The 106,402-nt window shown below is 41.4% G+C and overlaps 6 protein-coding genes across 7 annotated transcripts; 4 read left to right on the top strand and 2 right to left on the bottom strand.

Moving 5' to 3' along the window:
- Positions 1-33,478: 33,478 nt before the first annotated feature.
- On the top strand, positions 33,479-53,743 carry cers4a (ceramide synthase 4a). 2 transcript variants are annotated; one of them, XM_061684354.1, is made up of 11 exons: positions 33,479-33,503; positions 34,086-34,256; positions 38,172-38,289; positions 40,299-40,417; positions 41,289-41,346; positions 41,485-41,535; positions 45,404-45,496; positions 45,968-46,096; positions 47,425-47,531; positions 48,894-49,050; positions 51,431-53,743. In XM_061684354.1, the coding sequence occupies exons 2-11, from the start codon at positions 34,087-34,089 to the stop codon at positions 51,623-51,625; spliced, it is 1,197 nt and encodes a 398-aa protein (XP_061540338.1). In that variant the 5' UTR covers positions 33,479-33,503; position 34,086; the 3' UTR covers positions 51,626-53,743. The 2 variants fall into 2 exon arrangements, with proteins under 2 accessions (XP_061540338.1, XP_061540339.1); XM_061684355.1 differs by lacking the exon at positions 33,479-33,503 and adding an exon at positions 33,512-33,592.
- Positions 53,744-54,295: 552 nt separating this feature from the next.
- LOC133406790 (kelch-like protein 23) lies at positions 54,296-56,847 on the bottom strand. Its single transcript, XM_061684707.1, has 3 exons — positions 55,923-56,847; positions 54,677-55,088; positions 54,296-54,599 (listed from the first exon to the last, which is right to left on the bottom strand). Exons 1-3 carry the CDS (start codon positions 56,845-56,847, stop codon positions 54,296-54,298), a joined length of 1,641 nt encoding a protein of 546 aa, XP_061540691.1.
- Positions 56,848-59,575: 2,728 nt separating this feature from the next.
- On the top strand, positions 59,576-66,177 carry lsm7 (LSM7 homolog, U6 small nuclear RNA and mRNA degradation associated). Its single transcript, XM_061683734.1, has 4 exons — positions 59,576-59,612; positions 59,869-59,959; positions 62,389-62,460; positions 65,765-66,177. The coding sequence occupies exons 1-4, from the start codon at positions 59,607-59,609 to the stop codon at positions 65,905-65,907; spliced, it is 312 nt and encodes a 103-aa protein (XP_061539718.1). The 5' UTR covers positions 59,576-59,606; the 3' UTR covers positions 65,908-66,177.
- Positions 66,178-70,970: 4,793 nt separating this feature from the next.
- Positions 70,971-83,016, top strand: tmprss9 (transmembrane serine protease 9). Its single transcript, XM_061684171.1, has 15 exons — positions 70,971-71,115; positions 71,208-71,335; positions 71,411-71,478; positions 71,561-71,736; positions 71,845-71,895; positions 72,409-72,522; positions 72,616-72,781; positions 75,355-75,629; positions 76,656-76,798; positions 77,576-77,861; positions 77,950-78,063; positions 78,142-78,310; positions 80,323-80,588; positions 81,536-81,672; positions 82,684-83,016. Exons 1-15 carry the CDS (start codon positions 70,971-70,973, stop codon positions 82,843-82,845), a joined length of 2,400 nt encoding a protein of 799 aa, XP_061540155.1. The 3' UTR covers positions 82,846-83,016.
- A 1,439-nt stretch (positions 83,017-84,455) lies between these two features.
- On the bottom strand, positions 84,456-85,704 carry timm13 (translocase of inner mitochondrial membrane 13 homolog (yeast)). The gene is made up of 3 exons (XM_061683415.1): positions 85,478-85,704; positions 85,190-85,258; positions 84,456-85,042 (listed from the first exon to the last, which is right to left on the bottom strand). The coding sequence occupies exons 1-3, from the start codon at positions 85,595-85,597 to the stop codon at positions 84,944-84,946; spliced, it is 288 nt and encodes a 95-aa protein (XP_061539399.1). The 5' UTR covers positions 85,598-85,704; the 3' UTR covers positions 84,456-84,943.
- Positions 85,705-91,477: 5,773 nt separating this feature from the next.
- Positions 91,478-105,159, top strand: enc3 (ectodermal-neural cortex 3). The gene is made up of 4 exons (XM_061683871.1): positions 91,478-91,718; positions 94,189-95,231; positions 95,324-96,102; positions 103,925-105,159. Exons 2-3 carry the CDS (start codon positions 94,209-94,211, stop codon positions 96,068-96,070), a joined length of 1,770 nt encoding a protein of 589 aa, XP_061539855.1. The 5' UTR covers positions 91,478-91,718; positions 94,189-94,208; the 3' UTR covers positions 96,071-96,102; positions 103,925-105,159.
- Positions 105,160-106,402: the final 1,243 nt, after the last annotated feature.

Here is a 106,402-nt window from a genome sequence, read left to right as displayed (position 1 = left end):
TTATCGCACTTCTACTCACTTTAAACTGCATACATTCCTCGAAGTCTCGACGCCCTTTGCACAATGGTCATTGCACCAGACTATTCCTATATTAGTCATTCAAACTGCTCTAATTGCTAGAGGACTCTGCAACTTTTTGCACAATTGTCAAAAAATAATAATAATAATTGTACCGGCATTTCCAGATTACTAGTAACCTTTTATTGCTCATTGACTGTTTTTCTCAATTTCTTTATGTCTCAAAAGTATTATCTGTCAATTGACTGTCTGTTGTCGTACTAGAGCAGCTCCAACTACCGGAGACAAATTCCTTGTGTGTTTTTTTGACATACTTGGCAAAATAAAGGCGTGGCACAGTGGTTGACTGGTTAGAGCGTCTGCCTCACAGTTCTGAGGACCGGGGTTCAATCCCCTGCCTGTGTGGAGCTTCAGGTCGCTTCCGAATTGGCTATCCTTCACTTTCACATCACAATCGCTCAGCCTTGATCACGCATAAGAATTAGACATTGTAATTATTGGACTGGTTTAACATTTAAGATTATTGTAAAAAAAAAAATTTAAAACTCGGTCCATTTATCGTTTAAGACTCCAGTGTCACCAAGCACATTGTCACTTGTTTTCAAAGGTAAAGTTGAGTGTTTTTTTGACAAGACTTGTTGGAAAAGTATGAAGCGTGAGGAATATGAATCACTTCATATTACGCCTTTGTCATTTATCATTAGTTTGACAGTTTTTATGCGTCCTCCGCCCATGTCTACTGTTTTGGGTTTTCCCTCCTCCTGTCTCCCATGCCTCCATCTTTCTTTCCATCATTTGCCTACAGCACAGACATTTGTTGCCTCACTTTACCTGCTCACCAATGTTTGGCTCTGTCAAGAACGGGCCTTGTGCAGCTGTGCTGTCTTAGTGATGCAGTGCGACTGGAATGCAGAACTTCAAAGTATAACGAGAGCACAGACAAAGAATGGCAGTGTTCAGGGGCGGGGGGGATGAGAATATGTGATCTCATAAAACAGTGCACAAACAGATTGGTACGGTTATGCGAGGTTCGGCAGCAAAGGGTGAGGAGCAGGAGGGAGGAAGGGGTCGCCTCACAAGTCCTCTGCCTGCTAAGAGAGAACCAGAGGACGAAGAGAGGTGCGCACACACTTGATGCGCTTCCCCAGCGACATTGCAAATCTGACCACAGTCATGTGACTGTTAAAACATGAACGGGTTAAGTGTAATAGAGGCTCATGTGTCTAACATGACCAAAGACTGAGAGATGTTGCCTTCATAGGCCCATAGTGGAAAGGTTTCTGGTTTTGACTGAAGCAAGAAATGGGTCAAAGGCGGTCAAATGAGAAATAAGGCAAAGAAAGATGTAGGGAGATGCCAAGAGAGCGGAAAGAATCCACCGAGTGCTCGCTAACAGTTAGAGGGCCTAATGGCTTTCAGATGTGCTTTTTTTTCTCTTTTTCATTTTCAAAGGCGCATAAACCATTCTCTCAAAGAGGAATCCTAACAACGGTTGGAATTGACAGTGTGAAAATTTCTAAATGTCTCTCGTGTTAAGCGTGTTATGTATTTTGCATTGACGGGTGTGCCTGTATTCTTAAATCATCTTTTATTTATTTGGTTATTTAGACTTTGATGTCTTCTTTTGTGGGGAGCTGGGTGCAACCGAACTGGGTGGGGGTGGTGCTCTCCCCTATTTCCTGTCCAGACCTTGGGGGTGCTGGGATTTGTAAGGGGTGAGGTCATCTCTTGCTCCATATGTAAAGTTGACTCAAGCAAGGGAGAGGAAAGAGAGAGATTTTGCCACATGCACATCACATCTGTCTGACAGCAGCTAAGCTTTAACAGGCATTCTGTATTATAGTAAAGTGATGGAGTTTCACTGTACTCTATGTGCATACACGGTATCTACTTTGAAATCCCTTGCTCACTTTTACTCTGTACATTTAGACATCATCAATCTGCAATTACGTTTTTCAGAAGTCAAGCCTAAAGGAATGGATATCGAAAAAGAGCCACAATTCCCATCACTGCATCGGTGCGATTGGTGTTAGTAATGAGGTTTGAAGATTCTACAAGGAAGCCTTCGCCGATGTTGGTCAAAATCAAGCTGGTTGACAGGATCTTGAGGATAGCAGTAATAAAGAAGAAAACTGACCAATCAATGGGACTAGTCTCTCCCCATACTGAAGCGATAGGATTAAGGATTAGAGATTGTAGTTCTCGTACACTCACCTGTGATTAGTTTTTACTCACATCCATCCATCCATTTTCTGTACCACTTATCCTCACAAGGGTCACGGGCGTGCTGGAGCCAATCCCAGCTATCTTCGGGCGAGAGGCGGGGTACACCCTGACCTGGTCGCCAGCCAATCTAGGGCACACATAAACAAACAACCATTGGCACTCACATTCACACCTACAGGGCAATTTAGAGTCTTCAATCAACATACCACGCATGTTTTTTGGGATGTGGGAAGAAAACGGAGAACCTGGAGAAAACCCACGCAGGCACGGGGAGAACATGCAAACTTCACACAGGCGGGGCTAGGATTTGAATACCAGTCCTCAGAACTGTGAGGCAGATGTGCTAACCAGTCGTTCACCGTGCCACCTAATACTTACCATTTCCATTTCAGCGTAATTTTATAGTTTATAGTGCTGGTTGCAGGATAAAATGACATCAAAGACCTCTTTGAAAGGCTTTTTCAATGCAAGTTAATTAATTGATCAATTTATATCAACTTAAAATACCCTAATAAAAAATTATTACCTCTAATGGATCATATTTGACAAAGCCGTCGTCTGTTTGAGAATCTTTTCAGAAACCCAAAGAAAAAAAAACTTTGTTTTTACACATCATTGATCATTAATGAATAAACATACCTGCAGATGATTTCACTTAAAAGTGCACTGTAAACATGTCATCATTATTCTTGAAAGGCAGTAATTTATCTGGAACATGCATCTATGTATGTTTTAACTGTTGTGTTACACAACTTGCCTTGGAGCAGGAATGTCAAAGTCATTTTTGTTGCAGCCCAAATTGTTGGTAAGGTTTCCCTCAGAGGGCCATGACTGACTGTGAAACCATATAAAAGTTTCATTGCCTCATCACCATAGTATTACATACACACAACACACTGATTGACAACTAGTTTTGAAATCAGAAGTCAAGGATAATAGTTTGTTCAACTATTGTTCAAAGTTACTGTGAAGAGGGGTTTGGTAACAAAAACATGCTTGCAATATTTCAACGATATTATTTACTGCACACTTTCGCGGGCCATATACAATGATGTGGCAGGTCGGATGTGGCCCCCGGGCCTTGAGTTTGACACCTGTGCCTTTGACGCTATATGTTTAAATTCAGGGCAACATATACATATGCACATATTTTATACACATGCACATTGCTCTGCTCATTCAACCTGTCTGTTCCTTTTTTAGTACAACATCATGCCGAAATCCTCATAGCGCCATGCAGACTGACTTTTGACTTAAATAAGAGTTATTTGTGCTTTATCATCTGTAGCATGTCTGCTTTACTATCAAAATACATGTAAAATGAAAATAATTGGAGGAGAAAATAATACCATGTGTATGCTTATTGGAATTGTGAATATAAATTAAGCAATACAAGTATGACCTCACGCATCTGGCACAAAACTCCACTACTGGGGAATTAAATCGATACAATATAAATGTGGAAGTTGCAAAACTCAGTCTTCCATACAGTTTTGTCTCCACCTTGACACCAAAAGTCTCCCTTGTCAAACACAACCTCTGTTGGTAGAGAATCCATATTTATGCATACTTATTAGCTGGTCATTTGCAATGGGGTGGATCCCCAGAATACAATATACTGTATGGCTGAAGATTGCTACATTTCATTTGGATCCGAACCACATTGTACACCAGGGATTCCCGTCACCTACCTATGCCTGAATTTAGTTTTTCATGCAGTGGGATCCATGCATCACTCCCTAATAAATTAGGGAACGTGCCGTGTCTCACAATGTCGAAAAGATGGATTGTAAATCCAAAGGTTCTTCCCTTTAGATTTACAATGGATGGTTCAAGAGACACAACTCCAATTTTTCAAGAGCCACAATTTGGATAGTGTGGAAAGAGGGGGGAAAAAAACTGACTTAGATATTCTCACATCTGAATCGAGCCTCTTTCAAATGTGGATAAATATCCCAAATGCATCAGATGTCTACCAATGCAAAATAGCATAAACGGGAACATTGGACAGACCCCATCAATCCGAACTTGACATCATCCAAATACACTAAACAGTGACGTATACACACCCGCATCTATTCAACACAACTTGTGAGTTACAGTGGATATGAATGGTTTATTTATTTATTTTTGACACTTGCATGACAAGAATGTTAGGTGTAGATGTGAGGTGTCTTGCTTTAATTTCTTAAAATCAACTATTTAATGTTACTTTCTTTTACACTTGATGTCCATGAAGAATGTTGAAAAAAATGCTACTTCAAAAATTGCCTTTACATCTAATAAAGTTTGCAATAGTTTGCGGTGGAATGTATTCTCTGTATTCACTATATTTGACTGACTGATTAATTCAGTATTTTTTTTTGTTATTTGAATTTTCTATGAATTGCCAGCAAAGAATTAACATTTGTACACAAATAGAGTTGTCTGCGCAGTGCAGGAGGCATGGAAGACCGTAAATGGCGGTCAAGGCCAAACTAAACCTCAGCTGATTCCCTTGAAGCAATCGGAAATTAAAAGCATCCCAACGTATTTCATGATGTCTACCTCACTTTGTCTGACATCAATGATACTGCACCCAGTCATCATTTGTGTGTGTGCGCGTGTGCGCGCGTGCGTTTGTGTGTGTGCATGCGCCTGTGTCAGCGGTGTGAGAGTTGGAAAAGTCACAAAAAGGTTTTATGAGTATGAAAGTCTAGTAAAGCAGGTGTACTTGGGACAAATGGAAGAACAGGATGTGCAGCTGACAGATACCCCGCTGCCTGGCCCAATCTACTCATGGTGATCATTACAGGTTTGGATAACAGATGCTGAGGTACTTGGAACATCCTCTTAACCTACCTGCCTATCTGCATTCCTGGCACCTTTCATGTGCCCCCTGACCCCTCCCACACACACCTCTTTATTTGGGATGCAGCTGTTCTCATTTGGACTTGGAGACAAAAACAAAAAACAAAAACATCCTCAGTATTGTCTGGGTGTGAGAAGAGGTTTGATTTGGTTTGGTTCACACTCTCAAAACAATGTCAAGCGATGGATTCTTAAGCAAAGCCATTACATTGTGAAGCAACTAAACATATAAACTGTTGAGTTTCTGATAAAACAAATCCAAAAGCGGCTTCTCACCATGTTGGTCATGGGAAACTGGAGTCACGTCCTGCTATCAACACAAACAGATCCTGTTGTTCCCTGCAACTGTCTGCGACACATTTGTTGAGGGTCAAACATCGAATGCTGTAAACTCCGCATATGCCCGGGGGCCAAAGTGTAAGTGCTAATCAATGGACCACCCAGAAGTTTTACACAAACCCAAAAAGGGAAACACAGAGCAGGACATATGTAGGGTCAAGACTCGAGATCTAAAAGACATGATGAGTCCATTTTCACACTATGAACTGCTAATGTACACAAACGGTCCTTTGACACGTTTGTCCACAAACCACACACAAGGATTATGGAGCTCATCTCAGGGTTGAAAGCATCAGAGGAGTGGCCGCAACATAATGATGCCGGTCACTTTATTAGCTATACCTACAAAAGCAAACACGTTGCAATACAAGAGTATAAAAAAAAGATCTTGCTTGATAAAGGTAAAACTCAGTAAATAAAACTTTTGTGTTTTTATAATTATAATTGCAGTTTGCACCGCCTCATATTAAGAGGCGTATAAATATTGGACCAATAATGATAATACGTATTTGAACAAAAAACTAATATTTTGATTACCTCATTTACTGTAGCTATGTGAGTGATGTAAAATACTAGAAACAATTTTCTAATTTATGATGAATATTGACCACAAATTTCTCTGAAGGTTTTAAACTTAAAAACGCACTCAGTGGTCACTTCCAATTCTTTTAATTAGACTTGAGTGTCAATTCCAACACCGTTTCTGGCAGTGGTGAGCCAACAGGCCAAGCAAGGCCTTCTCTGCTGGCCTAAACACTATCACAAGCACTGACCTACTTTTACAACCTACTTTTTCAAATATTTGCTCTATGAAATTGAATTAACCCGCTGATGCATGAATTATGAAAGATTTGGTCACATTTTTTTTATTGTTTTTTAATTTGTTTTGAATTGTGTTTTGAATTCTTCTCAGAACATGAAAAAAAAATGTCAACATTCTTTTCGCAAAAATATGATTTTTTTTCATAAAGTTACAGACATGTCCAATCCAGTGGACTACAGGACAAAAGGACCGCTATGCACCAGAGGGTTAACCCCGTGACAGCCGTAATCTGGGTCATACACTTTCTGCCATGAGACCCTCCCCCGCTGCATGAACACCAAGCGCCCTTATTCCATACAGTGGCCATTGGGCGGAATTGCCACTTCCAACCATCCATTTTCTGACCCGCTTCTCCTCACTAGGGTCGCAGGCGTGCTGGAGCCAATCCCAGCTGTCATCGGGCAGGAGGCGGGGCACACCCTGAACTGGTTGCCAGCCAATCGCAGGGCACATACAAACAAACAACCATTCGCACTCACATTCACACCTACGGGCAATTTAGAGTTTTTAATTAACGTGTATGTTTTTGGGATGTGGGAGGAAACCGGAGTACCGTGGAGAAAACTCACGCAGGCACGGGGAGAACATTCAAACTCCACACAGGCGGGGCCGTGGATTGAACCCCGGTCCTCAGAACTGTGAGGCAGACGCTCTAACCAGTCGTCCACCATGCCACCGAATTGTCACTTCCACATTCATTAATTTGACCCAGTTCTACCAGTATAGCGTGCAATTGGCCATAAACTACGCCCACAGCTTGAAAAAAGCACATCTTCCCTGAATGTGTTTTGTGTTATTTGGGCGACAATGTCTCTACTGTCTGGCTCCATGCGCCTTGAGTTGTGAGGCAGTGGCGAACCGGGTGGGATTCACCGCCCCATTTCCCAATGCCAGCTTGCCAGCAGAGAAGCAGCTGGAGGTCTGGCACAATGGCATTTGGCCCGTAAACCACACACAAAGCGTGCACCACGGTCCCCCTGCCTGGATGACTTTTTCCCACTTCTTCCCCTTCCTCCTCCTTGCGACGCATCGCAGCTGACGACCCTTAACGGCATCGATTACCGGCCCGCTGAATTTCAACAGAGACAAAGGGGTAGCGTCCCCAGAATGTCGCTCTGCGGCCAACCAATGTAAATTAAACTCAATGGGACTGTTTCTTTAACCAATAACTTTTCAGATTCATCTCATGTGTTATTCTGTCTAAATAGTTTATGTGTTTGTCATGTTATCAGATAAATATCAATTCTGAACTGTTCTAGGTGATGTACATGACAAAGCTGCATGCTGTTGTATTGCATTTTAGTATAGTATTTGATTGTTTCTATAATTGCGACGTGACAGTGGTAGCACTAAGAGCTGGATTAAGTTGGGTAAGTGTGAGTTTTTGGGGCAAGGGAGGTATTGTCAGGATGAAAGCTGGTGCTGCAGCAGTCCAGCTGTGTGGTGTGCAAGCAAAGGCGCAGGATCTGTGGGTGGAGGGGAGGATCGGGATGAGTCAATATTTGCTGTTTTGCTTTTGAGTGTCTTCTTTGATAGATCGCGTGAACTCACTTGGCAGCCTGTGAGGTCACCCAGATGCCACTTCATCATCTTTCTTTCAGATCTTCCCTTCCAGTGTGGAACACACAACCGAAATATAGCGTCAGCTCGGTCATCCATTTATCAAGATTGCCGATGCAGTGGCTTTAAAATTAAGTAGATTTTAACATGAAGACGTGTGGTGGCGGCACAGTGTCCGACTGGTTAGAGCGTCTGCCTCACAGTTCTGAAGCCCGGGGTTCAAATCCCGACCCCGCCTGTGTGGAGTTTTTCCGGGCACTCCGGTTTCCTCCCACTTCCCAAAAACATGCATGGTAGGTTAATTGAAGACTCTAAATTGCCCGTAGGTGTGAATGTGAGTGCGATTAGTTGTTTGTTTATATGTCCCCTGCGATTGGCTGGCGACCAGTTCAGGGTGTTCCCCGTCCTGCCGCTGGGATAGGCTCCAGCACTCCCGTGACCCTTGTGAGGATAAGCGGCTCAGAAAATGGATGGACGTGTGGTTCCACTCGGGAAGCTTTTCTATTCTTTTGTCTCCAGTGTCTGCTACTTGCTGGAGGCTGGCATTTGACTGTGGGTCTCCCCCGCACCATTTGGTGTTTCCATCAATTATTCTTCTCAATTCTACGTCACAGAATAAAGTAATGCTTGCACATGGGCTGTAGAGCGTAACCGAATGGAGCGCTGGAGATGGAGGTTGGGGCGGGGGGGTTGGGGGGGGTCAGGGATGTCGAACAGGCCCTTAGTACAAATACAAACGAGACTTCCCACTTCTCTTCACTCACTAGCCTCTACACACTCTTCGAGAAAAATACAATGGTAGTGTCAAAGATACAGTTTTGTTACCAGGTTGTACGAACCTTTTTTTTTCAGCATGGAAAAGGTTCACACAGTTACCTACAGTATAATTTGTGGTACTGTAGAGTGAATCAGCGCTGCGATAAATTGGCCATCTGTCCAGCGTCTACCCTGCTTCTTGTCCTCTGTAAACTGGGATAGGCTCCGGTGTGGTACATTTGTGCAGATTGTACCTTGAGGGATGAAAATGTACTTCTACTGAAACCCAAGACTCATTGAAAAAAGCTCATTGTCATCAACCTTCTGGTTCCTTCGTCAGTGTGGTGGTACCTTTGAAGATACTGTTTTGTACCATTTAGACTTATACAGCTTGGGAATCAAGGTCCAAAAAGGAACAGTGGAAAATTAGTCCTATGTGGTACATATCTGACCATACCTGAAGTTCCTACACTCACCAATAGTCACAAGCTGTGGTTCGACCAAAAGAACAAGATCGCAGATACAAGCAGCCAAAATGAGTTTCCTCCGCAGGGTGTCCGGGCTCTTCCTTAAAGATAGAGTGAGGGGTTAGGGGCTCAGAGTCGAGCCACTGCCCCTCCGCATCGAGAGGAACCAGATGAGGTGGCTCGGGCATCTCGCTAGCATGTCTCCTGGACGCCTCCCTGAAGAGGTATTCCGGGTACATCCCACCGGGAGGAGGCACGGAGATGACCCAAGAAACACTGGAGAGATTATGTCTCTCGGCTGGCCTGGGAACACCTCAGGAGCTGGATGAAGTGGCTGGGGAGAGGGAAGTCTGGGCTTCCCTGCTTAAGCTGCTGCCCCCGCACCCCGATTCCAGATAACCAGAAGAAAATGGATGTCTGGATGGATGGATGGATGGATGGATGGATGGATGGATACAAATATTTGATCTAGCTTGAGGGACAGACATGGACTCCAATAGTCACCTTAAACTCATGGTGGGCTCAAGTCTGTCATTGTAGTTTAAGGTCTATAATGGATTGTCAGCAGCAGGGTGCTGCTTTTGATCTCTTGAAAGCTGAGGTTTACAGTTTTGTAACACACCTGTGCATTTTTGGTTCAAGATACAACAGTCTAATAAATAACCCTATTCGTGCAGATTGTACCTCTTTCACGCTTTTAAAATAAAATAATAATAATAATAATAATAATAACATTAATAATAATAATAATAATAATAATAATAATAATGATGATGAATTGCAGTACTTTTAGGCTTTGTCTGTGTGGTAGAGGGAAAAGTACAACCATTGGAGTCTAATCAAAGATTGCCATATCTACAGCAAATTGAGGGCTAGAAACTGATTGAAACGATCCCTCTGCTTTAAAATCAAAGTCAATCACCGTATATTTAGGAGTACCTTGGCTTATTTTGTATCTTTTTGGTCTTGGAAAGGTATCGTGAGTAGTCCTATGTGGCACAATAGAATATATCCTGGGGAACAGAAATTGACTCTCTACTTTCCAAAAAAGTACATCATTGTACTGTTAAGGGTACACTGGTTTGCTCCAAGGTTGCCACACAGGAAAGGTATACGTATGGTATGTAATAATCAGTCTTTTGTGGTATGTTAATGTAGATTGTATCTTGAGGGAAACAAATTGGCTCATATTGTACTCTTATTTCTACATGTTCATAATGAGCAGGTCAGAGGAAACTTTGTCTTTGTGACAAAACACATGATTATACTTCCAAAAGAGGAATCTTAACATACTTAACATAAAACATTGTAAGGAGAGTTAATGAACACTTCTGTCATGACTGTAATCAGACAACTGGCCTCAGGAATGCAGCTCCCACTCTCAGTTCCCAGTCCAGACGTCCATCTTCGTTATGGTCATTCTCAAATCTTTGTCACATGATTTACAGCTGCGGGCCCCCAACTCTGGTGATGTAGGGCAAATTCCTGAGCGGTGTTAGTCAAGTTTCATATACACAGCAGGAGCTGGCAGTCCAGAAGAGATGGGTGATTGATTGTACAAAGAGAATACGATAGATAAGGAGATAAGACGGAACTGGAGCAAACAACAAGATGACATTGATCAGACCAAAGAGGTGAGGAAGAAAAAAAGTGAGCAATCTAGTGTATTTTAAGTATTAATAGGTGGTTTGGATCTTTGGATCTGGATCTGGATAGATTTCGAAGACCAAGCAAAGATGTTGCACATGACAGGGAAGACTTGGAGAAGGTTAGCGAAGAACAAACCAAACAAGGGTCATTCCCCAAGTCCACAGTTTTCTCAGAGAGGTGTGAACTTTAACAGTGCGTAAAACCTCTGTGGTCTTGTTTATATAAGGCCTCAGAGAAGCTGTCCGGGCTTGGGGACCTCCTTTGTTATTACATAAATAGGGTGGTAGTCAAGACACTGACAGTGTCATGGTTAATGGTTAATAAACAGTTAACTTTCCCGTATGTCTGTTATTTGGGGAGACCCACACACAACAACTCCGAACAAGGCTCCTAAGATTGTTAGCGATCATAATGGTTAACTTTCTCTAAATGTTTCTGTTGTGAGGATATACGCGCGGTGAATGGAGCAAGGCTGTGGGGTATTGGATGCAGCCAACACCTGTCCGCCACCGGTCCATGACCCCACTAGTGGCTAATAAGCACTAGCCTAGCCATTAGTAGCAGGCCACTTGGCAGTGGAGGCATCCAACTCGTCATTGGCTTGCTGCGTGAGCCCGGCGTTTGTCACCACAATAGCCAACTAGCACAAAATACTTCAGGGAAGATGCATTTTTCAAGCTGTAAACAGAGAGCTTGAGCACGATGTAGTTGTGATAGATACGGCCAAGCTATTATTACGAGGTAACTTGTAATTCTGGCGAATAGCCATAGAGAGCACTCGTGAGTTATGTAGTGGGGGAGGGCCTCAGTCATGCGGCTAGTTTTTGGCCCAGCACAAAAAATCAGGCCAACTGAGAATTTGCAAAAGAGTTTTAAGCTACAGCTCGACAATTCAGTACTAAATTGTTCTCTTTCTTTTCACACGTTTTCAGCACTTACCCTTCAAACATGTAATTTTTGTATTTATATATAAATATATAATAATAATAATAAGAAGAAAAATCTGCGTCACAGTTCTGAGGACCCGGGTTCAAATCTGGCCTCCCGTGCGTGGAGTTTGCATGTTCTCCCCATGCCTGTGTGGGTTTTCTCCAAGGTACTCCAGTTTCCTCCCACATCCCATAAATATACATGGTAGGTTAATTGAAGACTCTAAATTGACTGTAGGTGTGAATGTGAGTCCGAATAGTTGTTTGTTTATATTGGTTGGCGACCAGTTCAGGGTGTAGCCCCCCCTCTTGCCTGGGATAGGCGCCAGCACGCCCGTGACCCTAGTGTGGATAAGCGGTAGAGAAAATGTATATTATAATAATAATAATTATTATTATTATTATTACTATTATTATTATTATTATTATTATTATTATTATTATTATTATTATTATTATAACTATAAGTATAATTATAAATATATATGGCACACTGGCCGACTGGTTAGCACATCTACCTCACAGTTCTGAGGACCTGGGTTCAAATCCAGCTCCGCCTGTGTGGAGGTTGCATGTTTTTCCCGTGCCTGCTTGGGTTTTCTCCGGGTACTCCGGCTTCCTCCCACATCCCAAAAATATGCATGGTAGGTTAATTGAAGACTCTAAATTGCCCGTAGGTGTGAATGTGAGTGCGAATGGTTGTTTGTCTGTGTGTGTCCTGCGATTGGCTGGCAACCAGTTCAGGGTGTACCCCGCCTCTCGTCCAGAGTCAGCTTGGATAGGCTCCAGAATGCCCGCAACTCTAGTGAGGATAAGCGGGATGGATAATGGATGGATGGATAAATATGTATATGAAGCACCTTTCTTTTAGGCCACATGCACCCATATTACTGTATAGGACAAAATTATTGTTTTGTAGGTTTTTTCGTGGCCTAAAACGCCCAGTATCGTACAAAATTATTGTAAATAAATATATAAAAAGCTTGAAAATGTTTGAAAGGTTCACATTTTATCAGAACTTACCATGCCAGTGTGCTTGGTCATGGTGACATTGTTGACATACAGTTCTCATCATAGGCAAGTCGCTTTCATGATCTGTGAGGAATTTGTGTGTTTCCTAGTTCCACATCCGTTGCCAAATGCAAACGGCTTGACAAAAAAAAAACTTACTGTACCAAATATAGCATGTTTCAGATTCCAGAGACTTGTGCTTGTATTCCTCAAAGTTAACACTGCCTCCATGGCATTATCTCTCACTGTGCTGCGAGTCTATGTATAATAGACAATAGATACATCCATCATGACATGGCCGCCAGATCAATGTCCTACATTCAACATGGCCGCCACGTAGGCCATGTTGTGCCAGAAGGCACATCTTTTGGAATTGGATTAATTATTTTTTGTTTTGTATATCTGTGACCTGGAAATATGTCAGTCCCATTCTCTGCTTGCATTGCACCACAGCGCCACAAAGCAACAGTGGCCAATCCTGGAACTGACATACTTTGTCAACAGCACTTTAAGTGAAAAATGGAAACTAATTTTGGACACATTGTTCAGTCCCGAAGGTCCGTTTTATCCGATACATATATATTATATTGGGGTCCGATTAATCAAGGTTCCGCTGTATTTAGAAACAAAACACAACAATGCATTTTGTTCAACTTTAAGATTTTTTTTGTCCAATCAGATTTCAGCCACTCTGTCCATCCATGTCAATCTAAACTGCCCCAGGCCTTCAGCATCAGGGGTCCTTGCCAGTGTAACTAAAACTATTTCTTTATGCAGTCAGATTTCACATTCGCCTCAGAGGGCCAGCTAGCTGGCCAACAAGAACGTCAGCATTATTTTGCCATCTGTGTGTTGGTCAGAGCAAGCCAACTTCGACTCGCAATGCATGTCTGTAGCGATCTGCACACATAAATACATTTAATAATCAGCATCTCCGGTGAGTCTAATTTATTTATTTTTTTCTATGTTTTTGTCATGTTATTAGATATTGTTTCTGGACTGTTCCAGATGATACATTGTGCATGGCACAGGTGCTTACTCTTGTATTGTGTTTTTCAACAGAATTGATGGTTTTTATTATTATTTTATTATTATTAAGTTGGGTAAATACCCATTGAAGGCCCATGTACCAAATGCACTGCTTGCCCCTGTCAGGTACCCTCATCCAACCCCAGCAAACAGGAACACTTCTACAAGCTGATGAGACTGTATCCTACAGAGCGGTGTTTTGATCGTTTTTGTTGCCTTAATTAGCTACTTGAGAGGAACAGAATATTAGGAAGACCTGTTGGTATGATACAGCACAGTTCTACACTGCAGCAAATTTCAATTTATAATATAGGGGGCAATTGATGGGGCACATACTCCTGTCACAGCGCAGACATTTTCTTTCTCTCTTTACCATCACTGATACCCCTTCTGTGGTGGCATCAGTAAATGTCAAGTCTCACCAGATATACTTAAGTGTTGCTAGATATGCTAAGATATCCAATGGCAGTTTATCTCTGCTGACTTTGGGCGACCTTGGCCTGGTCGCCAGCCAAGCTCAGTGCAATTTTGAGGCATAGTTACCAAAATGTTTTTGGTACGAACTTCCCTTGTCTTTTGGAGTTAGTGTCTAATGTTGAAAAATGCAGATTTCCATCCATCCGTCCATTTTCTGAGCCGCTTCTCCTCACTAGGGTCGCAGGTGTGCTGGAGCCTATCCCAGCTATTATCGAGTAGGAGGCAGGGTACACCCTGAACTGGTTGCCAGCCAATCGCAGGGCACATACAAACAAACAACATTCGCACTCACATTCATACCAACAGGCAATTTAGAGTCCCCAATTAATGCATGTTTTTGGGATGTGGGAGTGCCCGGAGAAAACGCACGCAGGCATGGGGAGAACATGCAAACTCCACACAGGCGGGACCGGGGATTGAACCCCGCTCCTCAGAACTGTGAGGCTGACGCTTTAACCAGTCGGCCACCGTGCCGCCTGCAGATTTCCAATCATGATCAAAAGTAAATCATTTTGTCCATATAGTCCTGGAAAACACATTTAATGTAAAATCCATTCAAAAATTTTTATTCACAACTCATACACAACATCTTGAGTTATGTCCACATTCTGAATTGTAATCCTGGTCATCGGTTATTCATCACATTTGACTGAAATCCAGTATCAACTGTTTAAGTTATGACGATTAAAACAAAACGGTTCTTGTATTGGATTTTTGGGGGTGTGCATAATTAATTTTCTGGTGATTGTGTTTCATATGGAGGTTTTAATCAAAATAGCATAAAATAGATCTTTGGAAGTGTGTATCCCATCCTGCCTCAAACGCTCACTATCATCCCAGTACCCAAGAAACCTGAAATTTCTGGACGGAATGACTACAGACCTATTGTCCTGATATCTGTGGTCATTTAGTACTTTGAGTGCCTCGTGCTGGACCACCTCAAGAGCGTCATAGGACCTCTGCTTGACCTACTGCAGTTTGCCTATTGAGCAAACAGGTCTGTGGATGACGCAGTCAACGTGAAACTGCACTTCATCCTGGAACACCTTGACTGCACAGGGACCTACACGAGGATCCTATCCGTGGACTTCAGCTCTGTGTTCAACACCATCATTTCCGAACTACTCTCCTCCAAGCTTGTCCAGCTCAGCGTCTTGGCTGCCATCTGCCGGTGGATTTAGAGCTCCCTGATGGGCACGACACAGCAGTTGAGCCTGGGGGACACAACCTCATCCACACGCACCATCAACACCGGGGCGCCCCAAGGATGTGTCGTCTCTCCGCTACTATTCTCTCTCTACACAAACGACTGCACTTCAATGCACCCGGCTGTCAAACTCCTGTAGTTTGCAGATGACACCACAGTCACCTGCCTCATTAAAGACACGAGTCTGCGTAACAACAGGAGGTCGAGCGACTGGAGCTTTGGTGCGGCCAACACAACCTGGAGCTGAACTGTGACTGTACCAACTGCCCTGTGACGGCCGACACAACCTGGAGCTGACTGTAGAGTTGATTGTGGACTTCAAGAAGTATGCTTCGCCACAGCTGCCCCTCACGCTGTTCAACTGCCCTGTGTCAACCGTCGTTACCTTCAAGTTTCTGAAAATTACAGTCTCTCATTACCTAAAGTGGGAGACCAACTGGTTTGGTGCTGCCACAAAGAAGGACAAACTCAGACTGTAAGGGACAGTCAAGACCACCGAAAAAATTATCGGTACCCATCTACCCTCTCTTGAGGACGTGCAGGCATGCAAAATCCTCGTGGACCCTCCACATCCTGCTCACCACCTATTCCAGCTCCTTCCCTCAGGTTGGCAGTATGCAAACTAAAACCAGCAGACATTCCAACAGCTTCTTAATAAACAGTTGGCTTACAATTTCATTGCTACATGCTTCCAATTTTGCACCTCTGTCGGGAGACGTCTACATTATTCGTACACTCACTGTTTTATCCTGGTGGACTATTTGCATACTGTTGTTGATTACTACTGCCCACTTATTTGTTTGAGAACTCTGCACAATTCACACAATGCCATTAAATCAGCATCAACACATACTTCTACTTTCATTGCTCTCCATATTTGTGTTTTTTATGTACTAAATGTATATTTTTTTCATAGTGGGTTTTTGTTGTCATACTAGAGTGACTCCAACTACCGGAGACAAATTACTACTACTAATAACATACTTGGCCAGTAAAGCTGATTCTGATTCTGATACAGTGGAAAAGAATGTCAAAAGCTTTCAACACTATTAAATTTAGCAATTTTGATCATACGGGGGAAAAAAGTTGCATATTAAGATGCAGATTATAATACGCGGATGTTGACCAGTGCATTCTTTAACCATGCACTCAAGCAGAACATCGCCATAACAGGAAGCCATTGCAACCCCACCCTCTTGCTAACATATATAACGTACCTGAAAACAATGTAATATGCTTGGAGGCGCTGTGACACATTCCCAGCTGTCACTGCTGATGCCAGATAAGGCCGCTGTTGCTTCTGGGTGACCATTCCCATCATTGTGAGCAGCCAATTTGAATCCCGTTGGTTACACATGAGACAAAGCAACATATTTGGGTTGTATACCGCGCCCCAAGTAAATGGTGAAAGGAAGAACCAAAGCAACAGCCAGAGAGACAAGGCCCTGTGCCCATCTGAGATAGTAATGATGGGTAAGCAGTAATGATAAGAGAATGCCAGGTGTAATAGCTGCTCATAGTCTTTCATTTAGGCCTTATCCCATCGAGTCTATGCGATCATTTATAAAAATATACTTCAATCATTCCTCTGTCTGCGACCCAACTTGCCTTTTCCCCTGCCGACCCAAAAAGTCAGCCAAATATGATGCAGTCCGAGCTTAATAGTGGCACGATAATGATAATCATGACTGAAATGATGATGACAGACGCTGATGCTGTGTGTAATTCGATGATGTCAGACAAAGACAAAGACCATGAGAAGATTTGGTGGTGGTGGTGGGGAGACAGACTTGTAAAACCATTGAGACACGCAGCTGGGATGAAGGAAAACCGCAGACAGCTATACATTGAAGGGCAGCACCATGAGCGAGCTTTAATTTGATATTTTTGTTTATCAAGGAAATGTCTTCAGCCTTGTCACCTGTTGAAAGATAAGATGCAGAACGTGTGAAAAACTTTCCAAAAACCCCTGAAATGATGCCATAAGTAACTTTGACACGTCTCTTGTAAATATATTTAATCAAAATCCTTTATTTCCTGTCCTGAGGTTTGACTTTATCTGTCAGATTAAGTGTGCATTAATGCGAATATGGAGGTGGATGATGAGGTATTTCACTGTGATGGTTTCATAGATTACATTCTCTTGAGCTTTTCTTCTAAGTAAATGTAATGAAGCATGACAAATATAATAAAGCCATGATAAATCCAATGTGTTCTCACAGGAATTCGGTTGGGAGTTGTACAAATGTTTTGCCAAAAAACATGATGCAACCCACTCAACCAATCGAAGACAATGTATTTTGCCTTTATTATTCCGCAACCCGCCATTATTATTTACCCACAAATTATTGTGTGTGTGTGTGTGTGTGTGTGTGTGTGCGTGCGTGCGTGCGTGTATATGTGTCCTGCCCCTCCCACTGTCTTGTGCTCACCTGATTGTGCCATCCTCACCTGCACCTTGTTATCCCTGATTACCTCATGTATTTAACCTCGTGTCTTATTCTGTCTCTGCCAGTTTGTTGTACTCCATTGACACATTCTACTAGTCCTTGGATTCGTCATTGATTCAAGTTAAGTGTAGAGCCCATTTGATTATTGACCTTGCCTTATGCCTCACGTTTTGGATACCGTTGCCTATGCTGATTGACCTTTCGTGTACCAAACTCAACCTTTTATTGAACTTTGTTTTTTAACTCTATTCATCTCTGAGTTTTGCATTTACTGGTACCGTCCACAGCACAAAGAGATAATCAACATAGTAGTATTAAAAGTTTACATTTAATTAATTTTGCTATCATTCAGTAAATAGGCTATTGACACCTTAATTTCAGTATGAACATTTTTACAACACAAAACGTTTGCCATAAACCCACAAAAATACCAGTTTTCCAAAAGACAGCAACAACAGTACCAGAAGGAAAATGGTTGCATAAACAAGAAGATAAGCAAAGAGTAATGACAACAACAACATCACCTGCTAGTGGTTTGGTTTAGCATAATTAAAAAGGGAATAAAATGTCAAGGACTTAAAAACATGCTTTTACTTTTTGTACTTATTTCTTATGCAAATAATAACAAAATCAGAACCTAAAACGGAATGACTTTTCTGGAAGTGGGCAGCTAAGCATATGTAAGAATAAGAACTTTGTGTACCTGTTACCTACAATCCTGAACCAGAGTCGCTCATTATTAATGGCAAGCAGTCAGCAAGTTGGCTTGCCAGCCAAAAAAGACAATGGCTAACTGTAACAATTTCAATGCCCTGGTTCACCTGGTTTCTCTTTCCAGAAATTGCCAGGTTTAAAGTGTAGATTAAAGGGCTGTTTTCACCACACAGCTTGAGCTAAATACAGGTGATCCTGCAATTTTCGACAGAGTTCCGTTCTTACGGCGGCGACATAACCCAAATTTTTAGTCGGGTCATACCCGTAGTCACTCGCCTAGCCTACTCGAATGCTATAATAACAGTAAATATTTGTATCAAAAACTCTTCTAGGCCATAGTACAAATGATTTGAATTAAAGTACTGCAGTCAGTTGGCATGCCTTCTTCTCGCGTGATGTTACGGCAACTACTGTAGCAAATTGTGTGCAGTTTGTGACCTCCAAACTGAATTACATTTTGGCATTTTGTTACTTGAAAAAAGCACATCCATTTGAAAACATGTCTCAGTTTTCTTAAGGGACCTTTCTAACCATCACAGTTATCGTTTCCAACTATGGTGAAAAATGGTCATCTGTGAATGTGGGTGACAGACATTGATGAAAGGCGTTCAAAAGATCCCAGGGAGACAAATTGGTTGTGCGTGCGTTTCGTATACAAAGTGCGGCTGGCATGCATATTACAGTGCTATACTTTGTCATTATGTAAATTTCAGAGAATAGCATTTGGGTACACATCAGTACAGTGTGAGCTAAACAGTGTTGGGCAGTAGTAGCAGTGTTACTAGTTCATTTCTCAGTCGTGTGATCATATAGTGATTGCACAGTAGCGTTCACAGAAACTATATTTTCCCCAGGAAGTTGTAAATCTTAAATGCATATCCTCTGTTTGACCTCACCATATGTACTGATCCTCGTGCTGATACCCGCCAACGGACCTGTGAATTTTGTGGACCAGTCTTGGAAAGAGCACAACTATAGACCGCGGAGGAGGGGTCTGAGGTGTCCTGTGGCCATGGCCATACTTTAACAAAGACATGCTACTTATCGAGTCCTCACAAAACACTTATGTATTCCGGTGCTTACTGTGCAACCCCAAAGAGAAGCTCCTGTCAACATCCAAGGCGCACAGCTAGTGCAAATTTAAGGACGCGCATTCAAGTAGGCCTAAAGCATTTTCCAAAGTTAACACAACAATTGACAGCTAAGCTATTCATCCAAAGTCAGTCAGCAAACATTGACAGCTAACGTAGCACACGCTAGCAACATGTTTTTGGCAGCAATAGAATAATTGTATGTGTGTGAGAGAAGAGACTTTAGATGGGAAAAATTATGAAACATTGGAACACAGATGAAGTTGAAAAGCATAACTATGGGTTATGTGACGGTACTCAGAAATATTACAAAGCCTAATTGTTGTGGTCTATTTAAATAATTTATTTGTTAAATAATAGAGGAGAACATTTCCCACATTTGTAACATAATACTTTTTTTAATTAAACACTGTTCAGCTATGTCAATAATAAAACAGTGCTGTCACTGCATTAGTCCAACACATTGCTATTGCAAGGGTAAGAAGCATTGTTATCCAAAGATTTTTGAATAAATGTTTCATTTATACCCCAATAGTACAACTATAACATTTTAAAATGCAGTTTTTCTTTTAGCGGCACCACCCAACGGTTTTGTAGTTTAGCGACCTCTGTCATTGTACTGTAGCTTAGCTTGCTACATTCCTCTGGTGAGTAGTTTCAGTGTAGTTAAGCTTCATTTAATGTAGAATAGGTTGTAGCTTAGCTCACCATGTTTTCCAAGTAGCTCTTCTAATACTCCCGCTTGAGCCAATCTGCTGACCTCGGTCATCCTGGATTGATCACCAGTCAATCGCAGGACATGTACATAGACAAACAACCACTCTCATTCGCACCTAAGGACAATTTAGTCTTTAACTAACCTACCATGGAATGTGTAACCTGGAGAAAACGATGCATGCACGAGGAAAATGTGCAAACTCCGCACAAAATGGCCTGATACACATTAAATGTACTTTACCCTGTATGTACCCTATTACCTAAGAGTCTCTAAATATTTCTAAGGTGAAGCCATGGGAGACTGACCCCACCAGCATGGCTGGAGTGACGCTATAACCCCCTGCTCAACTTGAAGTTTGCCTGTTAATTAAGGTTGTAAACCTTTGGGTGAGTGACTATCTACTGGACAAGCAAATGTCTTCATTTGCAGTATAACAGTGTTTGCATTTTCTGGTCTCCTCCCAAGGATGAACATGTACTGTTAACCAAGCAGACAAACGCGTCCACCACTACACAACAAGGATGACCTCACAGCTGGCTGTTACATGAGGCAACCTCTTTTGTTCCACAGTGGGAATCTATCTCACAATTATTATTGTGGTGCACCTAAAAAAAAAAAAAAAACAACTCCATGAAATTTTGCATAGTTTAGAAAACATATGGGTCTTGGAGGAATTCTGTGGAAATTGAAGGTGAATACATCAAGAATGAAAATTGGAAATGCATTTAGCTTCAATTTTCTGTATCTGTGATTGAATCAATGTTGATACATATATATAAATGAAAATGAATATGTTGCTCTCGCAAAGTATCAAATTTCTACTACTCTACTGCTATTAATTCTCATCAGGCATCAACATCGGGCGCCCTCTATTGTAAGGGATAAATATAAATGTATAGTTTTGCTCAGAAAGGAGGTCAAAAGTGGTCTAAGAAGGAAACACCCTGTTACACCAAGGAGCAACATTTTTACTGTACGCCTCCAGTTATTGTGAAGGCCTGATCTTGGATATTGTGTTCAGAAGTGGGGGCCTGTTGTCTTAGCTTAGAGCTGGAGACTTCACTGGCTCCACACTTGGTCTACGGTAACATTAATGCCAAGCACAACAGACACAAGGAGGAATAACAGCAGAGCTGGCAGAGGAAGGAATGAAGAAGGGGGAAAAGAGGGTGCATCCACTTGAGGGCTTGCCAAATTTTGGAAGCTGCTGGGAGCTGACAAAGTACCCAGCTGAGTGAGGAAGAGGATGCCAAGCAGCGTCAAAGCTCACACAGATTTGGAAGGGGGGCGGGGGGTACTACAGTCTTGTGTTCCAGCATGTGAATAATGAGAAAAACTGGTACAGTACGGGAAAATCATTGTCAATTAAAAATAAAAAAGGGAAAGTTACAACCTGGATTCACAACCTGGATTTAAATAGGCCAACAGGCAATCTTTCCATATCATATTCACTGCATATGTTAACATTTTTAAAGGTGGCAACAAGTCATACAAAACAAATGTTATAATATAGATCTTTGTGGGTGTGGAAAAGCAATATGAAAAAGAACTATAGACACAATTTGAAAATCATTGTGATGGAAGTTTTATAGTGAAATATATTTTATAACACTTACCCTCATTAGTGCAGGTAAGTGGCAGCCTATCCCAGCTGTCTTTAGGTGAGCGGTGCCGTACACCATGGACTGACTGGTCATGAGTCCATGGCAGGGCACATTATAGACAACCGTTCACGCTCACACCTGTGGGCTATTTTAGTCTTTAACGAACCTTAATGCATGTTTTGGGGGTGTGGGAGGAGACCCAGTGAAAACACAGACTTGAAATCTGAATTTTATGACCCTAGAGACCCCAGGTGGTACAGTGGACAACTGGTTAGCACATCTGCCTCACAGTTCTGGGCACCGGGGTTCAAATCTCCTGTGTGGAGTTTGCATGTTCTCCCCATGCCTGCATGGGTTTTCTCTGGGTGCTCCGGTTTCCTCCCACATCCCAAAAAGATGCATTGTAGATTAATTGAAGACTCTAAATTGCCCATAGGTGTGAATGTGAGTGCGAATGGTTGTTTGTTGTCTATGTGTGCCCTGCGTTGGGCTGGCGACCAGTTCAGGGTGTACCCCGCCTCTCGCCCGAAGATAGCTGGGATTGGCTTCAGCACTCCCATGACCCGAATGAGGATAAGCGGTATAGAAAACGGACGGATGGATGGTTTGTGAACAATGCCCACAGCTGGTATTACATCCTGGAACTGGGCTTCTATCTCTCTGCATCTCTGTCTTTGAGGATGTGAACGTCAAAGTAAGTGTAATCTACTTTATAGCACACAGGTGCACAAAATATAAAAAAATATATAAACAAAACACAATTCCAATGCAGTTGTAACCCTGTGTAAAATGTAAATAAAAACAGAATACTGTGATTTGCAAATACTTTTCAACCTACATTCAATTGAACACACTACAAGGACAAGACATTTCATGTTGAGACTCATGAATGTTATTGTTTTTTTGTAAAAAACATCTCTCATATTGAACACACACAACATGTTCCAAAAAATCTGGGACGGGGGGAACAAAAACATGAGAAAGTTGCGGAATGCTCAAAACACACGTTCGGAACATTCCACAGGTGGACAGGTTAATTGGAAACAGGTGAGATTCATGATTGGGTAAAAAGGGAGCATCCCTGAAAGGTTGTTTGCATTTTTCACTTTGCAATTTTGAGTTTTCAAGTTGTTCACTTTGCAATTTTGAGTTTTCAAGTTGTTCACTAACAAGGATGGAACGAGGATCACCACTTTGTGAACAACTGCGTCGTAAATAGCCCAACAGTTTATGAACAATGTTTCTCAACATACAATTGCAAGGAATTTTGGGATTTTATCATCTGTGGTCCATAAAGTCATCAAAAGAGTCGGAGAATCCGGAGAAATCTCTCTACTTAAGTGGCAAAGCCAATAACCAACATTGAATGACCGTGACCTTGCATCCCTCAGGCGTCACTGCATTAAAAACAGGTATTATTGTGTCAAGGATATTGCCACATGGGCTCATGAACACTTCAGAAAACCAATGTCAATTATCAAAGTTCGTCTCTATATCTACAAATGCAAGTTAAAACTCTACCATGCAAAGCGAAAGCCATATGTCAAAAAAACACACAAACGCAGCCGGCTTCTCTGGGACCGAGCTCATCTGAGCGGAGGGACGTCCCAGTTTATTTCAGCAAGACTATGCCAAGCCACATTCTGCGCGTGTTACAACAGTGTGGCTTTGTCGTAAAAGTGTGCGATTACCAGACTGGCCTACCCGCAGTCCAGACGTTTTCCCATTGAAAATGTGTACCGCATTATGAAGTGCAAAATACCCCCGACTGTTGAGCAACTGAAGTTGTACATCAAGCAAGAATGATAAAGAATTCCACCTACAAAGCTTCAACAATTAGTGTCCTCTGTTCCCAAATGCTTATTGAGTGTTGTGAAAAGGAAACATGGTGGTAAACACCCACCTGTCCCAACCTTTTTGGAACATGTTGCAGGCATCAAATTCAAAATGAGGGAATACTTGAAAAAAAAAATATATATATATATATATATATATATATATATATATATATGTTTGTTTTACACAATGTCACAACTTCATTAGAATTGGGGTTTTGCATATTGAGTCAATCAATAGTCAATATTAATCAACTAATCATATGGAAAGCAGAACATTTAAAAGCTACGTTTGTCTATCCGGAATTAACATTGTAGATTGTCCTTCTGACTCGTCGTAAATTATATTTCAATAGTTGGAATTTGCATTCAACATACAGTATCTGTAAGGTATTTGTGACTAATCAAAACAACAGATGGCGATATCTGTATTCTGGAATTCATTTTTGCCTTGTTAAACCTGAATTACAGATACAGTATATGCAACATCATTTTGCCTAGGATACGTATGTGTATATGTATATGAGGTTTCCCATTATAGATCTAGAATTCAGTTGGAGAGGTCCACTAGTGAATAACAGATATTTACAACTCAATTGTAAACATCTTCAACTCCAATTTGAGATATCTAAAATTCGAATATGACTATAGTCATAATTCCAGATACATACAATATATCAATAATGCCATTTCACCCTGTTAAAACTTTGATTTAAGATATCTAAATTGCAACATAGATATCTTGAATTGAGGCGAATTAAAGATATTTTAAACTGGAATCATGACTCGTCAGAAGAAAATTTTAGATATCTCAATCTGGAGTGACAGAAACCTACAATACAGTTACATATATGCGTAATAGATATATGCTATTGAATTGTAGATATCTGTAATGAGAAACCCCATACACATGAATGGTAAAAGTGACGTCATTTGTCCTCTGCGAAACAACAGTGCAGATATCTGAAATGACAATTGCGGAAAGGATGAATGTACTGTAATTTCTCACGTATAATTGGCACCCACAAAGTTAATCTCAAAATTCTGGAAAACCCGTCTACCTATGTATAATGTATTTTTACAATGCAGGATTTTGCTACTACACAAATGATCAATTTTCATATAGATCATATTATCGACATTTTTAGTTTTTTCAAAGAGTTATTCTGATGTTAAGCACTTCATTATTTTATTTTTATTTATTATTTATATTTATTTATTTATTATGTATATTAATTTATATGTTGTATTATTATTTATTTTATTTACTTGCTCTTATTTTGAAATTCACAGCCCTACTTTAATTCAATAAATTAGAATACACACTTGTGCTCATGTTTGATTACCCAGGCAGAATTTGTATGATGGCTACAATTCTTTAAAGAAAAGATGATGGGCCAGCCGAAACATATTTAGTTTTATTTTAATGGGATGCAGCAAATTAAACTGTCAAGCATTTCAGAAAAGCATCATTAAACAAAGCATAACCATGAAGAAATTAATGATGGTTGTTGTTCAGTCATCAGTCGAATAGAATTTTTCAATAGAAAACGAGCTTCGTAGACATGTGTATGTCAGATGTACTCCAATCATAAATATGTAAACAGTGGGCATCAAACCCTCTGAATCATTGTAGGAATATATTCATTGAATGCATCATTATTATTATTATTATTATTATTATATTTTTTAAATCAGCCCACTGGCCGGCACAACTATGGAAGGGACACGAATGATCGGGGGTGGGAATAAAAATATGAGGTCCACAGTCACCAGCGGTTATCACCAGCTCATTCTATATTTATTAAGGCTACTCACTCAAATTGTCTGTTGACACACCAGTCAAACGTAGTGACAATGCCCAACTCACACACATTCAAAGGGAATGAGAGAAGCCATTTTGATTGGTGGCGAATGAAGTCGGATGCAGACACACCCAAAGTGGCTCAGCCCGCCTATCCTCTGATCTACCTTGGTGCACTGGGCTACAAAATTACCAACTACCTATATATATACCCGCCCCTAGAACACACTTGCACCGTCCACCGTATCAGATTTACACAGATCAGAAAAATAGGTAAATAAATAACTATAAAATTTTAAAAGGGCTTGCCAAATAATCACTTATTTTTCCCACCCTAGTGTCATGGCCTACAGTTCTTCTCCAGGCATGTTGGTGCAGCTGGTTGGTCACTGGCCCGATTGGCCCCGATGCTAGTGGACCTCAATGGTAAAAGATGAAAATAAATTACTCTATCCATATAGTTGTGAAGTCGCTGCGTAATCCTGCTAACAAACCAACAAATGAGTATTTTACGGTGAAAGTAAGTTGCCACATATACAATGCAGAGCAATCTAAACTACTGTCTTCTCTTAAAAACTACTTCTCAGTTAGAGTAATGGGGAAACAAGTCTTCAGTTTGCAAAGGAGGATCATGACCGGATTCTGGGACATTGGCAAATGCAATGCAGTTTGATGAGTCCTTATTGACACTATTCAAGCGTGATGGGCACATTGGGTAGGAAGCGAGGTGGAGTGATGCAGCCGTCATGCTTAATGCGATTGTGTTAGTTAGAGTTATAATCTGGCCTTGCTTCAGTTGCTCTATTTCAATTCTAGATGTTCCCCCAAAAAAGTGGCCTGCTGGCTGAGTGAACATACTGAATGAGCAGGTTTTTCCATGAGTCTTTTTTTTCTCTCTCTCTCGGCTTCTCTGATGAGAATAGTGCATTCCAAGATGACAATCGCTGCATTCATGAGGCTCAAATAGTGAAAGAGTGCTTTGGGGAGCATGATACATCATTTTCACACATGGATTGACCACCTCAAAGTCCAGACCTCAAAATTATTGAAAACCTTTCCAATGTCTATGGAAACGTTTTTCAAAGTTAAGACTATTCCACCATCAAACCAAAATCCTTAAATCTATTTTCTAGAGCTAGTTTATTTTCATTTTATTTAGGATCGGGAGCTCTATAACATCTGATATCGGGGGGGGGGGGGGGGGGGGTCACCCTTGGGTTTCCAATTTTCGCAGACCGGTCTCCGCCAAACTGGGCCTTCCGGCATAGCGACAGTCGATCTAAGCATACGCTTGCTCAGACCACGTTTAAATCTTTGCGCAAGGTAGACCGCTGGTCTAATGCGATTTTGGTGAATTTGACTGGGGCACTGGCAGACAGATACTGAGGTCCGCGGACATATTTAAGTCACCAGTGGTTATAATCAGCTCATTCTGTATTGAATAAGGGTACCCGCTCACATTGTCTGTTGCCACACCAGCCAAAAGCAGTGACAATGCTCCACTCATGCACGGATCGCTGCAATTAGAGAGGTCTCCGTCGACTGTCAGTTGCACCGCATTTAAAGGGAATGAGAGGAGTCGCTTTTATTGGCAGCAAATTAAGTCTGCTGTAAACCCACCCACAGTGGCGCAGCCCACCCACTCTGGGATATACGGCGGTGAAAATAGGGGCCTCTAATTCCAGATATCCCATGAGAAAGAAGTCTGTGTGTGTTGTTCGTGTGTGTGTTTATGTTGTTCATGTGTGTTTGACTGTGTTTTAATAGCGAGGCTATATGTGAGTGCTTGTGTGCTTATGTGTGTTCGTATATTTGAATTGTTTGTGTGCGTGTGTTTGAATAATTAGATAATTAAAAATAATGTCTGTGTGTTGTTTGTGTGAGTGTGTGTGCTTTTTTGCATTTGTTTGTATGTGTGCTAGTGTGTGTTGTGCGTGAGCTCTCTATTGAGCTACTTCTCACAGGCTCAGCCGGTCTCAGAGCCACCACCAGCCCTGTTGCTGCGAGTCAGCTGGTTTCCTGTTCTTATTTCCCACCTCCCCTGCCATGTTGTTATTGGCAGAGTATAGCAGACGACCGCAGACCAGGGACCTCCGTGGTCACTGGTACACGGGCCCTCGGGCGGCCGTCAGAATGAGTGGATGGACACACCATCGCTCACAATGAAATATTGAGGCCGTTTATATCTTTCCATGATACCAAAGTGGTATTCCATTGAAAACACTTCCTCTAGCACCACCTTGAGGAGCACATCTATAATCTTGAGTGGGAGCAACAGAGGCTGTGTCTACTGTATGTCAAGATGAAGGGACTCATTTAAGAAATTTTGACAGTTGTGTGAACATAAATTGTTTTGACCATGTAATGTGCAACAGTCTTCTCCCACATAATTTGAAGTCAAATTGTATATAAAAAAAATAGTACTACAGATGCAAAGATTAAACAAAGCTTTGTAGAAGGCTGGTAAATGGGCCAAGGAAGTACTCATAACATCTTGGTGAATAGCTGGATAAAGGTGCATATAAATCAATTTATTTTATTTCATTCATTTATTTATTTACTTTCCTTTTGAGTCACTGTGACATCATCTCCCCCCCAGGATTATAATGGTACAAATTATCATTCTCCATGAACTAGTAAGCAGTCTGCCAAATAAGGAAGACAAAAACAGTTTTTCCCTGAGCTTGTGAGTGACATTCTAGTTGTACTGTACTGAAACTGTGGCCCAACTCTTTTGTACAGTACAGTGCATTTCCAAAACTACAATACATAACTAACTGTACATGGATTTTCCTGAGCTGTAGTGTAGTGTAGTGCTGTACTAAAGAATTTGCATGTTGAAATAATTTCAAATGATGAACAGTAACTGGCATTTTCCTCTTTATTATGCTCGACATGCGAACAAATCCTGTTTTGCCACTATCAGTATATTTAAAAAAAAAAAATAATAATTCTCTCTTTCACACTTACAGCAGACTTAGACCCACCGCACACTGAGCGACATGGACGAATTTGACTGAAGTGGACAATTGCAAACAAATAAATTGAGTGACTCCCTGCCACACATCAGGAGACTGACACTCACACACACAAACCAACTCTCTGCAAAAGAAACCCCAGCATTCTTGTCGGTAAACAACATTTTGAGGCTCCGCCTCCTATATTTTATTACTTCTTTTTTTAAACCACAAACAACATGGTGCAATTGTCAAGGAAGAAGTGGTTTGGCCAGCTGTAGCTATAATAATACAAAGAGAGGAAATTAAAGGAGAGTGTGGATATTTCAAAGGCTGTTGAAAGCACTCATGCATTCCCATGAGAAAGACTATCCACGCACGCTTCGCTTTATTATTGTAAAACACAATTCATATTGATTGTATTATACTTTATTGGTACAGCATGGCAATGGCGGCAGCCAGCTAAATCTCGCTGATGACCACGGACATATTTGGGTTGTCAAAGCTGATGTGATTCCACATGTCATTTTGATTAACCGGAAATGTTGCAACACTGTTCACCAGCCATTCAAATTTTGAATCATAGCCAAACCAGTTTCGGCTGCGTTGCTCAGTGTACGGTAGGCCTAAAACAAGGACAAAAATATGCAGATTTTGTGTTTATGTGCAAACAACTTGGTTGCCTTTTGCAAAACATTGTTAATGTCATTGCCATTCAACATAGCAAAAGCAGGTTCTTCAAACTGGCCTTAGAGGAGCTCTGTTTTTAAAAAGTGAACATCTTTGGAACAGCAGCTGTGTGGCACTTGTGCGCTTGTTGTCGAGACTGGCTGTCAAGGAGGAAACAAATTCATTTGACTGTATGTCAACAATTATCCAGCACTTAGATAACACACACCCAAATGTCCGTCAAAGTCAAAATAAACCTCAAGTGTCTTTCACTCTACCTTGAAACCAAAAGTTCCTTTTAATGTCAGCCAGAAAATGGTGGATGGTCTTTTTTTAAACCAGCACTCAAAGTTGAACTTTATTGAGAAACTTGTACAATAAAAGCATTTTATCTAATCTCAGAGATTACACTGAAATAACTTTTGTGCAATATATTTTCATTCTATTTTACTCTATATACCAGAGCATACAGTATACAGTACCTGTACATAGCGTATGTCTAAGCGACTGCATGTATGTATGGTGCCAGCTTCAAAGAAGTGACATGCTTTTATTCCAGACATTCCTTCTCTGCTTTTATTAGCAAAACATACAGCATCGCAAATAGTTTCGTCTGCATGGGAAATAATGATCTTGTCTGAAATTAGGCTGGGTGCACACTGAAAATTCCACAATGCCATACATTCATTTTCCTTCATTTCATGAATTTTTAACAGAATGCACAGTGTTACTTTGGCGTTTGCATGCAGATTGCCTCAGAAAGTCATGAAGCTATATTGTGGCGGGCACTTTCTATCAGCATTAAATGTCCTAAATTGCTGGCGGGACCCATTTGGATTCTCACAGTTTTGTGAATTCTCACCTGCTGCCACAAAGAAATCTTTCCACCGCTCTCATCGTACTGAGGCTTCTTGTGTCACATGTCAAGATAGAAACAAGCCCTGCACACTCAAAACAAGGTTAGTTGTGATTCAGGTACAGCACACACTGAAGGGGCCGACATTCGAGGGTTGAGTTCAAGTCTGCCAATTGTGAACTTTGTGTAACCAGACACGCAGGGTTCAAGTCACTGGCCAGCACAGACTGAGTACCCTGCGAAGTGGCGATTCCCTCTGTACAGTACACTACTCACACACATCTGATGTTACACGGTGTACACTTGTCTCGAGCACTGTGACTAGTTTAGACAGTAACAGTCGCAATGTCCGGGCGAAGAATAGACAGGTGCATCTCAATAGATTAGAACAATGATTCCCAACGTGTGGTGCGGGGACCACTAGTGCTACGTGGGCTCTCTCTAGCGGTATGTGAAGAATCACAGAATCAAATGTTCAAACTGCATAATTGGCACAGTGGCTTAAAGTTTTTTGGTTTTTTTTAATCCAATTCAGTGCATTTGTTAAGTATAGCTTAGTTGTCTCTTATTTAAGTACAATACATTTGCATTTAATCTTTTGGAAGCTTTGGTTTTGAAACATTAATTTAGTTACATTAATTTTTGTGCAACACATTTGAAGTGAATTGTTGTTTAACTGCAGTTTTTTTTTTATTTTCCTATATTTAATTGGTACTAACTTTCAACCCATGCAAAATGTTACAGTGGCTTACAATAATATTAAATGTACTTTTTAAGAATAAAATCTCTGCCTTGTTTTTGGTGAACACTTGGGGCAACTACGCTACGACATTTAAATGTTGGTCACAATGGTGGAACTTGAGAGCTAAGTATTTTTGAGGTGGTACTTGGTGTAAAAAGTATGTGAACCACTGAGCCAATATCATGAAAAACTTTAATTCAGTACAATTTAAAAAAGTAAAACTCGTATATTACTGTATATTGATATTTTGCGATTGTTTTATGATTAATGATTATAGCTTATAGCTAAAAAAAATAATAATACATCTCAAGAACTTAGAATGTTACATAAAAAATATATATTTTTAAAAAAATATGGAAATTAGGTAGCAATTAGCAATTCATGTATTGACTCTTTATGATTCACTTTTTTTTATTGAACTGCAGCACTGAAATGAATAAACCTTTCCTCCACTTATGCACTTGCGCAGAAAGTACAGTATTTTTTTATTTACAGTGAATTGCTTGTGTGCATTAGATTGCATTCAGTTTTATACCACTGCAAACTACAACCACAATCATAAAGTGGAACGTCCCAAGTCGATCACCCCAAAAGTGGTCCAATTTGGAGTTCAAACAAACAGTATTCCTCAAATGTGAAACAGAACCGATCACCTTCAAACCACCACCATGCATGACATCATGTGAAACATCATCAAATCCAAACAATAGCATAATGATAAACATTTTTTTTCCAGTTAGTTCTGTTTTAGGCAAAGTGACTAATGTTGATTATGTACTAAATGAGCAGAGGAGCTTTCTACTAAATGGCACCTTTTTACGATGCTGAAAACATGAACATCTTCCCCTTTTCCTCTCATTACTTTTCTGTCATGCGTCTTCAAAGGGTAGTAGTTTTACTTTATTGTTGTTTTATTTAGCTTCTTATTACAGCAGTTAACATTTCCTTTATCTGCTATGACTGTTCGGATTGTTAAAATGTTATTTAAAACATTACTTGTATAAAGTAGTTAAGTGAGTTTTTTTTTTTTTTTTGCATCACATCATTTTTATTTGAATAACTTGAACGACAAAAGGTATCTTGGAATGGATTGCGTTCGAGTTTGGAGCTGTAAAAAAAAAAAAAAAAAAAACCTAATTCAACTAATACACCTTTTAATCGAAACTTTCATACAGCACATTCAGGTGGTCTGTACTATAATTCCTAAATTTTGATATAAATTGCACATACTCACCCTGCCGTCGCAACAATGAACAAAGGTACCCGATAGTGTACATTCTGCTCTGTGGTTATTGTTCTCTATAGGAAGGAAAACATTTGTCTACTTTCTGGGTGGAATTTTTGTTTTTGTTTTCTACTGTTGGAGTGTGACTGGTATGAAAAGCAGCATCATGTGAGTGCGTTTCTAAATCTTATCGGCGTAACCGCAAACTGATGACTGTGACAGTCAGTGACAGTTCAAATTCCCGCAGCAAGTGTCGTTTTAAAGTAAATATCATCACTGTCAATGATTAACTCAATTGCAGGGTTTCTGTCAGACACAATTAGGGAAGAAATTAATTTCGTATGTCTGTAGTACAAAGAAAAAGTGGAAAAAAAATTCTTTCAAAAGCTTGTCATATGACAAATGTTCATTTTAACAATCTACTAGTAGGGCCTACTATGCTCGGGTAAAGTGCTATAATTAAGAAATGTATTTATATATAAATACCCATCTTTCTACCCATCTATCCATCTAGAGTCACAGGTGTGCTGGCATCCATCCCAGCTAGCTTTGGGCGAGAGGCTTGGTATACCCTGTACTGGTTGCCAGACAATCAGAGGGCACATACAGACAAACACCCATTTACATGTATATATACGGACAATTTAGAGTCTTCAATTAACCTAACATGCATGTTTTTGGTGGTGTCTGCAAAAAAAAACATGGGAGAACATGCAAACTCCACATAGGAAGGCCGAAGCCTGGATTTGAACCCATGACCTTTGACGTGAACTGTGAGGTGGATGTGCTAACCAGTCAGCCACTGTGTCGCCATATGTAAATATATCATTTATATTGAAAAGTGAACCCTGCATTTCTGTTTTCCTAGTAATGATTTAGTAAAGAGGAAACTTCCATAAAGATAGATAGATAGATAGATAGATAGATAGATAGATAGATAGATAGATAGATAGATAGATAGATAGATAGATAGATAGATAGATAGATAGATAGATAGATAGATAGATAGATAGATAGATAGATAGATGAGTGATTTCAAACAGTGTTACTAGCAAAGCCAAGGTTCTACTGACACGCTCACTGACTGGATGCCCATTAACATTGCAACTGTCATTAGGACACTGACGGAGGGAGGAGCAAATACAATATTTTAAATATTAGCTTTCAAAGTCCTCATAAAAGTACATTTCTGCGAATGTGTGTTTATATCTTGTGCATTGCAGTTTATATAAAAGTAACAAAAACAAATCCAAGGTCCATTTTTGATATTTTTGTCCTCACCATATGGGCTAGTTTAAATGCATAGACCTATTTTCTTAGTTTTTTATTCTTGCGGCCATCATGCTCCCTGATATCATCACCTCCGCCACCACTTCTGGCCCCGCCTCCCCATTGTCTGACGTCATAGCACCGCCCCCAGCGGCTGTTCGCCGCGCCTGCAGGCTCCTCCCTCCGTCAATTTGCACTTGACGTCCTCCTTGCAGGAGCGCGAGCAGGTGAGCGATGTTGCCTTTGTCATTCGGTTTTCTGCTGCACTTCTCAAACAGACATGTTTAATGTTTAAAAAGCGGGCTTGCTGAGAAGAGTATGTCATGTTGTCATACTTGTGTGTGTGTGTGTGTGTGTGGGGGGGGGGGGGGGGGGGCGTTTTCGGCCCTTTTTTTTTAGCTATTATTGTTATCCATCCATCCATTTTCTATATTCGTATGCTCACTCTGGTCGCTGGCTGCTGGAGCCTATCCGTTGTTATTATTATCGTTATTATTGTTATTATTATTAGTCGTATGTTGTGTGCCTTCAGTACGAGCCCGTTTATATCTGCTGTAGAGGGAAGGTGGCGCTGTGTTGGGACTTGCTCGGGCGGTGCACAGTGGCGCTTCCCTTTATTATCAACACGTCAATCAATGTGATTGTCGGACGCTATTCCCTATTACGCATCATTATGTGCATTCGTTGTTGTACCACCTGCCATGTGATTGCGCATTTTTGCAAAAGGCTAATGCTGTGTGTTGTCGTTGATTAATACGATTTGCATTGATGTAAACGGTTATATTCAGAGCACTCTCCTTTCCTTCCAGGATGGAGGCCCTGCTAAACCAGTGGCTGTGGCAGGACAGGTACTGGCTGCCTCCCGGCATGCACTGGCAGGACATGGAGACAAGCGAAGGTCACTATCCACTACCCAGAGATCTCATTTTCACTCTGCCAGTGGCCTTTGCCTTCATAGCCTTCAGATATGTTTTTGAGAGGTGAGTGAGAGGCATTCCGCTTGGATCTTTTTTATTTTTTTCTTTCTTTTCTTTTCTTCACCATCCATCGCTTTGCAGGTGTTCTTACATATGCACAACACCAGCTTTTAGTTACCTTAGCTTCATGGGTGGGGGTCTCTGTATTTTTTATTGCAGTTGTACAGTTATACACTACTACAAACCACAACAGTAAACATATTTGGCGTTGCATAGTTGGCTTGCGAAAGAGATTAATTCCTCCCAACTCAGTTCACACAACCCAAATCCCCATAGCTGGTGTCATGTTTTGTCTATTTATGACCACAAACTACTTGAGACAGCACCTCTCAATTGTACATAGTGGAGTTAAATTAAGTGAGGAGGGTAACCTTGGCCACAGAGTATCACCTAGATTTCATGCATAGTGTGTCCCCAGTGGCTGTGAGCAGCAAAAAATCTGGGGCTGTCACAAAAAAATAAAAAGTAGGAAAATGTGTAGCCTTGATGGGTAGCACGATGCAATAGTGGACAAGTTCTGAGGTTCTTGGTTTGAATCTCGGTTTTGACTTTCTTACTGTAGATGAAATGTGCATGCTCTTGTGTAGGTTTTCTCCAGGTCCTCCAGCTTCCTTCCATATTGCAAAAATATACATATTAGGTTAAATGAAGAATCTAAAATGTCCTTGGGTGTGAATGGTTGTTTTTCTATTTGTGGCCTGCGATTGGTTGGCAACCAGTCCAGGGTGTACCCCGCCTCTCGTCCAAAGTCTGCTCGGATCGGCTGCAGCTCACCCGAGACTCTAATAAGGATAAGCGGTATAGGATATGGATGGATGGATGGATGGATGGTTTGGAGTCGCTTTCCCATCGGTACGTGATGTTCAGCATATGGATCGCTCTTACTTTTGTCCAAACAACTGCATTATGCGTGTATGTAAATGGGAAAAGTGATGCACGATGCCACAAACAAATGTTTTGCTGTATACACTTCAGCAATGCTCAAAAAAAAAAGCCGAAGTCAAAAAGGCTCAATATTGATTAGCCCATCCATGATTACACTTTCTGTTCTTGAACAAAAAGTTTAATATTTTGTAAATTATGTGCTTGGGCTTAGGGCAGTACTATCTCACACACTCCATGATGCATTATGATCAATTTAAAGGCATAATGTTTGATCCAGTTCTTGTATTGGATCCCATTAGATGTGGTGTACCACGTTGTGGTCGTAGGGTGTACAATTATGGGGTCGCCATGTTCCTCCTTCAACTTGTGCCCGTCACGTTGGTTGGTTGGTTTGCTGCATTAGCGAGTGAGTGTTTAGGGGAGGTGTTCTTCAGATGTGCAGGGGGAAAGCTGACATCATGAGTAAGCACTTTTAGCTGCTGACTGCATGTTCTCCTCTAAAAGCATCTGACCGTACAGAACATATAAAGTGGGTGAAGCACAGGTCAGTAAAAGTTGGGGTTGTGTTTTTTTCTTTTTGTTTTTTTTTGTTTTTTGTATTATACGTAATATACTGTACAGGTAGCTGCTTAAATCAATTGTGGCTACTGGTTCTGTGCTGACCCACCACAAGTTTTCATATATATCCCCAGTTGTGCTAATTACACAATTCCCAGTGGAACAAGAAGCGACAAAAGCAAACAATACTGTGGTGATGACTTGAGGGAATTAGGTGGTCCTATCTCATGTATGGTACAATGAACTTACACCTTGACAAAAATTCAAAAGCATGCCGATAAAATCAGTGTAAAGTCTACTTACAATGTAGCTGAGTATTTTCTCTACGTCTTGGGCGGATTTGAAGCAAGCCAGATAATAATGGCTGGCTCATTACTGATGATTTTAAGGTGTCTCAAATGCATTCCACACAACTCTCAACAGTCATTTTAGTGTCATCACTGCTACTGTTGCACGAGAATTATAGACCACTAAAGTAGGTGATCCATGGTAACCATGACAACGACAGAGCAGCCGTGCTCCTTACTACAAGCCAACGTGCCAGTTCTTTTAGAGCTGTTATGTTAAAATTACTATATATATTGTAGTAGGCAATACCAGCAGCAACCCACGCACTGGGCATCTGAACCTTCAGTGAGGGCTTCTCGTTAAATTTAGCTGTAACAAATTTTGCTCTGACCAGCCAATCAGAGGACGGAAATATGATGACAATTTTGTGGGCCAGCGAACTGGCCCTGTCATCCATCCATCCATCCATCCATTTTCTGAGCCGCTTCTCCTCACTAGGGTCGCGGGCGTGCTGGAGCCTATCCCAGCTGTCATCGGGCAGGAGGCGGGGTACACCCTGAACTGGTTGCCAGCCAATCGCAGGGCACATAGAAACTAACAAACAACATTCGCAGTCACATTCACACCTACGGGCAATTTAGAGTCCCCAATTAATGCATGTTTTTGGGATGTGCGAGGAAACCGGAGTGCCTGTCGATACATTGATTCAATTTCAAGGAAGAAAAATTTGAATTTATGTTGTAGTGCTTCTAGTGTTTAGGTCAACAGAAAAGGCATTGCACAATACAAATGTAAACTTGTTGAAAGAAACATTACGTGTTTGTTAAAGTACAGCGGTTCAGGAAAAGGTTATGGCGCGCACCCGACTGGTTCGTTTGGCTGACAGTTTGTCAACAATCAGCAGCAGTCAACTGTGACATAAGCGAGATGTAGTGACCTGATGATGCACAGATATGGAGCCTGTTTAACATGCCTTATCTCAGAGACCATTTTATTACTTGTACAACAGCTCCATCAGTAATACCTTGTTGACTCCAGATTATCACATGCCTATGCTGTACTGGTGAGCATCAATGACAGTGGCACAGAAGCACCGGCCTACATTTACAAACTGATTCCATTTGTTCCATGAAATTATATTTATTTATTTCCAACAGTATACTGTCTTCATTTCATAGTGTTTCTCTTGGCTTGTAGTGCCGCCAGTACATGTGCATGGAGGTCAGATTTTGTAGCTAAAACTATATCAGCAATTCTTGACCAACCAGTTTTCAGATTTGCCTCGCGGGACCAGCTAGATAGATAGCTGTCCTCCAGTTGGTCAGAGCAAAACTTGCGGAAGACGTCTGTAGCGATCTGCAGAGAATAGGAGACGAAAAGACGGCAGGTGCGTTATAGAGCTGCTGTATGGGATCACTTGGCGATAAAAATATCATTAACAAAAGTGCCTTCCACTATTACTAAGTACAGTACAAATTGTGAGGTGCTATGTGTGAATGTAATTTTCATACTGCCTCACTGGCATAAATAGAGGAACAAAGATACATTATTTATTGTAAATATAATTTTTGGAGCACTTAAGTACACAAGTATATACAGTAAATGAACAGGTCATTTAAATCGACACATTGCTCCACGTTGTGATCGGATCGGTTATCGTTTTTTTATACTCTCTAATCGGCCCCAAAAATCCTGATCGTGTAAAGCCTACTAAAAACTCACAGAACGACCAGCTACCACCACATCTGGACTGTGTGCATTTTTAGGTTTGAATGTTTGCGACATCCCCTGTAACCAGAGACTGTGTATTTACAGTATGTATCTGTGTTTTTCTGACCTTCTCATTCTTTCTGACCTCTCCCTCTCTGCCTGTTTCGGGGTGATTACCTCTGAGATAGTGTTACACACGCGCACATTTATCAAGCTCTCTTGTGAATACAACAGCATTGGCCCTCTTCTTCCGTTTCACTGTGTGGGACACACACGTGCAGATCCAGTGTCTTCTTGACGCCGTATCAGCAAAGACAAAGTCACAACGTGTCACACGGGAGCAGCATAATGAGCGATCCGGTTTCCGCTACGAGTTACATTGCTGAGGTGGTGTCACGTTAGGCAGCTGTTGATGTCATTCATATTAAAGGTGGCTCAATAATTCATCCCCTTGTATTCTCTGTCTGTCTTCGCTAGGGTCCTGGCTGTCCCATTAAGCAAACGTTTAGGTGTGAAGGACCGGATTAGGATTCGAGCTGCTCCTATTCCCAAACTGGAGGACTTCTACAAACAGACCAACCGTCAGCCGTCACAAGTACGTGATTCTGATTTGTGTTAACCCTTTTTGTTCAGATGATTCCGACAGCGAGCATGTGCAATGGGCAGATACAGCCTAACGGGATGCTCAGTGTGACCTTTACCATCTGCAGCGTAAATTGGATCCCTTGAAAAGTCAAAGTGTGAGCTTTAGTTTTGCGGGGGAGAAGTATGTTTCACTAAGCACTAATGGGTGTACCTTGCCTCTCGCCCAAAGTCAGCTGGCATGGGCTCCAGCTTTAGAAAATGGATAGATACGGCATATGAACAGTGAGTGTGCATTTTGGCATATTTGCATATTGATTTCTATCACTAGGCCTCAGTTGTAAGTTTATTGATCAGCTCACGTTGCTTGTTGCTCTTTACTTCATACAACTACAGCAATGATTCCCAGCCACGGTGCCCTGGCACACTAGTGCCATTTCTCCATCCCAGAGTTGTATCGTGACAGGCAATTAATGCTCTCCCATCAGAGGGCAAAAGGACAAATCAGTAACCCGGGGAATACACCTGTTGCTATCCATGCAACAGAATAAGTCATGGCTTTCTGCAAGTATATCAACTTTGTGTTCAGGTAAACAGGCCCAGATTCCACACTGAGTCCGTCAATTTGTGAGTCACTTTGAGATGTTATCATGGTTATTTCAGTATTCACACTTTTTGGTGATATTGTTTTTTTATTGTTTTTGGGTGGTGTGCTGTGAGAATGTTCCATTTTAAATGAAGGTTGAGAAACACAACAACCTAATAAATGCTGCCTGGTTTATTCGCTGTCCCGTTTATACCGATACAAAACCATGTGCCGACTGTAGTTTCTCTGTGGAAAATGATTAGATGCATAAACATGCTCAGCATTTATATATGCTATAAGCTAAAGCTATCGTATCTCTCTTTCCTCTTTGTTTTAAATGCTTTGTTGTTGAGTTGAGGTTGTGTAACAACTGCATTGGGCCTATTTGGATGAGGTGGCACCTGTTTTACAACCTGTTTGAAAAAGTCCCCGTGAGATGAGCCATGATGATAGATGTGCTGTCACAGCAGCGCAATAATAAGAATAAGAATATCCCTATTCACTTCCAGCAATCCTAAAAAAAAATCAGAAAGGCACACTTTTAAGAAATTACAGTACAATAATAACTGTAAAATTGGCGCAGCTAAGACGAGTTATTTTTACCCCATTGTTGGTGAACAGACAAGTTTCAGACAGATTCATTACAGGATCACATCTCCACCCTCTTTTTGGTTTCGCTATGTTGATAATGTTTCGTTATCAGCATTCATGTGGGGACAAGCAGGGTTTTGCACACTTCAAAAATACACTTCCTTGTGTGTATGCTTTGGGTCACCTGCTTGCAAATATAGCAGAATAGCCTCACTTGCTTTTGTTACACCCATCAAACTCCATAAATCACACTAGAATTGGGAATACAGTAATCTCCCATTAAATCACTACTGCCACTACATAGCATATTTGATTCTGTTAAACATCCATTTTTTTGTGATGAAATATGTTGACAATGGGTTTAAAAAGTGTGTTTAAATACATTTCAATGTGATGAGAGTGTTATGATCACGCTTTATGCTTTCAATGTTTGGTGTATTTATACAGTGTGTTCTAATCAGTTTAAAGCTATAAAACAGGACAAAAAAAAGATGTTTTCTCTATAGATCTGGAATGTAACGCTCGCAATAAACGGGTGATCACTTCATATTCAAATAATTGCTGTGGATATCCTTAAATTTAAACATGAACGTACTAAACATTATTGACAGAAGACTCTAAGTTACACATTACTGTTGCATTCAAGAAGAGCTAGCAACGTCACTCATCAATACGGATAAATAGAGCAGGTTGAATAAAAACCACAAGCTAATTTGCATTTCCTTTAATGAAATGGCAAAAGAAATGTCAGCCAACAAGCTTGAATTAATGTTGCCTCTCACGCAGAGAGAGTCTGCAGCAGTGTAAAGCAGATGTTTCAATGGTGTGTTTTGTGTTCTCCTCAGAGTGAGCTGGCGAGCTTGGGAAAGCATTGTGGACTCTCCCTGTCAAAGATTCGAAGCTGGTTCAGGCACAGAAGAAACCAGGACCGACCCACCAACACCAAAAAGTTCTGCGAGGCCTCGTAAGTCTCAAACACGCATTTTTTGGAATCCACCACCACAAGGTATTTGACATAAAACAAGAAATGGACAAACAAAAAAAAATCTCTATTGGCCATGTGTGCTTTCAACCGTAGAGATTATGCTTTTCGCTGTTTTTCACTTACTGAAGACAAAAGTGAACAAAAATTTTCATCAAAGAATTGACAAATGGGCGGCACGTTGCGCTAGTGGTTAGCCCGTCTGTATCAGAGTTTGGAGGTTCAGGGTTTGAGTCTCGACTCTGGCCTTACTGAGGCGTGTTTGCATGTTCACCCCCTGCTTGCGTGGCTTTTCTCCAGGTGCTCTTGCCTTCCTCCTACATTCCAAAAACATGCACGTTAGGGTCATTGAAGACTCCAAATTGGCTACGTGTGTGAATGGGAGTGTGAATGGTTGTTTGTCTATCTGTGCCCTGCGATTGGCTGGCGACCAGTTCAGGTTGTATGAATCCCCAAAGTCAGCTGGGAAAGGCTCCAACTCACCTGCGACCAGACCTCAGGCGGATGAGAAAGGATAAGAAATTGATAGATAGCTGATATTAAAAATGACATTCAAATTTACAGTCATGCCATGTTGTCCAAATACCTTAGAGCCCCTGCAAATTGAGCTACAGTAACTGAAAGTAATTCCCAAGTGGAGAGTCATTTTTTGCGAAACCTCAAATTAAAATCGTTCAAAGATGTGTACACATTCAGCTTTCGTAAAGCAATCAATCATACACAAATCTGATCAAACAATCAATCTTGATTGATCGTGTATTAATGCAAAATCATAACTTTGCCATTGTCCAAATACTACTGGACCTACTGTAACGGTGTTAATTGTTTTCTTTTGTGTGTGTGTGTGTTGCAGTTGGCGCTTTGTCTTCTACCTCGCAGCTTTCACAGCAGGGCTCACCTCTCTGCTCGACGTAAGTCTGTTTTTTGTTGAATTTTGTTGAACGCTTCCCTTGTCACTGATCATTCAAAGCAAAGACAACGTTAGGTACACCTGTACATTCTAATATGATCTACAGGTAGACTAAGTTCATGTTTTTGTGACCTTCCAGTCTCCATGGTTTTGGGATCACAGGGAGTGTTGGCAGGGTTTTCCTAAGCAGGTAAGAAAGTAAGGAAAGATTTTGGATGTTATAGCATAGATTTATTTCCTTGTGTGATATAATATTATTGCTCCTAGTCTCCTTTGGGTTTCTGTGTGCATTTTCTCTTTTTTCTTTTCAATTTACTAGAATTTTTCAATCAAAACCTTTGCGTAGATGGTTTTCGATAGATTACCTTCCCTGCTGTGACCCTGAACAGGATCACCACCATAGAAAATGGACACGTAAAAAAAATGTAAATAAAACTGTATTAGCAGTCTTACGTCACCTTTTAGTACGACTTGAGTAAAAGTCTTAAAATATCTGACATTTACTATACTTAAATGTCAAAAGTGATTTTCTGATATTAAACTATTTACTTAAGTACACTTCCAGTACTAAAGTATTAGAAGTAAAAGTATTTAAAAAAAAGTGTGTTGTTAGATTTTTGTTAAGATGTTTTTATTTCTTTTCATTTTTAATTCATTTACTTTGCTTGAGCAGTGTACAGTAGTGAAAGATGTGGGTGTTGGCTCATGAGCAAAGTTAGCCTTGGCGCGACAGAGAGAGAGAGAGAGAGAGAGAGAGAGAGAGAGAGAGACACACACACACACACACACGCACACTTCCGGTGCACCCATATGAAGACTCCCTGATTACCTGTCTCATTTCCAGTATCCCTACCACATCAGGAAAGGCAGGAATTGTACTCCACCGTTCAGGCAATACGTCAACTAACTATTTATTTTTATTTTGTAGTAAGTAATAAAGACGGTTAGGGGAAATGTATCGGAGTAAAAGTATACGTTTTATTTAGAAAATATAGTGGAGTAAAAGGGAACGTTTCCAGCCATATAAATAACGAAGAACAAATACATAAACATTTTATTTTAGTACACTATTGAAGTGTTTGTACTCTGTGACATTACAAGACTGAGTATAGCAGTCACTGATATAAATTAACCTGTCACAAATTTTAAAGATTGGTTAAACCAACGCCCGCCTACTTACGCTGTTGTTACCTCGAGTTAGGAAAGCTAATAACTCAGATGACAGTGAGGCCTGCCTGCAAGTCAGCATTCCTCTAGGGAACCCAACCTTTTCTTTAGGGTTCGTGGCCTCAAACTAACAAAATTGAAAACAGATTCCAGATCAGTTGGGTGAACATCGTGGTGCAACTGCTTATATTGTTGCAGCTTTTCCTTTCTGGGGTTCCTTTGCCTCTGTGGACTTCCTCTGATTGTCCTGAAGGCTGCGCAGGCGGCAAGAGATGTTCACATTCGAGACTGTCACCCACTTCTCTTCTCAAATTTAATAGCAGGCTACCACTTGGAATATACTCGATATCATACATGAGTGTAAAGACGTTTTTCTAGTCTTGAGCTTTGGGGGAAAGAAAATCATCTAACAGGGTGAAGTGTTAGAGAAGATTGTCTCATGTTTAGGAGCTCGAAAACCTTGAAAGGTCTTGAACCCGAAAATCTTGAGATTTTTCTCCAAATCAAGTTGCGACCTTGAGGCAGATATTTCTTCCAAAGCTTCAAATTCATATGATTGTCCATTCATCCATTGTCTATACTGTAGCAAAGATCAGTTTCCACTTGAGACTATGTGAGTGCCGGGATGCGCATGTCATGGAAACAATGAGTCCCAGCCCTGGAGCAATGAGTCACTCCATCCATCATCACAAAATATAGATACAGTAATCCTCCGTTATATCCCAGTTCTTGTTTCACGGTCGCGCTATTTTGCAGATTTTTATTACAGTTGTATCTTTTATACTGGTTGTACAATACTTTGTGCTATCCACTGTTCTTGCTCTTTCTCAATATATTACACTGGGGAACACAATTTTTGTTGAGTTAGGTCTGACAGCTGTTTTTAACTCATTTTTGGGTGTGGAATCCAAAACTGATCTCAGTTCTTCTCTATCACGTCAAGTTTTTGAACCAAGTGATAAACAAAGTACAACCCCAATTCCAATGAAGTTGGGACGTTGTGTTAAGCATAAATAAAAACAGAATACAATGATTTGCAAATCATGTTCAACCTGTATTTAATTGAATACACTTATTACACATTAACTTAGAATTTTATGGCTGCAACACGTTCTAAAAAAGCTGGCACAAGTTGCAAAAAAGACTGAGAAAGTTGAGGAATGCTCATCAAACACCTGTTTGGAACATCCCACAGGTGAACGGGCTAATTGGGAACAGGTGGGTGCCACGATTGGGTATAAAAGGAGCTTCCCTGAATTGCTCAGTCATTCACAAGCAAAGCAAAGATGGGGCGAGGTTCACCTCTTTGTGAACAAGGGCGTGAGAAAATAGTCAAACAGTTTAAGGACAATGTTCCTCAACGTACAATTGCGAGGATTTTAAGGATTTCATCATCTACGGTCCACAATATCATCAAAAGGTTCAGAGAATCTGGAGAAATCACTTGGTATTCGACCTTGCCGCTAACATGCAGTTTTCTCACTTTTTTGCCACCTGTCCCAGCTTTTTGGAACGTGTTGCAGCCATAAAATTCTAAGTTAATGATTATTTGCTAAAAACCATTAAGTTTATCAATTGGAACATTAGATATCTTGTCTCTGTAGTGTATTCAATTAAATATAGGTTCAACATGATTTGCAAATCCTTATATTCTGTTTTTATTTGTTTAACACAACGTCCCAACTTCATTGGAATTGGGGTTGTAGAACAAGTGAGGATAAGCTGTTGGGAAAATGAATGGCATCTTGACACAGCAGTAAAGTCTCAAACAATTTAACATACTTTAACAAATCTTAACAAGTGAACTGTTTTCGAGGTTATGATCATAACCTTTGTGTCATTCATTTATTCATTCCATTTCCGTACCGCTTATCCTCACTAGGGTCGCGGGCGTGCTCGAGCTTATCCCAGTTATCTTCGGGCGAGAGGCAGGGTACACCTTGAAATGGTCGTCAGCCAATCGCAGGGCACGTGTCAACAGTCAACCATTCGCACTCACATTCACACCTACGGGCAATTTAGAGTCTGCAATTAACCTACCATGCATGTTTTTGGCACGGGGAGAACATGCAAACTCAACACAGGCAAGGGCGGTTTTGAACCCGGGCCCCCAAAACTGTGAGGTAGATCTGCTAACCAGACTCCTCAAAACCTTTCTTTGTTTGATAATTGCGTTTCACATACTGTATGTACATTTTTAATTTGTACTCCCAGTACAAAAAAAATAATGACTCTGGGCCTTCCATTTTAAGCGCCATTTGTTCCAAATGTTCTCTTCCATTGCCGGTCATTTTCAGATTTTTCTCCGTTTTTAACTCACCTCACATGTTGACTCTCTTTACTCTGCCTCTGATTTGCTAGCACCAAGACAGGACTCATACATTTAGCAGATAATGAATAGCTGAAGCAGTTCTGCAACACAAACGTGCATACTTAGGTAAGCAATTCTGTGCGTCTGTGTACGCAGAATGATCATGCTTCATGGGTCCCTGCCCATATTTGTGTGTCTGAGACGCGGGACGCACATCAAACGAGGTCCCTGCTGTAGTGCTTATCCATATTAGGGCTGCAGGGGAGCTGGAGCCTGTCTCAGTCAACTTTGAGCAAGAGGCGAGGTACACCATGGAGTGGTCGCCAGTCAATCACAGGGCACATATAGACAAACAACCATTCACACGCACACCTGTGGGCAATTGGAGTCTTCAATTCATCTAAATTTTAGTTTTGGCGATGTGGGCAAAGACCGGAGTACCAGCAAAAACACAACAACGTGAAATCTGAATTTTATGACTCTAGTGATGTATGACTTTAGAGATTCCACTCTATGTATTAGTCCAAATAAACAGCCAAAGTGTTATTTACAGCAAATAACATTTAATGTGTGGTTTCAGATTGTCACCAATGCCCACAGCTGGTATTACACCTTGGAACTGGGCTTCTATCTGTCTCTGCTTCTCTCTGTCTCTGTGGATGTGAAGCGAAAAGTAAGTATAATCAACTCTATATCACACACACGCACAAATCCTCCAAGTAGTTTGGTGATGTCATTCTAATAATTTAATCTGGTTGTGCTCATATTTAGTCAAATGGGTCAAAAAGGTTCAGGTTCTATATTTCTTGTAGCATTTTTTTTCTTCTTGCACCACTAATGTCGATCACCCACTGCATTACATCACAATTCTTATTATTTTTGTCCACACCAAGAAATAATTCAAAAAAAATTTCACAGCAAATGTACAAAAGTTTTTGAATTACTTATGTTGGTCTCAGTTTTTATACCACACAAAAAAACCTAGCCGTTTACGGGGTTTTTCAAACTTTTTATATCTGCTGTAAATCTGTAATATTTGATATTTTAAGATGGATATGTCTGGACTGCAGTTTTGGAGCATCTGTTTTTACGTCTGTGTAAATTGTCCACTCACTGCGTAATCCTTTTGAAATGTGTGTTTCAGGATTTCAAGGAGCAGGTCATTCATCACATTGCCACCATATTTCTCATTGGTTTCTCCTACTGCAGCAATTACGTGAGAATTGGCACACTTGTGATGCTGGTGCATGACTCGTCTGACTTCCTGCTCGAGGTACAACTCGTGTTCTGTTCAAAATTTAAGGTACACTTTGAGCAGAAACTATAGATTAAATAAATTCAAATTCAAATAGTTAGACTGATTTAGTCTGTTATTATTTTAGAGTCGATCATTATTTCTCATAAGAATCTCTGATTAATGAGTGGTGGAAAACCAGAGGAGAAGGCATGAACAGTACACATTTTTTAACCTTAGACCCCAGCCTGTCATCCAAAATCAATAATGTCATTAGGGCTGAGAAGATTAATCCCGACCAGTTTGAAGAAAATCCTTTGAAAATGGACTCCTAACTAGTAACCACCCAAGTCCAATAATAATTGTCACACTTCTATCAAACTTGTTCATGCCTTAACACAGTCACACAATCTTTGACGTTTTACAATGGTTAACTTGTTTTTATACTCACGTGTCACTTCAAGATGTTGACAAGTGAGATGTTAGGGTTGAAGGTTTTCATGGTGTTTGTGTGGAGGCCAATAGACCCAAATACAGGGAAGTAGGAGAAGCGAGGCAGTGAATCACAAAAAAAACTGTTAGGAAAAAGGTGAACCAAAAAGTACTTGAATGAGATCTAAAAATACTAAATTAACAGTCCAGAATTCAAGATACAAATAAACACAGGGGTTTGTGGCGGGGGTGGGAGGTGGGGGGTTAGTCTCAGCACAACAGGATAAATAACATGAGGTGACATGACGTGACTTGGGAAACGTGACTTATAACAACAATGACCCGATACGACGGAGCGACGGGAAATTAAATCCATCCCTCCATTTTCTGAGCCGCCTATCCTCACACGGGTCGCGGGAATGCTGGAGCCTATCCCAACTATCTTCGGGGTACACCCTGAACTGGTTGCCAGCCAATCGCAGGGCACATACATACAAACAAACAACCATCCGCACTCACATTCACACGTATGGGCAATTTAGAGTCTTCAATTAACCTACCATGCATGTTTTTGGGACTCACAGATAGATCGCAGTGCGCCATCTACTGAGTGTCTTTGTAGTTATATACGGTCATTACGGGATTGCTAAAACAACAGATCTAAAGGTTGCCTTTTGCACACAACCGTTCATTCATGGCTTCCTGTCTGTTCAACATGCCCTTTATTCATGGGTGTCACATGACTGGCATGTCATTTTGGACAAAAAAAAAAAAAGCGGTACAGAAAATGGATGGATGAACATAGCTTTTCTCTTTCTGCCAGTGTTTCCATTCCATTATATGACTATTTATAGGACTATATATATCCATTATATGACTATATGAATATTTTGAGTCACAATGAGCTAATAAGACTTTTTTCTTTTTTTTTTTAGTCTGCCAAGATGTTTCACTATGCCGAGTGGACGAAAACGTGTGACTCGCTGTTTGTCATCTTTTCTGTGGTTTTCCTGATTACACGGCTGGTGGTGTTTCCTTGCAGGTATATCAACGCCATGGAAAATGTGCTGTTACATGGTGTTATGTTTGCAATACGGTGGTGCGTTGAGATACAAGTTTAATTTGTTCCGTAACCACACTCATGACTGTAAATGTATCTCAAATCATATTTCCCCATTAACCCTTTTAGCACCATAATAACAGATTTATTTATTAGTTTCACAGCTTTCAGGGGCAGTTTGAATCATTAAAATTGCACGAAGTAGCGAGGAGTTACAGTAATTTGAAATACACATGCGCCGCGGTGTCACCGATGATCCCCGTCATTCTAAAGTGTTAAAATGAATGGAAATAATATAATTTGATTCCAGCCTCCCCAAAAACAAAGTTGGGAATGTGTTTTTGATCAGAAAAATAGCACTCTAGAATATTGTACTTTGTAAACACATACAGTAATGACATAATTAAATACAATTTAACTGTTTTTGCCACAGACTTTGCTTCACTTCAATGGACATTGTGCTGATCCTTTTGGTGTGCGCACCTTGGTCACCTTGGGGCAGTATAATACAGACATACTGTACATGGACCCGTTATCAGTTCTTCGGAAAGCCGCAGTAATATTAGTCAATATGAATTTGAATCTGCTCCAGTTCATCTCAAAATGGTTTAAAGGTATTTTACCAAACCATTTTTTTCTAGCATTTGGGATGTAATATTGGCTCAATGGTGCCTCAATAAAAACATGAAATATGAATTAAAATCGTCCCCGCATTGCTGAGCTCCAGACATTTTTCCGCTGAGAGGCCTGAAATCAGGTCATTAGAATTTCTCGAGCTTATGTACCTCACTAGCGAAAATCGCCTACCTCGCCACTCCCGATTCTCTTATAAGTGGGTCTTCTACAAAGAGGCAACCAATCAGAGGAAAGGCGGCGTCTTATCCAAATATGGACAAAGCGGATAAAAACTGGGTCAAACTGAAGGAGCTGCTAGAGGGGCCTTTTCTGGACACTCGTATGACAAAACCAATGTGTTTTTTTAAATGACATTGACACTTTTATACGAAGTGCATGTTATAGAGTCACTCTAGGATGTCTTTAAATAGGTCTTCAAAAATGAGATCATGGTAAGGGTTCTCAAATTCCTCCACACCAATTTTATCCAAACATGCCTTTATGGACCTTGCTTTGCTCACTGGGGAACAGTCATGCTGGCACAGTAAAGGGCCTTCTGTGAACTGTTCCCACAAAGATGGAAGCACACATTGTCATTTTGGACAAATAATTCAATTGCTGTTCTGATTTATTGATTGATTGATTAATGATTCGGAGATGTTTCTCATGGTTTTGGTTCATACATAATTTTTACTTAGAACTAATCATCCAAAATTGTTTGTTTTGCAGAATCATCCACACAACATTGGTGTTGTCTCTTGACTTCTTCAAGCCCTTCTTTGGTTATTACTTCTTCAATGCCCTCCTGCTAGTACTGCAAGCTCTGCACATCTTCTGGGCCTACCTAATCCTGCGTATGATCTGCAAGTTTATGTTCAAGGGAAAGGTGAGAACGCCTTTGGCTGAGCCGATGTGCATTAATTGCCAAATCATCAAATTCATTTAGAATGTGCAAATATTGGTCCTTTCAAGCATACTTCCTGTTTACAGCTGACTTAATTGTCAGTCCTTTAAGAGCAGTATTTCCAAACTAAGACTAATGTGCCACTAAGTTAGCAATAACATTTGGGACTGTAAAAAAACTTTGTGCCACATTTGAATTTTAAAACAGACAGATGGGCCAGGTTATTCGTAGAGGAGGTACAAAAAAAAAGTATGTATGAAAAATAGTTGAATAATTGAAAATAATTATATTTTATTATATTACCAAATATTTAATAACTTATTGAATTGTTTACTAAATGTTAAATGTAAAATTGTTTACTTTTATTTGGCATTTGTTATTTTCCGATTGACAGTAAATCAATTACCTTGAAGTTACTTTTGCAGTTTTAAAATTGCGAACAAGAAAATGTAGCCTCGCTTTGCTCATCCATCTCCCCCTCCAGTTTCTGACCAAAGCCATGCCCCTCACTAACGTGAACATGCACAGGGGTTGCACGACTTACTTATGATTACTATGACTAAATTTGATCAATTTTAAGTTTAAATTTTTCAATGTTTGAACAATACAAATAAAAAGGAGGTGATGAACTTAACTGTCAAGCAGAAATGTTGCTTATTCCGCATTGCTTCTGAATCGTCACGAACGTTGATTGGTTGACAGACCTCTGTAGGCCTTTTTCATTTACAGAGCCGCCATTATGCAGCGTTACGCAAGGCTCGAAATAATAGGATTAAAATACATTGAAAAGACAAACTTCGAATCACCGATCGAGTGTGGCGGATCTCGCCATGGGCTCGCGGCAAGATTTTCCACCGCCCTGGCAGCAAGGTCCACCGCTGGCCGACTCGGTCCCGCTAAGGAACAGAGGTCCGAGCCTAAGCGGGCGTGTATGTCTTCCTCGTCCAGGCGAGAGTAGAACACAGACGTGAGGCTGGCCGGCAGGCAGCTCTGGTGGTCCAAACCAGTCAGTCACGGGGGGAAATTTTCAACTCAAATGGGAACGGATACACTAGTTACCACGGCGACGACAACAACAATGGATTGCGTCGTGTGTATTAGAAGAACAAAATGGGGAAAATGTGTGCTGGTGGTCACCGGTGCTCGGGAGAGGACTTTAATTCAAGGATTGCTTGAGTTATGTTCACGTACATTTAATACGATACGGTTCGCAAGCAGGCAACAAAACGTTATGTAGCCTACCAAGCTAGTGCTCGCACTAACGGTTGTACGTAACCATGTCGGCGTTCTGCCGAAACGAAACATGCTCTAAAGTGTCGGTATGTGTGAAGTAATTTAATTAAAACAAAGTAATTTAATTACAGTAGGTTAGCACCCACTGATTAGAATACATGACCTGAATAGAGAAAAATAATAATGATACTCAGTATACATTAGACAAGTACATACAGTAAATGAACACGTCATTTAAATAGACACATTGCTCCATCATGCGATCAGATCGGTGATCGGTTATCAGTTTTTTCAACTCGCTGATCGGTGATCTTCCCCAAAAATCCTGATCGTGTAAAGCCTAGTACATTTGACACATCACAGAGAGGAGTCTTTTTAACTCTTTTAGCACCCTGATAATAAATACATTTATTAGTTTCACATCTTTCAGAGGCAGGTTGAATGATTAAAATTACACGAAGTAGCGAGGAGTTACGGTAATTTGAAATACACATGCGCCGCGATGTCACCGGTGATCCCTGTGGTTTTATGTGTTAACAAGCATAACAACCAATCCTCCTCCTCGCTTCTCTCACCGCTGGCAACGGGCCACGGGCCGGCGCATCTCGTCCGTTTCTTCGCTGCCTCGCAACACAACGTGCGTCGGTGCCAAATGGCAAGACACGTTACCCAAATACCACATTACACTTCAGGGAATATGTATTTTTTCAAGCTGTGGGCATAGTTACATGGCCAGTTTCACGCTATACTAGTAGAACTGCGTGAAGTAATTTATGAACAAGGAAGTGTAATTCCACCAAATGGCCACTGCGTGGAATAAGGGCGCTTGTTTTTTACACAGTATAGAGGGGTATCGGCCCCAGACCCGTGACATCACGGGGCTAGTTTTTAGCCCCACCCACAAAATCAGGAACATTAAGTAGGTGAAAAAGAGTTTTAAGCCATATCTCAACAATTCAATACTGTATTGTTCTCAGTCTTTGCACGTTTTCAAACATATTTAGAAACAATATGTATGTATCTATCTAGGAACAAAACATGAAGCCTGCTTTATATCTGATTGCACATCTTTTTACTACTACTACTACTACTACTTTACTACTTTTTACCTATTTACTTTTGTCTACAGGTGGAGCGGGACGAGCGCAGTGATGAGGAGAGCGAGGCAGACGAGGAAGAGGAGCCTGAGGAAGAAGATGAGAGGAGCTGGGAGCAGAGGAAGGGCGCCATCAACACCAAGTTGGCGTCGCTATCGAACAACTGCATGCTCAACAACTTGACTAACCAGAGAAATCTTAACAGCAGACTGCCCAAAGCCAGATAGTCCGGGCAAAGTTGATTCATTCCTGACAAATGTACCTTAAAACAGTCCATCAATGATTTCATGCCACCGTCAGCCAGCATCTTGCTTTTCTTCGTTCAACAAAAAAAAGGCAGCAAAAAGCACAAATGATTGTAAATCTATGTGCCGAGTGTCACATTGGAAGGAAACGCCCTCACTCTTTTCATTTGAATTCAGAATCTCTGAAAAGTGTATGTTTTCATTTTGTATTTATGGCATTTCCTGTCAGTGTTTTTATACATGAGATCATTTCATTGATAGTTTAGAACAGTTTTTCTCATGTTTTATTGAGCCAGGGCCTCTCATTTTACATTAGAAAAATCTCACGGCACACCACCAATCAAAATGCCACAAAATTTATGTAGACGGAAATAATGATCCCGTCTCAATTTACCCCAAAATTGGATTAGTGTAAAATCTGGGACTGTTTAATTGAGCACAAAGCTGATAGGTTCACAGGAAACCTTGTCTTATTCTGTTGTCTGAATGGCAACAGATGGATACACAGGTTTATTGTACCTTTTGCCATCTACAGATCATTTCCACAGCACCTCTGATGATCTCTCACAGCACACCACACTGGTGTAGAAAACAGATTTCTTTTTAAATTCAACTACGACCGTTAAATTGCCCATGAAGATATGGCTTTAATGTTTTAAACAAGAATTTCCATCATCATAGGCTGACTGTGCGTAGGGATTTTTCTTAAAGGTAAATTTGGTGTTTTAACCACTTCCGCGACTATTTTTATCAACTGTTTTTGAGTATTGGGGCCACAGTGAAAAGAAATGTCATTTACTTCAATTAGAAAATGAAGTTGTAATTATGAGAATAATGTCATTTGAATTAGTTTTTTTGTTTTTTTTTTGCAAGAATTAAGTAATATTCTTAGCAAAATGTACTGTACACCTGACTTTTTTAAAAGGTAAAAAAAAGAAAATGTCCTTTTAATGTATTACAACTTGATTCTCGTAACATTTACAACTTTTGTCTTCTAACATCCATTCATCCATCCATTTTCTTAGCCGCTTCTCCTCACAAGGGTCGTGGGAGTGCTGGAGCCTATCCCCGCTGTCATTGGGCAGAAGGCGGGGTACACCCAGCCAATCGCAGGGCACATACAAACAAACAACCAGTCGCACTCACATTGACACCTACGGGCAATTTAGAGTCCTCAATCAACCTGTCTTGTAACAATGCAACTTTATTCTTATAACATTACCACAAACAAAACTTAGTTCTTGTAAACATACTTAATTCACTTTTACAGCACTTTTTTCTTTTCAGGGTGGCCCCTATTTTTTTACATTTGTCTTGTGGGGACATTTTACAGTAAAACTGTTTTTGTTTTTTTTTCGGGTTTTTTTCTGGTAATAGCTCGTAATTAGGTCACGTCAAAATACCACAACAGAGCTTTAACGCCCTCTGGTGCACGATGAAGAACATATTGTATAGAATTCCTTTACCTTAAATACTGATGATGCCTTTTAAGAATAAATTATCTTTTAGGCTTTGCTGTTATTTTCTATTTCAAACAACATGTGACATTTTTCATTCTGGTTTTCTGTACAGCCCTTTTGTTTTGTGCCTTAGCAGATTTTAGCAGACAGATTTTATACTAGCCTATGACACGTAGGATTAGCTTTACTTGACAAACTGTGACTGGAGCTAATGTATCGCTTAAACATTTTGGTGAATCCAGCTGAGCATTGTATGCACCTAGATGGGCATTACTGAAACTGGATTAATAAATCTACAAAGGTATAAATCTTTATTATTCAAGAGTAGAATACTCAATGAAACATACAAGTATGGATTTGTGATTACGGTCAATATCGCAGAGAGAAGCACTCACACATTAGATGGGTGTGAAAGAACAAAGTGGTAAACAACAATATGAAGCACTAAAAGGGCTGGAACGTCAACCTACACTTTAAGATCCAGCTGGTCATATTTCTTTTTCATTAAAATGTCTAGAAACCTCCATGAAAACAGTACTGTCATGTTTTCACACAAGTAATAATTTTGTCTTATTACCTTACGCATGATGCTGGTTAAAAAAATACAAATAAAATATGTGATGATGTGCAACAGGCTGTTTTAGACCAATCTAACATTAAACATACAATGGATATAAAAGGTCTACACACCCCTGTTCATGGCAGGTTTTTGTCATGTTAAAAAATAAGACCAAGATAAATAATCAACATTTTTTCCATTAATGTGACTTATAACATGGAGAGCTCAGTTGAAAACTGTTTTGAAATGTATTAGAGATGTGAAGTAAAAAAAAAAAAAAAAAAAGTGAGATAAATGAGATGCCTATAGTAAGTGTCCGTACCCTCTCATAACTGGGATGTGGCTGTGTTCAGAATTAATCGCATTAAAACTCATGTTAAATGGGAGTCAGCAAACACCTGCCCCCATACAATATACTGTAAAGTGCCTCCAATTAACCCCAAATTAAGTTCAGATGTTCTCGTCGGCTTTTTTTTTTTTCAATCTCGCAGAAGCTGCCATCCCTGTCAACAATAACATTTTAAAAACAATACCTCTCTGACAGTGTCGAAGCATTAGCTTATGATCATTTGATTGCTTAGGTGTACCTAATGTTGTTGGCAGTGAATGTATTTCTTTCAACATCACACACCATCATGTAAGCAGTTTAATGGTGACACACCCTCTAAGTGGAACAGTGCATGGTATAGTGTTGTACACCTTGATGCAAGTGTCCACATAAGGGTCAAACAAAACCATGTTGGGGAGTGCCTTGTTACTCTTTTTCTCACACAACAGGAATATCTGGCCACCGACTGTGGTACAGCCGCAGAAGAACTTTTTCTCCAGAGATTCCTCCTGCAGAACAGTCCACTCATCTGTCTCAACGTCAAAGCGCAGCGCTTGCCCTCCAAACAGATAGATGGCACCGTTGAGCTCGGCAGCAACCAGGTCATATCTAAGAAATGGTTCAAATTAGCCCAAGAAGCATTATTGTCACAAAAGCCATGCCTAAAAGGTTTCAAATGGACTCACCGGGGAAAAGGGGAATAGGAGACAATGTCCCAGTGATTCTCCTTGGTGTCATACCGCTGTATTCCTCCGAAGGCCTCTCCGTTTTCATCCAGGCCACACGCCACATAGATACACTGCCCCAGAGCGGCTACGGCTGCCCTTTCCACTGCCCGACTCATGGGACTGACACTTTCCCAACCCCCGTCTGACCCCAGCCGCAGTCTTTCGACATCAGCTACCAGCCCTTCATCCATGCTTCCCCCCAAGACATACAGGATGGAATCCAGAGCAATGGAGCAGTGGCTGTGCCTGGACTTCTGCAAAGCGGGGCAATCCACCCACCGTTGGCTCCCAAATTCGTATTTTCTGACCCAGTCCACGCTGAACCATAGCACGTCGCGGAAATAGCCCCCTGTCACAACAACACTGTCTCCTACATATAATAAAGAAATACATCAAAATGTCAGGACAATAAACCGGCAAGCAAATTAGATACACTTGCTTCTAAAGCGGGGTACACACATACCGACAATAGGGCAACATATTAGGATTTTCTCGCTCTTGCAGTCAGCAAAGGCCTGATCATCGGATGTGTCTCAGATTATCCTGAGTGATTATCATGTGATGTTTTGTGTGTTGAGAGTGAGTATTCCTCCCCGAACTGCTCAGGAAATGGTCGGGCTGTCAATTGTGAATGTTAAACCTGTTCAAGATCTATGATCACAAATCCTTACGTGGCCAACACCAAGTTCAACCGCGCCACAGACTCTGTGATTGCGTGAATGATAGATTAAGATGAAGAAGCAACTGGTTGTGTCGAGTTTATAAAATGTGTCTTCCAAGTCATAGATAACAATGACAAGGAGAAGAGTTTGCTACCACAATGTAATTGCCAGATATGACAACAGCAGACATGAGCAGTAAGAACGCACCATGGCAATGTTTTCCTCGGCATCCGTGGAGTTCGACAGATTTCAGAACTCATTTAAGACGTTAACATCAGTATGTGTGTGCCCTGTTATGTGATATGCAATACAAAACACGGATAGAAGGTTGCATTTGAAGGAGCCTTCAAATTGGCGTAGTCTTCCGGCTGTATTAGGAAGTCATTGGCTTCCAAACAAAGCAGTACCTCCATGACAGTATCAATTAAAACAGAGGATCATTATCCAGCAAAGTTAGCATTTCTGAAAGAGCACTTGTATTAGATTGTATTAGATTGTGCAGGCCTGCCTAATGTTGTGGCCAACCAATATCCAACCATTACCTACTGCTGCTACGGAGTACTGCGTGAGGTTCCTCCTCTGCAGAGGTGCACAATTATACCATCTCCCAATGAGTGGATGAAACTGATAGGATGCCTGCTGTTCCTGATCATGAGGTCCTCCCATGACAAAGAGAGTCTCTTTGGTCCTTCGCAAGGACCTCCCCATTGACCAGGAAGTCGGAAAATGTTCATTCAGCATCCAGATGAGCTTGGCTCTTGGGTCAGAACAGTGCGTCATTGTGTCCAAAAGTTTAGAGATGAATGTCAAGGACAGACACTCAGGTCTCACCAGCTCAATGAGCTCCAGAAAGTGCTCCTCTCGTTTTTTGTCAAATGACACCCAACGTAGGGCCGCCTCCAGGGCCAAATCATCGCTATGGATGACCAGGTTGTCGCTGGCTATGAGGTGTGCCAGGGTTTCCTTAGATAAGGACAAGAACTCCTCCTCACAGACAACAGCGGAGAAATGTGTGAGGGCCACCTGCCTTGCCGCACTGTAGAGCTGAGCACAGCCTCGCTGCCAGGCAAAAGCCATCATTCCCAAACAGTTGCAGACGTGGAGCTCACGTTCAAGGAACTTGCAGCACAGCAGCTTGGCTCTCTCCAGCTGGAGGAAATCTGCAGTCTCAAGGATCCCCAAAACGTTTCCTCTGTCCAGCATGAGAATGGAGGTCCGGCTGTGGTCCATCAACACCATGAAATGCTGCAAGCGGACCCCTCTGAGCTCTATTTTCCTTTTAGTGCTTTCAACACCGCAGCCAAAAAAGAGAGCCTGGAAGTAGGGACTCTGAAGCGCAAGCTGACGACGGTTGACATAAAAAGACTCTCCATCTACCTGTAGCATAACGTCAGGCTGTAAAATAGAGTCATCGTCCTTGTGTTGATTTGTCAGCTCAGAGAGAACATTGTTTGATCTGCAGGCCATATCACAACAAGCAACCGTCTTCTACACGGAGCCTAATGACCTTTGGTTACAGCCCACCAACTGGTGATATTAATAGACTCCTTGCATGCCTCCTGAGTAACTGCTGAGTCAGTGCAACATGGACAAGTAGTTTGTAAACAAATGCTAATTCTTAGACGTTGTGTTCTTTTAGATAATATTATAGTCATGTTTTAAATGGCAAATGTACGTTGCGGTCAATACTTTAACCAACCAGCCAAGTATTAGGCACTCATGGGCATTACAAACTGGTAAAAACTCCCAAACAAATCAATGAGATGTCCAGTGTATCTCTTTTAATGTTCAAACATAATGTTAAATAAGATGTGTATTTATCTACTCCAAAACTGAATGGTTTAACCTTGGTACATGCCACAATGTTTGGAAACAAATTTTGGGCTAATTGTACTACATACAACTAAATTGGTCTATTTTTGCACAAGCCTTCTAACAAAAAAATGTCTGCTGCATTACTTGGTTTACGATTAAGAATTTGCATGTGAATATTGAGAAAAGGGGCGGCACTGTGGGCGAGTTCACATCCTCATCACAGCTCTGAGGTATTGTCTAAGTACTCTGGCTCCCACCCACATCAGACAGAGATGTGCAAAATTGCCAGCATGTCACGATGGAATTGTAAGTCAACTGTTTAAGAAGTTAATGGCAAGGGGGAAGAAGCTGTTGGAATGTCTGCCGGTTTTAGTTTGAATTGTTCGATAGCGCCGACTTAAGGGATGGAGCTGGAAGAGGTGGTGAACAGGATGTGGGGGGGTCCAAGAGGATTTTCCATGTCCTTGTCTTACTTCGGGCAGCATCCAAGTCCTCAGAGTTGGTCGGTGGGTACCGATCATTTCTTTGGCAGTCTTCACTGTCCGTTGCAGTCTGATTTTGTCCTTCTTTGTGGCAGCACCAAACCAGTACGGCCTCAACAGCTCCCGTGGCAGGCCGTGCGTCCTCAGAAGCCGCACAAAGTACATCCTCTGCTGGGCCTTTTTGAGGATGGAGTTGATGTTGGTTTCCCACTTCAGGTCTTGAGAAACTGTAATTTCCAGGAACTTGAAGGTCTCGACGGTTGACACAGGACAGTTGGACAGCGTGCGGAGAGGCTGTGGGGAATGATGTTTCCTGAAGTCTACGATCATCTCTACAATCTTGAGCATGTTCAGCTCCAGGTTGTGTCGGCCGCACCAAAGCTCCAGCCGCTCCAATTCCTGTCAATACGCAGACTCAACACCATCTTTGTTGAGGCTGATGACATTGGTGTCATCTGCAAACTTCAGGAGTTTGGCAGTCGGTTGCGTTGGGGTGAAGTCGTTTGTGTAGAGAGAGAAGAGTAGCGGAGAAGGACACATCCTTGGGGGGCCTCGGTGCTGATGTTGCATGCGGATTAGGTAGTGTCCCCCAGCCTCACCTGCTGTGTCCTGCCCATCAGGAAGCATTACTTGCTAGGTTCATTGAAGACACAAAATTGCCCATAGGTGTGAACGTGAGTGTGAATGCTTGTTTGGCTATACAGTATGTGCTCTGCGATTGGCTGACGAGCAGTCTACTCAGATTAGGCTCCAGCTCACCTGCGAGTCTGCGACCTTAATGAGGACAAGCGCTATAGAAAATGGACGGATGGATGGATGGATGTTGAGAAATGCTATCGCACAGATGAAATGGCAAGGAAAAACAATAATTGTGGACTGTACATCTGATAAAAACATCACAGTATATAATAGAAATCCAGCCGATACCATGCAAATATGACTTCCTAAGCACCTGAAGCATTAGGCAAAGACATCGCAGCGATCTGATTGAAAGCTCCGTAAGGGCCACAATCTTCCACCGAGACCATGACATCCTTGGCAGGCTTAGGGTTAGGGTTAGGGTTATTCATAGGATTTCACCACGATAGAAAACTATATGCCCATGATTCACTAATATTATTCTTGTTTTCTGTGACGTTCGAAGCAACTCTGACGATGCACTCGCTCTCAGTTTGACCCAGAAAATGAGATCGTTCGAGCGGACGCCGCCATTGAAAAATCGGAAATTGGCCTTCTTAACATCACATTTCTAACAACATATGGGCATTTTTCTATCAAAGAGTCAAGGTTTCGGTCACAAATTTCCCAATTATTTACACGGATTTCTGGGTAAGAAAATTTGAGCCGATTTGCGACATAAAAAGTGGCATACCATCCTTAATCCTTATCCTATACAAACTGAGACTCATTTTATTATTATTACTGAGACTCATTTTATTCATGTATGAATCCTCTATCCTCTATTTTCATATACAGGTATTTAGACATTTTTAGTAACACACCTATTTATAGGGTTTGTTTTTGGAAATATGGACTGTGGATTAAAGAGCAGAAGACATACTTGTATAAATCACATGAAGCATAATGAATGTTGAAATTCTGTTTTCTACTGATTTTCATCCACGACCATATTACAATGTTTAAATAATTATTTTTGGCCCGGAAAAAAACAACAGCCCATTCACCCAGAATGTGTGGTAAATGATGTTCTTTGGGGTTCTAATATGTAGATGAGAATGCTATTATGCAACACGTAGCACTCAATTTTTTAGTTATAAATAACAACGCTCACAGTCTTCATTTTGACCTCGAACAGTATACACGCAGCATTCAAACGCTGACGTCGGTCCCTCCATTTTGCACGCTTCGCAATTTGATTGGCGGAGCCCCACCGAGGTCAAAGTTTAACTTCCGGGTGTGTAAGCTAACATGGCGGTGAGTTTGCGAGGTTTCATTCAAATTCCATACCTTTTGTTTCCTCGACATTCACACACACATTGTTGAATGACAACTTGTCGCCTTTCGCAATCATTTGAGATGTACAGCCAATGTTTATATTGGGATTATGATCATGTGACGGGCTACTAATTCATATGCCAACCACAGCTAGCCCGATGCTAAGATGCCAATATGTGTTGTGCGGCTTCCATTTGCGTGCTACTAAATAACAACATCTCACTGTTCTTGTTAGGATAAAGAAAAGAAGAAGAAGGAAAGCATATTTGACTTGTCTAAGTACATCGACAAGCCGATTCGTGTCAAGTTTCAAGGAGGACGAGAAGGTGGGTATAATTATGTTCCATCGGCCGAATTAGTCACACCCGAAATTATTCATAACCCTGACAAATTTTGACTTGGTTACTTTTATTCAACCAGCAAGTACACCCGCCCCAGAATTGGAAATGACAAGGCGTCTCTCAGAAGATAATTCGACAATGCAGAAGAGGCATCTCTGTGGAAAAATATATAAGTACAGCTCAGCCTTTATATACATTTGGACAAAAGTGGCATAGTCAAAGTTATTTATACCATTCTCAGTAATCTAAAAGAAAAGCCTTTGTTGACTATAGGAGCAAACAAATGGTTCCTATTATTGCTGACTAGCTTTTTGTCTACTGATATTTTTGCCCATCCATCTTTAGCAATGAGCTGGAGTGTCTCCGAGGCATTACCCTGATCTTCAGCTCCCTTCAGAATCTCAATTACATTCAGGGTGCTGATTCTTTGACTTTACCGCACCCCCAAAAAAAGGTTTATTTTGGCTTTTAATACAGTTTATTTTATTGTTAGTGAAATTTCAATAAAAAGCAATCGCTTAAATAAGTAACTTAAAATAAATACATTTTTAGAAAATTATATAATGCATAAATGAAAATGATAAATCAAATAAAATAAATATTTCTCCCAAAATAGTCACTTAAGTAAAAAATTATAATAATAATAACTTAATCTTAACTTAAAGGGTTAACTTGAAAATATATATATATATTTATTTTATTTTTATTTTTTTGCACCCTGCAATGGGGCATTGCATTTTCCATAGCTTCCTAAAGAAAATGTCCAAAGCATTTTCATAATGGAAATCCACATGATCTGGTCCATTTATTGATATTCTTAGACAGGCAGCCAGGTGTTCTCCTTGCAAGCGATTGCAGAGGTCTGTTTTAACCTAAGGATTAACTGAAAAAGACAACTCAAAGCTGCACCAATTATTATAATTGTTTTGCTCTTCGAAAGGATGCTCTTACCCTATTCTGTGACGAAAAGTCCCTTTCGCAATTCGCACTTGAAACGGAGATGACCAAAAGCCATCCCTGCAAGGAGACTGAGGCAGGGGTAGACTGTACAGACCCTTTCCACACTCCTCAAACTCACTTGCCATCTGAATCATGATTTCTGCCTGATTCTTATCCTTCAAAAAACAGGCTTTCGTGTCACACCAAGCCTGTGGGTTATGAATCCTAATTGTAATGAAAAAGCAGTTTAATTTACCCACCTTGAATGCTCCAGTAAGGACATGGTTCTTAAATGAAAACCACTCCTGTAGTATTTCATTTTCTTGCTCAGGGCAGAATTTTTGAGCAAGAATCTTAAGATTTGGAGAGTCATCGTACAGAGTGGTGTTTTTGGATGTACCAAAAACACTGAAGGCTCCAAGAATATTCAGGTCATGGAACCTCATGTCAATAATGTTTTTCCAGGTCACTTAGATAAGGGTTGATGACCTACAATAAATAATTTAGGAACATTAACTTCAACACGTTAATATAGTTATGAAGGGTCAGACCAAGGAGTCTCTTGAGAAGTACAAATAAAATGCATTTAATCACTGCCAGCCCTCCCAGTTAACATGGATATTTGACTACTAAACCCGTCAACGGCAGTGAATGTTTTGAGGTAAATCATTACTTCATTGTTTTCCTCTTGCTGAAATCTGACCCACATCTTCTCCCTCGGGACAAGCTGGACATCTCCTTGACCCTGTTCCTCAAGTTTTCATGCCCAATGTTGAAATTCACAAATCTGTCGGGATTATCAAGGGCCTGGTGGAGGCGTGATAGGAACGATCCCGGGAGTGGAGTCTGTCAGAATCAGAATCCTCTTTATTGCCAAGTAGGTCAAAAATATACAAGGAATTTGTCTCCAGTCGTTGGAGCCACTCTAGTATGACAATAGACAGTTTGACAGTAAATACTTTGAGACATAAAAACACGCTACGGAGAGTCACTTAGCCTATAGCAATTTAATGGCAAAAAAGGAGGAGGGCGGGGGTGAATTGTCATTATTTATATCTTATTAGGCCACAGGTGTACTGGTCGGAGATCAAATTGGGCTGAATGTGGCCCCTGAACTAAAAAAAATGTTAACACCCCTGGTCTAGAACTTTTGTATTTTTATTTTTTACTTTATTTTCTCTCTCTCTCTCTCTCTCTTTCTCTCTCTCTCTCTCTATATATATATTTTTTTTTTTTTAACTGTTCCCATAGATTTTGACAGTTTGCAAAGGTAAAACAAAGAAATAAAAGATGAGGAATATTATTTTCTACAGTGATGCCTCTTGTACATGATCCTATTATCTTCCGGCAGATGCCTGTGCCATTTCCAATCAAGAAAAAACGTATTCTAAGTAGTAAGTAAGTAACTAAGTCAAAACTGGCCAGGGGTATGAATAATTTCAGGCTTGACTGTATATATTTGTTTTCTTTTTCAGCTAGTGGTGTCCTGAAAGGGTTCGACCCTTTATTGAACCTTGTACTGGACGGTACCATCGAGTATATGCGAGGTAAGTTGTGGTAGCTTTCACTTTCACTTTTTCACCAGTGAAGTATCTACTCAGATCTGTCACCTTAGGTACGCACAGAGGTGGGTAGGAACGCACTACATTTACTCAAGTAACATTTTGGATCAATTGTACTTAATGCATTATGCTTTTTACTTTTACTTGAGTATTTATTTTAAGAAGAATTGGTACTTTTAATCCACTACAATGATCTAACAACAAGATCTAATTCCAGGGCTGTAGCTCACAATCTGCCTTTACACAGGCTGGTGTAGTGATGAAGAAAAGTGCAGAATTTCTATTAAGGACTGTTTGTAATACACAGCTCCATCGCAGGAGGTTGATTCCTGCCTGCATTTGTTTTTCTTTCCAGTTGTATTGCTCCGTGGGTGGGCAGTTAATTTTCCAAATGAGCCGCTTGACAATCTGGACCGGTTGCCGAGGTCCGCACTCTGCTCACCTTAGTTATGTTCAGTATGAATTTGTCTTTATACAAAGCAATTGGGCTTTACGCGATCAGGATTTTTGGGGCCGATCACCGAGTTGAAAAAAACTAGAACCGATCACCGATCTGATCACAAGATGGAGGAATGTGTCTATTTAAATGACCTGTTCATTGATTGTATATACTTGTGTACTTAATTGCAAAAAATATATATATATATTTACAATAAATAATGTATCTTTGTTCCTCTATTTATGCCAGTGAGGCATCGTGACAGACAGAACAAATGAATGGTCTTCTATTAGATGGCAGGAAGTACATACAGTATTTAATGTATCCACTTTTTGTGACACGTTCGTTTGTTGGTGTTCCGTGTGAATTTTCAGTTGTATAATGTATTCCTTGGCTCCATAAACGTTATAAATCACTGCTCTAGTCAGATTGTGTATTCTAATCAGTCAGGTCAAAGCAACATGACAGAAATAATGGGTGCTAACTTACTGTAATTAAATTAGTTTATTTGTAATTAATTACTTCACCCACACCGAAACTTTAGAGCATGATTCGACAGAACGGCGGGATGTTTACGTCCAACCGTTCGTGGTACCCCTAGCTCGCTAGGCTACATAACGCTTTTGTTGCCTGGTTGCGAGCCGCATCGTATTCGAAGTACGTGAACATACCTCAAGCAAGCCTTAAACGAACGTCCTCTCCTGTCCTGAGCACCGGTGACCACCAACACACGTTTTCCCCCATTTTGTCCTTATGATACAACGTCGGCGCGCTCCACTCTTGTTGCCGTCGTATTTGAAAAATAGTAACTAGGGGAGTCGGAAAAGTTCGCACCAATGAGAAACGTCATTGCTCTTGTTTGCTTGTAACAGCCACTCGCACGGAAATCAAAATAAAAGCGCACCTTTCAAAGTAGTCACTGTATATTTTACGTTTTATTTTGACTTCATAAAGACTTTGCCAGGGCCAGTCCGAGGTTGTGGATGAGCTGGATCTATCACGCAGGCCGTACTTTGCCTAAGTATGCATCATACTAATCCAGCGTTTCCTAACCTGAATTGAGCCGAGGCACATACCGTATTTTACATTCGGAAATTTTCACGGCAAACCACTGAACAAAATGTCACAAAAAGTACAAACCCCAATTCCAGTTAAGTTGGGACGTTGTGTAAAATGTAAATGCAAAAAGAATACAATGATTTGCAAATCCGTTTCGACCTATATTCATACCTTATTATATATACTACAAAGATACTGTATTTATTGTTCAAACTGATGAATGTTATTATTTTTTTTGCAAATATTCAGCCATTTTCAATTTGATGCCAGCAGAATGTTTCAAAAAAAAGCAAGGACAGGGGCATGTTTACCACTGACTTACTTCACCTTCCCTTTTACCAACACTCATTAAGCATTTGGGAACCGAGGACGCTAATTGTTGGTTTATAGATGGAATTCTTTCTCATTCTTGATGTACAACTTCAGTTGCGCAACAGTCCGGGTTCTCCGTTGTCGTATTTTGCGCTTCATAATGCGCCACACATTTTCAACGGGAGACAGGTCTGGAGTGCTGGCAGGCCAGTCGAGTACACGCACACTCCTCCTACGAAGTCACGCTGTTGTAACACGTGCACAAAGTGACTTGACATTGTCTTGCTGAAATAAATGGGGATGTCCCTGAAAAACATGTTGCTTTGAAGGCAGCATATGTTGCTCCTCAACCTGCATGTACAGACCCTTTCCAACAAATTTGAATATCATGGAAAAATGTATTCATTTCCATAAGTCCATTCAGAAAGTTAAACTTTCATACATTATGGATTCAGGGCCCATCATTTAAATAATTTCAAGTATTTATTTGTTTATGTTTACATAATGTGGGCTTCAAGCTCATAAAACCCACATAATGAGGAATTCAAAAAATCTGAATACTGTGAAGAAATCACCATTTACGTCTCAGCTTTTGTCGAAAAAAAGAGAAATTAGGGTCACATTAAATCAATCAGAATATGGTACTTTCAAAATGATATGTTAATCTTCAATACTTGGTTGGGAATCCCTTTGCTTTAATCACTGCCTGGATGCGCCGTGGCATTGCCTGGGAGTTATGGATTTCCTTGATGCTTGCTGTCAGTTCTCCTTTGTTTTGGGGTCTGGTGCCCCTCATTTTCCTCTTGATAATACCCCATTGAGATTCGGCAAGTTGGCTGGCCAGTCAAGCACTGTGATGGCATGGGCATCGAACTAGGTTTTGGTGCTTGTGGCAGTATGGGCAGGGGCCAGGTCCGACCGGAAGATGAAATCTGCATCTCCATACAGATTCTCAGCAGAAGGAATCACAAAGTCCTCTAAAACATTCTGGGAGACTGTTGCGGCGACTTTGGATTTAAGAAGGCAGAGTTTACCAACGCCTGCACAATTTGATAATCTGCTGAAGCCCACGGTCATCTCTCTTGCTGGTGCATCTTCTCCCGCCACATTTTGTCCTTCCACTCGACCAGGCCTGGCCAACTCGCGGCTCTGGAGCCGCATGCTGCTCTTTGACCAGCTTCTTGCGGCACTTACGTTCACACCGTGCGAAAATGTCGAACGGAAACACTCGGAAGGGACTACACGTAGCACACCTGATTATTTCTCACGACACAAATGTCTCACAGCCCAGTGGTTGAGAATAACGACACTAATCTATTTTACATTTTTGTCCAGACTTCGCGAGAGGCTTAACACTACATACTGTAGCCACTTATTTCACAACATGAGTGAAAAACTACAACCACTTTTATAAGTATATTGTTCGAACTTGTGTATTAGTCATTTTTATTTACTGCCATTTTGTCCTTGTGTGTCCAGATCCTGATGACCAGCTCAAGCTGACAGAAGACACCAGGCAACTGGGGCTGGTGGTCTGCAGGGGGACCTCGGTGGTGCTCATTTGTCCCCAGGACGGCATGGAGGCTATTCCCAATCCTTTCATACAGCAGCAGGATGGCTAACACGCCAGCTGTCATACATTTGTACATGCACAGATGATATTTTGAAAATAGTTTTTTTTTTTTCCCCATTTTAAAATCATAGTAGCTGTCATGTTTTGTTTTTTAAAAAATGTGTAAGTTTGTCAGCTAAAAAAACTTGCAAGCACTTCACTTTGTGGTGTGTGAATTTCAGTTGAGGCTTGGAAAATGTACATTTTCTTTTGTTGAGAATGAGTCAACCCTGTACCATTTGTTCTGGTTTTTGATAATAAAAATAAAACTTGAGTTTTATTCTTTCGTTTTGATGATGCGCTTACAGTGCTGTGAGAAATTTTGGGCAACCTTCTCAAATTCTTATATTTTTGCATAGTTTCTGCACTTTAATGTTTAAGATAATCAAACAAATGTAAATATCCGACAAACTCTTTGGGAATCATTGATGTTTTTGCTAAAGTAGGAATCGTTTTTTTTTTTTGGTGGGGGGGGGTCAGCAGTGGTTTTGACCTTGGAACTCTGCCATGGATGCCATTTGTTCCCCATTCTCTTATTGTTGTCATGAACTCTGACCTTAACTGAGGCAAGGGAGACCTGCAGTTCTTTAGAATGGTGTCCTGTGTTCATTTGTGGCCTCCTGGATGAGTCATTGCTGTTCTCATGGGGTAATCTTTGTAGGCTGGCCACTCCTGGGACGGTTCACCACTGATCCATGTTTCCTCCATGTTAGGTTAATGGCTCTCCCTATGGTTCGCTGGAATCCTAAAGCTTTAGAAATGGATTTTGTAACCCTTTCCAGACTGATAGATGTCAATTACATTATTTCTCGATTGTTGTGGAATTTCTTTGGGTTGTGTCATTTTGTTGCTTTTTTTAGATCTTTTGTCTAACTTCATTTTGTAAGGACACATTCTGTTTCGGTGATTTCTTGATTTAACAGGTCTGGTGGTAATCAGGCTTGGGTGTGATCAGTGAAGATGAACCAAAATGTACTTTTTCACACAGGGCCAGGTAACGTCAAATGTTTTTTTTCCTTAATAAATGTAATCATTTAAAAACAGCATTTTAAGTTCACTTGGGTTATATTTATATGACATTTACATTTGTTTGATGATCTTAAACAAAGTGGGGAAACTGCAAAAATAAAAAAAATTGAGAAGAGGGGCAATACTTTTTAATGGCACTATATATACATTATATATATATTATGTGTATGAAACGCACTTAAAATATTACAGTGCAGTGTGACAACTCATACACATTCATTCAATCTGATGGGCAAAATTTTGTGCTCAGGGCCCACATTTGATTTTTAAAAAGGTCAGATAGGACAACTCAAATATTTGTATTTTCTCATTTAGAATAAATTAATGAAATGTTTTGTATTTTAAATGAAAACTACAAATGTATATTTAAAATTCTTCATTATACAAATAATTTTACTTACAACTGGTAAATAAACCAATAATGTGATAAATGATTATAGACTTTTTTTTTTTTTCAAAATAAACCAATTTTACGAAAAACGACTTAAAATAATGCAACAAATATTCTGCATGTGATTTTCTACGGAAGCGTATTGCATTCACTTGGATAAAAAAAAAAAAAAAAATCCTGTTTTTCTGAGTAATTTTTTTGAGGGCTTTGTTTTTCTGACTATTTTTTTCTGTTTTTCTGACTAATACTGCTCGCACACCTTCAACCTGCCCATACACGTTTACCTTACCGGTTCAATTAAGGTGCCTGCATAATGTCGACAAACTAATAACAATACCATCTATGTGACTCAAAGACAGGAGTATCCCCCAGTGTCTTAAACCCATATCAAAATAAAACTTGATCAAACTGAATAACCCGGTCATGTTGCTTATTACGGATTCCGCAAAGAGTCACTTGCAGTTCACAGGTTCTCGCGTGAGTTCGATTTGTCCCGATAACTCAGAAAAAAATTAGTCCGCAAAACAGAAAAAAAAATAGTCAGAAAAACAGGTGGGGAAAAAATTAGTCAGAAAAACAAAGCCCTCAAAAAAAAATACTCAGAAAAACAGGATTTTTTTTTTTTTTTTAATCCAAGTGAATGCAATACGCTTCCGTAATGTTGCTTACTACGGATTCCGCAAAGAGTCACTTGCAGTTCGCAGGTTCTCGCGTGAGTTCGATTTGTCCCGATAACTCAGAAAAAATTTTGTCCGCAAAACAGAAAAAAAAAATAGTCAGAAAAACAGGTGGGAAAAACATTTTTCAGAAAAACAAAGCCCTCAAAAGAAAATACTCAGAAAAACAGGATTTATTATTATTTTTTTATCCAAGTGAATGCAATACGCTTCCGTACTTTTCCCACCCCTCCATTAAACACATGGAAATATTTTTTCAGAAGGCCAATTCCTACCTAATTTTCATATGATGATTGATTATTTATGATTGTTTCTTATGTCATGTTCTAATTTTTTGAGACGATGAGTTGTGAGTTTTTGTTTCCCGCAAGCGAATACAAAAATAAAATTATGAATGATTTCACTTTGTGTAGTGAATCTACTGAAATAAATTGACTTTTACATGAGAATCCAATTTTTGGAGCTGCACCTCATGTAACTCATATAAACAATAAATCTACAGACGGAAACACCTCGTTATTATGGACAACCCTTATATTAGCTCCATCCTCTTTTTCAAACATTTGCCACTTTTGTGTTTGTTTGTTTGAGTGTTTTGCAAACATGAGATGATGTGTGCACACCAGCATAGGTACTTTTTGGGATTAACTGCTTTGAGCAAAGTGTTGGAAGATGGGTGCAACCCGACAAGGTTACCTGACTCTCTTGTTCAGACTACATTTAATAAAAAGCAATGTATGAACAGATCAAACAATTTCGGCACTGTGGACTTTACCAGGCGGTGAAGTGATCCTACAGGGAAAAGGAATTCTCTTAGCTCTTAGCTCCTCCTCTTTGTCCAGTCAGCGTGTCCATGGAGCACATAGGTGCAGGTTTGCATGCAGAAGGAGAACAAGGAGGCTCTTCAGACCAGCTTTAAGTTATCCCTGTAGTAGTTTACAGGAGGTTTTTCTGCAGATAATGCAGGGTGTGACCTGAAACAAAACACACATTTAAACCCAGTGAGGAATCCATGCCCATGGGTGGAGGGCATACAAGAGATTTGGGATAAAGCATCGGTTTCCTAAAGTAAACGGAAAAGGTGAGTTACGAGTTGGACACACCCCCGCTGCTCAGGTGGCACAAATAGCGGCTCTCGTAGACTTTTCCTCATACACTTGTCTTGCTGTGTGGGACGTTGTAAAGGTCACGTGGCAATGGACGGATGGAAAAAGAGGGTGAGTAAGGGTACTTTTTTTTTTACTTTGATATAAGGGTACATGTCCAGACAGCGTCATTGTCATGCTGCATGCTTCATTTGATGCTCTTATTGTATTTTTCATCCAACCCACGCCCTTTTTTCCTGAGTGATGGTGATCTCAATATGTACACTTGTTGTATGACAGCAACCCTACTTTTGTTGTTTATCCACACACAAAAAGTGGACATTGCCAGTAGTGATACATAGTGGCCATTCTAGTCATGTGTCCGGACTGAAATGCAGTCCGGACACATCACTGAGAGATTTTTTTTTTTTTTGGGTACTCTATGAAGCAGAGGTTCTAACAGCAATTAAAGTTAACTAGCAGGTGTAACCCCAAATGCTATCGGAATGAAAGTTTTTATTTTGAAGAAAAAAGTCAACATGTTGTCAAGAAAAAAAAGTTGTCATCTTTACAAGAACAAATTTTATCGAGATAAAAGGTTATGATCTTGCAAGAAAAAGTTATATTTTTCCAAGACAAAGTAGAAATATTGTGATATTAAAGATGATGTTTAACAAGGGAAGAAAGTCCTATTTTAACAAGTGAAATTCAACAATACAACTTTATCCATTCATTCATTTTCTGTACCGCTTATCCTCACTAGGGTCGCGGGTGTGCTGGCTCCTATCTCAGCTGACTTCACGCGAGAGGCGGGGTACACCTTGAATTGGCTGCCAGCCAATCGCAGGGCACATACAAACAAACAAACCACCATTCGCACTCACATTCACACCTACGGGCAATTTGGAGTTGTCAATTAACCTACCACGCATGTTTTTGGGATGTGGGAGGAAACCGGAGTGCCCGGAGAAAACCCACGCGGGCACGGGGAGAACATGCAAACTCCACACAGGGAGGACGGATTTGAACCCATGACCTCTGCCGCCCAATACAACTTTATACTAACTTTTTTTGGCTAAAATAAAATAATAAGATAATAATAATAAGAAGACTAAATTTGTAAATCTCTGTCACACTTTGTTCCTGTAATATTATGCCTTCTGTTAAAAAAAAACAACTACTTTATTCATGCAGGGATGTCAGATTTAGGCAATTATGCAATCATATCAGAGCTTTTAATTGGCCAAAGCTAAGGTAGGGTGGCGTAACTGCTCGAGGTGATGTCATCCTGCATTTTCCCCAGACCAGGATGACTGGTCTCTGGGGGTCTCTGCACAATGTGAAGAGTCCTCCTACCCCGGTCTTGTTGGTCTCTGTGCTTGTGTACTGTGGCACCTTTCGGTGTGGAATACACCAATATAGCGAAATACTTTGTAGGGCAACCAAAATATTCAAAATTGTTTGTAGTACAATGCAGTGCACTTCTACAAACTACAATCACAATAAAAAACATAACTGTTAAATGAATACCTTTCTGGCAATGTCACTCAAAATTGAGCATGATTTTGTCTTTGAAAAGGCCGAATTGCGCTGGGTTACTGATTGTCACAGGAAAATCGGAACTCCCTTTAATAAACAAGACAGGACAAGCACTTTGAAAAAAATGAGGGATACAATTGACTAAGAACTTGCATGCAATTGCAAGGAGAGCGTTTGGTGTCTGCTAAGAAGTGCCTACCAGTAACACTTGTAACACTCCGTGTAAGTGAGGTCATACTACTGTATACAAACATGAACAGGCAATTATCTTCTGCCATTATGTTTTGATCTTTACCAGGTTTGGATTTGATTTGACCTGCCATGTGAATAGCGCAGTGTTGTGAAACCCGACATGGAGATGGCGAAGGATGGAGGAGGCACGTGGTCTTCTCCAGGACCCTCATCTGCTCCCTCCAGCCCCACCTGCTACAAGAGTGTGCTCATATTCTGCCTCCTCTTCTTCCTCATAGCTGGCATCTTTGTCGGACTGCTTATCGGTGGGGGGGGGCCGTTTCACAAATACCAACAGCAAACACGATAGGTACAAATTTGTAACATTTGTAACACATTTGTATGAATATGTATGCAGCGTACCTGATGCAGGAGCAGCATTCCTTCATGGAGACAGTTGAGCTGAAGGGTCTCAAGCATGATCCGTCACTACAGGATCAGAACTCGGGTTTCTCCATTGTACTGACATCTGTACTAAATTCAAAGGTATGCCGTAGGTCAGGCTTCCACCACAATGCATGCAATTTAGCATGGACTTGCTAAATTGCTCATATTTCACAGATCCAAAATGTTTTCGCTTCCTCGTCAATATCCCGTCACTATGTCGACTGTAACATTATTGCCTTCGGGTAAGTTCATCCAAAAAAGCAAAATCGCATCCCTTTTCATTTTTGGAGGGATTAGAACGGGGCATTTCTCCATTTTCCTCAGCGACATGAATGGTGATGTGATGGCAACATTCAGGCTGGTCTTCACGGTTTCCAAATTCCAGCAGTATTCGGAAAACTTCGTTCAGGACCTGCTGAGGGCAGGGCTCACCTCAGTGATGCACGGGAAGCCACTGGAAGTGCCACAGTTTGGACACATCAACGCTATCATCTTACTGGGTAGGAAACAATAGACATCTGTTAGCTCTCTGAAAAAGGGTTCAGCTGTGCATTGTCTGGGCCTGGACACATTTTTACTTGCATTTAATCCTTCTACTTTATACCCAGGTGCTAGTGGGAAGTCGTTTTACAGTATTGGAGATGATATGCTGGGCGAGGGTGAGTGTATCTTACTTGAAGTACATTTCACTCATGACATGAGTATTTCTGTCGCGAAATACGTACTTGTTCATAACGTGAGCTAACACACATTGTCTCATAGCAACGTGCTTTATCTGTCAAGTTTACTCGTGTGGCCCTTACTCACAAAAGAGTCTCAAAGGGCTTCACAGGCCCACAGTTGGCAATGATTGCCAAGATCACATGGTCGGGTGCTGTACAATGTTTATTACGATGGCGAGATGCCCATCCAGAAGGTGAGGTGTTTTTATTTTTGTGAGGTCACCGGAGAGAGCGTGACAGCTCCCAATCACTGTTCTTGAGGTTCGCTCTCTCAAGTTCTTCCACACCAAATTCATCCAAGCGCCCACCTTGGAAGCACGGAATTGTTTCAGGAAGACTAAACAATTTCTGGCGGGGTTGTAGATTGATTACTACATTTAGTAAGTGGTGTGTCTGAATGCATCAGAGGCTGTCTTCCTCTCATGTGCACCGATCTCCTCAACTCTCCAGACAGTTGTCCCGAAAGCGCCTTCACCTGTGACAATGGAGAATGTATCACCAAATTAAACCCAGAGTGTGACTTTGCAACAGACTGTGCAGATGGCTCCGACGAAGCTCGCTGTGGTAAACGACTCTTTTCTTTCATCCTTTTTGCTGTTGTTGTTGTTGTTCGTGTTGATGAGCTCCTCCTCCTCTTCTTCTATCCTTACCCTCTAGCCTGTGGCATGCGTAGCGCCACGGGGAACCGTATCGTGGGCGGCGAAGACGCCCGACAAGGGGAGCTGCCGTGGCAGGTCAGTCTCAGGCTGCATGGACAGCACACGTGTGGAGCCTCCATCATCAGCGAAAGGTGGCTGGTCAGTGCGGCACACTGCTTTGAAACGTAGGTGATTCGACTCCTTTATTTGAGTAAAAAAAAAGTAGGAACTCTGACATGTCCTGAAGTGCAAAAGTCAAAAGTAAACTTTTTTTTGGTTTTCACTGTAAGTTACAGCATTTACCGTATGTATCTGTTTTGAGAACTTCATGTGGTGGGGGGGGGGGGAAACCCCTGCACACAAAATAGTTTCCCTTTTCTCTGATCTTTCATAGTGCTCCTACTGAGAAGAATAAAAGGCTGCTAATGATAAAAGGGAAACAACACAATTAGACAATACACAATTCTCTTAGGTAAGTCCATGGATGGGGAATATCTTGTCCCCAAGTCGTCAAAACAATCGGCAGTTTTGTACCTGAACGAGTTCAATGAACTAAAGTTCACGAACGAGTTCATATTTTGAGCAAACGTCAACTGAACTTAGTTCATATCTGCCTGATGAACGTTATTGAGACCGCGCTCATTCGGGTGTCTGTGAAGGTTTTTCGAACGCAAGTCCATTTTCATTCGAGACTGTCAGGTCTTGTTAGGGACTTCAAGCAGAACACCCAGCTGAACGCATTACATACGAGACTTCATTCACTATGTCGGGGAAATAACGCCACATTTGGCAGGCCAATCTGTGCGGCCGCCATTCAAGCTTTTATCGCAACTGCGCGAGTGCGCGAGGTGCATTCAGGGACACTGTGTCAATGGGAGTGAATATGTTCTCTGGTCCATCATTGTCAAAATTGATTACTAGGAAAATGATTATTTGTGTCAAAATGCCTTAGTTAAAACACTGTACATAATGGAATTGATTTTGGTTTTCTTTATAAGATTAGGTAAGATGAAATATTTTGTTAATATAGTCAGCCAGCGCTGTGAGAAAATGCAGTTATCAGCGGTAGCGTGCGAGCAAAGGGCGGAGCCGTCTGATATTGCAAAGGTGGAAGTATGACGAACGGGTAATGTTATTTATATGAGAGCGAAATGAGAGAGCGCTGTCGAGGATGACACCCAGAGTCTTCACCTGAGGGCAGGGAAGACTGAGGTATTGTCACTTGTGAGGGTCACACAGTCAACTTTTGAAAGGGTGGTTTTGGTTCCGATAAGAAGAAGTTTAGTTTTATTGCTGTTAAGTTGCAAGAAGTTGGACGTCCGCCATGATTTGATTTCTAAAGAACATGAGGTCAGGGAAGAAGGAGGAAGTGTTGCACTTGGTTGATCAGATATGTAGTGCCGTGTGTCATCCACAAAGCAGAAGAAGAAAATGTGTTTGCAGAAAATATTGCCAACAGAAAGGAGGTAAGTGATGAATAGGAGGGGCTCGAGAACGGAACCCTGGGAAACACCTGAAGTCACTGGCGAGGCATCGGATTTAAAAGATTTGAGGTGAATAAAATGGGAAAAATTGGAGAGATCGGAGTGGAACCGGTGGAGAGGTATCAGTGGCAGACAGTCTACTGAGAAGAATGGCTTGTGAGATGGTATCAAATGCTGCAGTCAAGTAGGATGAGGATCAAGAAGAGTCCAGAATCAGTGGCAATGAGGAAGTCATTTATTATTTTAAGAAGAGCGGTCACTGTGCTGTGGCAGGGATGGAAGTGGACTGACTGGAAGTGCTCATGGAGACCATTGCGGGTAAGTTGAGAGTGGAGCTGAGAGACAACAATTTTGTCCCGGCTCTTTGAGATGAAGGGCAGGTTTGAGGTGGGGTGAAAGTTATTGAAATGGGTGGGTGGGATTGGAGGCAATTCCTTTCAGGGTGGGAGCGGTGGCTGCAGTTTTGAAGACGGAAAGAAGAGTATCAGAGTATCCAAGTGGCATGGAGAAGGTTTGGATTGACAGATAACGTCAGAAATTGTAGGAAGATCCGAAGAAGGGCTGCCAGTCTGGAAATGCATCTGGTGAGGGAGGAGGCAGTGAAGCTGAACATAATAAGTTGCTGTGAATCAAAACTTCAAAACATAATTCAAGTGCAATTCTACATATACTTTGAAGAGTTATTATGTAACAACACTCTTTTTAAATAATTGGTTAATTACTTATAATTAAATAAATTACAATTAATAAATGAATCCAGCCCACCAAGAGTTTACATTATTAAGGGTCCTTAAATTTGTTTACTAATTTAGCATTTCCTCCCTAATAATTGAATTCATTTGTTTTTAGCCTTTAGCTCATTAAATAATTGGTCAATATTATAAATCATATTATTATAATTATTATTATAATTAATAATATTATTAAAATACAAAAATGTATTTGCATACATTTAACCTATTTTAAATTTAGATTGTTAAATATATTACAATTAAATTAATTACAATTCATCTAAAAATTTTAATGAATAATTGTTTGATTATCAGAATAAAATATGTACCATATTTTTCATTATTATTGTTTTTTTTATGATTACTATTCTTAACCTCATCTACAATACAAAAAACTCGGCCAATCGGTCCATTTTAAAAATCAAATATGGCCCTTGAGCACAAAAGTTTGCCCACATGATATAGTGTATGAAGGCTACTGTAAGTACAGTACACTGTCTATGTTAGACATGCCACACATTCTGATTTCTTTCCCATTTCTAGGGCCAATAACCCAAAAGAGTGGACAGCCCTGGTGGGGGCCAGTCTGGTGAGCGGGGAGGAGTCCGACTCTAAAACAATAAACATCAAAACACTGACGGTTTCTCCAGACTACAACCCCATGACCACCAACATTGATGTGGCCGTCCTGGAGCTGGAGAGCCCTCTCACCTTCAGCCCCTACGTCCAGCCTGCCTGTCTCCCCGCCCCGTCTCACGTCTTTACACCCGGCCAGAGATGCGTAGTGTCAGGATGGGGATCCCTGCACCAGTTTAGTTGTGAGTCGCACAGCAGAGGCGCAGCCCTCCAACACAAAAAAAATACAGCAACGGCTAAACTGAAGTCCATCTTCACTCGTGTTATGTCAACCTGCATTCAAGTCTTCAGGTCTAAGGTTGCAGATTTATCTTGAACATTTCCTTGGGAATTAACAGGAATTCATGGGAAGAAATAAAATCCTTTTTAATTTATAACATTGTAGCTTAGTAGTTGAAAGAATGAAATGCAAAATGACTGAATTTCCCTTTGGAGACATAATTTGTAGAATAAATATGATTTTCTTTTTTAAAAATAGAAACCCCGAGCATGTTCTTGGTTAAAACAGACATTCATTCATTCATTCATCTTCCGTACCGCCTACACAGCGAGCGTGCTGGAGCCTATCACAGCTGACTCCGGGCGAGAGGCGAGGTACACCCTGAACTGGTCGCCAGCCAATCGCAGGGCACAAATAGACAAACAACCATTCGCACTCACATTCACACCGCTGGGAAACTTAGAGTCTTCAATTAACTCACCATGCATGCTTTTTGAGAGGAGGAAAGCGGAGTACCCGTAGAAAACCCACGCAGGCACGGGGAGAACATGCGAACTCCACGCAGGCACACCCGAGTCCTCAGAACTGTGAGGCAGACCTGCTAATCAGTCAGCCACCGTGACTAAAACAGACATTCAATAAAAACGGTTATTGAATGTCTACCATGTACTATGTGTCTCACTCGCTCCACTTTATACTGTATATACTGGGCATGTTTATTGTGTTAGTATTCAGTGATGTAGGACTGCTTCAGCTGTGCTGTTTCTAATATTGTGACTCTCGTGTTGCTAAATGAGCTAAGCAAAATATTAGAAACATCTCTCAGTACGATGCAGTGCAGGTTGTATTACTGCAAACTACAACTGCGATAATACGCATATTGGAAAGATCCAGCTCTTTTAGATCTCAATAGAATGTGCGGGGTACTTAATGTTGTGTCAAATGCATGTATTCGAGGTAATAGTGAAGGCCCTCAACTGTGTTTCAGCTGAGATGCCTTCCACGCTGCAGAAGGCCGTGGTGAAAATCATCGACTCCAAGGTGTGCAGTAAGCTGCCCGTGTACAGAGGCGCAATCACATCCAACATGATTTGTGCTGGATTCCTGCAGGGCAAGGTGGACTCCTGTCAGGTCAGTGCTGCTTATTGTAGCAACCAAAGCATGAGATGCAGGTATCTACTTACTTGTTCTTACAATAGATTCTTATCCCCAGGCACAATTTGCATCATGCACAATGATGATCTTGTCATCAGCTGTGCAGGAGCTTGAAACAATGATGTACCCCACCCTGTTTCTTCAGATATTTACATAGCCACATTTACATAGCAAACGCGCCCCACGTGAATAACGTCACCAAAAACTAGAAACAGAAACTAATGCTGTTAGATAACGTTAATCTGTGCAGCTCTGCTTACCGTTTGACTTTGACATAATAGCAGGGGTGTTGTGGTGGCTTCTGCATGACTGTGCCTCCGCATGAGAGTGTTTCAGCCAGTACAGTCCGGTGGCCAAACTCTGGCTTGAAAGTGAATCTAGATCTTCATTCTGCCTAGCTGGAGAAACTCAGCAGTTATTAAGAAATTAGTGTACAGCTTTGAGTGCAGTACAGCTCTTTGCTTGAAAGTGACAGATACTCGCCCAGCCTTGCCAAGTCATGGGTCAACAAATTCAGTGTGAGAGCCGTGTTATGTCAATTGATTCACACGGTCACACATGATGGATGGGGCAGGCACATAGTTGGGGCAATGTTTTGCTTTTTGTTGCGAGCCGAATTTTAAGTTGCAAGCAAGCTTCAAATGAGCCAACAATGGAGTGGCGTGGGTAAAAAAAAATAAAAATGCTGAAGGTACAATTTAGTGCAATTTGTTAACATTGGATCAAGACTTTGCTTGTGTGTTTCATTTCCAGGGTGATTCTGGGGGGCCTTTGGTGTGCGAGGGTGCCCCAGGGAGGTTCTTCCTGGCTGGGGTGGTGAGTTGGGGTATAGGCTGTGCCCAGATCTACAGGCCTGGGGTTTACTCGCGGGTCACCAAGCTCCGCAGCTGGATTCTTAGTCACGCAGACCCCAGCTTGGCCCATTACTCTCCCAAGCATGAGCTCACTGTGCCGGTCACTGCTCCAGCTGTGAGTGCTCATAATCCTCCACTTCCCAGGACAGTCGCCATGGATGTTGAATCCGCCCCAACACTTCATGGTATTGTCCAAATAAATAAGAGCGGACATTTAATTGTTTGTTGTTGTTGTTGTTGTTTTGCCGAACACGCTCCCATCGTGTCTTCTAGCCTCTAACTGCAGTGGAAACTTCCAGTGCAGTGCCACTTCCTGTATCAACAAGTTAAATCCAGAATGTGACAGAGTCCCTGACTGCCCCAACCAAGCTGATGAGAGAAACTGCGGTCTGTTTCAATATTTCAAGCACAGTCTGAAACTCAATTGTGAGGAAGCATCTAAGATGATGTACTTTTTCTTCTCAGACTGTGGTGAGCGTCCCGCGCTGGGCTCCAACAGGATTGTGGGGGGCGTGACCGCTCGCAGGGGGGAGTGGCCTTGGATCGGCAGCCTTCAGTACCAGAGACTCCATCATTGTGGCGCCACGCTGGTTCAGAGCAAATGGTTACTGACTGCTGCACACTGCTTCAAAAGGTGAGAAATGCACTTAGCACACTGCTAAAATAAACAAATAAAGAACGGGAACACACATCCCAGACTTCCATGAAAGAAATATTCCAACTGAAAATCCATTGATGAGAGTCACAATAAAGTAATGTAAGAGCGATCGATGAAAGCCCAAATCATTAAAGCGCTGAAGACTCGTTTCTCCTCTGACAAGTCCAAACGTGGTTTGTAAAGCCTCCATCTGCATGTACGCACTCCCTGCAGAGTCTGGGCGTGATCCAGATGAGATGATATCAAATATTTTTGTCACCCCATGTAGCTTCATGGGAGGGACAAAATGTTAGAAATAGATCTGGGTACGGTCATGTGCAGTCCACTGCAAACTACAAAAACAACAATAAACATACAGTGGTGCCTTGAGATGATACGACTTTAATTCGTTCTGTGACCGCACCTGTACCTTAAATTACTCATGTCTCAAATCGTCTTTCTCCATTGAAATGAATGGAAATGCCATTAATCTGTTCCAACCTCCAAAACAAAAAAACAAAAAAATTGGTCATGTGTATTTTTTAATGAGAACAATACAACCTAAAGCTCTGTCTTTTATAAAAAAAAAACAAAAAACATACAGTAATGACATTATCCATCCATTCATTTTCCACACCACTTCTCCTCACTCGGGTCGCGGGCGTGCCGGAGCCTATCCCAGCTGACTTTGGGCGAGGGAGCCCTGAACTGGTCGCCAGCCATTTGCAGCAATGACGTTATTAAATACAATTAAAAAGAACGTTTTTGTCACACTTTGCATCAATTGAATGCCATTGTACTGATTCCCGCCTTGGCCCCCTGGAGGCAGGAAAAGGCAGACCGATCTACTCAACATGGATGTCTGCACAGTATGGGTTATTAGGAATCCCACTTGTGTTCCAGGCAAGACGAGACACACACACACACACACTGCTGCAATATGTACAGTATCACATTTGTCCAAAATAAAAATAAATAGGTTTATTATGGTTAGGTTTAGGGCTACGGTTGGGGCTTAAGGTGGTTTAGGATGGGTTAAGGTTAGGATAAGGGTGAATTAGTGGGTTAGGGGGTTGCAGATTTAGGGTTAGTGGGATTTACATTAACACCGCCACACTTAAATTCCATAGTTCTTCTCTCATCTGGAAGCAGTAGAGTGTGTTCGACCAGAACCCAGCAGACAATCATCCTGCAGCGGCTGTGTCCTGCCAAGAACAGTTGGATTGCTTATAACGAGCACCGTATATTTGTCTCAACTCCTATCAACGCCTCCCAGACGCCGAACGTACTAGTAATGTCACATTGACTGTCTAAATGTGTTGCGGCATTGTTTGTGTACAAATATCAGTTGTTAAAATCGTTGTATATTTCCCATTATGGGTTAGCATTAGGCTTAAGATAGCAGACTAAAGGCTAATTACATGTCTGTTTTAAATACACAAGGTGTCATTTTCCTGGTTGTAAATTTCAACTGGGGGTGGCATTAAACAGCTTGAAGCCTCTTCTATGAACAACTGTTCACTATTTGCCAAAGTGCTGCTCATTGTGCAGTGAGTTGAGTTCACTCTTCGCTGCCACCATACAGCGCTTGTGTGTCAAGTTTGGCCTCGGAAGTCCAAGCACAAAATGGTCCGAATGACCCCACGTATCTTGAAAAACCTGTAAGTAGGTAGGGTCACGTCGTCTCGAGAAGCCTTTGTGTTGTTAAATTAATATCCCTCTGAGATTGAGTATTATCTTTGTAAGAGCAGAACTTTTGAGACAGCTCTTGTATTGGATCTTATTAGATGCTGTGCAATTGTAACTTACCTTAGAAAAAAAAAAAAAAAAACTGAAAAACAATAATGTCTTTTGTACTGGTAATATAGAACATAGTGGAATACCTAAACAGAGGCTTATTTTTGTTGGGGTGAGATCTTTTTTATTTTATTTTTTACAAAATTGAGTTATTCAGGTGTGCCTAATGGTGTAGATATCCACTATTTGACTCACTTTACTCCCACCCACAGTGATCCCAGCCCCACCCATTGGGCAGTGAGCCTGGGATCTGTGCTGCGCTCCGGTGTCGGAGCCGTGGTCATTCCCATCCAGCGGGTCATCATCCACCCAGCTTTCAACGGCACCACCATGGACCACGATGTGGCCCTACTGGAGCTGCTCATCCCGGCCCCCGTGTCCCCCACTATCCAGTCCATCTGTTTACCTTCACCGGCGCACCGCTTCTTGAAGGATGCAGAGTGCTACATCTCAGGATGGGGATCCATGAGGGAAGGGGGTATGTGCTACCCATCAGTTAAAAAAAAACAAAAAACTTTTAACCAGTAAATATAGTCAGAGTGATCTAAACCAGTGATTCCCAATCACCGTGTCCCAGTACAATAATGAGATCATCGTGTATGATGCAGGCAAATTATTCAATTTCCTTTACTGTCATTGGTTTGAAAATAATTGATTTACTCCAATTCATGTATCCTTGTTCATCTATATATGCCAGTGGCATACAGTGACAGGCGGAACAATTAAATGTTCGGCCACTCGATGGGCGAAGGCACATAATTAACCTGTGTAGCTACTTGTTTTGATATTTTTTATCAGGTGTTGTCCCGTGAGATTTTTGTAATGTAAAATATACTACTCACAAAACGTTAGAGACATTGGGCATTCAGGTGAAATTTCAGAATGAACTTTAAATGCATAAATGGGCTTAATTTTACTTTCTCTAAATCTTAAACGCATGTCCAATTATTGAGTATTTCAGTACTTCTTGCACAACTTTCTGTTGTCCAACAAGAACAGCAAAATTCACAACAGGTCTTTGATTCATGAATTGGCCCTTTAAATTTCCAACGCTGTCCACTTCAATCCCTTTCGGTGACTCTTCCAGTCTCACCCTATGAGCCACTATGGGACACTCGGTGGCCACTTCCCGCTGAAAACTTTGCGTTGTGAACTTTGAAGTTTAGCTCCTTGTTGGAAAGAAAGTACTGAAACAATGAACAGTTGGACAACTGCATCGTTCAAAAGTTTAGAGAAGGTCAAATGAAGTTCACCGGTAAATGCTACAGTGTACAGTATTTTAGGTTCTTCCTGAAATTTCACAAAAAGCGGAATATCCCTAACTTTTGTATGTGCCTTGGTTCAATAAGGGGAGGGGAAAGGTGGTCTTAATTGGTTGATTTAGTTTTCAATGTTATGGCTGTATACATTTTTTTTATTCTGAAGGTTCACTGACCAATCTGCTGCAAAAAGCAACGGTGAGCACCATTGAGCAGGCGGACTGCCAGGAGTCGTACGGAGACAACCTGACTCCTCACATGATGTGTGCTGGCTACATGGAAGGAGGCAGGGACACTTGTTTGGTAAGATGTGCCGTAGGAGTATATGTGCCTCAAAGACCTTCTTATAAAATGAGCCAAACACCTGCATGGTATGTAACATGCAGTACCTGTAACATTACCAAAAAAAAAAAAAAGGGTTGATATACAGAGGTGAGCAATAAGGCCAATGGTTTGACTATTATGGTACAGTCATAAACCAGGACGACGCAAAGACATATTTCCCTTTCAGAATAAAAGCACTTTACTCGAATTTGCAATGTGTGTTAATGCTGAGAATTGATGTCAAATGGGCTGAGATACAAAACAATCAAGCATCACAACATATCATTGTGAACTCCATATAGTATGCAGAAACAACACCTGCGTATTCTGAAAGTGTAAAAAAAAAAGAAGTTCATCACTGGCTAATATTAAAACATGCAGTCTTAACTTGAGTGACGGTGATTTGAGCTGCAGATGCACTTTAGACATCACTTTTTAAACATGCTTTAATCACTCAATACAGGTGTAAAACGAACAGTTAACCGGCGAATGTAAAACCTATGGTGAGTGTTACTTTTTTTTTTTTTTTTTTACTGTACTGCAATTTTGCTTAATTCGTGTCATCTCCAGTAATCTTTTCTTCTCTTAACACCTTTTGTTGTGTCACTAAAAAAGAGCCAAAGAAAAGGCAAAATGTGCAAATTGCAGATGTCCAATCAGTGCTTAAGAAGTGTTTACTTCTGTGGCACAGTAACTTTAGTGTGAGTGCTGTTTTTTTTTAAAAAGAGATTTTCTTTCAAATTCAGTCTCTGTGTAAGACGTTCCATGTCAAGGATAGCGTCCATGCTTGACAGCCATGTTTTGAGAACGTTTTAAAAAAATAATGTCGGTTTCTGTCATGAAATAAAAGTGGGGCTTTTTCTCCCAGGTATATAGTGTCCACCATGTACCTGGAATCTCAGCAAATATTTGCGTCAAAGGTCGAGCAATTTAGAAAGAAGTATCTTTACCATTTAATTTTATTTAAAATGATTCTTCTCCCTCATCCAGGGAGACTCTGGGGGTCCATTGACCTGTCGTGAAGGCACTGGCCAGTGGTTCGTCGCCGGGGTAACCAGTTGGGGACACGGATGCGGTCGAGCGGGTTTTCCGGGGATTTACACTCGAGTGACTTCTGTACGGAATTGGATAGCCTCATACCTGCCTTTCTGAAGTTAGTAAAGCAAAAATACAGCAACTTCAACCAACAACAAGCCAAGAGGACACGGTGGCATTCTTTATCAGGTCGCTTTACCTGCCATTACACTCGCTCTCAGTCGGTCACTGCAGTATTGACTTGTGTGGCCTTGTGGGGTCACGGGTGCTGTTTGTAACACTGTGCAATCATCTCAACTTCATTGGACCATCCTCTCTATCAACATGTACTGAAGATACAAGGGCAATCTTGAAGTATTCATTGTAGACAATGGGAAAGCCAACTATTGTGTATTTATTCCAAGTATTTATTGCTGCTTAATACACTCATTGGACACGACATTAGATACACCTGCACACATCTGCAGTGTAGTTTACAGCACTGCAAACTATCAACGCAATACAAAACATTTGTTTTAATTGCTATCCATCTGATAGCACCAACCAAAACTGAACATTGTTCTTTGTAAATTAAGGTGCAGGTGCACATAATGTTGAGAGCAGTGAGTGCATACACACAGGTGACCCATTAAATATGAAAGTTTTAAAAGATGATAACACCGCCACTCTAGGTTAGGTGGAAAGGTTGGATTTAAAATAAATAAATAATAATAATTTTTAAAAAGGGGGTAAAATATGGCATCAAACATTTCATAAATTTAGAATAGCCCACCGATAACCGGAAAGTTTTCCTTCCCTCATCTTAACAGTAATCTTAACTTTGTTCAATACACATACTAACGCTGCTCCACTGCCATTATACAGTATGTCTTTCAAACTGCTACTGATGGTGCAATTCATGTTTTAAAATTGCTTTTCTTTCATTTAATCCATAGATGTGCTGTTTCACTTTGTGTGATTTAAGGGTTTTACGGGATATAGAGTATAGTTTATCGGTGGGTGCATGTCCCTTGCTGTTAAGTTACAAAGACTAAATTGCTATTTAATTGCATGAAACGTATATTTGTGAGGCAAATCACAGTTTACCCAAGGTCCCTTACGTAAGTAAATGTTACTCTTTATGACATGGAGGACACGATTTATTGATTGTTGTGGGAAAAAAATTCCATGTACATTATTTCGCAAATCTCCCTCAAATCACAGCATTATGGTGAGAGGCAACCTCTGGTAGAATAAGACATTGGTTCCCTTTGACGTCCGTGCTCACCATGTAGGTTTCGTGTGGCTGTGCCCATTGCAAATAGCAGAGCCTGCCGGAACAAGCCGGTTACTGTGGGCAGGCTGGGGATAATGTGACAACTGGAAAGCCGGTCGGACAAAACTAGGTTTTGTTCTCAAGAGTTTGGAGCTCTGCGAGCGTCACTACTTCTTAAACTAGAAATTCTTTGGTACAGACACCCGCAGCGTATACTTTCGAATGTTCATGATACTGTAGCACAAAGGCTGTTCAATGAAACAATCACATTCTCATAATCAAGTTTTCTTAGATACACTGACCAGCCACACCTGCACCACCTAATGAGTTCCAATGGCTGTAAAAGTAAAAGAGGAGATTGAGAGTTACGAAAAGGAACCTTACCCAAATAAAACTTGTTTTGTACTGCCCAGAAATACGTGGCGGTGGACGGACACCCCATGGTGGCACTCAGTAACAGAATTGGCATTCGTATTCTGATTCCTATTTATTTTAAGAAATCAAAATGTGTATTATATACATGACTCTGGACTCCAATGGAGATTGGTTTGATAGTAGGTGGATGTCAAGCTCAATGCAGTTGCGCCAAACACATTTCTAGTGAATCATAGCTTATCATCATTCACATACTCATTCGAACACAACTTTTTCCAGGTATTGTCACATACAAGGGCCCAGGCAACACTTCTTATTAGCCACAATATCAGTTTGTTATCACATTAAAAAAAACCTCTTTGTTCCTGAATTGAATGTTGTCCACACTGTTATGGCTGCGGTCCACCACAGGCTGCTAAAACTGCTGGAGGTATTATGGGAAAGGGGGGAGGAGAAAAAAATACAAAAAATAAAAATAAAATGTTGTGGCCATGAGGAACCCAAGCACATCGCGTGACCTCCGACTTCTGCAGGTGAGCAGTGGTCAAAGAAGGGAAGAAAGGCAGAACGGGAAGCGATGGACATTTACATACGAGCTCTTTCCTTCTGTAACCTGGAGTTATACGTTCGGGAAACAGTATTCCAAGCATCCATATACCGGTCCATGCACATGGCAATGCATTTCTGTCAAGTCAAAACAGGAAGAAAGAGATTAATAAAGACAAGTGTATTTGGAGCAACAAGATGAAGTGTGATGATTTTGAACATAAGAGTGAAAGAACTAAGTTGACTATTTGTCACCCCTAATAAACTTTGCATGTGTGGCCATACCTGCTCTGAGTTGTCCAGTGTACTTCCAGGTTTCCCGATACACTTCTTGAAGCATTTGTCCGTCATTCTCTGAAACACCACAGACAAAAGCTGGATGTTAATTCATCATTGGGTTGCCCAATTGCAACACTCTCAAAGTTAGCTCAAAGAGATTGTCGTCTTCACTGACCAAAAGCCAGTGAAATGTTACACTAGAACCAATGAGGGCTGGTTACTGTACGTTTCTACATCTTACTATGTCTTAGGTAAGCATTGCTAGTTGGAGCCGCAGCTTTCATTGCTTTTCACCTGCAGCAGCTCCTGTGCGTTGGCCACCGCGATTTGGACTTTAACCTGCTCCATGATCGTGCCGGTGTCCAATTTACCGCCCGCCCCACCAGCTGAGAAGTCCGAACCGAAGCTGTCCATCACCGGTGGGAAAAAAGACTGGTTTAATATTGGTGTGTCGTTGAAAAGCCGCCTAGAAATACACGTGCTGGCAACTCCGAGTTTAGCTAACGTAAGATGCCGGTGCCCTTGACAGTAACGGAAGTTCACCAACGCCACTTCCGGTACGAATTCGTCATATATGGGAATTGTAGTTTTTGTGATGTAGAGCAACTGAGGTTTCTTAAGCTGCCCACGAGATGGCAACGTAGTCCCACCCGAAGAAAATCGAATTATTGGTCCGTCAAGCTTCGTTTAATGTGTGCAATTACTTTATTTAAAAAGTACAATGTTAAAATCATTTTATTTTTGAAATGATAACATTTAAAAAAATATTGAATAGCTCAATGGTCGTGACACAGTTTTATTTTATCGTATCATGAGGGAACATATACAAACCCCATTTGAAACGAAGCTGGGACATTATTTGAAACGTAAATAAAAACAGAATACAGTACAGTGATGTTCAAATCCTTTTTAGCCTATATTCATTCAAATACACTACAAAGACTAGATATTTAATGTTCAAACTGATAAACATTACCTGTCTTTTTTTCTTCCAATATTCACTCATTTTGAATTAGATGCCTGCGACACGTTCCAAAAAAAAAGCTGGAACAATGTTACATCATGTTACCACTGTGGTACATCACATTTCCTTTGAACAACATCCAAAAGCAGCAGAGAAACAGCACAGACGTGCTGAAACCCGGTCCGACACCCACACCCTCCCAACCCCATACCAGTCCCCAGGAACCCTTTGATATGTATATGTGACCAGATGTGATTAGTGAGAAAAATATATACAGTGAGTGGTGTGAGCGTGTGCTAAGTGAGTGATTAAGAGGCATGGCTCATGCAGGTCGGGCCCATTAGGCCCATCAACCACCGACGAAGAGGGCTGCCTCACCCAGACCCGCGGCACCGACCGCGGGACCCCGCCTCACACACACAAACAGTCCCGCCAGCACCCACTACCCGCCCCCCAAACCAGGCAGGGAGAAAAACTCCACAGCGGGCCCACAGCCCGCAGGGGACCACCCGGCTCCTCCACGGGAAGGGGAAGAGGAAGAGGGGACCACAGCGGGACGGAAGGAACGGAGAGAAGAGGAGGAAGCGGAACATTAAATATCGTGTCTTTGTAGTGTTTAGTGTTATTTGAATCTAATATGACTTAATGACGGAGCAAATGCATACATTAAAAAAAAATGTAAATGAAGCGCAAGCAAGTGAGATATAAAGTTACTGTAGCCTCTGTATTGTTTTTAGTCTCATGTCCTGACCATGAAGATGACCCCCCTCGCCATCCTTATGTTTCAGACAGTATGACCTCACTGAACAGACCACCTGCCTTGGCTGAGAAAATAAGTGTACAGTGAGTGTGCAGGCCAACAAAAGAGTAACGGTTACTGTCATCTAAACATGCTCACCAAGGGGATTGTTTCAATGCTGGGGCCATTGAGGAATAATCACGGGGGGTCTGATTAGTGGCGTGCCCGCCTCAGAGTAATTAATGACCAGTTGCACAACCAACACACACACACACGCCTTCAAAACACACATGTACAAATAAATTTGGCTTCAAGCCACAAGGCTTGGGCAGGGGGTTTAACGTGCAGCAAAATGAATTAACCCTAGATTACAATCATGAGTTCATTAAATCGTCTTCAATACTTAATCTTGAAGAATGGACACACTTAATAATGGACACACTTGTGTGCATGAAAACATTTGGCCCCATCAGCTGTGAGGGAGGAAGGTGCAGATCAGCACTGACAGCAATTGGAACATGTAAAATGACCAATAAAGAGGGATTTTTGAAAAAAAATGTAAACCTCAAGCTAAATAAATACACTTGGGCTCAGATTTGAAATTACAGGTATATGAAAACTCATTAGAAAACACAATTTTAAAAAGTGCTGGTAGCCTTTGTACATACATAAAATTGAGAAGCAGCAGCAGCAGCAGCAGCAGCAGCTTTGTAATCTCCCAAAAAGCAGCTGCTGAGTGTCAGCGGGTAGCAAGATGAAACCTGAGCAGCAGCAGCAGCAGCAGCGCTTGTAGTGTTACGAGATTAGCTCGTGATGGCTGTACTGGGGGGAGGCTGACCGCCCCCACACGACTACCTCGAATGTGACAAGTGTATAACGCCACAACGAATTGATCTGAGAGGCTCTGGGTTCTGTTATTGTCATATATTCCGTTTTTATTATTATTATCATTTTTTTGTAGAAGCAGACATAATTAGATTTTTCCATGAAAAGCAGAATTACATTATTACTATTATTCTCATCATCGGCATTGTTATTATTATTATTATTATGATTATGTTTTACAAGAGGGCCTTTGATTTGATATAGCCATGGGTTATATGCCTGAGACTGACAGGTTGAAAGGTAAAAATCTACTCAATTAACATATCAGACATGTTGGAACATGTCCCTACTTCGACATTCTTCTTCTTCTTCCTTTTCGAGTCCGGCCATCATCTACCATCCATGACCTAACAACAACAAAGGAAAAGAAACCTGTCTTGAGTTTCCCATTTTACTAAATTGGCTTTTTACACTATGCGAACAGATTTGGCCAACACTAGCTTTGTACAGTAAATTTTGTTATAGGGCACTTACAGGCATGAGTCGTAACATTAATTTGGGTTCCTTTTCATTTAGGTTTACATTGTTGTGCAATTTGTTGTTCAGTGTCTTTTTGTTTGGCTTTTGTGTTTTTTTTTTTTTTTTTTTTGTGACACCACCACTGAAGGATAACATGAGACGTGTTATGATTACTACTATATTGAACCAGAAATTGAACTTACTGTCAGATAGAAAAGGGTCTGAGAGCTTTGGTTTTATTATACAGTTGTTAACTTCTCTCAAAGACATGTTTGACAGTGAGGAATGTTATAATGTTACAAATCATAAACATTGCCTGATGAGTTAATAACATTGCTCTGTAGAGCTAATGAAGGTTTTATCCCATGGTGACATTTTTTTAAAATTTTGAACAATTTGGAAATCAACCAGCTTCATGAAACATTGTCTTGTTCCACTTTTCAGGTTTGTGGTTAAAATTGTCTCGCACATTCAATAATTGTGTAAGATCATGAAAGCACTTGTTAATAATGATGGTCTTAAAATGTCATGTAGCATGTACTAAATAGTAAAACGGTGACTCCAGTGACACCACACATTAATGTGCATTTGTTTATAGCACCCCACCACCACCACCACACACACAATGTTGGAAGCAGCCTATAAAAGTATGTGCATGTTGACATTGCATATTTCTTATTGTGAAGGCACTCTTGGAACATAGATGAACATTCACAATGCTCACAGGTATTTCAATTCTTCGGAGAATGCCAGGAATTCTGCCGGAGAAACAATTCCAAGGTTCACGGTGGTGCTTGAACCTACCATCATAGGATCATTAAAGACTTCTGGCTGTGTGGAACTGGCACATGAGCAAGGACAAGGTTAATCATGCTAAATGTGAGGCATTCCTGAGAGTTATGGCAACTTATTGTCAAACACTGTCACGGAGTGGGTTTGCAGTTTGCAGCGGTATACAACTACACGGCATCATATTGGGCTTTTTCAAATATACAGTGGATTTAAAAAAACATCTACTCACCCCTGTTCTAATGCCCGTTTTTGTGATATAAAGAAATGAGCGACAAGGTAAATCATTTAAAAACCTTTTCCACCATTAATGCGACCTATAATCTGTACAAGTCAATTGAAAGAAATAATAACAATAAGAAAAAGTCTGCACACCCTCAGACAACTACAATGTGGTTGTGTTCAGAATCACCCAATCACATTCAGACTCATGTTAAATGGGAGTCAGCACACACCTGCCACCATTTAAAGTGCCTCTGAATAACTGCAACAAAGGTGACCTGTTTTAGTAGGCTTTTCCTGACTTCTTTTTTTCTTTTCTTTTTTGCTTTATAGCAGAAGTATGAAGGTTTTGTGCTAACAGTGACTGCTATTTGGAACTGTTCATAATTTCTTCCGCCTTGTCAATTAGTGCCCCAGTTCCTGCCTCAAAGCATGAGGGTTCCACCATCACGCTTCACTGTTGGTATGGTGTTCTTTTGGAGCTGAGCAGTGTTGTGTTTGCGCCAAACATGTCTTGGAATTATGGCCAACATGTTCAACCTTTGTTTCATCGGACCATAAAAACATCTCCCAAGGACATGTCTAAAAATGTGCTTCTCTGAGGCCTATGTCAATGCAATGAAGACCAAGGGAGCATTGGTGTTGGATGTGTCCCAAGGACTGCACTATTGACAGTTCGGGTCATTTGCATTTCCCCGTCAATACATGTTGTTTTTTGCGCGTGGTTTTGCTTCTGCTACATCTGATTGGGTCCACTGTTCTTTGCATTTGTGAGGGATGTAAATGTCTATCAGTGGATCGACTGTAGTGAAACCTTTCGTGGATTCAGACATCTCCTGACTTCCTGGAGTTTATGCGAGGGGTGTCTTTCAACCTCCATTTGTTTCTGACACTCACTTCTTGTTGCCCTTGCTGTTGCAATGGAGCCGCGATGGAGTAGAGCATTTAGTGGGGTTGGTTGTACTGTCCCTTTTTGTATTATGTATATTTTATTGAACTCTGTATCGATTTTGGTGGCATTACATGAACAAGACTATACCGGAGTACAATACTCAGCAATAGGGAAGCGTCGAGCAAGCAGGTTTAGAGTGTTTGGGTTAGCACCATAAATAGTGCTTGCTAGTTCAGTGTTTCCCAAATCTTCATGAGCCAAGGTACGTAGTTTACATTATAAACATCTCACGGCACAACACCAAACAAAAGTTTTACAAAACTGTATATTGAAATCGTGATGATTTATTATGCTATCAAAAGGAATGTTTTTTTAAATTGTTGTTTTAGCTTTATCTGAAGAGCCTGTGAATGGATGTTTAAATGCAGCTGGAAGTTGCATTTGTTCTAAACATATGGCGTGCCATGACACCTGCTAGCCAGAAGTTGAGTTGCACTGTATTTGTTTACTGACTAGGCATGTGGCTAGAGCGCAAGGCAGTTAAGACTTCTTGTCCCTCGCACGTATGTGTGGGAAACCGAATAAGTTCCCCCTTCATATTACATAATGGCTATTAATATTGTAATTGAATGAGTAACTGGGCATAAGCGCAGCGTGTGACTGACTGAGTAACGTGAATAAGTAACTGTGAGTGTGAGTAAGTATGCATGCGTAATCTAACTGTGTAACTGTGAGTGTGACTGAGTAACCGTGCTGGTAAGCCTGTGAGTGTCAGTAAGTGTGAGTGTGAATGGGTGACCGAATGAATCAAATGTGTGAGTGTGAGCAAGTATCTGAGTAACTGTTTGGAGTAACTCCATTTATTATCTGTGTGCGTGCGCGCGTGTGTGTCTATGCGTGGTATCTCACACTCTCATCTCGTGTGTGCGTGATATGTCCTTAAATATATTTGAAAATGTAGAGACTCAGATAGCAATTAATTGTTTTGAGAAGCAAATTCATTTTCATCGTCTGGGGGGCCTGCCTTAGCCTTGGCCAGGGATAGTCTCAATCACAATGCATTGCAGTTCGACACTCTCGCAAAACACAATATTAACCATACCTTATTATTAAACCGGTGCCAAGCCCATTTCCCATTGTTGCCTTAGCATCAGTAGCCGTAGCTAGCTAATGAAGCGGCCTGAGTGGGTCGTGAAGAGAGGGACAAAGAAGAAAAAGGCACGGTGGTGCTCGAGTGTGATTGGACAAGAGCAACGGAGGAGGCGGAGGCTCGGGGGCGGGGTCAGCAAACGCTGCCGAATGCTGCTGTGTGCTCTTCCTCTTCGTCATTGACTCGCTGCAGGCTGTCGTGGCTCCTCGCTCGCTTCCCAACTTTTTCCTCCTCTCCCAAACTTTCTGCGGGCTCCAGACAAATGGCTGCCAAGCCCTCTGACTCTTTAGCTCATAGAATCGTCTTGAACTGGGAAAGCTGGTTCGCTTAAATTGTGACTACAAAAAAAAAAAAAAACCACGAACAACTTGCGAGTGAACTCGTCGAAAGCCGTTCGAAGGAATCCGGAGACGCGTCGCTGCCATTTGCTTCAAGGTAAGTTTGTGTCCACGAACCCACGGTGTTGACTTGACTTCCCTGCATGCGTGACAAGTTAAGTTGTGTCGTCTCCCCTTCCCACACACACAAATTCTTGTCCTCATGAGCGCTATTAAAATGTTTACGGGGGGAGGTGCACAAAACCCAATTGGATTTCACGCCGAGTCCGGCCACGCAAAGCCCACGCAGTCCACTGCCATTCAAAAGACGACTTCATGTGATCCGGAGTGGAACAAAAGATAGAATGGAGGCGAGTGGAGCTCTTATTGCTTTATGGCTTTCGGGCTGGTTTGTAATTACAATGAGCAGAGATGGCTTTAAACTTGTGAAAATGGGCCAGTCTTTGAAAGAAGGTCACCCTCAACGTACTTGTTGAAGTTATCTCGTCACTTCTTTTGTGGTAGCCTTGACGTTTGACAGACATACATGTATACCCTTTTAGCATGTCGTCATGTGTCTTGGGATCTTTTAAAATCACTCATTTATTTATACGATGCAGTGCTCCACAAATAAGACCACCATCATTCAAAACCAACCTAAATTAACAATGATAATTACCCAAAATTTTAGTTTTATGTTTCGGTAATGGTTATTGCACACCAATATGGAGATCCTTTACCAAAAATTATATACTGTACACTATTTTAAAGCAAGCAAAATATGCATATTTACTGTTTTAAAAAAAGTTTAAAAAAATATATATATTTTTTTTTATTTAATGATTGAGTTGTCAAAGTGTAGTTATGGACTTGCATTTCTAGACAGAAAAAAACGTTTTTGTGGTTGAAGGAACCACATGAAGATGTGCACACCACTGCGTTTCAGTGGTGTGCACATCTGCCTCACAGTTAAGAGGGTCTGGGTTTGAATCTCAAGTATATTCTTCCTGTTATTGTGTGGCTTTTCTTCAGAAACTCCAGCGTCCTCCGTGGTCTCACAAATTGTCTATAGGTGTGAAATGTGGTTGTGTCAATCTATATGTGCAGTTCAGAGTGTACCTCGACTCTCCCAAGTCGGTTGGGATAGGCTACAGTTCACCGGTGACCCGAATGTTCAAAATTCAGCTCTGTAGAAAATAAATGGATTATAATTTCTTGATAACGCTGTCAGATGAGAGTTTTGTTCCTGCAGTCCTAAACAGAAAAAAGTGGTTTTAGTGGCTGAATGTTATGCTTGAGGGCAGCACAGTGTGAGTGAGGGGTTAGCGCGACTGCCTCACAGTTCAGAGAAGGGTTCGAACCTTGACTCCGGCTTTCCAGTGTTGGCGTTGGAAGATGTTTGCAGAGCGATACTTTAACCTAGTGGCTGTTAGAGGCATGTATTGTTCAAAGTTTTATGTAGTGTATTTACATTTTGCAACTTCCTGATGAAATGTATTTCTGTATGTAATAATTGATATTATTATATTAAGTGTAGTGTTCATGGCAGTAAGGTAAAGTATTTGTTAGCATGTCTGCCTCACAGCTGGTGGTCTTGTACATTTATTAAGCATTGCATTTGTCGAGCCGGACAACTTTGGGGCAACGCATTTGTTCCTATGGTACTACATTTTTAGAAGAATGTACATTATTGTTATTGACATGCTACTCTAGTGGTGCTATATAATGTTCTACTTTTGTACCTTTTTGACCTTGATAAAGTTCAAAATTGCTAACCTGCAGTTTAGAAATTGAATGTACATAGATTGTATCTCAAGGGACAGAAATGGACTATTACGGTAGCAGTAACTTAATAAGCACCATATTATTGTACCTTAGTGGCCCAGCTTGGAAACATGCTTGTACAATTTTGGTCCTGGAAAAAGCAAACGATAACAAAAGGGTTACCTTGGAGTCTAATAATTAGCCCAGTTACTGGAGACTGCACTTTGAAGGCAGAGAAATTGACTGTCGTCTATTTCTGACAGGTTTTAAAACACTGCCTGCAGTTGGAGAGCCAGCAGGGTAATTCATTGGCTGTCACAGTGGCTGAAGTAGACTCGCAGCCTTGAAATGTTTATAGGGGTGGAAAAATGTGATATAAGGAGGCACGCCGGTATCATTCGTAGCAGGGGTGTGTGTGAAGGCCAGTTGTTTGGACATTCTCACGTGTTTGATATTTTCTGTGGGAGTGCTCTGTGTCGGCTTGCCTTTTAACTCCCTAAAGTCTGAAGTTCATTTCCGTAGCAACACTTCAAACAAAGTTTTATTACTGTCGGTAACTACCTTTTTTGTTTAATAAAGAAATAAAGGCGTGTGTATACATATGCTCTTATCATACTCACCCCCATTCAAGCTGTTGGAAACTTCATTGAAATGTTTTTCATACAAATAGCCAGTGTAACATACTAACTGGGGGTTAGTGGTACACTATGGCACATTTCCACTCTTATACAAGTTTGTGTTACGTCGCTAGCATATGAACCGAACTCTGTTGTAAACAGTGTCTTCTTTCAACTAATTGTGTGGATTTCTTTCTTTTTTGCTAGGCTCCAGTTTCAAATTCAAAATGTCCGTCAGTAGTCACGAAAACCGAAAGTCTCGCTCCAGCTCCGGCTCCATGAATATCCAACTGTTCCACAAGACATCGCATGCCGACAGCCTCCTGACCCAGCTCAACCTGCTTCGCAAGCGTAAAGTCTTCACAGATGTTGTCCTGAAAGCCGGTAACAGGGCCTTCCCGTGCCACCGGGCCGTCCTGGCCTCCTGTAGTCGATACTTTGAGGCTATGTTCAGCGGCGGACTGAGGGAGAGCCGTGATGCCGAAGTCAACTTCCACGACTCTCTCCATCCGGAGGTGCTGGAGCTGCTGCTCGACTATGCCTATTCGGCCCGAATCCTCATCAATGAAGAAAACGCAGAGTCCCTGCTAGAGGCCGGTGATATGCTTCAGTTCCATGACATCAGGGACGCAGCGTCAGAGTTTCTAGAAAAGAACCTCCACCATTCCAACTGTTTGGGGATGATGCTGCTGTCAGACGCCCATCAGTGCCAGAGACTGTATGAGCTGTCATGGCGCATGTGTCTTGCAAACTTCGCTACCCTCTACAAAACCGAGGACTTCCTGAACCTTCCCAGAGACAATGTGCGTGAGCTTATCCTCAGTGAGGAGCTAGAGGTAGAGGACGAGAGCCTAGTGTATGAGGCTGTAATTGACTGGGTGAAGGCCGACATGGAGCAGAGGCACAGCGAGCTGCCCGAGCTGCTGCGTTGTGTCCGCCTGGCGCTTCTACCCGAGACGTACCTGCTCAACAACGTGGCTTCAGAGGAGCTGGTCATGTGTCACAAGGTGGGCCGAGAGATTGTTGAAGATGCCGTGCGGTGCAAGATGAGGATCCTGCAGAATGATGGCATCGTGACAGGATTCTGTGCCCGGCCCAGAAAAGTCAGCCAGGCCTTGCTGCTACTCGGAGGACAAACCTTCATGTGTGACAAAGTCTACGTGATTGACAACAAGACCAAAGAGATCACCCCCAAGACCGACATCCCTAGCCCCAGAAAGGAATGCAGCGCCTGTGCCATCGGTTGTAAGGTAAGCACGTTGTGAAGTGCATCTGAGCGTTTTAGATCTTAAAGACATTTAAGATTGGCACTTATAAGATAAATCTGGAACTTGTGTTGCAGGTTTATGTCACTGGCGGGCGTGGCTCTGAGAACGGGGCCTCCAAAGACGTCTGGACCTATGACACTTTGCATGACGAGTGGTCCAAAGCGGCGCCCATGTTAGTTGCCAGATTCGGACATGGATCAGCAGAGCTGGACCACATGCTTTACGTTGTGGGAGGTCACACTTCACTTGCAGGATCCTTTCCTGCCTCCCCATCCGTGTCACTTAAACAGGTGGAGCAGTACGACCCGCAGACCAATAAATGGACGCTGGTGGCTCCACTCAGAGAAGGCGTTAGCAACGCTGCCGTTGTCGGTGCTAAAAACAAGCTGTTTGCCTTTGGCGGAACCAGTGTCAACAGAGACAAATATCCCAAGGTTCAGTGCTTTGACCCGTGCCAGAACCGGTGGTCCGTTCCGGCAGCATGTCCGCAGCTTTGGCGCTACACAGCCGCGGCGGTAGTTGGAAACAACGTAGTTGTGATCGGGGGCGACACCGAATTCTCCGCCAGCTCTGCGTACCGCTTCAACAGCGAGACGTACCAGTGGTCAAAGTTCGGCGATGTGACTGCCAAACGTATTAGCTGTCATGCCGTGGCGTCGGGGAATAGACTATACGTGGTTGGGGGGTACTTTGGGGCTCAAAGGTGTAAGACCCTAGACTGCTATGATCCATCATCAGACTCTTGGGACAGCGTGACCAGCGTTCCTTACTCACTCATTCCCACGGCCTTCGTCAGTACATGGAAGTACCTGTCAGCCTAGAAACGCATGGATGCGTTGAGCTTCCTACGGTGGTGAGTGTTTCTAGTCTCCAAAACACGTCACACAGTCACAGGTGAATGTCAGTTTGAGCCGAACAAGGCCGGTTTCCAAGCCTGCACTGTTGCCAGGGTTGCTACTGGTTACAGTTACACATTATCTAGCCGCTGTGGTGACCGGGTGTTGGATAAACACGCTGGTCTGCAGAGCTGGAGGAATGTCAGCAGCGTTGCTAATTACAGAGCAGAGTGCCGCAACACAGGACCTCTGTCATTGGATCAGGCCTGTGCTTGTAGTGCCAGGTAGACGAATGAGCCGGCACGATCAGTCTGAAGTCAGCACCCGGAATTCTGCAGGTTATAAGAGAAGACCGTTTAGGACTCGGGTGTACAGTGAACCCCCGTTAATCGGGGGATACGTTCCAGACCTACCCACAATAGGTGAAAATCTGCAATATAGAGAGAACATATGTTTTTATATAGTCTTATCCCTCACACACACTTTGATACTCAACTTTAAACATATTAAAACAGTTACATTTATTAAAAGATACTTTTTAAAGTATACATTAGCGCCTGTCCTCACTCTCTCCTGCTCACACTGTTGTTTACTTGTCAGTCCCAGTTGAAATTTACGATAAAACTGACACCCTAAAAGTCAAGTGAAGTTTATTTGTATAGCCCTTAATCACTAAAGAGTCTCAAAGGGCTTCACTGGCCCACAGTTGAAAAAGATCAGCGACATCAACTGGTCTAAACCCACTAACCCCTAAACGAAAGAGAATTAAACATTGCATATTTAAACACAATGTTCAGCCAAACCTTAGCCTATAACTTTGTCTCCCAAAAGTCCGCAAGCTTAATGCTAACATATACTGTCATTGGAAATCCTATGCAGTAGACGGGCAAACACAAATGAGCATAACTGTTACGGTAATTCTAAACCTTCAAAATACCGCTACTGTTACACCAGCAACACAGAGTAGAAACAGACGTGGAACTGTATTTCACTGAAGGGGCATCCTCCTCCTCTTGCTATTAATTCTACTGCATCTCTTCCACGAGACCTCGGCGGTGTCCGCACAATTTTGGTACTACACCGAAGGCATGCAACATTAAATTCATCCATCCCTATATGTAATAACCCATACAAAAACGATGGTTAAAAAATCTGCAATATAGTGCGGGCTTGAACAGTGAACCGCAATATAAGCAGGGAAAACCTGTACTTTCATCAGAATAGGGCAGGTCAGTCCATAATGTTTTAGGCAATCAATTGATCCTTATAATGAAGCCATTCTGAGTGTCTGCTGGTACTTTGTACATGAAACTTAGTCGGTGAGCTCAAAGTTCTTTTTAAAGTGCTCACTCAATCGACGGAAAACCGCTTGGCGGTCTGCAACTCATCAGTCGCGTTAGACTGCAGCGTCTTTTTATTGTTGATTGGTGTTTTTGTCTTTCTTGATCATTTAAGTTGAAAGTAAACTCGTGGCTGGGGGTTTATTATGATGACGACAGTCATTCATTCAGCAGCATTTGTGTGCATTGATGTTTATGTGCTGTTGACTCGTTGGTTTTGAGGGATTGTTTTATTTTTATCTCGGCCCATCACTTTTTTCTTTTTCATATATTCTTTTAAACTTACTTTTAACTCTTTTGTCTAAGAGGAGCTTTGGTCTTAAGTGCACAGTGTCTGTAATGTAAATAACAATTCCCTCCGTGTAGCGCCTTTCCTTTAGGCACGTTATTTTCACTTTGACAGGTCGTTTTCGGGGACTTGACAACAACCACATTTTTTTTTTCCCCCCGTCTGGTAAACAAGATTGTAACTTCCATACGGGCGTGTTGTGCGATGCCAAAAGGGTGACGTATAGCTGAGTGCGAGCGAGGGCGTCTGCTGCTCTGCCTGTGTCGACTGAACACAGCTGGTTGTGATGTGAGCTGGGCTAGTTGGCGGGGGGGAGGTATAGCATGACTGCTGCTGAGGACCACTGTCTCTGCGGCAAGCATTTTAGTTTTTTTGGGGCATAGATGGAGGCAGACAGGCTGGCTTAGAAAAGATCAAGGCACCGCATCCCTCTGCAGTTACCGTGGTGACCGCCCCACTGCCTTTATGTTTAATTACAACAGCGAAGACAAGAAGAACAGAATTTTAGGGAGGTCTTCCATTTGTTAAAGCAGGAGAACTTGTGTGTGTACTCTGTGTTTCTATCTTTGTGTGCTGCAATGTATGACATCGCACCCAAATTAAATACTACACACACACACACACGCACGCACGCACACAGAAGGAGTTGCTAGTGCAGCGCACGTAAGACCAGAAGAAGCAAAGCTATATTTTGCCGGCTTTGGCAGCCGAGACTAATGCCTGCCTAAAAATACTTAGCTCCAGAGGCTGTCAACTTTCAGCTGGGGTCAAAGAGGAAGAATAATTGTGTGTCTGTAGCGCATACATGTGTTTCACTTAGTTTATGGGAGGGTTAATAACCTCCACTCAGCTGTGCATGTACTGTATTTGTGCTTTTATGCGGTTGTGAAACTTAAACCGAAAATGTTTTTCTTTTCCTCTCGCTCGCTCGCTCGCTCATACACACACACACACGAAGCTGCATTGCTGGCATTGCCTGTCCTTTCAAAAAGAGCCAGAAACTTACTCTAAATTGGAAAGAATGAAGGTGTGGCCGTCGTTCCTAATCGTAAAGATGTAACTGCTGCCTGTATGAGATGGCAAGCATTTCACCTACATTGTGCTTGGAGCCCCATGTCCCGCAAACTGCAATGTCGAGACAAGTTGTTGATGGGAAGAGTCTAGAAATTGTGCTTCATATGTAAATTGCTATGCCATGTAATCATGTAGCAATAAATGCAACGGTATTGCTTGGTTTTTGCTCCAAAGTGTCATTTCTATCCATCTATTTTCTATTGCATGTGTCCTCATTAGCTGGAGCTGACTTTGAGTGAGAGGCAGGGTACATCCAGGACTGGTCGCCAATCAATTGCAGGGCACATGGTAGACAAACAATAATTCACACTGCATGCATTTTGGGGGGAGGAAACCCACACAAGCATGAGGAGAACATGCAAACTCCACACAGGATGGGGACTTCCAACAAACTGTGAGGCAGACAGGTTAACCAGTGTAATGTCCTTTTATGGAAAATTTACAGTAGTAAATGTAGATTTTTTTGATAAGCAGAATGAAGTGAAGTTTATTATTTGAAACGTGACTAAGTAAAAACTATGACAAAGGCAAAATGATCGTCTTGTTGCTTTAGGCTGAGGGTGGGACAGCTGAAATGCAAATTTTAACTAGAGGCCATAAAGAGGCATATAAAAAAACATTTGAAACATGGTCTCACAGTGAAAGTTTTTGAAAATAACATTCTAAATGCTGAAACTGTCCATCTGAAAAAACAAAGGCCATTCGGAAGAGTCCAGTGTGTGCATGAGTCACGCATGGGGCTATTGTTGTTGTTGTCACTTCCCCAGCAAAGTGTACATTTACTAAAATGTTGATATGTCAGGGTCACACCTCCAACTAGTGTTTTTCTTGTATAATCTTAATGTGCTCAGTTTCTGGTATCAGCCTACAGGCAGACAGCCTGTGACCAGACCTCTGCATCAAGTTCAACACAATGCTCCCCTTGAAAGCAGTAAACTGTGACAACCTCACGAATGACTGTTATCTATGATTCAGACTTTTGGCTCTAGACCACCCCACCACCACAATCGTCGCTCCCTACTCATCGCCTCTCGTCACATCAAATTCACAAACATAAGCGCCACTTCAACGGCTTCAACTGAAGCTGTGTGATCGAGTCCACCTGGTGGGGGCAGAGGTCGCCTGGGGGGACTCCTCGGCGAGCTCATGGCGTCCCAAGACAGCTGCTGTAAAACGGAAAGGTCGCAGTAGGATCGGGGAGGAGGAGTGTCGAGGCCCCCGCTCACTCAAACTAATGTTTTATTAATGCCTCGCTGTGAGGACCACCAGGAGCCCAAAGCGAATAAGGCTTTTATAATTGCATCTGTGTACAGCAACCCCCCTCCTCCATCCACACACACAGTTAGTAGCACATGCACACACACTTGGCGTCCTGTCCCTTGAGTAATCAATCTGCTGATTTGCATAATTCTAATGGACTTTTTATTACGCTTTGCTCGGCGCTGTAAGTAAGAGAAAGCGAGAGGAGAGAAGATGCTTCAAATGGCTGAATAATCGCTTGCGCTAATTTGATTAGGCCTTCAAAAAGCGACGAGCCATCATACAGTTCCAGAGGCCTCTTCAGGGGAGCCAGCTGGCATGAGCCAAAGTGTTTCTCTGCCTGGTAATTCATCTTGAATTACGTAATATTTGCGCCTCTGAAGTAGGACTGAAGTGGCATGTATTGAGTTACAGGGGCCCTCTTTGTTCCAGTCTTTTACCTCAAGGATGCCCCATTATCCTCTGCAGCTGCACCAAGACGCTGGTCTCACCACTCTTTTTACAGCACAAACAATGCAAACACATGTAAATGGTTGTGACACACGTGAAGGTCAATGCAGTGGAATGCTAGGTGGTCATTAGTAAACAAGGCACGAGCCGGCCTTGCTGGACACAGAGAATAAAGAAGGTGGCCTTGTGAGTAAATGGAAAGATGTGGCTGTAACATCAATGAAGCTAGAAAATATAAAAAATAAGTGCCATTGTGCACATGCCATTTGTTTGAGAACTATGATCTAAGTGCGTGTTGTGCATTATTTAATGGTTGGTGATTACTTCATTGTTGGTAGTCCACAAGTACTTATTCCAAAAAAAGCATTTCAGGTTGCATGAAGGCTCTAAGTTGTCCATAGGTGTGAGTGTCACTGGTTGTTTCTCTACATGTGCTTTGTGATTGGCTGGAGACCAATCTGTACCCAAAGTCAGCTGGGATAGGCTCCAGCTCACCTGCAACCCTAACCAAAAAGAGCGCTATACAAAAATTAATGGATGGACTTTCTTGTTTCTGATTGGTTAACACGTCCCCGCTGTCAGTGTTAATTATGGTACCACCTGTTGCTTTGGCATGAATTTGCCAAGACATTTTCACGCGGACGCACAATTTTAAGCAGGTGTGGGCACTAGGGTTGCAAAAGTCTGAAACCTTCCATGCGAAGAAATGTTTGTGAAATATCAGATTCAGATTCAAGTCAAAGAACTTAAATGTAGCTGGAAAAATTATAATATCAGTTTTCAGCATAGTAAACGGTTAAGACAACCATCCATTTTCTATGTCGCCTGTTCTCATTAGGGTCAGGGTCAGGTGAGTCGGAACCTATCCAAGCTGACTACCTGGAGAAAAACCATGCAAGCATAGGAAGAGCTGAGCCAAGATTGGAAACCTGGACCTCTCAACTGTGAGGCAGATGTGCTACCTACTACTATGCACAGTGCTGGCTCAAGTTAAAACAACCACATAATAAAAAATAAATAAATACATGCAGATATGATTTAAAGACATGTTGTAAAGGGTTGTTTAAATGTACATGTGGATGGGCAGTCCTACAAACAGCTCAACAACGACAGGCAATGTTTTTTTTGTCTGGATTAGGCTTGAACTACTTCCCATAATAAACCTAAGAAGTTTGGTAATGCTTTTAATTCTAATTAGCTTTCCATTTAGCAGGATTCACCTCAGCACGTACTCAGGGAAATGAAGGGGGTCGTTCAGAGGATCACAGCACTTATACGCACATCGACACACGGTTTACCGCACTAGCATGCGTTTCTTGCGTGTAGTTTTTGCCGTTAGGCCATACAAGAAAGACATAAATACAATAGGTGAGTAAGGCACAAGTGTCAAGTCTTTTTATTAAAAAGTTGGCTTATTAAGTTAGGTTGTCGCTCAATGAAGCATTTAGACGTAAAAACAGACTCGTCGCCGTTTCCACACTGTTGGGCCAGAAAATGACAGGCAGCTGGATGACGAAAGCTGAGTATAAAAGAGCCATGACTCTTATTATTAAAAAGTAATGATGGTCATCACTCAGTAAAGTACTAAGGAGTGAGACGCAGCTTTGTCATCATCTCCACTTGAGAAAGATTAAACAGGTGGTAGAAGCTGAAGAACTCGACGAGAGCAGGCATTAACCTGTGCACAGAGCACACCACTGGTTACTTAAGTACATTTTTTGGATATGTGTACTTGAATTATTTACGCATTTTACTCCCAAAATTTGAAAGCAGATACAGTATCTATACTTCATACTCCTTACGTTTTCAAAATTGGCAAAAGCCGGTACTTGTAAACAAACCACTGCTGGAGAAGATTTGTCATTGTCACATTTATTGGCAATACACACCCTCACGCAAGTGTAGCCTGTTGCTGTGCTTTATTTTGGTAAAAGCAGTGATAGCAACAAAGGACACACCAATTGTTCAATGTCCGCTCCTTTGTAAGTGTGAAACACAGTAGCATTATAGCGTGGATCAGCACAGGCTTTGCCGGGTCTTGTTTCATCATCCAAACAAGTCAACCGCAGTCAAATTGGTCGAGATTAGAGCGCAAGGGCTCATCCGCTGACGATGACAATTAGGGGTAAAAATTGTGTTCCTCCCTCCCGAATAGCCAGTGGAACATTCCATCCTAACAGCAGGGCACTGAACTATCTGCGGCGCTAGCTGGAGATCAGTGATGCCAAATATTTAACAAGAGTTGTGAAAATGGTGCTCAACTGCTGCAGGAATGTCAAGAGGGATCCAAGAGAGAGGTCTTCATGTATTGGCCAGTTAAAGCAAAGGGTTTTCACAGGAGATCATTACCTCCTCCAAGGACTTCATTGGCATTTGTTTGCCTGTTAATGATACGAAGCGGATTATTATGCAAAAATCCATTTCCACAGCAACAGTTTATGGATAAAAGTGCAGATCCTACCTTTTATCGCTCATTATTTAGCATTTATAGCAATTTGGAAAATTCCACTCTGACAATAGCTATTGACCTTACTATTTTAGCCCTACCAAAGACTTAAGGAAAAAACGTTGAGATATGTTCTACCTCAGGTCACTGATGGAGTAGAATTCACAAATTCATCTATTCATGTTTTTTCTTTTGTTGATGTTTTTGCGTTCTTTCTTAAATGCCCTAGGATGCTAAAAGATTCCACCAAAGCCCTGTCTGAATAGTAAAGTAGTATAGTGAATTGGTGTCAAGGAAGTACGATATGCAGTAGAGTCAAGCTTTGTTTGTCGAGTGGGAGCTAAGTTTAGCCTGGGTTGTTAGTGCAAGTTACGAGGGTTTGATCAAACGGTTTTGGTAATCGGAGTTTGTGGTATATTTTTGATTTCAACAAATAATCTTGGCAGCTCCAATTACTTTGGAGCAGGTGGGGGCTGCTTTCGTTTTTTCGCTATTTGTGGCAGGGCTCGGGTCCCTCTCCCCACGAGGATTATGGCACTATTTTGAAGTGGAAAACTTTCCACTCTACTGTGCTTTTCAGATGGAATTACAGTGCATGTTAACATTTATTTTAAGGGGGCATTTTTAGATAATTGTACTTTATTTTTGAGAGAATAATTTATGCACCTTACTGACAAAACGCGCACACGTGCCAGAGTTGGTGGAGAATGTGTTCTGCATTGGCAGTTTATTTGCACAGACGTTGAGCGTGTTTATGAGCGATGTGCACGCCTCAGGCGACTTAAAGGCACATTCTACCGAGGAAGCGTGGCGCCATTAACGCTACGCCTCATGAGCTGATGGTAAGCTGAATAAAATCTCTCTTTGACAAGCTGAAGGGAGACCTGGAGACCTCCGTGCATTCTTGTGTGGCCATGTACCCTCGCCGGGTCGTCATCGGACCAGACCATTAATCTCCTCCTTTCACCCTCTCTCCACAGCAACGAGGGTGAAGGGCCCGTGTGTTCCCCGCCGGCGTTCCCGGTATCGTCAACATTGGACTGGCTCGATTCCTGGAAAGTGAAGACTGAAAGAGCGTCTTCGTCGCCTCCTTCCACCGGATGTGTTTACCCGGAACGTCTTGTGTAACTTTCCCATGCAGCCCCTAAACCGGTGCGGTTGCCATGCACTCCTTGTAACATGTGAAGCACAGCCAGGGGAGGCCCCCGGAGCAGAAAACGCCATAATTTAACGCCTCCATTGGAATGAACAATGTTAGACTGAAGTCCTGCAACATTTAGCCAAAAGCAAGTCCTTCCTTCCTTCCTTCTCCTCGTCACACTGGGCTTTCACGCAGGTGTAACGGACCGAACCGCTGACTGATTGACTGACTCCATCGGGCCTTTGCGTTGGCAGACACGTGTAGAAGCCGAGAAGACGTGTGCTAAAAGTGGATGATTTTGTACACAGTACGACTCTTCCTGTCTCTATTTATAGATGTTGGACTTGGGCTTCCCTCAATTTTGGCCAGCTTAAATTTGTATCTTCCTCCTGAAGTGAATATACAAATTGGCAAGGCCCGTTACAGCTGAAGTAGTTACTTATTTTTGTGTGTCTCAGGGTTATGTGTATATTTGTTTACTGCATGAAGAGGGATTAACTGTATTCGCTCGAGAAAGATGACCTCTTTGTCAGTTTTTAATAATGCTCTTCTTTCTGTGAATGTAAAGGTTTCATGACAAAGGTTTTTTTTTTTTTTTTTTTTTTTTTAGATGACATCAGCAGTGTTTTTCCATCTGAAAGTTCAAAAGTGTGCTTCTTCTTATAGCGGCGGTTATATTGGAAACACAGACGCTGCCAAAACCTGAATAGTAAAACTTTGCGACATCTTCATTTAAAGATGTGTCCCAAGTTATTTCTAGCTACTGTAACATTTTTGTTTTCATTTTAAATTTAAACATCTTAAAAGTACTGAATAGTTTGTATATTTTCTTAATAATTGATCATTTCTTTTTGATTTGCACAGTTTGTACAAGCTCTCTTCGTGGTCTTAACTTTATTACGTCTTTGTCTTAACCCGGCTTTGGGTCGTGCGAACGCTTTTTGAATCAAGCTAACTTTATTTGATCAGACAGATTGCCGATCTTTTTGAATCAACCTAACTTTATTTGATCAGACAGATTGCCGATAGACGCTCTGTTACTTCCCTTCCTCTTAATGTCAATAAAGAAATATCCTGTTCATAGCAACGGCCTTGATTGTCATGTTTTCCAGGGGCTGCTTGCTCACGCAGCAATAAACAAACCTCAAACTGTGTTCCACATGTATTTGGACAATTAAATTTTTATCATTTTGCCTTAAACAACACCTCAGTGTAAATGTGACTCATAAGAGGTTTGACAAAAAGGTTTACCATTCAAGAATTGCATCCATTTTAAGCAGATTATAAATCCATGTTCAGGGGCTCAAAGGTGTGGACAGTCACATAATTGTAACTAGAACGACGATTTTCATCGGTGAGTGAAGCTCGAAGCACGATTTTGCTGTAAAATCCATATTTTTGTAAAACATCTTAAATTCTACGCACTAAATTCTATGACACTTTTTATGGTTTTATTAAAAATCCATTATGGTGCTGAAAAAGGTAAACTAAAGTAAAAAGCGGTCCTTGTCCAAAACCATGTTTTAATAAGGTTTATGAAATTGAATGGGGATGGAAGATCAAACACCTACTCTTGTCTTTGCCAATATTTATTCATTATAATTTGATTACTTTCTTTTCAGTCATCTGTTGTATCATGTTACTATTTCAAGAGAGACAAGGAATTAAATATTTCCCAGTCGGAATGTTTTTCCAAGTTGTTTGCAAGTTGTGTGCAGATGGATTTGAATATTAAGTGGACATTTCCTCTGCATGTTGTGTGAGTACTGTGAAATCATACTTTAAATATTTAAACATAACTCAAATGCAGCTCACTTAAAAGGGGCCTATAGGTTATATAAAACGCACCAAATGAATCAGAAATGTTTCGGTTTAAGGCCTAAAACTGGAGCGATTCAAGTTAAATATTTTCCAAGAGAGCCGAGGCAGACCGGGACTGTTAATTGGATATAAAGAAGAGGAGGCTCTGAAAATCCCCCACTGAAGCTGTGACATCACGTCAGCAGCGTGGGATGTGTTCATGTCAGTATGGGTCAGTGTTGCCAACTCATTTTCAGGGGATGTTGATTAAATGGCTAAATGACGTTGCCATTACATGATGATGTCATTACATAAGTAGGACATTAGATTCTGTAGCTATGGCATTACGCAAATTGACAGGCTATCTCAACGTACATTTTTTTAATTTGCAATTTTTTGTTTATCCTTACATTTTTAATTGTAAGAGCAATATTAACACAACACGTTATAGGCTTGTTTTGGTCATATTTTTCTAAACATGAACAGCGGCTGAAATAAGTATTTAACACGTCACCAT

This window comes from Phycodurus eques, chromosome 8 (assembly GCF_024500275.1).
Source record: "Phycodurus eques isolate BA_2022a chromosome 8, UOR_Pequ_1.1, whole genome shotgun sequence".
NCBI lineage: Eukaryota > Metazoa > Chordata > Actinopteri > Syngnathiformes > Syngnathidae > Phycodurus > Phycodurus eques.
The sequence above is the reverse complement of the archived record's forward strand: the minus strand, read 5'-3'. Positions and strand labels throughout refer to the sequence as shown.

Excerpts from the sequence above, each read along its gene's own strand:
- cers4a (XM_061684354.1), top strand. The coding sequence starts at position 34,087 with ATGGAGGCCCTGCTAAACCAGTGGCTGTGGCAGGACAGGTACTGGCTG. Across the intron at positions 38,290-40,298 it reads CCAACCGTCAGCCGTCACAA|AGTGAGCTGGCGAGCTTGGG; the intron begins GTACGTGATTCT and ends TGTTCTCCTCAG. Across the intron at positions 49,051-51,430 it reads AGTTTATGTTCAAGGGAAAG|GTGGAGCGGGACGAGCGCAG; the intron begins GTGAGAACGCCT and ends TTTTGTCTACAG.
- LOC133406790 (XM_061684707.1), bottom strand. The coding sequence starts at position 56,847 with ATGGCCTGCAGATCAAACAATGTTCTCTCTGAGCTGACAAATCAACAC. Across the intron at positions 55,089-55,922 it reads GTACTCCGTAGCAGCAGTAG|GAGACAGTGTTGTTGTGACA; the intron begins GTAATGGTTGGA and ends TATTATATGTAG. Across the intron at positions 54,600-54,676 it reads TCCTATTCCCCTTTTCCCCG|ATATGACCTGGTTGCTGCCG; the intron begins GTGAGTCCATTT and ends ACCATTTCTTAG.
- lsm7 (XM_061683734.1), top strand. Across the intron at positions 59,960-62,388 it reads GTTTCAAGGAGGACGAGAAG|CTAGTGGTGTCCTGAAAGGG; the intron begins GTGGGTATAATT and ends TTTCTTTTTCAG. Across the intron at positions 62,461-65,764 it reads TACCATCGAGTATATGCGAG|ATCCTGATGACCAGCTCAAG; the intron begins GTAAGTTGTGGT and ends TTGTGTGTCCAG.
- tmprss9 (XM_061684171.1), top strand. The coding sequence starts at position 70,971 with ATGGAGATGGCGAAGGATGGAGGAGGCACGTGGTCTTCTCCAGGACCC. Across the intron at positions 71,896-72,408 it reads AGATGATATGCTGGGCGAGG|ACAGTTGTCCCGAAAGCGCC; the intron begins GTGAGTGTATCT and ends TCAACTCTCCAG. Across the intron at positions 76,799-77,575 it reads GCAAGGTGGACTCCTGTCAG|GGTGATTCTGGGGGGCCTTT; the intron begins GTCAGTGCTGCT and ends TTTCATTTCCAG.
- timm13 (XM_061683415.1), bottom strand. The coding sequence starts at position 85,597 with ATGGACAGCTTCGGTTCGGACTTCTCAGCTGGTGGGGCGGGCGGTAAA. Across the intron at positions 85,259-85,477 it reads ACGCACAGGAGCTGCTGCAG|AGAATGACGGACAAATGCTT; the intron begins GTGAAAAGCAAT and ends GTGGTGTTTCAG. Across the intron at positions 85,043-85,189 it reads CACTGGACAACTCAGAGCAG|AAATGCATTGCCATGTGCAT; the intron begins GTATGGCCACAC and ends TTGACTTGACAG.
- enc3 (XM_061683871.1), top strand. The coding sequence starts at position 94,209 with ATGTCCGTCAGTAGTCACGAAAACCGAAAGTCTCGCTCCAGCTCCGGC. Across the intron at positions 95,232-95,323 it reads CCTGTGCCATCGGTTGTAAG|GTTTATGTCACTGGCGGGCG; the intron begins GTAAGCACGTTG and ends CTTGTGTTGCAG.